The following is a 106024-nucleotide window of genomic DNA, read 5'->3' as shown; positions in this document are numbered from 1 at the left end:
AATGACAACAGACATAAAGAGCACAATAACGCTATTCGATAGAGCAAATTTTCAGCCACAAAGCACTGTTTTTCAACACAGTCACCACCAGTAGCTATGAGCTTTCACCAGTGATAAATAAGAGCCTGCATGCCATGCTCATAAAAGCCTGCACCAGTGGAGGTGACCTGCTGGTCACCATTGCTGAAATGTACCACCACCACCTCCCTGTATTTTCATCCACTGTTTGGTCTCCATAAATGTTCAGCAAGTGTCAGTGAATGTCAGTGGGTGCCATTTTTTCCACATGGAGGAATTCAGTGGCAGACTGGTGGAATTCACAGAGGAGTTCAATGACACACTTCATATTCACTCGTGTCCAGTGCCATTTTGTCAGACTGCCTCTCTGCTGCCATCTGTTGCATGGCAATGAAATGTAACAGAATATTTGTGGTGAGGTTCAACCTCTGCTGCCATACCACCAACATCTGCCTCTGACATCATGGGCTGACATCATAAAATAGGAGGCATTATTTTCATATATATGTTCATATATATGTTTGTCATTTGTGATACATACTGAATCTGTGACAGTGAAATACAAATTTGTTCAGCAGTTACCTGAAAAGCGGTCTAAGCTGTAATCTCACCTTAGTTTGAGCTTTATGTCTGTTGTTCTAATTATGTCTACCTGTATAATACAGGAAGAAACTTACTCAACTTTTATAGATTGCTAGTAAATTTATAAGGCTAATTTTAATAGAAGTAGAGCTTTGAATTCAGCACAGTCACTTCTTCTGAAGAACAAAACCATTTAATAGGTTTGACTCTGAACAAGAGTGTTTTCAGCAGTTTTCTTCTGGATGACAACACAGATATTTTCCTTAATATTTGACAGAAGTGGTTTTAACATTTTTACCAGAGGCTTTTCTAGACATTTAGTTTTTTAAAAAAGAGGACACACATGACAACTTTTATCTTTACAGACAGTATTACCCTATTTTACATATGGAGAATGGAGGCATAGAAAGATTAAGAGATTTGCTAAAGATTACAGAGTAAATTCCTAAGACATGAGCAGCCTCTCCTGAATTCCTGTTTATATTTCAGGAAGCTCAGCTTGTGTATTAAGTACAGGACCTTATTTCAGGACAGCACATCATACACATCTACCTCTAAAAATTGAGCATTTTGCAGTTTTTAAAATCTGTGAGGCGTGGTACCAACTTAGAAATTATAATGTTACAAAGGATTCACAAGAACTGTGGCTTTGTAAGGTCATTACAAGGTTACCGTGGCTTTGGGGGGAATTAGAAGTACTTACTAAATAGCAAATCAGATCCCGTAAAGGCCTGGTAACCTTCTATTCCTTCCCATCGCTCCAGTGTGTGCTGTATAATCTGGCCATTATTCTAACCCATTCCTTGCTGGGCTTTTATTTTCACTCTTTTTTTTTTTGAATCTCAGTGTGGTCTATTTTGCTGTGACTTGGCATTGCATTATTCATTCTAACATTCATTCTCACTTCTCCCTTCTGTCCCCTCTGCCTTCCCCACTGGCAAACTTGTTCTTCCTTCTGTTCTTTACCTTTGTTTCTCCTGTTGGCTGGACAGGGGATCTTATTCTTTGCAGCTACTGTGGATCAATGTGCATCATTGGTCAGAGCAGTTGTGCTGCTGCTTTTTCAGCCTGGGCCAATGCTGTGCCTCATGCTTCAGGCTTGGCCAAAGGCTTCACAGACTACATGCAGCTTGTATGGACCAGCTGTGGCAGTGAATCTCTTGAAGACCTATGCTAAATTTTATTGTATGTTTAAGTTGACATTTTTGAGACACGAACACAGGTGTACATAAGAATAATGAGTATAACTTCCTTAGAATGAGATTAATATAAGATTAAAACCAAACTGGATCCTTTCCTTAGATTTCAACTGTACTCTTCTAGAACTTTCTTGAAATCTGTTCTTAAAAAATTGCTTTTACTGGGGTATTATTGTTTTCATGCTCACATCAGTTTCTCCTTTTAGTTCAACAAAATCCTGTGCTTCAGTTTCTGGACGGTATTTGTATTTTTCATCTCTCTTGTTTAAATAACCCTCCTTCATTTCAAATATTTATAAAAATAAAATTACTGGCTTCTATCTCAAAGTTAGATATTTCTACTAGGCAATATTCATTTTTTAACTGTTAGCTCTTAACTCTGAAGTGAGCAGTTCAAACCTGTTTAAGTCCACAGTCATATAATTTGACTTCCAAATTCATAAAACTCCCTTTTTGTTAATGCCATTATAAACAGTGGCCAGATTTTGATTAAAAAACAACAACAAACATAAATAAATGAACACTTACACTAATTTAAAGAGAATTAGCTGAACTTTGCATGGGTCAATTTAGCCAAATTGTTTTCCTTACTCTGCATCCCCCCGTATGAAATCAACATAGAGATATTTCAGTACAAGAACCAATTGTTTCTGTATCTCCAGATAAAGATCAATTTTTGCTGTTTACCTTTAGAATTCTGGCTATGATCTGTCAAAGATATCTTGTAATGTCAGATAGACTGTTAAAAAAAAATATGCAAAAGCAAATTGGCTTTTCTAAAAATGTAACCAAGTTATCTTGTTTCAGTACTTCCAAAAATATATTGAAACTTTCATCTTGATGGCTGGGTAATGGAACAGCTGAATAACTAGAACAACTTCTACTTTTCACTGGATTTTTTTGGTCATAGGAACAAATTTTATTATGAGCAATGATTGTAAAATATCCCAATAAAGGGAAAAGGTTGGAAGGAGCCATTTATGTGCTACCAAAAACCAGCAAAAAATTGTACCCAAAACTCTATTTTACTCTCTTGTAAACAGAAAGAAAGTCAATGACTTTCATACAGTTCTTCCAACGAGGCTGAAGGGATTTTACTGAATTGATTGTTTTGTAAAGATCAAATATGGGAATGTAATGTGTAGCAAACTGCTTATCAACTCTAAGTGAGAGCTTACTTAAGAGCTACTGAAGTATTTTGTGAAACTATGGGAGTTTATTCTCGATTGGGAAGGAGAAGAGGCTTTCTCCTTTGTCTGAGCAGTGAAATACTTCTCTGCTGTTCTGTCAGGTATTTTATGTTAGGAAATGGGGGAGGGAAGGGAGGATGCAGGAGTGGTGAGAGCTGCAGGGCTCTTCCTTTTCCCTCCTTTCTTACGGCCTTTTCCTGTTCACGCCTCACTGCTGGCAGACGGTGCTGCTTTCATCCCCAGAGCGGACACAGGAAAGGCAATCAGTCCTAACCAGGGTTTGAGATTAACAGAGCTCTGTATCTCATGTAGCCGGCCACACTCAGCTTCCTCTGGCTGCAGATAACTCATGGCGTGTGGCTGCTGGGCTGGCACGCAGCAGGGCCTGGGCTGGGCCTAGTGGAGAAATCACCCTGGTATGAGAGGGGAAGAAATGTCTCCTTTTCTCTGGTGGCAACTTGCAGAGGCTCCAGGCTCTCTGCACAAGGCCGCTCATCTTGCAGGGCACCACTCCTGCCAGCAGCTCTGTGGAAACCACTGGTTGCCATAAAGAACAGCAGGAACTGAGAGAGCTCTGGGACGGAAAATGAATTCTGCTGCTGACTGAAATCGGTCACAGATTCTTATTCTTAGCTTTTTCAGTCCCTTAACAAAAATGCTGGAGCAGGGAAGATTGGTTCGATCTAACAGGGGAATGGTTGTGCTCTGCTTTAAAACAGTCATAAAATGTCTTATCTTAGTATTTTTTTCATTGGTCAGGTCATAATACCAAATGACTGCCATTCAGACTAATCACACTTTTGGGAAATGTTTCAGGATGCTTGTGTCATTGCGGATGTCATGTGGTGCAGCAGCATCCAGCAGACGTCAACGAGGACAGGGCAAAATCTGCTTAGAACACTGTGTTTGCCTTTGGTTCAATGTGTTTGCAAAACGGGAGTGCTTAACCTGCTGTAATGTGATCTAATTGTGCTAAATACTGGCTGGAGATCAGTCCTAAAATGGTGGCAAGATGGGTAATGCTGCTCTTTGGCAAACCTGTTTGGTTTTTGTTTTGCTTATATAAGACTGCACACCAGCCCAAGGAGGTTCACCTGTTCCTGCACCGTGTCAGACATTACAGCCTGCAGAGGCTGAGCTTCACATTCTGTGAAGTCGTATTTCAAAATCAGTGTGTTGTTTTAGATGTTGGACTACTGATACGCGCTAGCAATTATCTCTAGAGAATTGGCTTTATGGAGGACCACAGTGCTTTGCCAAATGACACTGTGTTTGGCTGAACAGTTTGAACAAATTCTTTCTTTTGGGATTATGACCAAAATAAATGCAATATTTAACAAAGGACTTTAAATACTCAGTTTATGTAAGACAAAGCAGGCAATCAATTTCTGTGCATTGTTTTAAGTGAAAAAATTGGAATGAGATAGTCAAAGACAAAATATGCTATAGCAACAGAATATGTTTAGTGGATATCTGACAGTTAATTCAACAACAGCTCATTCCACGAATGCTAGATTCTGTAATTTTATCTTGCAAAGTTCTTTTTAGTATAAAGTTATGCTCTTAATGAGTCAAGTAATAAAGAGTAAATCATTACACATATATGTTGTAAAAATCAATTGTACTTAGTTTGCTGTCTGTTCAGAATTATTATCTCAAGTTGTTTGATTATATGTCTAGTGTCAAAACATTGTCCCTTTTTTTTTCTCTCTCTCTTTTAAGTGAGTGCTTCTGGGTTACAAAAACATAAGCAATGCTTTGAAGCCTAGTTCTGGTTCATTAGTGTTGACTGGAAAACTGGCAGTGTTACAGCTTGTGATGGAAGCTCTGGTTGCTTTCTGCGTTCATGTTTACTCCACAGCTTCCTACATAAGGGCATATTTAGACATTCAAATTTAGTTTGTGATACACTGGAGATATTCTGACCACCACGTCTTGGAACACTCAGTTTCTCAGGCTGGATGTTAGTCTATTTGATCACTCAGATTTTAAAAGAAACCTGTTTGAGACCATACTGAGTAGCTTGGCTTTAATGGAAATCACACACAGCTGTGTATGTAATAACTTTCAATCAGGTAACAGAATTATTCCCATTGTTACATGCTACTCATGAAGTTCATCCATTTTTCTTGGCTTATGTTGAAGGAGGGATCAAGACCCTTATGTTCTAGAACACTGCATAAGCACCCACTGTACACAAAACTAAGTTTATTTGTACAAACTAGTGTCTTGAACTCAAGGCTAGTATTCTTATAGCTAAGCAATCAGCCTTCTGTAGTTTTATAAGGGAAAATGCCATCTTTTCTTCAGCAGTACAAAGAAAATTAAATGTAAAATGCTACACAGTACAGCTCTTTATGCATGTGTTTCTTGTTCACAAGTTATAAACAACTTCAGAATAATGAAGAATAGCCTCAATGTTTTCTTCTCCTTTTGCAGAATTTGCTGTAAATCCCAACCCAATTGAAATTACTGTCATCTTTTCAATTAGCCCTAGACTGAATGTTTGCCCCTTTTTAGGAAACACCATGGTGAGGATATTAAACAGCAAGCGCAGGGTGAATATCTCTTTTCTGACTTCATTCCAGACGTTTAGCCAGAGAGATGGCTATTGATACTGCTCAGGAAATTGTTCCAATGCAAACAGGTTAAGGCTGCACACTCTGCTTTTGGTGGTTCTGGACCACTGAAAGGCAGGGTTATTATGGGACAGAAACTTTCTTTAGAAACTCAGGGCTGTATTCATGTTTTAGTGAGGATTAAAGCTGGGAACTTTAGCATTTTATTTCCTTCATACTATTTCTTTCATATTTTTACTAGCCCCCTTATTTCTTTATGAGTTTACAGGGCACCTGCTGTCTGAAAGGATGAGCTGTTGGGATTAAAGAAGTGCACCTCAGCTCATGCTCTTCCTTCCACCTTAAGACCCCCAGGATGTGGTAAATGCCCTGCTCTAAGGAGCAACACCCACTGACATAGTTCATAGTTTGCCTCCACGCCGCTCCAGTAATCCTGGACAAGTGCCACAACTACCTCAATCTGCATAATTCAAGAGGCATTAAAAACCTAATTGTGGGGGAACTGTAGCTAACTGTTTATTGAGCTCGTCTTTCTTCTTCAGATCATGGAGTGATATTGAAACTTTTGAAGGATCACAAATGCTAGTTCCAGATGAAGTGGAACATTGCTGGTGTTAGCACACCTAATCCCACTGGGAATGCATCTCTGGAGCCAAGCACTACTCAGAGTCCCTCTTCAGTCTTTCAAGATTGGTTCTGAAGATATCCTCTGAACTAGTGGAAGTGTAAATATCATGACAAACAGAAAATCATCAGGAAAGGTTTACCCACTGCCACTGGATGTGCAAGCAAGATGTAAGCATTATCCTTATGGATGTTTACCAGGTATAGCAGTTTCAGTAAGGCCTTACATTTACTTATTCCTGATAATATGATGTAAGACATGTGGAAAAAGACCAGGTCCACTTTCTGCTGTTCACAGGAAGCTCACCTGCCTCTGGTCCAGTCCTCTCATTTTGGCTGCAGCTCCCCCAGCCCTCCTGCTCCACCAGGGCTCCACTCTTCTCCCTGGGCTGCAGCTCCAGCTGTTCCTGAAGGTACTCTCCATGCACTGCGGCCTTCAGGCTACATCTGCTGCTGCAGCTCAGGCTCCTCCATGGCTGCACCTGGGCTGCAGCTCCAGCTGTTCCTGAAGGTACTCTCAATGCGCTGTGGTCCTCAGCCACATCTGCTGCTGCAGCTCAGGCTCCTCCATGGCTGCACATGGGGATCTGCTCTGTGCATGAAGGCAATACGGGGAATCAAAAAAATCTACATTCTTTGAAGGCCAGTCAACTCAAGTTCTCAGAAAAGCTTAGCATACTGCACACAACCTCCAACTATCACAACCTGCAAAGCAATCAGGAGCAGAAATAAACTGTACGTATTGCTTCTGAAGATGCAAGTTTTATATGAATTTTGTTTTTACCGTTCTAAGAAATACAGCTGCTGCTTGTGAGTCGTGATGCCAAATGCCCAAGGTTGTATTTGCAAGTAGGAAGACCATCTGTTTCCAGCATTCTTTTAATTGAGGATATGGCCTCCAATGCTTTTTTTTTTTCCTCTCTTTTTTTCTTTTCCCCTATTACCTAAACCAAAGAACACACACAAGTAAATAAATAAATAAATAAATGAAGTAAAGAGAGATGAAGACAAAACAGCTGTTATTTTATTTTCACAGCAGTGGCTTCTATATCTCCTTCAACATCCCGGGTGATTTGAGACTAGCTGTCTCTGCCTCTGTTGAACGATCTTATTTATGATGTGACACAGCACTCAGTACCTGGCTGCACATGCCACTGCAGTCTGATGGATCTGGGAAGAGCTCCTGTTTACAGGATGTGCAGCTTGCCTTCAGAAATTCCAGGAAACCGTCTGATTGCTGTGACCTTAGAGCAGCCATTTCAATTCACTACAGGCATCTGATAATAGGGTTGTATTTACACACAATATATGAGTTCACCAGGTTTTTTATTACTTTCTGGTAGTTACAGTTCTTAAGAATATAATCTCACTTAATTTCTGTTTTCTGAATGAGTGGTTGGCTGTTCCACCTTCCAGTCAACAGCTGCTAGAACCACCAGAACCACATCTGAAATAAATCTCCAGTCACTTCCTTCTTGCCTCCACATAAGGTCAAATATATTCTTTGTTCTTATCCCAAATATTTACCTAAAGAGGTAAATGACTTCAATGTTAAACAACTAAGCTGACAGCATTTTTCTCAGACCTTGCTCATTCAAAGAACAGCTCTACGTATTAGGAGCTAACATGGCTTTGGCTCTTTACTTAAACAGAAAAAAATAATCTCCAAGTTGCTATGTAGGTTAGTGATAATGCAGCATTTCTCTTGGTTTCAGCTGATTCCTCAGAGCACCTCTCCCAGCTGGAACAGGCAGACTCCAGCCAGAATGGTTCCTGTTACAAGTGAGCAGAAAAGCTTTTTTCTTCCAGTGAAACCATACCCAGGCATGACCCAGGAGGCAGTCTGCACTACCTGCTGTGAATATATGAGCACATGCTAAATTACTATGCCCAAATCCGCCCCCCCCCTTTATTTTTAATAAATAAATTGTGGCTTCAATTCTAACATTTCTGTTGGTCAACATACTTGTTATAAAAAGCAAATCCTGTAAGTAGGGGCTCTTATCATCCCCTGATTCTTTCCTTGTTTTGCTCTCTAGGCAGTCACAAAGCACTTACTGTCTCAGCACCAGGTAAGGGGAGGTTTAGATTTACTGAGATTTGGAGACGGTAAAAGAAATATTAGGTACATGCTGGGATCCTTTTCTTCATGTGGCATTAAATTATTTGCACTTCTGTCCCTCTGAGAAAGCCCTTATGGTGATTCATCTCTACAGCTACCACTTCTGTGTTGAAATTGGTTGAATTCTTACAAGCCTTAGAACAGAAAAATGGAAGGCACGTTGTTTTGGTGTACAGATTGGTTGTGTGATACTGCTGCTGATTAGACTTTAAGAATGGTTACATTGATCACTTAAAGTCAATCTGAACTGCAAACGAACTGATTATGTCTTTACTGAGGATGTAAAATTGTCACAGTCAAAGCCTTCTTAAAATTTAATAACACACCTGGACTTTCACTGCCTGGCAACCAATTTTAGCTGGAAAAAAAAGAGGGTATAGTGAGGTATGCTGAGGTATGGTAGGTATTCATTTATGAGGTAGGTACATCAGATGAGGAAAGGGATGTAGTCACATCTAGATCTCAAAGGTTGTCCCTTGGCAGTTCTCAGCAAACTTCTGATCACTGTAATCTGTAATTAATTCCATAGCTGTTTTTGTGTTACTCTTGAATGTCCTTGTAGCTGTCAAAACATATAACAGCCCATCGTTTTGTTGTAATCTAACCGTCATGCCAAATAACAGTCAGTGAGATAGGAAGATTCCTGCTCCTCTATCACTAATAAGGTTGTGCCCTGGCAAGCTGCTCCTGCTCCAGATTCCATAAATCAAAGTGCTGCCTCAGATATTTCAGTCATTCATTCTGCCCAGTGTTTTCCTTTGGATTTGGTATCTCCAGATATGCCTCGAGTTATTGTGTAAACAGATCGAATCGTTGTTTGTTAAACAAAATTCAACCCCATTCTGCACAGCCAACATCTTCCAGCTGGAGTGGCATCTTTGCTCTCATAAGAAGAAACAATGCAACAAGCTGCAAAACAAAACCAACCACAAGCAAAGGTTCCCTGCTAATGGGAGACTCAGCTGCGATGAGCATTCACTGAATATTCTGTGCTTTTCAAGACTTTAATATATTCGTACATGCTTTAATTTATAGTGTCAGAGAAAAAAAAAAAAAAAAACAACCCACATTACTGCGATGGAAAAACACCATAAAATTAGGAGATGTAATCAACCATTTCTCAGAGAGCTACATGTTTAGTTTGCAGTTCATGACTGTTCCTTCTCAGTGATTGAAAGAGATGTCATTATTTTGCCAGCATTTTAGCATAATTCCAGGCAATTTGCTCATTTCAGAGATACCCAGGATCCTGGTCCTTGATAAGATCGTAAGGGCTAATACACACATCAGACAAGGAGAACACTTAATTCACTTCCATTCTTTCAGTTCTAATGTCATCATTAGACCTTGATAATATCAGTGGCCCATAATTTCTCAGTCCATTATGGGCTGGGAATACAGGACCACTAAGAATATTCATTTCTTTTTTTCCTCTTCAGCTAACAACATTCTTTATACAAAATACAACTTCAGGAACTCAGAAACAGCTGTGGATGGGGTCCTAAACTCCACAACCCCATCTTCATTCAAGATTTCATCAGCAAATGAAATAAGAGAACTGCGAGGTTGCGGTCAGTTCGTTTTGCATTAGTTGCTTACAGATACAAATTACTCATTATCTACTCAAGAAGAAAGCTTGATTTTACTAACAAACTTGTTCACAAGTGACTGTTTCTGTTCACACCAGTTGTGTAGAATCAATTGTTCTTCAGACAACTTACAACAACCTGGAGGCCATTAGATATCTGAATTTACATTGATCTATTGGCAGTTTGTATTTGCAATGTTTTTTAATAATCTGATTGTCTGCATTTCTCCCCAGAGAAATAAACTTACAGAGACTGTAAATAGCACCAAAGAGCACAACAGATATTTATTTGTCTTTAATTCTGCCTTGCTGTTCAAACCTGCTCACAGGGCCCTTTTGGACCGGCCAAATATACCTATTGAAAAGCACTGCATTAAGCAACTCTGAAGATGAGTTCCTCTCCGTTTTATTCTATTTGGATAAATCAATGCGTGCAGCAAAGCAAGATGGAAGGAATTTGCTGATTGCAAATTGCTGACGGAAACAGCAACTCAAAGCAGTAAAACAGAGACCATTAAAACAAAACAAGCAAACAAAACTGCTCTGAAGATCAGTAGAAGACGGGACCTAAAAAGAATCTTGTGTTATCCATACAGCAAAGCACTTTTGACCAAAACTATACAAGTCCCTTATTACTGATAAGGACTGAAAGTCACATTGTTGTGTTGATGAATATGATTGTTGTGTTGATGGACATGATTTAGCTGGGAAGTATTGGTAATGGTTGGACTAGATGATCTTCTAGGTCTTTTCCAACCTTGATAATTCTCTGATAAATTACTTTACTTTAAACAGAAAATGCAACGAAAGACCTTTAACTAGAAAGTATGCAGGGACAAACGATGGCAGCGCTGAAGTCTTACTCACTCCTCCTGTGTTCTTCCAAGGTTGGTGCCCACGTGGAGGTTTTGGCAATGACTCTTCAGGGCATTTAGAAGCTGATAAGGATCGGTGTCTTTCATCACGTCTCTGTGATTCATCAGGATTTGTTCACTGCTCTTTTTCTTCTCATCTGTGTGTCTTGCAAAACTACTCGCAGATGTGCTGGTCTTTGTGATCTGTGAATTCGGATGCCATTAGCACTGACCCTTTTATTGCTGCGTGCTTAGTCAGGATTGTCAACACCCAGAGCGCCATTTATTATCCAGCTTCAACCTTTCAGTTGAAAACACTCTTAAATTGCATTAATTACAAGTGTGCTAACCCTGAGAACCAAGGGTCTGCTGCTGAACTGAGGGGGTGACAAGGGAAAACGATGAGCAACTCCACGCCCTGAGACGCTTTGAGGTCTTTCCCTCGGTATTTCCCCTCAGGTCTCACAGAGACCCAGCAGCAAAGTTTGAAGTTGTGTTGAGGGATATGATTTAACTGGGAAGTATTGGTGATGGTTGGACTGGATGATCTTCTAGGTCTTTTCCAGCCTTGATCATTCTGTGATTCTGTGATGATACCCCAAGCCGCAGTTGTGCCCGCATTGCCCGCAGCGCTCACCGCTCCCGCCCGGCTCCACGCGTCCTTACACCCCGCCCCGCCCCGTTCTCCCCCCAGTCCCTCCTCCCGTTTCGTCACAGCGCGGTGACGTGTCCCCGCTCTGCTGGGCGCCGTTGGCCGCCGGAAGCGGCAGGAGGCGGCGTGGGACCGGCGAGCGGCTGCGGCGCGGGCAGCGGAGCAGCTCCGGCCCTTTCCTTCCTTCCTCCTTCCCTCCCCCTGCTCCTCGCACGGACGGCGGAGCGATGAGCGGCCTCCGAGCGCCACGCGGTGTCCCCGCGTCTCCTGGCCGCCTGCTTCTAATGCTGGGGCTGCTGCTGGTCGGCGTCGCCGCTGCGGAATGCGAGCTGGAAGCTGCGGACGTGCACGGTGGGCGGCGGGGAACGCGAGGAAGCACCGCCGCCTCTTCCTCCACCTCTCCCGCGGCGGACGGAGCGGCCGTTGTGTCAGGTAACGGCTGTTGTGTCACTGCGGATCTGCCCCTCCCCGGCCGGAGCTGCCGCAGGATGCGGGCCGGATCCTGCTGCACCACCACACCGGCTCGGCTGGGTGGGGGGGTGTGCGGTGTTCCACCCGGAGCCACCCCGCCTGGGGGGCTGCACTACGGCTGCGGGCACCGCTGTCGGTTCCTCCCTCACCCCTTCCTCCGGAAAGGACAAGTGTGAGGAGCTGATTGTCTGCGGGTAGATTTATTTATTTATTTCTAAGGAAAAGTGGCAGCGTGCCTCTGCTGCTGTGCTTTTGGAGAATGGGGGTCTGTCTGTCTGTCTGTCTGTCTGCACGTAGTTGCAGCGAAACGCTGTAGATAATGATATTTCGGCAGGTCGTGGTGCCTCTGAGTTGCTCGTACAGCTTCCTGGAGCTGTTCTATAGTAGGCAGTGGGAGGCTCTACAGTCCTCAGACCGTACTATGAGGACAGCAGCGTTTGTGTGCAAGCAGCACTTGAGCATTGTGAAGTTTGCCGTGTCTCATAGCGTGCTTCTGAGAGCACTCTGCCTGGAGGAAGGTGCGAGTGAAAGGGGAAATGCACCGCTTCAGATGCAAAGCAGAGAGTGTTCCTGGCAGAGCAAAACCCACTGTTTGAAGGTAACGTTGGCACCCTCTGCTCGAACTATAAGTTTTCAGTGGTGAACCATTGGTCTGCTTGGAGGGCAGGGCACTTCTGGACTCAAAGATGACCCGTTCCATTGGCTTGCTGTGCGAAGTGAGGAAGCGTGAGCATCTGCAGTCTGGGAGGCAGGAGCCGTATCTCCTAGAGCTGTTGTGAATGTGTTGTGTTGGAACAGCTTTTTTTTTTTCTTTCTTTCTTTTTCCAGAGCGTAATTAATCAGGTGGTAGGTGGTACTAAGCAGTTCTTGCCGTACATAGTACTGATGCTGTCTACACTTCATGCTCAATCAATCAAAAGGTGTCAGTTTGGGTGGAGAAAAGTTCTTTGGACTGTAAAATCAGATGTTTGTCAGATGCTGTGGTATTTCTGCCATCAATGTATCTGAGAAGAAATAAATTTGAGGGGCCTAATGCATTAGGAGTCAGTTTGTTGTGTTACTTATGTAACCAAGAACTTATGTGCTTAAATGCTGTCTTAGAATCAGTTTTAATCCTGGGGAGGTTTTTAATCCTGGGGAGGTCTTTAAGAGCATTCATTGCTTGGAGGTGCAGCGTATGGCTGATAGCTTGAGCTGGTTGCCTGTCTGATGGTGGAGTCAAACAACTGCAGGCTGCAGTTGGCAGTGCTGGGGGAACTCCTGAAGGTTGTGGGAGAACCTTTTGATTGTACAGGGAGTGATTATAATGTTATAATCTTTTAGGGAAAGAACATACAGGTGTGGGAGCAAGTTAGGAGTGATGCAAACAGTCATCTGGATAGGCTGAACATCAAATTCTCTGTTCTTAAGAGGTAAAATCCAGAAGATAAGTTAACAAAGTAAGGAGTGTTATGCTAGGAGGAGTCTGTCAGGTGCTCTAATAAGGTGTAGGTGTACAGTCAGCACAGCTGTAGAAAATAAGCCAGAGTTACAGTTGCAAACCGAGCTGAACAAACAACATAAAGCAGCTGGTAGGAGCGAATGCTGTCCTGGGATATGTTAATCTGGTTTGAATTGCAGAAAACTTTAAAAATAGAACATTCTATTGTTCTTCACTGCTCTTCTGTGTCTAGTCTTGAGTATTAAACAAGCCAACATGGACAGAAGAAAGCAGCACCGTGGACTGTGAGGCTCAGAATCTGACTGATATGCTGCTGTGTTTGTGTGGTGGAAAAGGCTGTGGGAGGATTGTGTCACTAAATAGGTAAGAAATAGCTCAAATGAGGGTATCGATCAAAAAACCACAACTTTTTCCATCTGTTCTGTGGCTAAGAGGTAGGTTAAGAGGAAGTGAGTTGTACTGGGGGAGTTTTAGGTTAAGCATCAACTGGGACGTTTTTACCAATAGCATTTAGATTGCATCCTGTCGTTGAAAGGTTTTGCTGGGTTAGAGGAGAAGTTGGCAAAGTTAATCTAGGGATAAACGGACATGACAGTGAAGGGATGTGCAACTGATTTTTATGACCAGGAGACAGTTATACTTTCAGGTCTTCAGAGACTTAATTTGTAATCATTACTGCTGTGTCTCGTGTGTGTGCCCCCTTTTTAAATGGCAATTTGTAACATATATACAGCTGTCATTTACATCTCAAGTCGTTAAGAAAATGAGATATATAAGTCTTCTTGCACTAAATGAAGTACTGAGAGGCATCGTGTGTTTGTTTGGACTCTGCTTGTTTGCTCTTTCGTGTGGTAGAAAGTTGGAGGGATCACCTATTCTAGCCCTGAAGATAACCTTGGGTTTTCACATTCTGTTTATTCATTGACTTTAACTACATTGCACTGCAGTTCTGTGCAGGCAACAGAAAACCCGTTTTCTTATCGGACTCCTTCATGGCACGCTCTAGGGGCTAACAGCAGTGCAGGGAGCATGGCTGTGCGGGTGGGTCAGCAGTGGGATGAAGGGCGGTGAGTCATTAGAGCAGCCGTGCTGTCCGTGTATGTGCATCCTGAGGTGACTGGGACCGCTGCGGTGACCTTTCTTTAGTTGGAGTAATCCCCTCGGAACTTGGTGCAGTTGTGTGTGAGGCTTCACGTGGTGGAGGAGTACAGAGTGTAGTGGTTTTGATCATGTAGCAAAATGGTCTTTGAGGCTTTTGGCATGTCCTGGTCATATAAAATGGGGCTGTGAGATTTGTCACTTCCTCAGCAGCAGGCTGCTTTTTAAGGGTGATTGCTGTTTCTGGCGATAAAAACTGAGTATCCCAAGTCTGTTCTCTTTTGTTACTTCTATTATATGCCTGTAGTTAAGCCCTTAACGATCTGGTCCTGTCGTTTCTATTGGGAGGACGGAAATTGGAGTCCTTTGTCCACTAATGATGCCGACCTCAAGCTGTCGGTTACTGACTGCGTCTCAGAGTACTTATCTACAATTACTTAACTCGGTATCACTGCTCCATCAGCAGGTTTTTGAGTCGCTCTTTCAGCTGTAAGCTTTCTGAAGAAATCTGTGCTTTTCTGGGGACCTCCTACCAGGCTCAGACTAGCTACTCCTACGCAACCCGGGCATGACTCATTTTCTTCTAGCTAACCTCGGTGATAACGATCTATCCAAACTGCGTTGAGCTGCCTTGCATCTGTCAAAGGATGGCAACCGGACCCAATGGCAGAGGCAATTGATAGCGTTAAGATTTCCCACGATGATACTATTGCTATGGAAAACACTGAAAAGTTTAGTTTTCTTTTTCTTTTTTGAAGTTTATATGAAGTAAACAGTTTGATTTCCTTCTCGTTGATTTTAGTTTGTTTGCTGTACTTCGTACGTCCTTCAGAATTCAATATCTGTTCTCTGTCAGCTCTAGGGGGAGGATCATGTTGTACAGAGCTGCAGTGCTGTGGAACGGCTCGGAGAATCACAGCCTTCAGATTTTTGTAGTTTTGAGTGTGTTGTCTAAAAGTCCAGAGAAGTGAGAAACGTTTTATATAAGAGTTGACTTAGAGACTTGCTGTGGAAACCTCGGTGTACAAGCAGACTTCACTGGGACTAGTCTATTGCATCACACCTGTTAAATGCTTTTTTCAAATACAGGAATTTCAGATGCTTATCTTGACCACATAGGGTTTGTGTTGAGAGTAAATAATCTCTGTGTGGTGTTATTAAATAAGCAACTATGCATCTTCAAAACATAGGTGAGTTCCCAGTCATTACATAAGTTGGTTTTCTACTGCTTCTGGGTACTGTGAAGGCTTTCCAGTTGCCACGGAAACTATCTTTGCATCTCTGAGAGGGGGGAGGTGAATAAAACAAGGATGCAGAGTTCTCCTTTAGAATCTGCATAAATGGAATGCGCTCATTGCCTGGGTGCTACACAACTTGTGTGTGTTTGCTTGATTTCTGTGAGCGCTCCACACTTGACTGAAGAGTGTTTGTTGCTTTCTTTAATACTTCTTCTTTCTAAATCTTCCTCATCTTCCTTCCAAACACGAAAATTGGAGTTGGTCAGTAAGAACCACTGACCTTATATTTTACATCTTCTCCTTGTGTTATGAGTTATACAGCTCATGAGGGGATGTCCCTTACATGCAGACACCCTGATGCTGCTGCAGGTAAATTTTAACTTCTCTGGGACCTCCTGAGTGTAGGGCTGGAGGGGAATGGCCTTGCTGTAACTTGCATTACAAACTGTGAGCAGCACTGTAGGAACTTGGTTGGTCTGAAGCAGATGTTGAGGTCCAGGCTGTTGTATGAAGCTTCAGCTTGTGCAGTACCAATATTTACTGGAAAGATAACTTCGATCCCTCTCCTCTAGGCCCCATGTTCTGTTTCCTTCTGTTGCTTCTGCATTATGAAGCACCTCAGAACTGACAGCAGCCCAGCCCTCTGCTGCTGTCTCTAGTTAACATTTTAATATCTGATTTATTTGTTTTCTTTGTGGCTAATTGTTCTTCTGTAAGAAACTGTCATGTGCTCGGCTTCTAAGACTGAGATCAGCAGCAAACAGTGGTTTATATGAAATGATTTAAAGCCATGTATAAGAGCAAGTGCAAACTTTGGTAATGTGTTAATTCAAATATTATTTCTTACTGAATAAAAACCCGGTGAAGGCATTTTAGGTTTCTGTGTCTGGGATAGTTTCTGTTTAAAACAGTGAGCTTTCTATGCATTGAGGTGTGGTGTGAATGCTCCTTTTCGCTTTGTCGTTTCAAACAAAGGAGAAGATGTTGTTAGCTGGAAATGATTCCACTCGTGCAGGAATGTTACACTGCAAAGGAACTGCTCTTCATCTGTTCCATCAGGTGGCTGTGAACTGCATCTGCATTAGTTAAAATTAATATTTATCTGCAAAACAAGTATATTATTTAGAAAGGGAATTTTAACACCAACATTAATAATTCCAGTAGACTGACTGCCATTGAGATTTGTCATCAATAACATTTCCTTTTTTTTTTTTTTTTTTTTTTATCTGTAGTGCTTTATGAAGGAGGGAATGGCTCAGTAAGTGCTTTATACTGCCATCTGTTTGCATATTGAAATAAGTTCAGTGAGCTTCACTAGGAAATTCTTGAAGTAACTTGTCTATATTTTGATGCTTTTTCCCAACCATAGGGTTCTATTTGAAACTTATTCCTCCCCTGGACACCTTTCCTAGTCTAGTAAGCAAGTGAATTTTCTAGTTGTATGCCTAACCTAAAGCATATACAAATATTTTATATTGTTTCTCTTCACTTATAGTCTCAGAATGACAAGCTTGGTTTGCTTTATCTGAATTTGAAATGCCTTCTAGTATTAGAAGAACAACAAGCAAAGCATATGATACTGTTGAGAAGTAAACAAAACCACCCAAGCCATGTGGTCTGCGATTTTGAAACAAAGCTGCTCATTCTGAGTAGGAGACTTCCTTCTAGTGTGGTTTTAATTCTAGATTGCTATATATAGAAAGTAGCACGATCACCTCTTACTGTAACACTGCATGCCTACATTAAAAATACCTTTGACTTTCTTCATTGCCTAGTCTTAAATGCTTTGAAAATGAAAGTTTGCCTTTTTAGTGCTAAGTATGGCTTACTGTTTTGCTAAATATGAAAATTAGACTATATCGTATCATGTAGCTCTAATACTATATCAGGTGACATGAAGGAAAAATATCCTTGTCTATGTGTGTTTTTAGGTGCAAGTGAAATGCATTGAGGCAGCTCTGTCTTCCCAGTGTGTGTATGTTTTACTTTTTTTTAGAGAGACTTTATAAGTGCTCTTTTGGGAGCATGTCTGTCTCAGTTTCTTCTGTCTGTTCCATGTTCTTTGGATGCATTTCCTGAAATGCTGTTGGGATGCCCATAGAGAGGGTATTGTAGATACTGCTCTAACAGCTGAATGAGACAATTAGAGGGATCGTTTAGTTTTGAATATATGAACCTTTGTTCTGTATTATCTGGGTCTGTGTCTACCACTGCATTTGAAATATGTTTTAGTCTTATGAAACAGTAGTCCCTGTAATTGGTCTTTTCATGGTTGCATTGCAGGCGGCGACTTTTGCTGTGAAAGATGTGGCTTTTTATTGATCTAAATGACCTCAGTACCTACTGTTGCTACACAAAGTGTTGTTCCTTTGCTTGTTGCTTTCTCTTCCTCCCTGCTTATTCCGTATGTCCTGACCTCTTCCCTAATGTTATTGTGGCTGGAGGTGAGCTAGTTTTGGGAATGGATTGCACTCGAGGTTGGTGCTTTTTTCTTTTTTCCCCAGCAGGATCAGGTCTTCAGTTCACTGCACTGCTGCACAAGAGCATCTGTGAGAAGGTAGCAGCTTTGGCAGAAGGTAGTGCTGGCCACTTGAGTAGAAGCCTATGTGAGCTGAGTAGAGTTTTCTGTTTAGGAATTACTGCTTTCTTTCAGGAGTTAACTCAGTTTTTACCAGCTGTTCGTATGAGAGAGCTCATTACTCAAAACCAAAATCACATGCTTGCCCTAACTACTTAGTTGCATAAGGCAAAACTAATGAAATGTGATTCTGTAAATACAGGATAATGAAGACATTGCCCATTCTGACTGAGCTGTAGATATTTAGCAACTTGAAAGAAGAAATGGAGTCTGAGCTCTAAACGCATTTGATTTACCACTTTTAGTATTTCTCATGATGGATCCAAGTAGAACTGGTTTGTTTCCTTTATTTAATAAGCGACTTCCCTAAAAGAAACTATGCATCTGTGAAGTGGTTTTTTGTCCCCAAAACACTCAGACACTGTTTTTTGCTGCCTTGTGTTTGGCTGTTTCTAGCATCCTCTAAAGAATAGGCAAGAGTGATTTTTCTTGATGTTGAAAAATAGTAAGACGTCCTATTTCAATAAAATGGAAGTGCTGTGCACAACCTTGACTGTGATGAGATCAATAAATACCAGAATCTCCTCAAAGAGTGATAAGTATTTGTAAGTAAAGTGTTAAGTTTAATTAGAATAAAAATGATACAACTTCTAAGCAGTAGATAGTAAATGGAGCACCAGCTCAGAGGTGAGTGGAAATTGGACATGCAGCAGAATGATGAAGGGGGACCTGTTGTCCACATGGATCTCTGAAGGTGTTGAGTGATGGCTGCATGTTGGGATGATGAGATGTGAGACTGTGTCTGACGTGCAGGAGGAAAAAACAAAAGCCAACAAAAAAACCCCAAAACTGAGGAAGGGGGGAAAAAGGAAGGAGGAACTTACTGAACTGGATACTTTCATGCCATGAAGTAAAGACTTGGATTGAACTTAACTTGGTAACTGAACTTCTGATTAGCTGTTATAATTCTGATTTTGAGTGGATTGTTCTGTGGTAAAAGCCTGCTTGTTGGTTGGAAAGAAATACTGCAAGTTACGAAGAAAGGAAAATAGTAGATATACCATTATTACTTACGAAGGATGTGTAAGACTAGGAAAGGTTTAGATAAAGCTTGCCAGAGTTCCTGTATGCATGTTTTTTGTGTATGAAGAAGCATCAGGTTTCTCTGTTTTTTAAAAAGCCTGCCTGCAGCCATACTTCCTTGGGAGCCTAAGCCAATATGTGTTATCAGCTGTGGGTTAGGCCTCCAGCCTGTTCTCCTCATTCTGAATGATTTCCATTGAGCGAACTGACATCTGCTGGAATAATGTGAAGGTCAAATGAGCAGGGGCTGTGGCAGCAAAGGAAGGAAGGTGATGAAGGCCAAGGAGCTGGAGGAAGGGCATTGCAGCAGCTGGGTGGGTTTCAAGTCTTAAGAGCTATTGCTGAAAGTGTGATAGACCTGTTTGTTATTGTAATAGAGGCAACTGTAGGTAGTTAATGGTAGTTATTTTCCTGATAAAAGACCTGAGGCATTAATCGAAGATCAGGTTTGAAACAGACATCGCACCTGCTCCATGCTTTTCTTTTTTTGTAGGGGGGAGGTGGAGGGCAGCAAACCTTTGTTGAAGAGCTGGAATTAAACTAGGAGACACTGCATCTATGTTATTTGAGATGGGACAGTATGGCGGATGCTTGCTGTTTTCCATTGGCATTTCATTTTTTGTTTAATGCAAATGCTTAAAGTGATTGCTAATGTGGAAGGAATAAGGCTAAAATGCTCAAAGGAGAATGTCGTAATGTTGTATGTTGCGTCATAATTCATATAGTAAAGTTTTGGGGAGATGTTCTGAAATGGAGGCTGTTGTCTTGTGGAATTTTTTTTGCTGGCACTGACTCGGTAAATTGATTTTTATTGAACTGTTTTTCTTCCATTGGCTTGTATTGGTTTGCGGTCTCCTAAATGGTATCTGAAATTTATTTTCTGCTGGAAGATGGTAGAATTACAATGACTTTTTTATTTTCTGTATTATTCATAGTTTCCTTTGTCCAAAAAGCTGTCAGCAGCAGATTAACGTGCTTGTAGAAACTAAAGTACAAGACAACCATTGTCTTGTTACCCCAATAGTTACTTTCTATACTTTTAAAATGTGACCCTGCCACTCTTGTTTGCAGGATGTTGAGGGAAGATAATTTGGCACATCTTGTGGTCTCTTACACTTTTTTTCTTCCTCGTGAAAAGGTTTCAGAAGCTTATGAGAATGAGATTAATAATCCCATTTAGAGCATTCACAATTGTGCAAGAAGCAGTTAAACCATCTGATCTTGGCATGTGTTCTAATCTGAAAACTGACTATAGAAATATTTTGTGAACATGTGTAGTTCAGTTTGCCTCTTTTTATTGTGCTGTGCACACTAAAAAATGAAGGTGGAAGTGAAATTCTTCTGGTAACAAGGAGGTATTGCAGGACATTAGTGGAAGCACCGTGTGTGAAGTAAAAATACTATTTACTTTTCCAAATCTGTGTAGTACTCTCAGTGACAATAAGGAGACACTTAGTTCTGGTCAGTTTAGTTGGAGTGTAGTAAGAGACTTGTTAGGTTCAAGGAGCACCTATTTCGTTATCAAGACAGAGCTCCAGTTATGTTTTCCTTGGTGAGTTTTTTGTTCAGTGTTTCGGAAAATATAGTTGTATGTATGAAGTTCTTTTGTACTTCTTGTATGTAGATGAGAATTAGAAGCATCAACCCTAAACTGCTGTAGGAATCAACAGTAGGTGTGTGTCCTGCAGTCATCATGGAGGCTGCCATTTGTACAACTGTTGGGGTATTTCGGAGCCCCTTTTGTGAGGCTTGGTAGTGAACTGAAGAACTTGAATATATAGAGCAGTCTGTGTCATTTGGAACTAAACCATACAAAGCTGTTAGTCCTGTAGTTGCCTAATAGATAATTTATATATTGGATATTGTCTTAAAGTTTGTATGTGAAGTAAGCTAGAAACGTGGTACAGGGTGAATTATAACGTTCATAGTGTTTATGAGTACAGGTACCAATGCTAATAATGAAGTTGTCAAATTATTGCAGTTCTAAGTGTTAGGCAAAGAACTGTATTTGCCTCTGCCTAGTATATCTTGTCCAAGAATTTTAAATAGCTATATTCATACTTGGATAAATTCATACTTGTGTGAATAATGAGCCCTTGGCTCTGATTTATTCATTTGTTTTATGAGACTGCATTACCCAACGATCTTAAGTTTCTCATTTACTTAGAACTATTTTGAAACTCACTTCCTCTTTGACCTATCTCAAAGTTGTGATAAACACACATTGCTTCAAAGGGTGAGTTCTAATTAGCTGGTTTGTTAAACAGGCAGAACCCCTTGATTTTACTCATTCTTAGTCATTTTGTTTGAACTTAATTTGAATTAATAGTTGTAACAATGAAATCAACCTCAATTTTTATTTTTTGATGTGAAAGATTTTAAAGATAACTTACATTCAGTTATAGAGGTCTAATTAAATTATTTTGGGATCAGAAATTGTGTTTTATTATTGTTACAGCATCACACCAAGGGTGGCTTTCAATTCTCCTTCAGCTCTTGTCTGGCTGCTTTTTCTGTTGGAGGAAGCAGGCAAATAAGGATTTGCATCAGGTCACATGGAAGGCTTTGCTGTTAGTCTCAGCATTGCTTCCAGATGGGGTTGGGAGTGTGTGGGATGCTTCCTGGTGAAGTACAGGGTCTGGGGCTGAGGGAAGCAGCCAGACCCAGCAGCAGGTGCTTTGCACGCTGGGTATCTCCAGCAATAGGGTTGCTGCACTTTCCTTGGCTTCTTTGCCTTGCTTCTGGTCATGCCGATAGCTGGTGGTGCTATACTGGACTTGGAGAGTGCTGTAGCATTTGGGAACTGATGTTTCAGACCATTCAGGATGGAAAAAATATACTTGGATATGTTTCACTGTACATAGTTTCCTGCTTAATAATTTTCATTTGTCATTTAACACTGTTGAATTTGTAAAAGTATGACCCAGCCCTTAGTTCTTAAAGTGCTGTTACTTGAATCCAATCCTTAAAGTTCATGTTCATTTTACAGCTCTTGGTGTTGATATTCAAGTTAGTTATCCATCCTCCTGTAACAGAGCATGGAGAACAAAATTAAGTTTCTATGAGGTAGCAAAGCCTGTTTGGATATGTGAATCACACCATTACCTCAGTGTTAGATTCCTGTTGGATTTAAGGAGGCAAAAAAGTGTGCTCTCGGTTCTATACAGAAATTTTTCTAGGAGCAAAATGCTATCCTGCCTGAGGAGCCTTAAGCTGTAATCTTATATCTAACCTTAGTTCTTGAGACACTGAGTGAGGGGGGGGGAGGAAAAAAGCTGCTTTTAATGTTTTAATTTTTTGAGTGTTGGAGAATAACTGCTGCTCAAGTTGGGTACTAATTTGATATTTACTTTCATAGCACTTCTTGAGTGCGTTAAAGTCTTGTTTCCTGCCATTTAGGTTTAAAATGTTGTGGGATTAAGTTTCAGTCAGTCAGTAATACTAGCTAGGAAGCTATAATTAATGTGTTAGGGAAGGGGAGGTGGTGTTAACTCCTTCTCCCCATCTTTCATATCCTCGTTAGCCATAATTTATTACTTTCAAAACGTTTGGGACTTCCTAGTGGACGATGTACTAGAGAAGATGATCTATGCTTGAATTCACTTCAACTTTTGAACTGTTTTACAGATGTAATTTGAATGTTTGTGTTACAGTGCAAGGCCTCTCATTTTTTCGCGTGGTCCAGATCTATATGCCAATATCTGTATTCTGTAAGGTGTACCAGAGGTATCAACTACATTGCCATCAGTTTATGTGGTTCTGGAACTCTAACAGAAGTGCTTTAGATCTGTAGATAAAAGTGAAGCACGGATACAAAAGAAAGAGAACAATTCCACCTCTGCATTGATTGCATCTGGGAACTTCAAGTAACGCTTTGTACTTCAGAGCAGAATGTTGTGCTAAATTGGAAATTGTGATATTCTCGCCCACAATTGTTCGGACTCATGCAACTGTGATTGGTTTAGTCACAAGGAGAATATTGGTCTGCCTACTCTGTCTTTGCAAGCTACCATAGCACTAGAGTCGTTCTTAGGGATTCATTAGTATTCATAGGCACTTAACGTGGGAAGGATGAAATTTGTGGGCAGTGTCTTTTATGATAGCATAGACTTGACTTCAGGAGATGTCGGAGAGCTGGAGAAAATCTAAAATACTCAAGAAAGGTTGACGACATTTAACATGCAGCTTGTTTGAAGGCTGCAGTTGCTTTGAATTTAAGGGTCTTGTGTAGTCCTTCAGAACGCCTGTTTTCTGTGCTTTTCTTGGGCAGCTTTCTATAGAGAACTTGTAGCAGTTACATGTTGCTAATGCAAGTTGCAGTAAATCAGCACTGATGCTTAAATTCTGTAAAGTGCTTCTGAGTGCAGCTGATTGTGGGGAAAAATAATACCAAACAAAAAAACAGAATTAGATTCCTGATCAGCTTTTGTGTTATTTATAAGTTAATGATGCAGTTCAGATCAAGAATGAATTATAGATGTGAATGTGGGAAATCTGGAGTTCATGTTCTTTCTAGACATGATGCCAATCTGTTTAGATTAATTAAAGAATTTTTATTGATTGAGATTACTCTGACTTTTTGTGGTGTTGTCCTGATTAATGACCACTTGTGAAAATTCTGTGCTCTTTTGCTGTTTTATTGTATTTGGAACTGATGGTTGACTCAACACATGTTAGAGGGGCTTTTGCATTAATTCTAGCACATAGTATATGTAGAAGGACTTGCCTTATAATATCATAATATCCACTCTGAACTGCTAGGACCATGTTTGTGTATAGTGATTCTAGTAAGTAGCTTAAGTGAAACATTCCTTAACAACAGTAATGTAGTCAGTTTTCAGTGGAAGGTGACTCTCAAGATTAACTCCTCCGTTCTGACTATGCGTGTACTTGGCCTTAACATTTAATATGCCACCCAGCCATCACTATTGCCCAAGCACATGGTAGACACGAGAAGTAATAGGAAAGTCAGAAGAAAATAAGACTAATGAAGGATTACTAGCATCACTTTCTGAATGTTCATCAGTAGATGGATGATGGCTAAAATTATGTAGAGAAAATAAATATTCCTTAATAAATATTGGTTTTAGTCATATTATTGTCTGCTTCCTTCTTACACCTCTGCCAGCTGTTGTTGATCCAGAAGTGGACTGAAAGATTAAAACTTAAGAACATGATTGTTATCTTACAGAATAAGTGAAGTAGCTTGTCTAGAGTCTTGAATTAACTGTCTACCTGTGGCTTGAGGAGGATATCGTCTTAGCACATAACTGCAGTGTAGTGATTCAGGAAGACTTCTTGTAACAAAGTATTTACGGGTTGCTTTATGTCCTAGTGTGAAAAATTGTATTAGGCTCCTTGGTTTTTTTCCTTACCTGTAAGAAGTATCGTTCTGTGATGTGCATCTCCCTTTTAGAAAGAGTTATAAAATCAATGTCTGATTTGTTTTTCCTCATGTTTTTCTATCACTCTGCTTGTGTGCTCTTTGCATATGAAGATTTCTTTTGTTTGGAATACTCTTTTGAGATGATTAGAACCAGGGAGAGTACTTGAGTAAAGGGGGTGTAATTACCTCTGCATTGCTCCATTTAGTAATTTAACAGCTACTTATTAAGCAAATAACTTAATTGAGTTAATACCAATTAGCAAACTTTGCGGTAAGAAATTTTCTGAAGCAAATTCCAATGTGTATAATTACCTCAGGTGACTTTCTGTTCAGATCAGTCAGCAGTGGTTGGTTTTATACTTCCGCACCTTCCCTTCTGTATCTCCCTGCAGCTCTGGCTTGCATTCCTCTTGAAATTGTTGTAGGTGGGCTTTGTAGTTGACTTACATGATCAATAGCAAAATTCAGAAGGAAATAATAGAATAGTTAATAGTTGGAATCAGTTCTGCAATTGAACTTGCAGCTCTCCAGCACTGATGAGAAGGAAAGCCTTAAGCTTTGTTTTGAATATAAGCTGATAAATCATTTGAGTAAAAAAGATTTATTCTGTATCTAGTGTTCATTATTTGTCTGCAGTATTTATAGCCTGTCTATGAACAGTTGTCTGTTCTTTGGTTGTACAAGCTACAGTGTCTCTTCTACTGTTGTACAAAAGCTTACTAAAAGGATCTGGTACCGCTATTTGGCTGTCGGTTTCAACTTCAAAAGGAAAGTCAGTGTTTTCCAGACAGCTCTGAATGTAGCTGTTGTTTCCTAGTGCATAATTATGCAGTATTTATTCTACTGATAAGAGAAGGAAAAAAAATCCAAGTGCTCTGATAGGCTGATTAAAAGCAAGATAATAAGGAAGGAAGGCTAGCTATTTCTTATTTGGTAAACAGTTGATGTTAAAAAAGCAGACAGATGGAGAACATACTATCAGGAAGCAATTTGACTCTATGTAGCCGAGTTTCTTCTGGTATTTACCTTCTAACTAAACTGCATCTCAAGTCTTTACTCAGAAAGCTTAATTTGGAAGGGGGGAAAACAGCCAGTGCTCTTGAGTAAGAAACAGGTGCATGATGGACCATATTTCATGGTTGGAGAAAATGCTTTGCTGAGACCTGTGAGGTGGTGTGAACTCCAGTGGGGCTGTGTAGCACTAGGCAGTCCTATGGGCATGCTTTGGCAAGCTTGGAAGGCAAGGCATTTTAGTTTAGGTACAGTGCTTCTATAACAGATGAGCTACTTCCATGTTACAGTGAGACATCTGAAGGTGCTACCCAGACTGTTCTTCACTTCTGTTCTCTGCACATGGTATGAAGATGTTCCTGGCTTGCTTAGCTGACTTAAGTGATCTTCCTTCACAGTCAGTGGCAATCATCTTTGTACACTGAAATTTGTCTTTTTATAGTTAACCCGGCCTGCCTGGAAATCAGGGCTTTTCTAACTCCATTTGGAGGACCATGTGCATGCTTGTGCAAAAGTTACTTTGGCTGGTTCAGTGAAAAACAAAAACAACTGTAGTAGGAGGGGATGAGAATAGCAGGTTCTTCACCATGAAATAATAGGACTGATGTGTCACTATATGTGACATATAAAACGTGTCCAGTTTTTTCTTAAGGATGCGTTAAGAAGATGGACTTGGTATCAGTATATCCAAACTAGCAGACAGTGCCATCTTAATTATAGCTCTTTCACAGATGGAAATTGATTAGAAACTGGAATGAAAGCCTTATGATACTGGACATGTAATATGGGGAGCATGGAGGAGACCTGGAAAGGGAAAACAGAAGTATGAGCAAAATATGGAAGGGATGTTTGTGTGCATTGAGGGTTGGAGGGGAGGAGTGACACAAACAGGAAATGCAGCAACCCAATTTATTTTAGGAAGGGACTGCATTGAAAGTAGAAAGTAACAAGCTGTCAGTTTGCTACTCCTATTTAAGCATTATGCTTGTTTATGGTAGGAATAAGCATTACGTTTGTTCGGGCTCCTTATACGTTGTGGTATGTGTTGGTAGCAGAGGCTGTCAGGCAGCTTGTGCAAAATGCTGTAAACTTGCTTTTGTGCGAGATACAAAGTATTTACAAAGTGTTTGGAGCATTAGATACTTTTGTAGCTTGTTTAAATGGTGCTGCTTTCCTGGCTGCGAACTGTGCATGCCAAACCACAGAGTGGTGGCTGTAGCTGTCTATTGCTCAGTGATGTGCTAAAAGCGATTGTTTGCTTTGCAAGTCCTGCCCGAGGCGTGCGCAAGCTGAGTTTAATGTTTGCACCCGTGGAAACAATCTCAGGACTCGTTTCAGACGTCGGTTTTCTATTGTCTTCCCAATGAGTTGATGACATTGCTGGGGCTGTGGTTGTGCTGCAGTTTGCTCCCCCCCGGTAATGCAGGGGATCGGGGTGTGGTTCGGCAGAGGTGCTTTAATCGAGGAAGGAAGAAGCTGATGGAAATGATGGGTTTGAGGCAGTTTGCAGCTGCGCTGGTGGTAACAAGGCATGGCCGAACGCTTGGCTTGATTTCCTTGTTCCTGTTTGAAATCTCTCCGAGGTGTGGCTCCTCACAGCTGTATAGTGGTGTGGGTGGTTAATGCTGCTGGCTGCAGGCACTGCAGTGCAGGCAGAGCTGGGGTGACATTGGCAAGCTGGGATTGAGATGACAGGGGTGGCTGAGTGAATTCTGCTCTCCAGCAGTGTTCTGAAAAATAAATTGCTTGTGAAACTCTTGCCCTGTCTTGCCTTTTCCAAATTGTCATTAGACTTAATATAGACAAGATTGAAAACTCTCAAATTCTTCCTTTGTTACTGGTTTGTGCTACTGCAGGTGGTTTTCTTAAGTAGGTCAGTGGGCATGTGCTCAGTCTTTGATATATGAAGCTGGCATGTATTAATGTGATATGTAGCAATACCTGTGGGATTGGATTAAAAAAAAATGTTTTAGGAAACAGGTAGGTCTTCAGAGGACGCTCATATCAAGATGTCTCTGTGGAAAAACTAGTTAAAATCCTGCTTGTCTTCATTAGTTGTGAATAGTTGCTGGGTTTTTGTTACTTAGCATATTTTTTATTTGTCCATTTCATACAGTTATTTGTCCTCATGGTTTGGAAGAGACCTTAAAAACTATCTAGTTCAGTCCCCTTGCCATGGGCAGGATTGCCACCCACTAGATTGTACTGCCCAGGGCCCCAGCCTACCTGGCCTTGAACATCTCCATGGATTATATTCCCTACTGATTTCTCTATTCTCAAAGCTTGTAGATTAAAAAAAAGCAACCACCAAAACAAAATGCCAATTGTGTACGTAAATAAAATGGTAAACTTAAATAATGTTCACATTGTACACATGTTAGTGTACTGGATTCTGTGTATACATAACAATATACAGTTATAACAGCTGCTCATCTAATGTGAGCAGTTCAAGTGAGCGTTTAAGCATATGAAAGATCTTTTTTAATGACAGACCCCGCCTTCTTGCTGTCTCCTTTCAGTCAGTCATTTCAAATTAGCCTGTAGGTAGAAAGCCTTGCGGATAAGAAAACCGTATGCTTGTGTTAGTATAAGGAGTGTTTCACTTGTATATAGTGTTCCATGTTAGGGTGGGCAGAAATTCTTCTTAGTCTAAATGGGATACATGATACATGCTTTTAGTGTAAAAGTATGGGGACCATGGAGTAAAAATATAGAGACTATGCATGTTCTGTCATTTAGTATTCCATCTGCTGCCTTACTGGACTGACTTTAAGATTTCTTCTGTTTGTTTTACCTCATGTAGAAAGGCACAATTAAGTGTTGGTAAAAGGGACTTTGAACTGTAATTTTTATCTTTTCTGCTGCTATTTGCAGAGTTGTCATCACTGAACAATTGAACACTGGTCTGAACGCTCAAATAATAAAATGTTTTTTTTTTGCTGTAATTCTTTTACTTTATGTATTTGAAATAGTAGGTGCTTAATTTTTGACTTAGTCTAGTTGTCTTGCAGTCATGTCTTTACCTTGAAAATCATGGTATAATAATTGCCTAGCTAAAAGAATTCTATTAATCAGGACTTACTAAAACAGAAAATCTTTTGTAAGGGATAAGTAAGCCAATAGCCCATGTGATCTCACATGAAACAAAGGAATTTAAAGAACTCTAGTGTTTAGATTTGTTTATTAAAACTTGGTCTGAAATAATTGCTGTTTAAAAAAAAAAATGAACAAAGAATCTTTTATGAAATGCAGAGATTAAACTTTACTCTAGTTTATATTCCCTACTGATTTCTCTATTCTCAAAGCTTGTAGATTAAAAAAAAAAACCAACAACAAACAACCACCAAAACAAAGAAAATGCCAATTGTGTACGTAAATAAAATGGTAAACTTAAATAATGTTCACATTGATTTTTACCTGTTGTTTTGCTGATTGATTGGATATTAAATGATTTATCTTTTTTTCCCCCTTATTGAGTAAGCTATTCCTGGCAAATGTTAAATAAAAGGCTTTAAGTGCATTAAACCCACCTTTCAGTAAATAATGCTCAGGCTTGTACAGTTGCATGGAACAGCTGGTGCTGTTCAGAAAAGATTGGAATTAATTCTTATAAACTCCGAATTGGCTTCCTCTATAGGGTGCTGCCACAGGTAGTTACAATTGAGCTCTCTTATCAGTATTTTTCTTGTTGAGCTGGAACTTCTTTTTGTTTAAGAGTGAACCTTTATAGGAATAAACTTGGGTACCTTTTCAGGGTGTTGTTTGCTTTAATATTGCTGATCTCCTTAATTTCACTTCCGCTGTTCTGATTTTGATTGCTTCTCTGTTTTAGTGCATTTAATTTGCAAACATTTTTACAGCTCTCCTGTTTAAAAAACGTGGAGAAAATCTAATGGTCAGAGATTCTTATTTTTCAATATATCAGATGCTTTTTACATGAGATACTTTTTCTACACTTGTCTGTAATTCCTTTCCCTCCCCCCTTTAGCTGCAAGCATCTTGAATCTTATTTTTGATCGGGATTGCAGTTGTAGTGCAGTAACTTATGTAACACTTGTTCATAAATTACCTTCTCTGCTCATAGAAACAGTGCAAGAGTTTCAAAACAACTCTATTTTTTTCCTCTTCTTCCCTTATAGTTCTGCAAAAGAAATTAGCCCTTCTTGAAACTTTTAGCCTTTAAACTGTGAATGTTAATAGAGCTTTTAAACCTTGATCTCTTTTCATCTTTAGAGAATCTCAGATAAGTTGGTGGAAGGAAAAGTAAGGCTGCTTATGTCATGTACCTTAACATCACCGAATCCCCTTGGAGCTATGAACAGTGCCAGAAGCTTTCTTCTCTTTTAATCATGGCACAAAGCTGTATATTTCTGCAACAGACATCTCACTTAGAAATACAGGTCCCCACTTATTTGGGACTGGGTGTGGTCATGTTTAAGTACAGTTTTAGATTTGCCTTTTCAAGGTTGTTTACACAAAATGTCTCCACATGCAAGAAGATGACAGATGCTAGTTGAAAGGTACCCCTGGAACTGAGTCTTGTGTTATAAGCAAGAGAACCAGAGCTGGTCATCTTTAGCTCTCTGGCCATCTCCTGAAGATCTCCAAGGGTGGAGATACTGTATCTCCACCTTAATTCTTCTGTCTAGCCTACTATAGGGTTGTAGCAATGCTCTCCTGGTTAGAAAGACTTGATGTGTAACTTGACTCCTTGAGCACATAGTTTGACTGTTGCCCTGTGTCTACCACTGTGGAATAGGGTATACAATCTGCTGTCAAGAGATTGCAGGTTGCTGTTAATCACCATAGCGTCCTCTTCACGTGACTACTGAAGAAGAACAGCTTTCTGAAAATAAGTGGTCTCTTTGAGTTTATGCAAGGCTGAAACATTTTGTTTTCTTAAGACTTATAAAATTGAACTAGTATGTTAAACACAAGATTTGGAATGTGAAGGTTTTAAGAATGTGTGCTAGTACTGCAATCAAAATAAGCCTCTGAAAGAAGGTTGAAATCAGCTGCATGCTGCCAGTCTGTGTTTGTGTGTATACACACAGTCAAATGATACAATATTTTACTTAAAACAGAAAACAAAACAAAAGCAGGGGTTACCTGGGTACGACAGAGTGTCACAGAACTGTAGGGCTTGGAAGGGGCCTGCTAAAGGAGGTTTCCTGCAATAGGTTATACTGAAAAGCCTCTAAGAGTTTTGTGGAGACTTCTGAAGAGATATTCAGTCTCTCTGGGCAGCCTTTTCAGTGCTCTATCACCTTCAGGGTAAAGAAGTTCATTCTCATATTTGTATGGAACTTCCTGTGTTCCAGTTTGTGCCCATTGTCTGTTCTGTTGCTGGGCATCATTGAAAAGAGCCTGCTGCCATTGACTTGACTGCTGCCTATTCAATATTTATGTGTTGATAATATACCCTCTTAGTAATCTCTTTTTCAGGCTGAACAGTCTTTCAGCACAAATCTCCAATTTTCCCTCATAAGAGAGATTCTCTATGTCCCTAATCATCTTTGTGGCCCTCTGCTGGGCTTTTCCTAGAAGTTCCCTGTCTTTCTTGAACTGAGGAGCATGGAACTGGATGCAGTACTCCAGATGTGGCCCTCACCCAGGCAGAACAGAGGAGGAATAACTTTCCTTGACCTGCTGTCTATGTTATTTTTAACACACTCCAGGATAACACTGGCCTTCTTGACCACATTGCCACCATGGACATCCACCAGGACACCCAAGGCCTTTGCAGAGCTTTTGTCCAGCTGATCAGCCCCTACCTATACTGATGTATGTGTTTATTCCTCTCCACGTGCAGAATGATAATTGCTGAGCTAGCAGGCAATAGGTCAATCCTGTAGTCTAGTATTGGCTGATGTGATGTAGATAATGGAAATAAGGAAGTTCTGTAAGATAGCTGTCCGCTTAGACTATGGTGAGCATACTAAGTTTATGTCTTTGATGTTGTACTTCAGAGCAACAGAGGGCAGCTTTTCTTTTCTTTGTTTCACTTTCATGCAGTAGCTACATATGCAAATATTGCCATTCTTTGGTTTGTCTGGAGCACTTCTAAGACTTTGGGTTCATCTGCATGGCAGAGAATTTCTGAATACCCATGTGGGTTCTTCCTGTCTCCTCCCAGTATGGAAACTTCTGATTAATTTCTTGATAATATTAAGTAGCTTTCATTTACCATTGGTAGTAAAACTTCACCTGAGTGAATGGAACCTCTGTTAACAGTTTAAAATGTCTGCAGAGGATATTTTAATGTTAATCTGTTTTTACGGTAACTGGAAACTCTTCAGCGTGTTATTGTGTGCTGATAGAAGCATTAGTAAAGAATTGGGACTTGATGAAAAGGGGAAACTTTGTTTTGTATTTCAATAGACTAAATGGGATTCTAGATCTGTTAGTAAGAGTAAGACATGATATTCCTAACTATTCCTGAGATAATCTATACATCAGTTGTGTTCAGTATTCTTTAGAAGTGCAAACGCTGTCCTCTTCTGCCTCCAGCAGATGACTTGGTATGAAAATTACTTTGAATTTGTTACCTACAAAAAACACATTTAAGGCAAAGACTTGAAATGCAGGAATAATTGTGCTGATGCACAAAAGATTATAACATTTGTACTGGTTGATACATGTGAATGAGGTGAAATAGTTGGTTTTAAGATGTCGGCTTAGTCAGGTGTTGCAGTTGATGCATGACAACAGACCATGGAAATAAAGTACAGTTCCTTATGTTCAATTAAACACGAGAGAAGCTACAAGGTATGAAGGAGTATGCTTCTCTTTCAGATATGAATGAACTTCAAAGGTGTTTTATAGTCTGTAGAGGCTATAAAACAGCAGTGGAATACCTGACAAAAGATACTTCCAATTCCTTTTAAAACAACTCTGTAAAAGTTTTTTATATATTCTATTTGTGGTACTTCTCTTTCTGTGGGAAATAGCCTTGCATGATTGAAATTCACTACTAGGGTAACAGAATCTTAACTGAACATACTGAAGTAGAATTTATTTTCCGTGTTTCTGGCTGGCTTTTGGTTTCATTAAGGGCAGGCAACCTTTCTTACCTTTTGGAAGTTATTTTCATTTTGATAACTGGGAATGATGAATTGCTTATACTTGTTGATGTTTGATATTTAAAAAGAGCAATGTAGTGGAAACACTTGCACTGGAATTTGGCACTGGTCCACTTTTTCTCCTTGTGCCTATTGCAACGAGTAAGTAGCAGAAGTGTTGGTAATTCAGTGTGTGAGAGATCCAGCTCCATTTACAGCATGTATCCAGTGGAGCTTAAATAAAATCTGGTATGTCATTTGTCAAGCTTCAGTCTTTTGAAGTCTGACAGTTGCACGTCACTGTTAGTGTTTAAAGTTTCTTATCAGACTCTTAATTTTAGTTAGCTTTATGTGTAATTGTCATGAAGTATTCTTGAAGAGTAGTCATTATCTGGAAAAAGCTTACTGTCCCTCGTTTGATTTTTGTACCTATCTTGCACTGTGGAAAGAGGAAGAAACAAAGACATTAAACTTGATTTTGAAATGAGTATTCTTCTGCAGGTGGTTGCAATCTCAATTGCCACAGTGTTAAAGATCTTCATACTGGCTTTTGCTTTCCCTTGAGTTCTCTGTAAATACCTGTCTGGCTGTTTCTTCTCTTCAGGAAATTCTTTTGTTATGAAATCTACAATTTAAAACAAAATGAAAGCCTCCAATCCGTTGTGCTGGGTAAATAGGTGTCAGTTTGTTGGCTTTGGGACAGATCCTATTGTGTGTTCCGCATGTTCTGGTTCTTACGTTTTGGAAAGTGGTCAAAACAATTAGCTTGAATGAAGGAATATACTGAGTCCTGTGTTGTGTTATGTGCTGCCACGCATCAGCCTGTTGCAGGTGACTATGTGTGTGACATCATCTCAGCTTGGTGGTTGTTACCTGCAGCAAATATGCATCCCAGAAGTGAGGGTGAGGATTTAAGATACGGGGCTGGAGTTTCTCTCAGCAGTGTAGATGTTATTGTTCCATTGCATTCATTCTGTTTTTTTGTTTATTGCTCACCTGCTGTGTTGCTGGCTGAGTTTAGCAGTATGAGAGGATCAGACACTGTGCAGTTCTGCCTGCTTCTGCTTTGATTTCTCCTTTGCAGTTGCAAGTTATTCACGCTGAATTAGTTCCCGAGCCTTCCTGCAGCATGGTTGCACAAATGTGCTTTTGTTGGTACAAGGAAGAGAGCAGTATGGGGCAGGAACGTGCGGGTACAAACAGATTAGAATCATTTATACACTGTGCTTTGGCTTATTCTTCTATGGAGCTTACGTGGAATGATTGCCTTAGATCTGTACATCCTGGATGTGTTAGTGCTCATAGGGAACAAGTGGTGAAGTAACACTTAGCTGTGTGTAGTTCAGGCAAACCTAGAGAATTCAGGAGTTTTACATATTACTATTGTGTATGCCTTATCAATATTTTTCTGAAGGCACAAGCCTCCTGCTTCAGATTTATATAGAAAGTATGCATCTGTTTTTGAAGGGAAGAACTATGTTTTTTGTTATCATGCACCTTATAATAATCAGACTACGTTATGTTGCTTTTTTTTGAGGTTTGGAGCTCTCGGGGTGATCCAAATTTCCTGTTTTTTTTCTTTATCTATGTGTGATGTCTGGTGTCTCCTCACTGTATTAGAGCTGGCTTCTTTTTATAATGCCCACTTAACATCTAAGGGATAAGTGTTGGCCCACTATGCCCTTCACTACTGCAGACCCAAGAATACACTCATCAAAGCTTTGTCAGCTGAAATGTATGTAGGGTATGTACATCTGTGGCTTATTCTGACACTCTCATTGCTGCCTGTGTTAAGTTTGAGCAACATAATGATGTTATATAATTGACATGTATGTGAATTTCTTCTTCTGCACATTCTGAAACCTTAACAAATGAAGCAAGGGGACACATTTGTATCTTATTTGCATGAAATAAACCACCGAGGTGAGCTGGGACGACAGCAGTAGGTTTGTCAGCCTGATTTATCACTTGGTGGAATTTGTCATAAGAAAAATAGGCAGTGTATTAGCAGGAGGAGCAAAACTGCCAGTTGTGCAGTGTGGTTGTACAGTCTGGAGTTGCATGTGAATGCTAACTGCAGAGCAGTTTATAGAAGCTTTTGGAGTTAAATAGTCCTTTACTAGCTAGCAGTGTGCACTACTAAATCTTTACCTAGGCTAATGGAACTACTTAGAGAAACTGATATATGTACATGCTCAAAATGCAGTGCTGGAGGGAATTGTTTAATGGCCTTATCAATTAAAGGAAATGAATCTACAGTTAGCACCTTTGGGTTTCTGAAAGTATAAACATGGCATAGGCTAATAAATTTAATGCTCAAACATTGAAATTGTAGCAGATTACTTACAATAAAAAAAGGTGCCTCAATGTTAGTGGCTTATTTTATTATAGTCTTACATTTTGGTAGTTTAGGTTTCAGTTGTACAGTTCTGATACGCTCTTTTAAAGTATAAATACGTTCTGACAACATGTTGTTACAGGAACTGTGAGGGATTTGATGATGTTACAAATGCTGCTCACAGAGGATTAAATTTGATTCCTTGGTTAGAACAGTTAATAATATACGTACTAGATCGGATGGTGTAAAAGACTTGAAGTAATTCAGTAATGTCAGCAATGTCATGCTTGTGTGCCTGATTCATGGATATAAGATATGATTATGAATCACATGTGAAAACAAATGTAAGTGTAATTATTCTGGTTTTACTCAGATGTACGTTTATGTATGATTTTAAATGAAAACAGTGACTTAAAACAATCCTCTAATTTATAATCATAGGACGCTTAATTCTAATTGCCTAAATGTGGAATGGTTTGGGTCTTAGAAGGTATTTTGTAAGTTTTAGAACTGCATCTCTAATGCTTCTTTTACATAATTTTAAATAAATAAGGTTTAGTACTACGGGAATCTTTTTCAGGTGCTTTAGCTCCCTCATTTCAATTCTAAGGTTTGAACTACACTTTCAACATGAGAAGTTGGAACTTACCAGTGATGCCACAGCAATGAGATTGTTCAATTCTGCAGATCATTGTCCTCTATGGAGAGATGTAGTGGCCCATGCTCTGCTTAACTCATGAGCTGTATCTTAATACAGATTGGTACACTGAGTACTGACTGCAGGCTTTCACCAGAAGGCTAAAGACCAGGCTGTGAGATCAATTCGTAGCAGAGGTGTTAATAAGTATGCAATTTGAAGCAAGATGATGAGGTTTAATATAGAATTGAGTTACAAAGAAGTCTGCAGAAACCATGTGGGCACACTATTAGGCAGTTGCAGGTCATCCTCAAATCTGACTTCCTGACCAAATTTAGAAAGTGGCTTAAATGCTATGCTGTCTTCTTTTCTTCGTTTAGAGCTGACAGATTTTTGCATGCATTCACATAAATGATTAAGCACAAAGTACATCTATTTCTAACTTCCCACTCTTAAAAAAGGAGGAAGCTGTTGCAGCAGGAGAAAATAACTAGTTAAACCTAAAACATGTAGAATGCTTAGCTACCCATTATATACTTAGATACGCTATGCACTAACAGTCATTTAGTTTATATGAATATGCACCTGTAGTTTATTTAATCTGCTTAATCAGTATTCTGTTGACATATGAACTCAATTACTGAATTCATAGTCCTAGTTAATAACCATGGCTTCTGAAAGTAAGTAGTACAAGGCGAACACAGCAAATGTCTAATCATTTTGTTTGAATTAAGGTTTGTTTCTCGTTTATGAACCTATGTGAATTTGTTTCTTCTTGAATGTATTCTAATTTCAGGTGTTAGTCATTAAAGTGAAAGGTATACCATACATTTTAAAAGGTGTGCTAAATAGCACATATCTGAACTTTAAACAATTACATTTCTATCCTTATTCTTGTATATGATAAAGTTTACTGAAGTGAGATATACCTCTCTATATTGCTAAGAGGAGACATTAGATGTCTGTCATTTTTTTCTTTCACTGTTCATGAATGTATAGGAAATCTTCTTTATAGATGAGGAGAAAGGGAGATTGTTATTGGCTGGCTTAAGATACATCTCCATCTCCCCATGTACTGCTTTACTGGGACTAGCAAGAGTTCCTCTTTCGAGTCAGCTGTCTTTGAACATTTCATATACATGTAGTCCAGCTTCTTCTCCCCTTGTGCAGGGGAAGGTGTGCAAAGGAGATGGAGGAGTCACAAATCCATCTACTTGGCTTTTGTGCTACAATCTACAGCAATCTACAGAAGTGCTGTAGATTGCTAATTAACTTACAGTCTAAGTGAAATGTTTATACGGACACTTTGTTTTGTTAGAACAATCTGTAATGAGTAATGTCATCTCTCAGCCTCCCTTTGTGTTATTAATCACTAAAATTTATATATATATATTCAGAAACAATATTTCATGTACCAGAGTTTGCAGATGAGTTTCATTTTTTGAATTTTGTCTGTTATTGTACAAGTTAATAGAAACAACTGAAGAAATTATCTGCATTTCTAATATGTAGCATCAGAAAAGACTAACGTGAAGCTTTGCAAAGCTTTAAAATGCTTCAGAGACAGCAGGACGTTCTTGTCTTTTCTCCTTTCCCACTGCACCCCTTCCCCTTTTCTTGCTGTCATTAGTATTACTGCATATTGCTTTTCAGAAAGCTCATTTAAGTAACATGAATATTTTGATTAGAAGATAAATGTGTTCTGCTTTTTTGTCAAAATTGTCTGTTGCTTTAACGTTTTTAGTGGAAAGATATGTTGCAATGATGAACTTTATTTTTTTTTCCTCATCATTTAAATAAATGTCACAAATAACGTTGTCAAGTTAACTGTTATCCTGCTCAGCCTACTTGTCGCATGGAGGAGTTTAATTATTAAGAGTAGGAGTTATTTGCTTTGGGAGCTGTTAATTGAAAGATTAAATGAAGCTTAATCTAAGGATCTCTACAAGCATTTGAAGATTTTAATGGCACCTTATGTAAGGACTTGAGATAAAAGCTGAACGTTTGTTGCTTTTATTCTAAGTAGCCGTTTCAAATGTGGTGATATTTGTGAAAACACTTTCAAGATACTTCTGTAATCTCTTGTTATGGGTCAGATTTGTATGTCTTTAAAAGTTTTGGTTTTTTTTTTTTTTTTTGTCCCAAATTGATGAGGAAAACAGAGTGTATTAAAGTACAGCGTAAAACTGAATCACAAATAGAAATGTAAGCTGTAAGGAAGTAGTGATTGTAGTGAGTGGAAGATGCATTTGGAGAGGTGTCAGGGAGTGTTGTGGCCACATGCTTTAACTCTGAAAAATGCAGAGAAATCCCACTTCTGTCATCACAGCTTGTTGAAGTACAGCTATTTTCAGCTTGGAATATATGATTCAGTAGCTGACGTTATAGTACAGTGCTTGCCTTTTGTGTGAGGCTTCCCTTTATCCCAGATGGCCTCTTAGTAGTGGGAAACCATAAAGCTAGCAGAACAGGGTATATTCCTGAATGTATGAGAAAAAGGCAATCACAGAAACATTGTAGGCTTCTGTAGGACTGCTCTAGTTAGTGTGAGGAAAAAGTACTCTTCCTACTGGTGAGTGCTGAACAAACATGTGTTGTAACCAACTGTCCAAATAATTCCCAACAGCAAGTTCCTTTAAGCAAATTAATTGGGAAATTACAAGGCATGCACCTGATTTCAGGTACTCTTGAAAATATTAAGATTTTTTGTTGGCTTAACTCTTAAAGAGGTGCCTCGAGCTGCCGAGAAGCCTTTGGCATGCTTTTGAGACTAGATCAAAACTACCAGACCAGAGTCCCTGCGACGCACTTTCCGGCACCATTACCTCTCTGATGCTCCAGAATCCATGTGCAGGATGGGGACAATAACTGCAGGGCTGCCTGCTTGTTGCTGGGTTCGTTTTCGTTCTGCAGTCTGTTACGCTGCCAGCAGTTTGAGGAAAAGTAAATGCAGGGTAGATGACGGGCCGTGTTGTGATCTTACACCCTTTTGCTTTGGAGCCACGTGTATTCCTAAAATAAATTTCATGGGCTTTGCTGACACGATAGCCTGAAGATATGGGTGTAATTAATTTTTCTTACAGGCTTGTGTTGACAGTGACACTCTTTAAGCTTAAGTCCTGTTACCTCCAGGAAATGAGAAGGAAAAGCTGTGATGCTACAGCTCAGAACTTCAGATAGAAGTTTCTCATGCAGCTTTGCCTTATTTTTGCTCCTTTTTTAAAAGGGAGGGGGAGAACCAAGTGCTAATTTCCCCTTATTTGTAAGAGCAAACAGCTTCCTGTGTACTAGATTGAATCTCTGAGCTCAGTTCCTTATCAGACTGCCACCTGCAAGAGCAGTCAGTAACAGTGGTCTGCTGAGGACTGCTGTTTCCTGCTCTGTCAGGGCTAGGAAGGCAGCCTCTGACTTGCTCAAGGCAGGAGAAAGGTTTACTCCTGGAGCTTCTGCCAAGTTTGTTGAGCCATGAATTACACTTAATGTTTCAATAGAAAACTCTGTTCTTACTGAGAGTATAATGTCAGAAGTGTAGAAATTTTAGACCTACGTTGAAGGCATATCATAGAATCACCAAGGTTGGAAAAGAACTAAAAGATCATCCAGTCCAACTGTTCACCTATTACCAATAGCTCCCACTAAACCTCAACACAACATCCAGTTGTTCCTTACAATGTGGTGTGCTTGTGTGCCTCCTGTCCTCCTCACTTGAACATCGTATTTTACTTTTGTTTGTTTCGTTGATTCCTGTTGATTTATTCATTAAGGGAGGGATCAAATTTAAGTTGCCGGGTACACTCCCTGAATGAATGCTTGATAGTGTATCAAAATAAACTCGGAGGTCAATCTGGATTCTGTTTAGGATGGATTATTTTTCGTTGCGCTTGATGTGTTCCCGTTGTATGTTTCTCAGACCAAAAGGTAGTAACTGGATTTCTGTCTTTGAGAGAGATCAAGTGTTCGTGGGACATTTGAAGCATAAGTAGAGGCCTGTTTACTTCTCTGAAGAGCTGTAGCTTTTTCAAGTGCCTTCATGTTTAAATAAGCGAAAAAGGTTTGGAGAGGTTCAGGCTGGACGTAAGGAAAAGTTCTTCAGTGCGGGTTGGTTAAACAGTAGAACTAGCTTCTTGGAGGGATGACTGGTACCATGTGCCTGTTATTATTCAGGAGGTATTTGGATAATGCCTTCACTAATGTGCTTTAACTTCTGGTTAGCACTAAAATGGTCAGGCAGTTGGACTCAATTTTTGATGGCCCCTTCCAACTCAACTGTTCTATTCTTAGGTGTATTTATAAGTACTCTGTTTAGGAAACTGATCAACTCGTGTTGAGAGGGTGTAGATTGAGAAGATTGTGATCTGAAAAGCTGTCCTTTCAGCTGAAGAAAAAATGGAAAAGCATTTGAGTGCTTGCAAACTGTTAACCATTTACCTGATATTTTCTACTATAAAAGAATTAGCGCTAAGTGCAAGTTAAACAAATTAAATCAGCTTTTTACATTAAAAGACTAAATCTTGGTGTTACTTCTTTCAGGTTATATTCCGAAGCTGAAAACTGTGATGGGTCTGATTTAATATTTATTTTTTTCTTTACAACTGTTTCATGCATCTCTGAGATTTCTTTCTATTTTGTAATAGTGCCGCTGTGTTGGTTTTCTAATTGATATGCAGACACAGATGGAACTGTCAGTTTCTCTGTCATGAAACTTGCATATAAAGTAAGAGTGCTTTGGACTCGTATCTGTCTGTAGTAGGATTAGCTCTGCTAATGTGTCTGAGAACTCAGTTATGACTTGTTTGCCAGCTTTGTACTTCAACTCTGTAGCTTTATGCAAGTAAAGTCTTCTAGGCATTTCTTATTAGTTGTTATTTTTTAATGTGTAACAGATGCAAAAGCAGAATCATGCCAATTTAATAGATATGTTAATTTTTTCTATGTTAACTTTAGATTCTGTCATGTATTTGTATATGTTTCATTCATGTTGCATGTAAATGAACCTTTAATATCTTTTGTCACACCATGAAAGTGTAGTATTCTGGTAGATAGTAAAAGAAGCAAAAGATAATCATGCCTCCTCCAATTTTATTTTTATTTGTGTGGGTTAAGCAGAGTGTACCTGTAGTTTATTGGAATTGCGCCTTTTAATAATGACTATATAGTAGGAAATAGTGCTGAACTTAAAAAAAAAAATAATAAAAAAATCATTTTGTGTCTTCTGTCATTTGGTTTTGCATGCATCAGAACTAGTGTGTACAGGGTTATGGGGTATCAAATATTTTTGTCAGTTGTGTTTTCTTTTTAGTGTGCTTTCTTCACTTGCAGTCTTTGTGTATTGTGCCTGTGTATGCTGTCTACAGTACTACTGCAGTATAGCTATCGTTCCTTTGTTATTTGCTTATGAAGCTGTGATTGCAGGACATGAGAACTTATTTTTGCTCTCATCCTCCTCCACTTTGTTTTTGCCAGGCTTTCTGAAAGGAGGCTGGAATCGAGGCAGTGGTTTTCTTTGGTGCTGCAATGATAGATCATGCAGAGTGGCTGACAAAGAAGTAGAGATAATTACAGCGTAGGGGATGGAATTGCAGGAGTCTAACTGTCCCAGCTTCTTCTATGAGGCTAGTTAAAGAGAGGATGTTTTTCTTTTTTTTTTTATTTTTTTAGTAAAAATTTTGCCATCTATCTATAACTTGGAGGTTATGTTCAGTCAAGAACATAAACACATACAAAAATTCACATCCTATGTCTTGCTTAGAATCGTCATATTCTAGAGAGACAACTAATATATAGATATATTTTTTTTTTTGTCTGATTTGTTTTTTCTCCTTTTAGATCCCTGCAGTTCTCTCAGCCCACCGTGCTTTACTGAGGAGGACCGGTTCAGTCTGGAAGCTCTTCGCATGATCCATAAACAAATGGATGATGACAAAGATGGTGGAATTGAAGTAGATGAAAGTGATGAGGTAAGAGGCTAGAAAGCCTTCACTTGTGCATACCTTCAAGGTCTGTCCTTTTCTCCCTGTTTTACTTAGCTGCTCTGATATTCCAGAACTATAGTAGTTGTTCCTTTTATAAAGTTCAGCCCTTTTTTTACAGCCAAATGTGGAAGGTAAGAAAATACACCATGGGCAGCAGTTAAGCACTGAAAACATTCAGTAACGTTAGGGCTGAACTGCTTATCATGAATGTTCAGGGTATGCACAGTCCAGTGTGTAAACTGAAACTCTGGTGGCTGTGAGATTTTTTTAACAGCTTTCCAGGACTGTATGATTCTCTAGACTTGCACTGCATTTGTTATACATGGGCTTCATCTTTATTTCTAAACGCAAGTTTCTTCCCGTTCCAGAGGAATGTCAAGGTAAATTGAAGCTACTCATAAAAATGTTAAAGTGACTGAAATTTCAGCAGTTCTTGAAGTGATGCTGTTATAATTGGCATGCACAGCTACTGAAACTATATGTTCAAAATACTCGTTGTGCATAAATTAAGATAGAAAGGGCTATATTTCAGCTCTGACACTATTTTTTTTTAAATATTGAATTATTTAGTGAAAAGAAATCTACATTAGCTGCTTTCTACATTTAGTTTCCTGCAGATCAGTGAGTATTTGCGCAGATGTACTTTCTTCCAAGATAGTAATTTCAGGTTTGCTAATAAGAATTGCATTTTGATTGTAAATTAAACTAGTAATCTGTATGTTCCTTCAGTGCTTGTAACCAGATCTCAATTATCAAAAATTTGATAGTTTAACAATGTACTTACCTGATTACCTCACTACAGTAGATCTGAATATATACAAAACGTGTCCTACTAGACACTGCTTCAGAAGCAGATGTTTTCTGTAACTGTAAGAGTGCATAATGCTGCTTGTTTTGGTTAAAGATGAGAACAGATAATTAATAAACCACTTTACTGGAAATAAGTGTTGCTTAAATATGGGGATTAACAGCAAGTTCTATTTCCTACTGTTCCATGCTGCATGGTTTTTGTTTACAACAAGACTCCTGGAAGGGCATCATATTCACCACATTTTTCATTTGGCAGGAAAAATACAACAAAGCACATTAAATTTCTGCTGTACTAAAACAGTGTTATGATTACAAGTGTATATTTACACAAAGGAAGGAAGTTCTTGTAAATAAGTTATTTTGAGAGAGGAAAGGTAACAAGAGGTAAAGCAGTTAAAGCACTTTTGCTATTTTAATTTGCTAATTCAGTTGAGAACCCCTAACAGTAACTCCAGGCGTTGCCTTCTAAAGTTTCTCATGTCCCTTTTTTGCTTTAATTTTTCTGTAAATTAACAGTCTCTCATAAAAAACATTCAGTGAGTTTCTCTAGGGAGTAAGGAAACTTGTACTTCTCTAGGAAACATTGTTTTCTCAAAAACTCACTATAACTGGAGGCTTTTTGTAAGCTGAAGAAAGCTCATTTTCTTGTGGTAAATTTGATTTAAACTTTGTTTAACTTTTATGGGATTTACTAGATGACCTCAGTGTTTTATGCATTTGGGTGACTAAATAGGGTAGAGGGGACCTTGTTAGTGTAGACTGGTTAGATTTTTTTTCCCCCTTCAGTCTTTATTAGATATGTTAGACTTCTTAGACTACTGAGAGCAGCCCTGCAGAGACGGACTTGGGGGTCTTCATGGATGAGAAGCTGGGTATGAACTGGCAGCGTGTGCTTGCAGCCTGGAAGGCCAACTGTGTTTTGGACTGCCTTAAAAAAGGGGTGGCCAGCAGGGAGAGGGAGGTGATTGTCCCCCTCTGCTCAGCACTTGTGAGGCCCCATCTGCAGTACTGCGTCCAGGCCTGGGGCTTCCAGTACAGGAAGGATGTGGAGTTCTTGGAGCTGGTCCAGAGGAGGGCCACTAAGATGATCAGAGGGCTGGAACACCTCTCCTGTGAGGAAAGGTTGAGGGAACTGAGCTTGTTTAGCTTGGAAAAGAGAAGGCTCTGGGGAGACCTCATTGAGGCCTTCCAGTACTTGAAGAGAGCGTTTAAGCAGGAAGGGGGGAATGCCTGTTTATGATGGTGGATAGTGATAGGACAAGGGGAAATGGTTTTAAATATGACAGGGGAGGTTTAGGTTAGGGATTTAGGGGGAAGCTTTTCACACAGAGGGTGGTGGCACACTGGAACAGGTTGCCCAGGGAGTTGTGGATGCCCCATCCCTGGAGGCATTCAAAGCCAGGCTGGATGTGGCTCTGGGCAGCCTGGTCTAGTGGTTGGTGCCCCTGCATATGGCAGGAGGGTTGAAACTAGATGGTCATTGTGGTCCTTTTCAACCCCAGCCATTCTATGATTCTATGATACGTAGTATAACCCAAGATTTTTAAAGGTGGAAAAACTAAAGGAAAAAGGAAAGATTACTTGGATAATAGATTATGCTTTACTGTCTAGTTATTAGTTTACCTGAAATAGGATATCCATGTGCAAACCAAATGGTGGTGCAAGTGAGAGTGGGGAAAAAGGAAGGATGGAGAAAGAAGTCTGTATTTATTGTTAGGATAGGTGAATATGAATTTATCAATTCCAGCTCCTGCTAATATTTTACTATTTATGTACAAAAGGTTGCAAGTGTTTACATTAGCTTAAATATGTAGGCTGTTGAAGGGTAACTAAAAGGGAGGACATATTGCTGACAGAGATTTTAGTCATCTGCTGTGGGAGGCTATCTGCTTCGGGAAGCATCTGTTACACCGTGCATGTACTGCCTGTTTTAGAGGTGAGGCTCAAACAGTAAGACAGATGTATATGCTTGTTAATTCTGTAGCATTTTCTTCTGTTTTCAATGAAGCTCCATATGCAGATCATGCATTGAGTAATTTCCTCAAGAGATATCACTGTAGGAAATAGATAAGTTGCTGTTTTTGAAATATTGTTATCTTAAATGTGTGTACAATATCACACAAAAGCCAATGGCATGAATTTACAACTTCTGTGGAATCTTTGGGTAGATGATTTAATATCTTCATATTTTATTTAGAATACACTTGCATAATGAAGAAAAAAGGAAAACCGTCTCCAGTACAGTGATTAAAGCAGAAACTGTTTGCTAGTGATATATTCCTTGTTCTATAGGCTTCCTTTCTTTCAGCTGTTAGGATGGTACATGCATACATCACTGTTTTAGAAGGTTACTAAATTAAAATATTATACATTAATATTATTATATTAGAATCTAAAGAAATAAAATGTAACACAACTACTTCAACATGAAATTTTCCAAATTACTCCAGAGAGAGCTGTTAAGCTGTGAAGATGAGGAGGTATAAGAATTCTGTGGATATCTTTTGTTCTGTAATTCCTTAAGGAAAGGAAAACAAAATAATACAAAACCATGTAATTTACTGGATTAAACTACAGCTCTGTTCATTTCAATAATCTGTTCTGGTCAGGGGGTAACTACTAGACATTTCAGGGAAACTGCAAGCAATTCCATGGTTGGAAATCCTGAAGAACTAAGCATCAAGTAATGTGGTGCTAACACTTTGAATATTGTGGGTATTAGGAGCACTGAAGCATGAGTGTGCCATTAAACTCTGGATGTCTCTAAGTGAGCAGGCCCTTCTGTGTTCTTGAAGAAAGCCAAATGTATACGCTGTATCTCTGTTGTTTTTGATTGTTACATCTTAGAGAGGATGAAGAGTTAGTTAAGCTTTTTTTTTTTTTTTTGGAGGCCGGAGATAAGTACATCTTTATGTAGACTTTTAAAAAGTGTCTGGTAGACAGTTTGGATGGGCATTTGATGGAACATATGGACAGAATTTGCATGCTAAGATGTTTTTGCTTTTAGAGGTAGCAAGGCAGAGTACTACTACATGTAGTTCTGAGCCAGCTCTGAAGAAATCCAACCAAATGTTTTTAAACCTACAGACTTTGTGTAATGAGGTTGGAAGGCTTCATCACCCTTTGTTTAGTATCCTGAGACTTCATTATGCTCCAGGATCCTACCGCAGGTGTTGTCATTTCAGCTGGGAGGAGTTTTGCTATAAGCTGAGCTTCTGTTTCTTGTTTGTGGATGTACACACAGCAAGATACTAAGAAAACTTTGAAGAACGTTTTGTCATCACTTTTATAATGTCTCTGCACTGGTATATATAATTATGTAAAGTAGTCAGTGCTTCAGAGTCAGACTGTTGGACAAAGTGCTCTGTTGTAGAGACGTCTACTTAAGCAGCTCAGACTGCAAGTGCTACAAGCTGCTTTGTATCTCCAGCATATCTCTGGAATTCATTTAATTCTCTGTGCAAAAACATTCTGTGAGGAACATGGGTCTTTCACATGAGTATGCCATATGTCCTCACTAGTGTGACTGACAAAACTCTTCCTCCAAAGCCATTGGCTTACTCTTGAGATTACTCTTAAGTTTTAGTTACCATCTAACTTTGTTGCAGATGTAGTAAGAGGTCTTGTTTAAATTGAATGTTGTCATTCAACTGCTAATGCGTTTGTCTCGGGTCGATAAATTGGGAACTGCCTTTTCTCTTTGCAGCTACTTGGAGCCCCTCCACTAGCGGTTCCTTTTCAGGGCAGGCAAGTTAGGAACCTGCTTTGCCCCCAGATGTGATGTCTGTCACTGTGCTTTCTGCACAGGGAGTCCCGAGAAACGGCAGCGGGTGCTATTGTGGGTGCTGTTGCATTGGAACTTGTTCAAGGGTGTTTTGAATCAGATCTACCTCATGCTGTGCCTCTGTGGAGGTACTTAAGCTAATATGAGGCTGTCTGCACCTGTTTATGCACATTGCAGCTGGGCAGTCGTGCTACAAGGAAGTGTGACTGTGGAAATTCCAGCTTCTTTTGAAGGGACTGTGACAGTTACAGCAGAATAAGTAAAATTTTTGCCAGGTGCCATGTATCTGGTAGCAGTGGATAATACATAGCCTTTCAGGAAGCTCTATTGCTGTCTAATGGTGGTTGCTTATAGAACTGGCTGTACCTGAAGGTAGGGTATTAGCTTAAAAAACCAAACTTTTAAAAACCTTTTTATGTCTCCTTTGGAGAAAATAAGACTGGGGGGAATTATGTTGTAGAATAGTTGCATTAGGGAGATAGTAACACTGAGATGGTACTAATTGCTCTTAAATTGTGTTAGTTTAAGTCTATTTTAAGTTTCTGAAAATGGAAATCATAAGCTTGAGTCTTACTCCAGAAAAAGGAATAAACACAGCAGGTGAATGCTTCCTTCTGTAGTTAGTGTGAGTGGTTAATTTGACTTTACCACTGTTTTGCAGAAGAATGCAATTATTCATTTGCTCCTTGAAATGTGAGGATATTTCGCAACTTCAGTACTCAAACTACACAGCTGTTCGATTTTTTTTTTTTTTAATTTTTTTTTTTTTGTGGTGTTGTGCATGGCTTTAGTTTGTCAGTGCTATTTGCATGTCAAACCTGTACTGGATTTTTTATTTATTTATTTTTTTTTTCTTGTTCAGAAGGACTGAAATTCTATGGTGGTGGTGGTTCTTGCTTCAGGTTTGCGTTTCCTTATGGGTTGGGTGCAATTTGTGTTAACTGTTACAGTACTGAAGGTTTTCTAAAGAGGAATGTGGTGGCTTGCCTGACCTTGTACTCCTGCTAACAGGACTCCACCTTCAGTTTGCTTCAGGGAGAAATTTTCCACTGCACCTTATTACATTCCTGAATTCTGGCCTTTGGGATGATAGATCTTGTAGTAGGAGTATAGTTGTCTCCAAACTTCTGGAACTGAAGCTCCATGTTGGAATTTAGCTGTCTAGCTTTTTTTTTTGTTTTAAATACTTTCTACTACTTTAAGTACTTACATTGACAATTTTTTATTTTTTTTTTTCTCTTGATGTATTTTTATGTAACTCATCTGCTTTCTTAGTTTCAAATTTGTAGTCTTTTTAAAAGGACTTATCTTCTTTTGAGTAATTCCACTGCCTAAGATAATCCTTAGATGTTTTTTTGCAGAGCTCATTCTTTTAACTTCTCTGTTTAGAGTTATTTTTCTAACCTGTTCTTTGTGTACTTAATGGCCAAGGCAACAGGAGAGAGATTAGCTGCTGTGACGAAGAATAGAAAAATCTGCCCTCCTTTCTTCCCTCCCCTCTACCCCCCCTTTTTTTCCTCTTACCAGAACTGTTCTGTTTTTAGGGCTTTCTTCAGTTTAGGATGCAACTAATACTGAAGAATTTCTGTATTAGGCCTGCTTTGAAATAGTGGTATTTCAAACAAAAAAAGATGCATGTTCAACTGTGCTGTCTCCTCGTTACACAATGCATTCCTTCTTTGAGAAGTGACATTGTCTGGTCTAGATATACATGCAGTAACTTATTGTGACCATCTTCTGTTAGAGGACCCTATTAAGGAAGATGTTAGTGTTATTCTCACTGGATCTGAAGGGGGTTAAGGTGAGACTGAACAGATGAACAGAATTCTATGGAGAAATTCTCAGAAGGGTATAACCTCTCCTGAGGAGTTACTACATGTGGCTTATTAAATGCAAGCTAGGAGCTTGTGTGTAGGTACTTCATTTAAAGCCAATTTAGGTTTTCCTTGAGTATTTAACTGACATTTTCCACTTTCTTTCTCTCCTATCTGAAATTTTTGTGCTTTGAACTTAGATCTGTTTTCTCTATTTGTGAAGAAAATTTGAAATTTGGCTGTTTTCACACAAAAGCTGGTGGAACTGTGTTCGCATCTGAGCCTGTTGAGAATAGATCTGTTAACTCCTGCTCCCTCTGCTGGCCTTGTAGCCCAACAGCATGGTAGTTTGATATATAGGTTTCCTACTACTCATTGCAAATGAAACAGCTATGTATAATTCTTCAGTACTTGGAATGTACCCAGAATGTACCCACTGAGGCTTCATTAGCAAGAAGAAAATTGTCTCTAGGGTGATTTCTGACTTTCAGTTTGAAGCAGAACAAATTTTTGGTACTTTCTCATAGGACTGTAGTAGTATTAGTGAACTCTTATCCATCAGTTTGCTTTAGCTGCTACAGCAGGATTTGAATATTACTCACTATCCATAAAGGACTGATATGGTGTCAAATATTATATGGTCTTCCACAGCTGAATAAGATTAAATATATTCAGAATGGAGAAGTACGCAGTGTGATTGACATGGTGCATACTTGTAAATGTTTTGAGGCTAAGATAAAATAGTAATGTTGTCAATATACTAGCAACTGCAGCTTCAGTTTTTCTAGGGTTTAATAATTGCAAAATCAAATCCTGTAAAAAGTAATAAACTTTTTGAATCTGACATAGTTGATTTGCATGAATTTTGTGATGCTCGCATAAGGAAGAGATGGTAATGATTCTCTTCTGCCTGATTTAGTTTGTTTAGAAGTCAGCATTACTTAGGAATTAAAGCTATTTTCCTGTTTTCTTCAGTTTCTAAGGGAAGATATGCAGTATAAGGATGCTTCTAATAAACATAGCCATCTGCATAGAGAAGACAAGCATATCACTATTGAGGATCTGTGGAGACGATGGAAAACATCTGAAGGTAGGTAAAAAAGAATAACTAGAAATCATGGTGCTCATTGAAATAGACATAATTCAACCATTTTCTACTAAGTCACTTAGAGTTGTTAATGGATGATCTTTTCTTAAGCATCTTCAGGAATCTGTAATGGTACCTTGTAGTACAGGGATTAGATATTCATATAAATCCAGTTGAACATGGACTCAGTCCAGCTAGAGTTTACATCCTGCCTTGCTGGATGTATTGTAAATTAGGACAGCTTAAATTAATTAATACAGGGTTGTGATTAATGGACGTACCTGTTGCAGGCATTGAATTACAGATAAACTTGTTTTTAATTTAGTAATTCCTGAAGGTGAGTATCATGGTGTTTTTAAACATTATGCACTTTATTATAAAGTAGAAATTTCAGTGTGCCTCCACTCTATTACCACCTTTGGGCTATGAAACCTAGTTCTTAGTACAAAACATTTTGTAAAGTCTTCTAAAAATTGGAATACAAAACAATGCAATAATGGCCCAGCACGCACCCGTTCATTTTGGATGAATTTTTAGGACAGATATCCCAAATATCAAACAGTAGCTGTTTTCTCTTCATTGCTGAATATGGTCTAGAATATTGTGATTAAAATAAAGCTCTACAGGTTGGGGATATTACAGTTCTTAAAAATATTTTTTAACCTTTTCAAAACGTACTGTGTTAACGTTGAGTGCTTTGGAAACCTGTGAATTGCCATCAGTTGACAAGAATAAGTAGGCACAGAATATAAATGAAAAGAGGAACATGCTTTTCATTTGTTCAGCTAACGTGGGCACTTAAATGTGCATTTAGCACTCATTAACTGTTTGCTGTAATAAATAAATAAATGTACTTTAACCGGTTTTTTGCCTCGTCTCTTCAAGTATTCTAAAGGTACTCCTTCACAGTAGACCTTGTGCAAACAAAATTCTACAGCTACATTATTGGAAAAAATAATCTCCCTAGAATTGTTTGACCTATATGTAATTCAAGCTGTAATAATGCTCAGTAAACAGGTACTTCTGCTATAAGTTGTTCCAGGTCTCTTGGAAGTAGCGAGCATGTAAGATTCAAATGATGTTGAGGGTACTGTCATTCTCTTTATAATGACTTTGTTCTGCATCTTGTTAAAGATACTGTTTGACCACTGAAAAAGTCCCCTCTAGAATGAAACTCCAATGTGGTACTAATGGTGTGTAAATGATGCTTTAGGAAAAGTGAGATTTAAGCTAAAGTTGTTTAAGCTTTATGTTGCTAATTGAAATACAGATGTTGGAGATGCTTTCTTATTTTCTTTATCCTCCTTTAGTTTTTCCTCTTAAGATGAAAAGTTGTTCAGGTGCTTTAAATTCACTTAAATTTCTGTAACTTAGAGATTCCCAAACTCTTGCTTTTGTGATTACCAACCTTTTCACTTTCACTTTTTTTTAAAAGTCTTTATTTATGTGATCACCTGTTTTAATCTGAGGTAATATTTCATGAGTGTTGTTGCAGCAGCTGGGACTGAACTGCGTGCCACAAAGATGTTATGGTTGCCTTGCACTTTCTAATTCGTTTACTGTCTCAGGTTTTAAATACCAGTGGCTGGAAACACGTGTGCAGGGCTTGGCTAAGGCTGGGTTATGTAAGGCTGCATGCCATCTGGGGCAGGAGGGTACAGTGCTGCAGACAGGCATTCTGCACGAAGGAGAATTAAACTTGTGCTTCTGTTGGAAAGATAGGGTCACCATCTAATAAATATAAATTAAAAATTGTAAGAACTGGTTGCAGAGTATTTCACATAATGCAGCTGCTGAAGGTCCTGCTACAATAAAAACCTTGGACTCCGTACATATGATTGACATAAACAAAAACCAAAGTGTTTCTATATTGTTTTTGCCTGATTAGTCTGTTCTCAGCTTTCGAAGTATGGCTGTCATTCACTACTTACTGTGAAGTATTGCTGTTGTATGTATTCTGATCTGTGAAAGGTGTTGGAGGCCCATAAGAGTACTGGGACTGATAACTGTAATGTTTTACTTTCCAGCTGCCTCCTTGTAGCACTGTGCTATGTGATAAGTTCAATATGAATAAAAGCATATCTATTGCCTGATCTCCTAATGGACAGTGAATATGGGTTTGCAAGGAACAGCTCCATACAGGGTCATCTTGCTACCTTCACCTTCAAGCATGTTTTCACAGCTGTTTGTTAAAAAGAAACACCAAAATTGGTATCTAGAATAGAACAGCTGAAGTAAATCTAGAGTCTGAGTGCTACACTGGGGTGTAAACACTGTGGCTTTTACACCTGCCTGCCCAAGGCATGTTGCTGACATACTGTCTCTCAAGATAGCTACTTGTAGAAATAGGTATGACATGGAAGGTTACTACGATTACTCTTTAATGCCATATGCATTTAACTTAGAGGAGCAGCAACTAAACGACTCTATCTGCTATCTACTGTATTCTTTCAGGGTGATGAAAATAAGGAAAAGTCACTCCCTCAGCACACTTGGAGCTGTCACATTCTAACTGGCAGTGCTGATGGAGGTGAACTGCAGCTGCCTGCTTTACTTTGAGTACATTCATGTCGTCAGTTCTCCTGTATCGTGTTTCAGCAGGCTGTTGCTGCTTCTGCCGAATGAAGGCCAGCTTACTTCTCACTACTGTATGCTGTTGAGGGATAAGTGTCTATACTGGTTGTAAGGTCTTAGTGGAAACAAGTCAGACGATACTTCTGACTGGCATATACTCTATAGAAGATAAATATAAAGAAAGCTTGAATGTTTTGGCTGATGTAAATCAGTTTTCCGGGGCTCTACCATGGTGCTTCAGGAAAGGGAAGTTGAGGTTCCATCTTGAAAAGTATAAAAATATGCAGACCTAGTATTAGAATTTCACTTGTGTGGAAATAGATTACAAGCAGGCATACAACAACTTTAGCACCAAAGTAGTTTTCTGTAGCTACTAATCATTTACACAGGAACTCTGAGCCCTGCTACCACCTCTCTAAAACATGAGTGAGTTTGGTTGCAAGTGTCTTTTTTTGAGGTTAAGCTCGCTGTGTAAAGTTTCTTAATTTCATCGTTCAATCCATTGATTGTTGTTGCTTTACTCTCTCCAAGTTATTACAATCCTCTTTCCCCTGCTGTATGGTTAGAAATGCCACACAGTTCTTCAGATTTGGAAGCAACATGCATGTATGCTGTTTTCCAGCTGCTGATTACTTTCACTCATTAGTTAATTGCACATCATCTTTTACAGCCACACTTGTTTGCCACTGGATCAGTTAATCAGATAATTACTTCTTACTTGCTTCTGAGTAAGTGGATGTACTTGACAGATCCTGTAGGGAATTAGGAGCTTGTTCTGCAGGTGAATTTTTGGCTGTGGATAGCAGAGCTTGAGTGAGGGGGAACATGATCAATTTAGGATCAAGGATCAAGCAAAATAACTTCTCATATGTGAGGAAAAGTTGACAGTGTTTCTACTTAGCTGCTGTCTGGTCTTTGCTTGAATGCAGGAATTTGTCTATAAAATTGGAAAACTGTCAGGTCTAGGACTTATGCAGACTTGGCGTATGACATTGTATAGTTTTACTTTGCTTTGGATTATATTCTTACTGACATCCGGATCAGCCCCCTGCACCTCTCCTTACCCCCTGGATCTTTGTTGTCTTATTCTTTTTAATCTCTCTTTAATTAAGGGACTGACCCTTGTAACTACTCTAATGTTTCTCTTGTACCTTTGGAAAGCTGTTGACTCCTGGAAAAGGCTTTTCTTGCATCTCTTTTTTATGGGGGGAGAATGATCTCTGACTTAATGAAGTGTACTGTTTATTGGAATTAGAAAAAAATAAATTGCAAGTATGTACAGTTTAGTTGCTTGTGTAAGTCACAAGACTTAGGCTTAATTATATTTTCTTTAACATTGATTAAGTAGTGTTATAGTGGAGGTAGCCATTTGTAAAATGGTTTCTGTGGGCATGACAAGTACAATGTGGTTAAATACAAATAAATCAAAAAAGCAAAGGTATTTCCTGAATCCAAGGGTTCCTGCCAATCTAGTGATTACAGTGATGTGAACTAAGATAGATCTAGACAAGCATGAAACTTTTAAGCTTTCACAGTGTGATTTACAGTCTTTTTGTCAGACAGCTAATTTGCTGTGAGTTTCTGTAGAACTGAAACAGACAATCTGACTACTATGTTGGTGTTGAAGGTCAAACGAGGAGGTGTTTATTAAAAGGAGAAACGCTTATTCCGTACAGCTTTGTTTTTATCAAACAAATCTAGCATTCTTGTGGACAGATTTGGAACATGAAATCCTAGAATAAGAGTTGACTATTATGAGTCATATTCCATATTTAAGAATAATTATTAAAGTTGAGAGAGGTTATTTAGATAGGCACACCTATGTATAACCGTCAATAGCAGTTTTTTGGTCAGAGGGAAACTATATGAGAAGATCACAGCAAGTGTAAGTTCTCATTTTAGTTCAGAACAGATCGACCTTGATGCTTTATGAAGGCTCTTTACTAATGGAGGTATCTGGTACGGTGATGAGTAATGAATAGGAATGTTAACTAACTAGATTGTTTTGGGAACTTTCTTCAATATTTCGTGAAGGAGACATTGTACCTTTTTGTCTCTGCAATAGAGCAGAAATAATTTACTATAAACAACGTGTATATTTCTTCAATAAGAAGTTTAATATTATTGAATATAAAATAATAATATTGAATATTATTTTATTAAAAACAAGAAACAATTTCACTGTAAATAGAGTTGAACCATCTTTTGTCAAAGTTTAGAGTATTATGATAAAATGGAGTCTGAAGATCAACATCTGGAGAACAGGTTTGGTGCAAAGGCAAGGAAATAAATGGGATGAAATAATTGCTTTGTGAATTTGTCAGTGTGAAGCTTGAAGCCATGGCAGCTGGACTAGAAATATTTTTGGAGGTTAAAAATCTATGGATAGCATTTCTTTATTTACTTAGAGCATTTATAGCTATGACAGGTTGTATAGACACCTGCCATTATATACTCGAGATTTTTGAATTAATTTAAACATTTTTTCTTAGCAGGAATACAAGTGCATGTAACGCAGAAATCTTGGACTTTTAAGGAGTTGATGTGTTTTGTTATTGCGTATCTTTCAATATTTTCTTTCACTCTTCCCATCTTAATCGCTTTTGTGCTCCTCTTTTGTGGTTAGTTTGCACAAGCCTCTGTGAAAATGGGAGCAGGTTCCTGGGTGGGATTTTGGTATGTTACCTTAAATTATTGCCATACATTGGTTAATGCGGATGTTAATTTGTCTGCACTTTTTTTTTGGCTAAACTCTCATGCTCATTGTAACTTGATTTTTTTTTTTCTTTTTTTTTTTTTTCTTCTGTTTGTTTGCAATGTCTTCTTACTGTTTTTTGCTAAAACTTATCAAAACCTTTTTTCTCTCAGTTCATAACTGGACTCAAGAGGACACTCTTCAGTGGCTGTCAGAATTTGTTGAACTGCCCCAGTATGAAAAGAATTTCAGGGAGAGCAACGTTAATGGAACAACACTTCCCAGGTGAATATTTCCTGTGATTTAGTTTCAAATGACTTACTGTAGGCTGCTGAGTTAGCCACCATGTGGGAACATATATGTGAAACTGGTCTAACTATATATGATCAAATATAAGAAAAGAGAATAGCCGTGGTGTTTCTAAAGGCTGACTGATGTTTTTCTGCTGAAGTAATTCTAGATATATTTTTCTTCCCTCCTATTCCTTTCATCTTAGTTTTATCTCTTTCTATCAAAGCTTTTATCAATGACTACATTATATTTATATTAGCTCAATTTCTTTTGGACAACTTTGAATGTATTGCATGAATGTATATCAGAACTATCTGCAGAAACCATTTTCTTGAGCATAATTGCTACATTTTAGTTTTGTAGATATCAGTGAGTTGTTGTCACAGGCTTATAGATAAGTCATTACTTTTAGCCTTACCAGTGGGATTTGTTTCATGAATATTCCAGAAAGAATAGTGCTATGATTTGATTGTTTTTCCTTGACCACGTGGTTTTTCACAGCAAAACTATGAATGTATTGTATCTCTTAATCTAATTGTGTGATCATAATCTATCTAACTGGAAAATTCTGTACAGTGTGGGTGCATTTTCTTCAATAAGTGGTTTGAATACAGTGTGAAGTATATGATGTGTTGTTTTGTCGTTAACAGGATAGCAGTAAATGAACATGCTTTCATGATTTCTCACCTGAAAATAATTGACCGGAGCCATAGACAGAAACTTCAGCTCAAAGCCTTGGATGTTGTTTTATTTGGACCTCTTACACGTTAGTAATTCTTTTTACCTTACCTTTTTATTGCATAAATTAAACATCAAGGATTTCCAGTGACATTTGATACTATAGGAACAATGGCTTCTTTTTTACTGTGTATACTGATTGACATGCAGTATAGAACTAAACAATTGATTTAAAAAATTATCAGAATGATGGACTGGGGACACAGCACACTTCCTTAGTCTACTCTAAAACATAATACAGTGAGTAGATTTTATTAGAGAACAATTTCTTATGTGTATGGTAAATGAGCAGGAGTTGTTGGAGTTAGCTTAAGTATGGAATGAGTATGAATTCTGTTTAACATCAGGTTTAATCACAGCCTATGCTATGCAGGAAGGAAAAAACACCACAGCAATGCATATACAAAAAAAACCACAAAACCACCACTAACTCATTATTGTAATTTTTGTACCTATGAAGCAGTTAATGATTGTGTTATTCTCTGTACAGGTCCCCCTCACAACTGGATGAAGGATTTTGTATTAACAGTTTCCATAGTTATTGGTTTTGGAGGCTGCTGGTTTGCATATACACAGAACAGAACCTCAAAAGAACACATCACAAAAATGATGAAGGACTTGGAAAGTCTGCAAACAGCAGAACAAAGTCTTCTTGACTTGCAGGAAAGGTATAAAAACAAACAAAAAAAGTTAATGTTGTCTTTGATTTCCTTTTGAAATGAAGTTTGAATACAGACCACTTAGAAAAAAACCTCTTGCCTTAAGCTTACTTTGGATTTTGTTGATTTTTTTAAAATGGAAACTTACCCCAGTGCTGAATGGGGATTTGGGTAGGTATTGCTCCTGGGTACTTGAGACTGTGATAGAAAGTTAAGATGTGAGTAGAGAATAGAGGTTCCATCTTTATAGAATGATTTAGAAGTAGATATGGTTATTTTCATATAATTAACTTTGGAATCTATACTATGTACATTAAAGAGACAACACAGAAGCATGTTTCATCTATTTTTAGTTCTTAAGATTGAATCACACCGTGACTGATTATATTGCTTGTTTAGTGTTATGAAAGTTGTTAGGTTTTTTTTTTTTTTTGGTATGTTTGTAACTCAGTTTTCTATGGAAACTGATACTTTGATCTTATTACCTTTAATGAAGGCTCAGTGAAAACTTGACATGTTTTGCTTGACGCTATAAACATCTCAATGTGATGCTGCAGATTCATGCAGCTTGTTCAGTTTTTATTGTCACAGAATGGCTGAGGTGGGAAGGGATCCCTGGAGGCTGTTCAGTCCAACTCAGAGCAGCCCAGGACTGCATCAAGGTGGCTTTTGAAGATCTCCAAGGAGGGAGACTCCACAGGCCCTCTGGGCACCTTGTGCCAGTGCTTGCTCACCTGCACAGCACAGGCATTCTTCCTAGCGTCCAGATGGAGTCTTCTGTTTCAATTTATATCCATTCAATTTGTATTGTTGTGATGTTGTACACATTTCCATTCTCTGGAGGATGGTAACATCTAACAAACCTGCTGTGTGTTTTCTCATTTTTTCTGTTTGATTGTGAAGGCTTGAAAAAGCACAGGAAGAGAATAGAAATGTAGCTGTGGAAAAGCAAAATCTGGAGCGCAAAATGATGGATGAGATCAATGATGCCAAACGAGAAGCTCATCGCCTAAGGGAGTTGAGGGAGGGAGCTGAATGTGAGCTCAGCAGGCTCAAATATGCAGAGGAGGAGCTGGTGCAGGTATCTCCAAACTGTATTTTAATGCTGACTTAAATGTAGTTCTTGCTTTATTTAGAGCTTTAGGAGTATTTAAAATAGTCTTTCTCTGATGCTAGATTTGAATGGAGAAGTCTAAAAATACTTAAAAGTGTGTCAATTGTCATTATTCAGGGGTGTTTTATTATGTAAGACCTTGCGATATTAGGAACTCATGTAACCAGAGATGTAAGGAAGAGGATTACAAAAGTTTTACTGTCTTGTTTTTGTATGGGAGAACTAATGGCTTTGTCTTGTTCTTCTTAGTAGAAGCAGGTCAGATGTATGTTGTGGGCCAGTGTAGCAGGAGGTATAATGTTCAGAGCAGCCCTTGCATAGTTTCAGAAATGTTTGCTATACTTCCTAAGAGGAGTGACACTTGCAAAAGATTTGTAAAACCTGAGTATGTTGCTGTGTGGTAGAAATGTGTTTGTATTTTACATTTTTTTCTTCTGTCAGTTCTAATGATGATCTTGATGATGCTTTCATTTCTTTCTGATTGTCAGGTGCGCATGGCTTTAAAAAAGGCTGAGAAGGAATTTGAGCTGAGAAGCAATTGGTCTGTTCCTGAAGCATTGCAGAAGTGGCTTCAGTTAACGCATGAAGTGGAAGTACAATATTACAATATCAAAAGACAGCATGCTGAAATGCAATTAGCAATCGCCAAAGATGAGGTAATGACTTCAGTGTTTTGTAAAGACCAATATTTTGCTAAATAAATTTAATGTTAAATACAAATTACTCAGGTAAGTGTGTGGGTATCTTTTCTGCTTTGGGCTGGTTTATACTGTTCATCCATTTTGCATATATATTGCTGTATGCATTAAGTATTTAATTTGTGCATTTCTGCTTTTTAGGCAGAAAAGATAAAAAAGAAGAGAAGCACTGTGTTTGGAACATTACATGTTGCTCACAGCTCTTCACTGGATGAAGTGGACCATAAAATCCTTGAAGCCAAGTAAGACTAATACCAGGATGTGGTTATTTTTTTTTTTTTTATATTTTTTTTTTTTTTTTTTCTTGGAGGGAAGCAAGTTCTGAGTTCCTGGAACAATTGAATTGGAACTTTTGTTTTTATGGAATTTTTGTTTCTGGAACTTAATGTTTTTGCATTTTTATGTGGATAGATTAAAATACATTGATGTTGGGAATATTTGGACAGTCTTAATGGACCTTGAGGTATTCTAAAATGACTGCGCAGTTGTTGCTTTGTCACTAAAAATGTAATTTTAATGTGTGATTTTCTTCAGGAAAGCACTGTCCGAGTTGACAACCTGCTTGCGGGAGCGTCTTTATCGATGGCAACAGATTGAGAAGATTTGTGGTTTTCAAATAGCGCACAATTCTGGGCTACCCAGCTTGACCTCCTCTCTCTACTCTGATCACAGCTGGGTAGTTATGCCCCGAGTCTCCATTCCTCCTTATCCAATTGCAGGGGGAGTTGATGACTTAGATGAAGATACTCCTCCAATAGTTTCACAGTTTCACGGTAAGTGTTCAGTAAAAAAGAAGGGAAAAAGCATTGGAGGGATAGGATTTTAAAGTCAAGTGAGAGTTCTAAAAATAATAGAGTTGGAACAAAGTCAGAAGAAATAAAATTTGAGTTAACTTTTTCAGATCTCTTTCAAGGCTTGCATAAACTGAAAATGGAGTTTTGTAATAAGGAGAAAGCCTTTATTCCCTCTCATGGTTGGGGACTGGGCAGGAAGGAGGGAACACGGTGCAAAGTCAGTTGAAGTTTTGAAAGTCTGCTTTTTGTGCTTGCAACTTAGACAAAACATGGATAATCCATAATGTTGAGTTTCTCTTAGTGCACCTGTTCTTTCTGATGACAGGGATGGAGTTTGCCTAGGATCCCCTCAGCCACTTGGAAGGTCTTATCCTTTGAGATGCAGTGTGATACATATCTATTCAAACATTCTTCAGTGCCTGAAAGAAATTCCTGTTGTTGTCCAAGGGAAGCTTTCAGGGAGAATGTTTATGTTGAGATGCATTGAGTTGTTTGAGTGTAAAGCACAGAGGCCAAATGCTGGAGGGAGCGAGATCCAGCTTTGGTTAAACTATAATCAAAATATATACACTGGGGGTTCAGACCACCCTGATATTTTGAGTCATTATGTCAACACAAGGTTTTTTCAGGGAAGTTGTGATTAACTCGGCTCTGGAGACACGTCAAAAAGATGAGTTCCCATGTAGCTGTTCAAGAAGCATCAAGCTGAGAATTAAGTAGGCAGGAAACTTTTGTCATATGTGTATGTTTTTCTTCCAGGGCTGGAATTCCTTGAAGAAATTAGAATTAGTGTTTTAAAGCTGCATAATGGGACTATTTGCCACGTTGCTGGTTTCAATCCATATGCTTTGGGCACGCTTTCCTTCTGATCTTACCAACCTTCTTGCATGTGTTCTGCAGGCCTCTCTGAAAACCCTTGTAACACTATTTCTTCTGAAAGTTCTGTTCGCTTTCTAAAGAATACTGTCTCTATAATATTTACCATGAGGACTTTGATTTAAACCTTACGAACAAATTCTTTGGATGACCAGTGGATGCAATAATATTATACCAAAGCTCAGTAGGCACGAGTCTGCTTTCATGGAAGTGATTTTTCAAGTTTGTACTCAATGAAAAACAAGGGAAAAAAGCCACAATAAATGACAATCTCAATTGGAGATGCTTTGGAAGCAGGGAAAGAGAAAATGTGCTGAATGACGTTGCTGAAATCAGTTCAAGTATAGTAAAATAGTGTGATTGGTTGATAATGGTTAGGTTTATTCTCATACGTCAGACCAAAAATGGCAAATGTACACTGGGAAAGACAGAAGTAAAATGTCTGATAAAAGGCAATGTGCAGAGAGGTCAGTTACAAGCAGTGCTGTTTCAGTTTATGAACCTAAACTGAGTTTACTAGTCTGGGTTAGTTATCTAGCCCAACATCCTTTGATCTCTTCTTAAGATCTATTTAATCAGTCCCGAGCTGAAGAACTGAATGGGGTTAGGAAAAATATGATTGAGAATGGAATGAAGTCATTACAAGAAAGGGGATAGTAAAACTTCCTGTTTTCCATTGGCTCATTAGGATTCTGCTAGTTAGTTCCTCAACATAGTGTTTCATTTGTATTTGAAAACTATAGTTGCTGAGTTGTCATAGCTTAGTCCTTCGTAATCCCATGTGTGTGCACCTACAAGAAAACAAAATGTTTGTAATTCCTCTCAGCGATGGTTCAGTCTTGGTTTTTACACCATCAAGTAGAATGGCATCTGATTTACCTGGACATACAGTACATGTATTCTGAATGGATTCTGTAGTTTCACCTCACTAAACTTCCAGGTTTTTGTTTCTTAGAAATTTCTTAGTAGTGACAAAACCTTATTTTTGAGCTGTCAGCGCCTGCATTTCAGGTCAGTAGGGCATTCCTCAAAGTAAAATAAAAAGTTTGAGTTACATGACAACTGATACGTTGGAACTTGAAAGCAGTTGTTCTTTATCACTCAGCCCAGTAGATCACGAAGTCTAAGTAAGTACTTGTGAAGGTCCAGCTCTTTGCTATTTTGTGCAAGTTGTGACTTCCTGCACTGAAAACAGGAACTGAACCTTTTCTGAGATTCCAGGAAGGGAAGCTAATCTAGTGGTTGCTAAACTGGCATATCAAAAAAAGATATGTTTTGTTAGGGCATCCTTGTTTACCAAAAAAATTTTAAAAAACCACCAAAAACAAAACACAAAACCAAAAAATACCTGAATCTACGGTGTTCTGAATTAAAGATCTTCAACATCAGGAACAGTCTTATCTAAGCAAAGTGATGCATTTTGTGAGACAGTTTGAAGAGGCATAACGAGGCTGATAACAGCTTGCCTTGAAAGTAGGGTTTGTAGTTTTTTTACACGAGAGTATTGCTACCTAGTCAACTTCCAAATGAGAAATTGGATGAGGAAGATAATAGTTTGTCCCTTCATATTAGATGCTTGAATAGTCAATTCTTGTAGTCTCTGCCCATTAAAATTTTTTTCCTGAAATTAATAATTTGCTTGGTAAAAGAAAATGTTATCAAATCAAAATTATTGAGCTTGAAATGAGGCTTAATTATATATTTACTATCTTTAAATTTAAATGGAATATGATAAATTAGTCTTCTGTGTCTAATGTTAATTCTCAACTAATGCAATAAAATTCAGTTGGCTGTTTGGCTGGATGCGCTTAACTTGCAAAACTTTCACATATTCTTTAAGCTTCAAATCACTACACAAGAAAAACGCAGGATATTGCCTAACACACTAATTTTAGCACTGCTGTTCTTGCTTTAAAAGGGCTTGGGAGTCTTGCTCTTAAAGAGAGGGTAGTAAGCCAGTGGTGCGTGCAGTCAGTATTTGTCAGACGCAAAATTGCTGCAGTTGGATCTTTGTTAGCTAGAATGTATAAGGTGATGTCAGTCTGTCTTCTCTCTAAACAGTTAAACAGTGTCCACTAAATAATTGGGTGATGTCGAAGATGCTTAGGAATCACTATGGCTGAAGCAGACACCTATTATTTAGTCTTCAGAGTAGATATTATTAACATCAATGTCACTTGGGGGATTTTGGTTTGCTTTTTCTTTGCCTCAGGGTCCATTGTAAAACCTCCAAGCACACTGGCAAGAAGCAGTAGCTTGTGTCGATCAAGACGCAATGTTGTGCCATCATCTCCACAGTCTCAGCATGCTTTGCACTCCCCTGACCCTGACATCCTTTCTGTGTCGAGCTGTCCAGCTCTTTATCGAACTGAAGAGGAGGAGGAAGCCATTTACTTCTCTGCTGATAAACAATGGTACGGAGACTAGCAAACAGCACTTGGAAATCTGATAGGATTATTTGAGACTATCAGTTTAGAATTAGAGATTGAACCAAGTCAAAAAATTGAAGTAATCTATAGGATAATATAAGTAATACAGTTCATAGGGAGCAGAGAGTGTTCTTGTCTGGTATGAATATGTAAATAGCTAGTATGTCATATACAGTTAAGTAATGTTACAATCCAGGGTGCACTGAACTAACCCTGATTCTCCATTACAATATGTTACTGGCTTTCACATCTGAAACTAGGATCAAAAGCAATGTCAGCTACTGGGCGAAGAGAAGATGGATGGTAACACAATTCTTACAGCATGTTGAGCGTGTACCTACTCTTGTTACATGGCCTCATAGGAAAAGGTTAAATTCCTTTTGGAAGGAGCAAATGAGCTTGTTGAAAGGTAGGGACACTTGTCCTGAAGAAACTTCTTATATATGATAGACTTAAATCTCCTCCTTTCATTTCATAACTTTTCTTGACTTCATGTGCCAGAAAGATAGTTTTTGTTCTTTTCAGTGAGATACAAATGACTGATTCTGGGCAGATTCTGCTGCCCACAAAAACGATTACAGAAGCTAACTAACTTAAGTTTAGGTAATAAAATGATATAATTCAAGTTGTAAGTTAAAATGTCTGACCTAATGTGTTTGTTTTTGTTTTTTTTTGTTAATTAACTAGTAGGGAGATGTGGGTGGTGCTTTTAGACTAATGTTAATACTAAATTTATTTCCTTTAAATCCCACCATGCAATTAAAGTTTCATTGTTTTCTCCTCTGTTTGCTTTGACTCAGGGAAGTACAGGAAACAGGTTCGGAATGTGACTCGTTAAATTCGTCCATTGGAAGGAAGCAGTCTCCTCCATCTAGTCTTGAGATGTACCAGACGCTTTCTCCTCAGAAAGTATCCCGGGAAGAACTCTCACTGGAGGAATCATCTACAGGAGACTCTTCTCTAACTGCAGATATATCTAGGGGCTCTCCTGACTGTGTAGGCATGGCAGAAACTAAAAGCATGATTTTTAGCCCTGCAAGCAAAGTTTATAATGGAATTCTGGAGAAGTCCTGCAGCATGAACCAGCTTTCAAGTGGAATCCCAGTTGTAAAGCCTCGGCACACCTCATGCTCTTCAGCCGGCAGTGATAGTAAACCCAGCCAAGAAGCTTGTTCTGTCCCTAGGATAAGTAGCATCCCACAGGACCTGTACCAAAATGGTGAAAAAAACAAAAAGCCATCAAAAATAAAAAGCCTCTTTAAGAAGAAGTGTAAGTGAGGTGGGCAGAAGAAGTCTGTAGTAACATTATAAGAACTCTTTTTTTAAAATCTTTAGGAATGTAATTCCATTTGAGCATTCCGTTTTCGAATGGGATGTTCTCTAGGTCAAGTCTATTTAACTGACTCTCTTGTCAAAGATCGTGCCAGCTGTCAATGAGAAATCATTAAAAATTTCAGACAGTTTACATTCATTTCTGCCTATTTATTTCTTTTTCCTTTTGTTTATTCATAAATCCTTTTTAAGCCACTTTGGACTTAAAAGCTTTAATGAACTAGTAAGCCTTCCTGGGCTTGCCAAAGTTTATTGTTTACTGGAGCATCTTCCTATCTTTCCATAGAGCTAGGACGCTTATCTACTGGACTTCAAGAAAAATAAAAAGTAGAATTAATTGAATTGCACTACTGTTTTACAGACTGGAAAAGTCTCTCTGCAAGTGAAACTGAAAGACTTACATTTGACTGAGAAGACGAAACTTTTCACTTTTAGATTTTTGGGGTTTTTAAGTAGAACCTAGGATTTCTAATTGACTTGATTTCTGGAAATGGAAATGCCACGCTTTTACTATGGGAAGCTTTGTTAATGCATTTATTACTAGAATGGTTCAAGTCCTGCTGTAAAGATAATGTTTTTCCCAGGACTGTCACTGTGATTTTACTTCACTGCAGGCTGTATGATAAATTTATATAGATGCGTGTAATTTAACAAGAGAAGAAGCTCTTGATTCCTTATGCAAGTGATCGATATGAAACTTGACTGGGGACTGAAAATATTCACCCTCCTAAAATGAGGAGGGGATTAGTAGCTTTTGTTTACAGACTGACAGACAACAGACATCTGGTTTGTGAAAGTTTGTACTGTGGCAAAGATAATAAATTGGAAACATTATTGTGCTTTGGGAATGTTCCAATTTTAGCTGATGCTTGTTTCAGACATATTTCAGAGTTCTGTTTATTCAAAGCTCTTGTAGGCTACATTGCTTATGCTTACTGCTGTGTATAAGTTATTGTTATATTTTTTTTTGATTAGCTATTAATGTCTTAATGTCCTCCTTTTGTAAGATTTCATACACTTTATTTTTGTATAGTTTGAAGATTTAGCTGTCCAGACATGTCTGAAGTAAATGGTATAATTTTATAATGCATACTGTTATACTAACTCATAATTTTAGACATAAAGGTGAGACTCGACGTGCTTCAGAAAGAGTTTTTGTTGAGCTTTTATACGCAGAGATGAAATTACTATGAGGTAGCAAGGAAGCCTATTTAGGGCAACAGTAGCTAATTGTTGAAAAACTTTTTTTTGTTTATAAACAGTAGGCAACAACAAATGTACTGCTTGAGTAACAGTGCCTTTTATTCAGTTTGTCTGAAAATGTTAATACTGAGCAGGAATTTATTTTGAGGGTACATTCCAAAGAAATATTTCTTGCTCTAATGAACACAAGCAATTTATCCAGCGATCACTGAGTTGTTTTAGCTCTTCCATAGGGGGTATGCTAGTTGTCTCAGTAATGGGGTGCCACTGCCAGTAAGTGGCCTGTGAGTAGGGGCTCATTCCTCGCCAATATGTTCATGCTGTACTGTGTGAAAGAATTAATTCACTGACTGCCTAAATTTTTTTTGCTATTAAGGAGCCTTTAACAAAACCTGTAGCTAACAGAAGTTGAATGATATGTGTTTCTTTTCTGTAATTTTCTATTTAGGTTCCTGTACATAAATGATATGTTCTGTCCTTAGTAAGTAGTGGTGATGTTAACAGAAGTGTTTACAATGGGGTAGTGAAATGGTTAGAAGAGGAACATTAGAAGTTGGGATGGAGATGTTTAAGTACCTTAAAAGTCCTGGAACGCTGCTTAATTCTTGAAGAGAACAGAAATAATCCAGAGTTTTGCTGTCTGTCAGGGAGTATTGAACATCACCTATACAAAAAGCTTAGAAAAATAAAATATTTGTGAAGTTTGGAGAAAAGAAAAAGTGGTTGAATAGAAAATAACGAAACTGTATTGTTCTCTGAATCATTACTGAACAGTTAAAACTGCAAAAATAGTCATCACAAAGTAGCAGTGATTGCTTGCTCTGTCCTTGTTAGGCTGTACTAAAGCACCTATGTAAAAAGACTTTTGCCAGGGTGAACCACCTCAATGCTGAGTCTTCAGAGTCCATGGTTAAAAGCCTTATGAAGTACTTGAAAAATGTAAAAAGGGAAAATGCGTAAAATTAAGGAACAATTTGCTTTCAAAACAAGATAAAGAAAAATACTACCAGAAAAATGTTCAATTTTTGTCTGCACTTGAGAAGGCTATAGCAATAAATGAGTTTTAATTAAGATTTGAGGCTGAATGGTAGATGTTGCAATGTGAAGTTGATGAATTGTCTCTACCATTACCAAAGAAGATGAAGCAGCTTTTTGATACTAGAGTGCAAATATTTATTCATGTTTTACTAATCACACAGTAGTAGGGGTTGGAAGGGACCTCTGGAGATAATTTAGTCCAACTCATTGCTAAAGCAGTTTCCCTAGAGAACTTGTGTGAAAGTCACGCAAACTCAAATACTGAAAAGCCAAATTAAGTTTTCTGTAGTATTTGTAACTGAAAAGTAGAACAGCAGCAGCGGTAGCTTCTTAATTGGCTGTGACTTAAAAAAAAAAAAGTATTATTTTTATTAAAATACACAATTTTACCAGCTTCTGGAAGAAAAATGTTATAGTATTCTAAAAATGAGGCTGTCATAGTGATAGCTTCTGGAGCACAGACCGCTTTCAACACTCGGTTTATCACCAGCTGTCCTGCAACTCTATAGCTGCTACTCAATAACTATAACTAAACACTTAATATGATCAGAAGAGGTAAGTATTGTATGTTGGAGCATAAATTGCAATTGATTTAAATTCATCAAGCTTTCTCCATTATTTAATTGAGCCCTTAAAGGTTAATTTGTCCATAATATAAATGACTTATGTTCCTGCTGTTATGACTACTGTAGAATTTTTTTATTTATTTTTTTTTTCCTTCCCCAAACTTTAGGTCTTTTTTTTCCACCCTACTCAAAAAACCTAAAATTGCCAGGCATCTGATGAGGTGGAGGAAGGAAGGATATTGAGTTCATAGACACTGCAGCAGATCCTCATTGGTAAACATCAAATGCAGCCTCAGCACTGAAGTACCTGAGGTGTGTCAACATCTCAGAAGTGAGGAGATTATAAGCTTTAAAAGGTCCTCCAAATTTTACCTCTGTTTGCTTAATGTAATTTGAATAAGCTGGCAGCCACTGAGTCCAATCAGTGATCCAACCACTAGGACTGCTGTGAGGCTTAGTCATTTGGGACAATCTAATGTCATCATTAGGCATTAGAGCTCCAAACTCTGCATGGTTGTGATCAGAGGTGTTTTTTTTTGGTTAGCTTTTTTTTTTTTTGTGTGTGTGTGTGTGTGTGTGTGTGTTGGAACTCTTGTAGCTAAAATCATGTTCTATTTTAAGGTCACCTTCTTCTGAAAGTGAGGATCTTTGCTTTCTTAAACATTTCATTTGAAGTATCCTTTGTCAGGATAGAATGCCCCTTTGTAGATGCTGTCTAGCCTCTTCAGGGAGGATTATGTGTCTGTCTATGGTGGTTTCATATCAAGAAATATACTGACAAGTAAACAAAATGAAAAAACCCAAAGGCCAAACCTTTCCACAGTTCCTTACTGAAAGTTATGATTTTTCTCTCTCCTTATAGCACAAAAACTTTAGTAAAGGTATTTCTGGTTGCTGTGGGGAATGCTTTATGAGCAGCTTATGGTGGACTTTGTTGAGATTAAAGCTGTTATTTTTTTTGGAATTTGAAATTGCATATGCACAGTTCCAGACACATACAGTAAACTTTCCTTTTCCCACTTTGCTGATACCTAGGTAGCGAATTACTGTGTACTTTCTGATGGACAGTTGTGTAATGTGGAAAAAATTCCATCAAATTCTCCATCAGAGCCTATCCATCCTTATCTGGAAGCATTGGAACCCAAGATATCTTGTGTTTATTTGTGATGCGTATGGATGCAAGCCTGAGTTGGGCATTAGTTTCATGACTAAATGCATAAAATTCATTAGAAATGGAAGCCTAAAGTATTCTGCTTTTTGCCTCTGAATATATGGGAAAGGAGAATGTGCAGGAGACAGAGCAACTCCAATCAGCATATCTCATACCACCAGCATTTACAGCATCAGGACAATTTCATTCTACTTCCAAGACAGGCTGCTGAAGGATTGCTATCTAAATTGTATAATATATGCGAATAGGCATTTATTTTTCATTTACTTAGAAACGGGGGAGAAGAATGCAAATATAAACCCAAGTGTTTAACTTAAATTGTTTGAAGCTGAATAGTGGAATTACTGATTCTTGGACCTCTTTACCATTTGCTTATCTCTTTGTGCAGTATGTTAAGGGTGATGAACATAGTTTTATAATATGTTCTAGATGTGCTGACTGAAGTGATTTGAGATTGAAACACAGCTTGCTCCTAATTGCTCAAGGCATTTTAATCCTGGATGTTGCATCTTTGTTGAATAATGGCTGTTTGCTAAGGCTGTTTGATTTCGAGTGCTTATAAACTTTTCTGCTTTTGTCTTTTAAACACAGATTTGGGTATAGTCAGTAACAACAGAAAAAGGGACTTGCCTGTAGTGTGTCATAGCTTGACATCATGTAAATGTTTAGATAGCAATACTTTTGAGGCTAAAATAGTTCAACAATTTCACGCACATTTTTAGTAGATGGCTTTCCCTTCCAACCCACTTGATGTGGTACTGATCTGAAACTCTGCCTAGTCCTCTCTTGCATAAACAAAAGGCACTGATTCATGCGAATTAGAACAGCTTCAAACTAATGGTTATTCCCTATTGCTCTAGCATCTAATGTTACCTAAGCAAGATGGCAGTACTTATCAATCCACTGTCTTTCAAAAGTTAAAATGTATTTCTTCAATTTTTGATCTGTGAGTGGGAGTTCCATGCTTAACAAATTTAGAATGTGTTCCATATATTTCATGTGTCTCTGAAATTCTCTTAAATGGAAATCGGTTGATCTCAAGTGTTATGGGGAAATCCTTGCTCAATCACATACAATGAAAAAGAATGCAAAGGCATGCATCATCTGCTACTATAACAGAAGGCTAAAGGATATTCACAGCTCTTGGTGCTGCAGGTTGAGATATGCTCAATCTCAACATTCAGATCAGTAACTTTGTTCAAGACATTAACCTTTGTTTGCAGAGCAAACTCTTCAGGGCACTGCCTTGATCTATTCCATTTTCAAACCAGCTTTAAATTTGGTAGCTACAGCACTAACTTAAGTGATTGCCAGACCTCAGAGCAGTTCTGGATTTCATTAGTATGTCTTAAAGGTGACTGTTTAATGTTGATGACATCTGAATTAACTCTCCTTTACATTCCTTTTACTTTAATTCTGCTCATTTGTTTGCGATCCTTCTACTGTTAGAAAAACTATACATACAGCTAATGGTAGTTGATTGTGTTTAGATTACAGCTTTTTTTTTTTTTTTACTCAGTAATTGAGAATTACTTATAAGTGCTAGATTTTTTTTTAAAAGACTTAGGTCATGGCTGGATATGGCTGCTTAAACATTGCTGTACTTCAGTTGAGCCAAGTATATCATTGACTTGTGCGATTTATTTCAGTGGTAAAGTTATCTGTCTTAAATTGTCTTTCATTTGTTGTTTTTTTTTATTTATTTGTATCTTAACTTGATGCTGCCCAATATTTTCAGACTTGAAATAATTTAAATTTAAGGTCAGTATGTCCAGTCTTATAAAGGTCAGTTTTGAGTTGTCAGCCATCAGCCCATTCTTACTGGATTTAATTAAAATCAATCTTCTGCAGAAACATCCATCTTCGATATTTGTACTAGCTTATTAGTTTGTTGGTAGAACAGATTTCTGGAGGTCTATTGGTGAAAGGCAGAGAACTGAATTGAACCAGGTATCAGCTTTGAGATCCATCTCCCAATAGGATTGAGTCTCCCCAGGGGAATGTAGATGTACCTTACTGCTTGGAACTTTGTAGTTAATTATATTTGGCTATCTAATTCTAATAACTGCATGTGTGCTGTGCTTGCTTGCTTTTCAGTATCAGACAAGAACTATGGGAGTTCTTAGGGGTTTGTTTAAAAGAAATTCATGTAACGACAACAACCAAAAAAACCGAGACTGGCAAAAGATAATTCTGCCAGGTATGGACTGATTTGAACCAACATCCCAGCTTTTGATCCAGAAGGCTTGTTTTGTGGAATGAGTTGCATAGTGTGTGTGTGTGTTTTCACACTGTTCTCCTGCAAGCAACAGAAAAATTAAATTGCCCTATATGTCAGCAAGGCTGTTTGGGAATTGTCTTGCCCTGTTCTTATTTTCAGTTTAAAAAAGATTTAGTAGTAAGTGTTCAGCATATTAATGCCTGACTGAAAAGATTATCAGAATTTGAGTGACTTGCATTGTTTTGTTTAATTACAGCTTTATAAAAATGTATATATCTGCATAAAGCCTGTCTTTGGTTCTAGGTTTTTTTTCCAATGACATAATAATAAGAGGACCAAGACAAATAAATGTGTACACAGCTTAAATCTTATTCAAAAGGCTTTACTGTTCTGGGAAGATATGTTGTCCTCCATGCAGATTCTGCTCTTCCTCTATTTACTTCTGTTTGTTTTTGTTAACTGAACTGAAGTAAGAAACAAAGCCCTGGGACTGACTAGCTTCTGTCTCTCTAGTATATACACACTATACTTACTTTTGACTTCATCTACTGCATGTTGTTAAGGCTGTACAAAAATGCAGTTGGAGTATTTCTTTGGTGTTGTACAGCATGATGCATTTCATTCCCCTTTCTAGTTTACCTCCCATTAGCTATATATTGCTTTACAACTGGAAAAAAAGAAAACACAACACAAAAACAAACAAAAAAATCCCTGCAACCCAACACTTGAGTTTTTGGGAATTGAGTCTTTGTTTGCATATATTTTTCTGTGAGTCTTATGAGAAATGTCCTGCTTGGAGAGTCTCAGACAGTATTTTCTTATGTTTATTCATGTTGTTTTGCTTTATTTTATAAGTGGATATTGATTTCTGATGTGTTGTTACACTTAATGTTGAATAAATCTTACTTCCATTTTGAAAAGTGAAAATGCGTAAGTGAAAATCTTATGTAGTGTTAATTCCTTTTAGACTTTTTCCTGACTTTAAAAAAAACAAAAACTACAAAACCTTTAACAGTTTAAAGTAACTTTTCTTTGTTATGCATAGGAATCTGGTTGTTATTTATTTGCTTATCATGCTGTCATTAACCTTGACGGCCATTGTACTGGGAAGGGAAAGGTGGAGTCGGTTCTGTTTGGCAGCGTGCTTGCTACATTTAGCCTTGGAAATCCCGGGGCTTGTGGCTTGTGCTTGAAAGAACTCTTGAGTTTGTAAGTTGCTTCGTATATTGAACATCTGGAGTTCTTTAATTTTATTTTGAAGGTGAAAAGCCTTTCCAAATAACTATCATAATAATGCACAGACTTGTGATTTTGATTGTGTAGAATAGATCATCTTTTGTCTCTATCCCCATCCCATTAAAGAAAAACACCACACCACAAAAAATTACTGTTTAAGATTACAGTTGCTAACATCTCAGCTCTGAGAACAAGCACTAGCATCAACGAAGTGATTTTTTTCAAAAGGAGTTGTTTTGTAACTGATGCTTCAGACTGAGCACCTTTTATCTAAAGTCCCATCTATCTACAGGTGACAAAACTGCAGTGAAATTGGCAAGTGAGTAACAGTGCAGGTGGGGAGTGTGGAATCATTGTGAATGGTTTTCAGACAACTTAAGGTATGAATAGTTTCTCCTGGAGAAAACAGGGTTAATGGTAATTGAAGCCATTTGGAAATTGACCACATATAAATTTTCAGTTGCAGTGCAATATAGACTACCTCAGGAACAATTTGGGGTGGGTGTGTGTTAAGATGGCCACAGGCTTCAATTCAGTTTGTCCCTAGTACCCTGGATCAAATCCCTCTGACTGTATATGTGAATGGAAGGAGTGTGTAGGCTGGCCCAGCCTAAATCAGCTCTGCTTCAGGAATTTATTTCTATTGGAGACTTACTATTCATTTCTCTGGCATATTGTGACTGAGCTAATAGCAGCAGAGGTTGTGAAAAACGTCTCATTTTACTGTAAGACATGGCATCCAGGCAAGTGGAACACAGAACATTTTAATCTCATGGGATGATAATACTGAGCTTTGGTTAATGAAGAGTTTCAGCAAGCTGGGATTCAATCACTGAAGGCAGATCATCTTTTCTTAGTAGATGAACTACTTCTGATCACTACTGAGTGAAAGTCCGTTTCCTTTACCCTGTCAAATTTCAGTTTTTAAACTGACAGCTTCAGCAATTCCACTGGGTGATGGTATTGCTTGCGATTCACTGCAGCGTACTGCTTACCCTTGGTGAGATGGAGGCTGGGAATGCTCATATTCAAGGAGTGGCTGGAAAGCATTTTAGAAATGTTTTCCAAACTTCTTACTGGATTTCCATTTGTTCCATACATTTTATCTAATGCCACTTATTCTACAACTTTTCCCATCAGTATTGGTTTCATACAGGTAAGGTTTAGCTGTATGAAAATGCTCCAGAAGTTTTCAGTCATGATTAAAATGAAGCCTGTCCTGGTGGAACAGGAAAAACTGTTTTCTGTGATTTGTCTGTGCTATGAAGAACTTCTTAAAGGAACTCCTACTCTCATGCGGAAAAAAAGAATACGGTGTGGAGACAAAATTGTTAAGAGAATTATGAATGAAAATACTGCTCTGGGGGGAAATTCCATTCTGCTTTTTTTACTACCAGCTATAAAAAAACCACCATCTTTTTGTAGTAATTTTACAGCAAGCAGTTGGGGAAACGATACTATTTCTGCTGTTTGTCTCCAGTGACCGATGTTATATGCCAGAAATTCTCCAAAATGGATGACTACCCTCAGTCTCAACCAAACAAAATGCACTAAATCCTGTGGTGTTTGAAGTGTTTTCCTTTGTCAGCCTGCTGTTGTCTAGGTTGAAGTAAACAGTTGCCTGGATAGCTGTTGTTTACATTGCCTGAGATTTTGGTTAACTTCTGTTTGGGGTTGAAGAAAAACAGGCATTAGAAGGAAATGCTGTTTTGTGAGAATTTAATGAAAATTAGTGCATCACCAGTATGTAACAAGCAGAGGTCTTCTGAATGTAGGCTTTTGATGAGGTTCTTTATAGTTTCAAAAGTCTAGGCTGAATTATTCAGTCAAAGGTGTGCTTTAACTATGTAGTAGTCCAGATCTGATGCATGCATTTAGATTTATTATAAAGCAGAGCTTCCAAATGTAATTAGAAGTAAAAAAAGAACAACCAACATCAGTTGTGAAACTTAAGAAAGAACACTTCCATTTAGGACAAGCTTTCTAGCATAAAGTAACCAAATAAAGCAGCAAGCTATGTATCCATAATCTAAATTTCATCTGATAAATTGCTCAATCCATCACTATCTTAACATGGAGTTGTTATGTAGTAAAATCAACTTTTTTGTCTTGTGTAATGTGAAGAAGAGCTTATGCAGTGCAATTTATGCTCTTCAACTGTATCCTCCGCACTCTGTCTAAGCAAGGCCTGGGATACCTCTGCTGCTTTGATCTTGTCATTGCATCTCATGATACAGGCAAACTTTTTGTTTTGCAAGTTCAAAGTTTTTATTAGATTTTTGTTTTGAGCATAGAATATTTTATTCTGAGAATCTAACAAGCCTAGACTGAGTTACTGGGCTTTGCTAGAGGTCACATGTCTGAGGTGACTGTTGTAGGTATTCACTGTGTCTACACCTAATAACTGCAATACAAGTGTGTTAGTTCTGTTGAGATTCTACGGGGAGAAAGCTCTCAAAGTATTGAGGTGTTTTCTGTCTAAATCAGATCTGTATATATTAAGAAAACACCTTGAAGTAGATCTACTTACTGTCTTGAATCATGTTATATTACTGAAAAGGATAATTAGCATTTCTTTGTCCTTCAGCATCCAGAAGTAGTGAAAAAAGGTGGATGTATTATTTGTCTCTTGCAAAGGGCAACTGACAAAATCTCAGGATTGGAAAATGAGTGTGTAGAAAATAGTGATAGGCATTTAAAGTATAGTCAGTTGTTGTGCAAGGTGATCATTAACTGCTGTGATACTATTTTCTCTAACTAATTTTGCTCTTAATGAATCAATTACATTGAGAGAGAGTCTTCAGGAACATTTGGCTCCCTTTTATCCCTGTTTATTGAATAACATTAAAGCAAGCTGAAGAGAAAACCAAACTGAGCCTTATTCCATGTTTTATGGAATATGTCTTCAGAGATACACTGGAGTTCAGAGCCTTCATTTGAATAGTAATTACTGGAAGAACATCTGGAGGTATTGTAATTTAGAAGGACTGCTATGATATGAAGTTGTGCTAAAGGAGAAATTCTTGCTGGCATTTTCTCTGAATGTAGTTAAGACCATATACTTTCCTATGCTTTGCTCTCTCGTGTATAGTAGAGAATGTAGTTCTGCTGCTTATGCTCCCTCTGTTTTATCTAGAGCTATCAAAATTGTTTTTCCTTCATCAGCTGTAGGATCCCTGGTAGCAGGTACTCATTCATTCCTTTCTCTGGAGTCTACTAGTTACTTTTTGCCTAATTCAGGAAGAATATTATCCTTTGCTACATATGTGCTGTACACCTCCCTAGGTAAAGGTTGATGTACTTAAAATATAGAATGGAGTAGAAGGGACCTTTAAGACCATCCAATTCCAACCCTCTGCCATTCACAGGATACATCTTTCACCAGGTCTGGCTGCCCAGGGCTCATCCAACCTGGCCTTGAATTCCTCCAGGGGTGGGGACATCCTCAGCTTTTCTGGGCAGACTGCCAGGGTCTCATCATCCTCTTGAGTAATGAATTTCCTCTTATCTAATTTAAACTTTCCTGCTTTTAGTTTAAAGCCATTGGCCTTCGTCTTTCTTGCTTTACTCCCTGATAAGAGTCCCTCTCCATCTTTCCTGTAGGCTCCCTATAGGCACTACATGGCCTCATTGAGGTCTCTCTGGAGCCTTCTTTAGGCTATTTAACCTCTACTGTCTCAATCTGTCTCCTGCGGAGGTGCTCCAGCCCTCTGATCATCTTCACAGTGCCTTCAGTTTAGAAAATCGTGTTGCCTTTTTGGCATCTGGCAGATCTTTCAGCATTTCTGCAGAACAAAATTGTTCAGAGATTTGGAAATGAAAATACATCAGCCTGCCTTGGCGTGAATTTGCTGCAACAGCAAAGGCTATTTTGGATCTGTGTCTGGTGTAGTTAAGAATACCCAAGTGCCCTATTTTCCAGGGGAGTGCTAACAAACCTATTATCAAAGAGCTGTGATTGATTCTGTTGCATTACAACCAACAAATTTTTCTTCTTTTGTTCCAGAGGGAGCAGGGGGTGTATGTTTTCTATCCATTTAAAGATGCTCTTCATCTCTAAGCACTGTGTAAGCTGGCATATATTAAATTCTGAACATGAATGGATAAGGCAGCCCTGTAATTCACACATCTTGATTTGACAGCTAGGTCGCAAATATGCTAACATTCAACTTGTTGGTTATCATTGCTGCTCCTTTTCACAAGGGAAAATTAGTATGCACATCTGAGGATGGCTTCTTTACAAAGAATTATATAAATGAGGCAAGCAGCTCAATTTCTTAGCTGTTTGTGAAAAGGCCTTTTATTTCTTACTGTATTCCCCGTCTGGGAGAAGTCAAACATCCATTTGAACAGAAATACTTGAAAATTCAACAAATAGTTCCTTCATTTAAAGGACTCCTCTGAAATACTAGCAGCTCTTTTTTTTTTCTTTTCCATAAGTGTCTTGCACTGGTGAATCACTGTTTTAGTGTTGCTTTCACCATATATCACATCCATAATTTGCCTACTGAAGATGTTAGGGAAATGTGCCCGAACAGCATGTGCTTTTTCAAGCAAGTAATGAGCACATGAGAGAATTTCATTTATTACAGCTCTTAGGTGACCTAGCAATGGAGGAAGGAATGAGTCAGTCATTTATTAGTAAGAGGCTTCTCAGAGTCTAAAATAAAGCCAGAAATCCTACAAGTAAATTAAGTGAAGGAAAGCCTAATTACACTATAAAAAAAACCAAACAAACAAAAAAAAAAAACCCACTAAAAATTCTACTAATGTAACTTCTTAAAAGTAACTGTTCCCAATGACAGATGCTAGACACAGCATTTACAAGCTTGATTTCTTAAGTTAATGAGCCCTTTAACCTTTGTGGTATGATTTCACATTGGTTTGTTTGAGTCTGGGAAGCAGTTCAGTGCATGGGGCTTCTTATGTTGCCATCCAGTCTTTGCATGGTGTGTGTATTTCTTGCAGCAGCTGCAATAGTTTAAAGCTCCCATTAGCTGCACTGTTAGTAGCTGCACTCAACTTGTGCAGGGTGATTAATTGCTTTGAGGTGATCACTGAGTTCTTAGTGGTCCCCCATTGTCATTGAAGTTGTAATGTTCGTAGCAGCAAAGGACACCTGCTTTGATCAGTAATCTACTGCAGACTGTAGTTGGAACGAGGAAGAATTCTGGGGAGATGGATGAATAGGAAAGTCTGAAATGCAAACGTTAGTATGTTTTAGTATTAGTTTTCAGGGGAACACTATTGTATTTTGAATCCAAAATCTGATGCCTCCTTAAATTATTGTAGCTTAATGGTATGGACACCAGGAAGACTTGACAACAAAAAAAATAATTTAAAAATAGTATTCTGCAAACTTGAGGTGTTTAAATTATGTTTTATCAACTTGCCAGCTTAGTGTTATTGCTCATGCAGTTTACCTTGGGTGTTTCCTTAAAAACTGTCTTCCAATTAGGTAATCGCTAATTTCTATTGCAATTCTGTCCCTATCTCTAAGTATGATATAGCTGAAACAAGCAAATTCTTGCTGACTAATGCTGACGGTGTGACCTTAAAAATTCAGTAAGATTTTTATTTACACGTTCTCTCCACGGCACCGTAAAATTGAATTCTGGAAACACATAGAATATAGTGCTGTGAAGGAGACTGCATGTCTTTGCAGTAGTAAGACTTAGTGTTACACGTGTTCTGTGCTATTGCAAATCACTTGCCCATTGCCCTTAGTGAAAATAAGGTGGTGTGGTGTTCTCCTTTATTTCTGTTTTGCAGTGGTAAAACATAGCAGTAATATCTTGCTCACAACTGTCAACAGGTCTGCTTCATGAACCTTTATACAGTTGTTTTCATTTTATGTGGTAATGACTACTCTGGAAATACTCTACAAGACCGTAGATTTTTCAAAGCTGCTTTTAATGAACTGTAGGACTTGGTTCTTTGCTTTCAGCAGCAGCCAGCCCCAGATGAGCTTTCCCAGCTCACTCCATGTCCCTATTTGATCACTCTGCCTAGACTGTTACTGCTTATGATTTGTCTGTTTTGAGGCCCTCACTTAATAGGGCCCAACCCACAGCAGCTCAGCTGAGTTCAGTCTAATGAATTAGCTATTATCTAGTGCAGCAGATCTCACAGTAATAAGTCAAGGGGAAAAAAATAGAAATTCATGTTGCCTGCTTTGAACTCTACTTCGGCTAAAATTGTGCATGTAATTTTATATCTACATACATACGAGTATGAAATGTACCAGGACTGCTCTGGAAGTCACACCTCCTATTGTATGACTTCAGTCCACAGCATCAGAGGCAATAGCATTGTGAAGCACGTCACATTCTAGATGGCTGTGCACAGCTGTCACGCCACAAACTGAAGTGCATCTCTACCAGCTCATCTGCATGAACTGACAGTTTGTGACCAGGGAGTTGAATATTGGCTTCAGTGTACTGGGATCAATGGTGACAACATTGCAATATCTCAAAGTTTTCACCAGGTGAGTCCCATGAATGCTCACGCAGGAGTAGAAACAACACCACATGCAAGTTTGTCAGGGCCTATGGAACCGTTGTGAAGCTGATGGTGACAACTTTCCAGATCGTGTTGTTACTGGTATCTAGTTGTGTTGTCACTGCTCTGAGCCATAGTCGAAACAGCAGTCTGTGGAGTGTCGACATGTGAATTTCCCATCAAAGAAAAAGTTCAAGACACAGCCCTCAGTGGGTAAAGTGATGTGCACTGTCTTTTGGGATAGGAAAGGGGTGATCCTTCTGGATTTCCTGGAACCCAGACAAATCACCCACTTTGACCTGATTAACATGAAGGCTCAAACTTCCATAGCCAGGTCTGAGAAGACCTTTATCTTGCAACACAATAATGCCCAGCCCCATACCAGTCTGAAGACAGTGAAACAGATTGATAGTCTTGGCTGGACTGTCCCACCACACCCACTATATAGCCCAGATTTGGTGCTTTCTGACTTCCATCTGTTAAGGTAGATGAAAGATGGGACAACACAGGCAATATTGTCCTATAGTAACAGTGCTGTCACAGGAGTTGAAAGTTGGGAACCTCTGCTGGTGAGGATTTTTGATTGCCACACACAGGCTCATGTTCATTGCTAGTTAAAATGGTAATGGCTATATTGAAAAAGTTTTGTAGCTGAGAATTTATCAAATAGTCTTATTGTGCTCTTTGTATCTGTTGAAGTTTCTACGGAGATGAATTATTCTCAGAATAGCCTATATATGTGGCTGAAGTTTAATGTAAATTCCCACTAACACCAGAGTAAGGCAACAAATCTTTCAAGTGGAGAAATGCTATTGTTTTGTCTGACACTTTGAAGTGAAAGATTTCTGTTGTCTTCTGGTCCTTCAAAGGTAACTATCAACAAAGGCACAGTGCCTTTGGATTTTTGTTTTAATGAATGTAAGTATATAGTTTCACACCAGAAGAAATTATTATGCTTAATCTAGTCCTTCCTGTCAATCATTTGCTTTGTGACTTTAATTAAACACTTCAATTGTTCTATAAAATAAAGGTAATAGTGAATTGCTTCCAGCAGGGGATTGAATGAATGTTAAGCTTCTGTTAATTGAAAGTGCTATTCTGAGATTCAGCCATTAGTAATTCACCAGATGAAGGGGTGAAACTCTTCTGAAAGCTAAGCATTTTCTACTGCAAAGAGAAGGTTTGATTTTCAAAGCCACATGAAACTCCATTCTGTCTTTCAGGACACACTAGAGAGAAAAAAGTGGAAGGTAGAATGAAAAGTAAAAGGAGAGTATAAAATAAAAAGCAGACTTGACCTTCCTTCATCTTAAGCAGGGAGCTTAAGAAAGTGACAGATGATGTGGGAAGGAAAAGACACTCTCTGAGAATATTAAGTGTAAGTGTCATGGAACCATCTCAGAGGCTTTCAACAGTGCTCTATATTTATTTCACGTCAGTGTTTCCAGTTATTTTAAAACTTCTGTACTCCATTAATTTACAGAAAAGGGGATGTGCAGGCTTATACTGTCATTGCTGTTAGTGAGCTGAAGATGTGTGTACTGTACTGTTAAAGCAGGTTCCCTGTCTAGGAGTTTGTTTCCTTTTCTATAAAAGATTCTTGCAGCTTGACTTCCTTGGTATGCAACATGCCCAATAAGCCTGCATAGCCTTCCAGGAGTACTCGGCGATCTTACTTAGGCAAGATGTTGGATCAGTTAACCCGCTTGTGGGTTACATTTACCATATGTTTTCTGAAAATGTCAAACATTTCCATATGTTGACTTTGGAACATGCTGAGGTAATAGTCTCCCTTTAAAATGTTTAGTCAGTCACAAGAACATGAATCACAGAAAGTGTTAAGATTGGAAGAGATTCAGATTGCCTAATCCTGTGCTCAAAGCAAGGTCACCTACAACAGGTTCTTACTGATGTGTTCAGTTCGATTTTTGTGTGTCTCTATCTATGGAGATGCACAAAACACTCTCTGATCCCCAGCTTGTACTAATGTGTGCAGTTTTTCTTCCCTAGATGCAACCTGGCATTCCCCCTTGCTGAACTTTGTGGAGTTTGTTAGGTAATTTATCCAGCCTGCTTATGTTCCTCTGAACAGCAGCATTCCCTCTGGTGTATCAGCTCCTTGTCCTCCTCATTCACATATCATCTGCAAATTTGCTGATGGTGTGCTCTGTACCATCATCCAGGTTGTTAATGAGTTTAATCAGCTCTTGCCCTAGTTATCAACTCCAAGGGCACACCACCTATGATTGGCCTCCTGCTGGGCTTTGTGCTGCTGATCACTAGTTGAGCCTGGCTCAAACCACTTTACTGTCAATTTAGCTAGTCTGTAAATTGTCAATATTTATATCATAAGGTTATGAGAGGCTGTCAAAAGTATGTAAAAATAAACTGTACCCACTGCTCTCCTTTCACCCACAATACTTAACTGTGGTAAGCTCTCAAGCTGTGCAGGCATGATTCCTACTCTGTGAATTCATTCTGGTTAATCACATGATGTATTTGGAAATGGCTTTCAGGATTATTTTTTTCCATCACCTTGCCAGGGTTGGAGGCAAAATCCTTGGGTCTTCCTCTTTGCCCTACTACAAAATGAGTGACTTGTTGTCTTCTAGTCATCAGTAACCTTCCTCAGTCTCCACGGCCTTTCAAAGATAATGACTTTGTAATACTGTTGCCTAGGCTTCTCAGCACTTATATGTGCATCCCTTCTCCACTGAGGAAAGGATTATCCTTGTTCCACAAGTTCCCAGTGGTTTTGGGGATGTGGGATTCCTGAAAGGTAGGTCTTGGAAGTAAGCATAGAAGGGAGTTGAGTACCTTGACCTTATTAGTGCTAGTGGTTGCTGTATACTGTATACTCAATTCAGTAGTAAGCCCATGCTCCTCCAAGTTTTCAGTCACATCACTGTAGAAGTCTTTTGTTGCTTTGCATGTCCTTCTCCAGTTCCAATCCCAGGTGATCTTTGGCATACCTAACCCCATCACTGCTTGGACAGTGTCTGTTTTGTCTTGGTCACCTGTCCCTGCTGCCAACTCGTGCAGAGCTGCCTTTAATTAGTTGAAATTTGTTAGGAGTTCCCTGTTCATTGGCATAGATATTCTCCTACATCTGCTTGACTTTTGGCACACTTGGTTGGACCATTCTTGAGTTTGGAGGATGTGATCCTTGAAAAATCAAAGTTATCCTGAATCCCTTTTCTTTTTCAAGACAATGCTACATGTGATTTTTCCATTTGATTTTTCTTATGTGAATAGGCCAAAGTCTGTTTTCCTGAAGTCCAGGAACCTGGTGTTTGCATTGTTTTCTTCTGTCTGGATTCTTAGCTTTCCATCACATATTCACTACAGCCAAGGCTGCCTCCAGCTTCCACACCCCATCCACTCTACTGGGTCTGGCTGTGATGGAGTTGATTTTGTATGTAGCAGTCTAAATGCTGAAATAATTTGTGACCAAAACTAGCAATTGCTGAAATGTGCTTGTGAGTGTATCGACCCATTACAGCACTTGTGCTGGGTGGGCTGTCTCATTGGAGTCTTCTCCAGTGAGGTCTTAGCCCTGCAACTGCATGCGGATCTCTAATTTGTTCTACAGGGAGAAAGTCTTACTGATTTCCTGTGGATACAGTGACCAATAACATTAAGATCCCTCACAAAACAAGCCAGTTAGCGAAACTTTGAGGAAGTGTCCTTCAAGTTCCTGTTCTCTGTGTTGGTGATAAGAAAGGTAGTACTGGAAGGAAGTGAATGTCAATTGTTACTTCCTGTTCCTGAGACCTATTTTGCCTGCTTTCTCCCTGCTCCTGAAAATAGAAAGCAGCCTGCTCTGAAGGAAGCATGTATGGCTGTACCACTGTGGCAAAGGTTGTTCATTCACTATTGGGAGAAATATCAAGTGAAACAACATGAGGAATAGAGTGTTTGGAGGAGTTGTGATAGTTGAAGGACAAATAATTGGAAGTAGGTCAGGAACAGTAGATTTGAGTAGGCAAGTGAATGTTCTTGGGGCAAGAAGTGATCAAACTAACCAAATATCAATAGGACTAGGAAATGGTAATATAATCCCACAAGTGGCTAGGAAAAAGAAAAAGACCAGAAGAAAATGCTCTACTTTTTAGATTACCCATACTTCATAAGCCATGTGAAAGTCAAATGCTTTGTTTTGAGATATCCTTATTTTTTTACATGCTTTATCCTGGAACGTGTGTATGCTGATCTGAGATGGAACCAGAGTCATGTTCTTTCAAGGGCTTGCTTCCCTGTGTTTTGCTTTAATACCTTTCTTTCCCCTGTCCCTTGGGTGTGATAATGGCATTCTGTGAATCATAACAGCAGTGCAGAGCTTAATTAATGTTTGCCAAGCACTAAGATCCTCAGATGATATGTATTATGTGTATCCAGTGCAACATTATTTCTAGTAAACATAGGCTATTTTTCTAGCAGCAACTCATCTCTGGTGCTTTCCTGTTGTAAAAGCAACCATATCAGGATGGCTGTGGTGGGTCATGTCAAGGTCCAGCTATCTCACTGTCTAGTCTCAAGGAAAAGCAGATGTTGAAGGAAAAGAACTGTGAAAAGAACAGGTGCTTTATCCTGAAAACACTCCTGGCCTTTTCAGCCAGTTCTTGGTGAGATGGGGGAATTAACCCTACATATGCTTCTATGGGTGTTCTCTGTCTGAGAACTTAGAGGAAAGAAAATCATATATTTAGTCTACTTAGTTGGAAGTAAATCTTCATCTGCCATGATGATAAATGTACTTCAGTCAGAAAAGGACAAAATATGATGTGCTATTTGGTGCTTTGACTTAACTGTTCGTGGAAGAGCTCAGTGTATGTCCTTTCCACCCTCAGAATAGGGTGATTTATTGCTTTATATTTATCTAAATCTTTAAAAACCACAGATTCATATCCAAGGATAGATTAGTTCTTCACCCTTGTGAGCTGCAGAACTAGACTAAGATGCACTAATTCATATTAATAAGATGCTAAAATCCTACATTCTATATAAATTAAACAACAGTTTGTTATCTCTCTGTAAGGAGTTGCTTTGCCTTGCCATGTTCTCAACCTTCCCCTCCCAGCTAATGGGCAGTTTTTCTATGTACCCATTGGAAGCATTTTTTTTGCCTATAAAATAGAAAGATCTGGAAATACAATGTGTTTATGATCTGTAATCACGTTCATGCTCAGTGGGGTTACAGTTACTCAGTCTGCACAAATAAACCATTTCATAGTTTAAAACCTTGTGAAAGAAATTCTGTCCTGTTTGTGTGAGGAAATGATTAACTACTCTGATGTTTTGGAAATGTTTGGAGGCCCTTGTAAGGAAAGGACCAATAAAAACGTTAATAGTCTCAATTGTATTTATCATATCCCTGGCAGTCCTGCTGATTTGAATAGTGAGCAGCCTACTAAAATTTCATAGGATTATTTTAAAAAAATAAAAATAAAATGCAACCATAATATTGGCATTTAATTATCTGCTATGAAAGGTCTCTCTTCCACTTCAAAGTTAGTCAGGCAGATAGTGTGTGTTCACTAAATCTTTCCTTCTTGGTCCCCGATTTTACTCTAGATGGCAGAATTGTTCTATTTGCAGCATGTGAAGAACAGAGTAAGAAACAACAACAACAAAAAAAACTGGTTAATGACACATACTTCCTCACTATGAATAGTTCTTGCTTCGTAAGTCGCTTTATTTTTCCAATAGTGTCAAATTTCTGAGTAAGCAGATAGAATTCTTAAGCTGTGTTTCTGAGAGAAAAAGGTTGTGGCTTTTTTTTTTTTTTTTCCTTCATAAATGCTGTCTGACTCAATTAGCAGCTGCAGAATGTTTACTCTAAAGAATAATTGCTATGTTAACACTGGTACTTGGATTGTCTTTCTGGGAATGTGTATCAATTGTCACATATATATTAATTCCCAGGAAGGACTGAGGTTGAGGGAAGTGTTAACCTTTCCCTACAGTGTTATGTTAAATTCCTTGTATATGGAAAATTTTCTCAAATTCTAACATAACGTGCGTGTCATACAGGGATCTGAGACACTTAAGATGCATTTGTAGGGAAATGGCTCTCAAGCTAAAATATGTATGTGCTGAACAGGTGTAGACTCTGTCTGTCAGGGTCATTGCATAAGCCTGGTAGAGCTAAGCTGGTCTGATGGTTATCTAGGTTAACACTTCGAGTGAAGCTATGTCCTAGATTTTCCAGTTTAAATAATTTCATTTTGTAACACTGGACATAATTTCTTTGGTACCCAATGTAACAATAACCTCTAATGTCTTTGTGACTCTCTGAATGCTAGTTTATGGGGGAAAAAGCAGTAAATGCTTTCAGATATATCAGACACTTCAGGAGAACAGACATATGAAAATATGCCTTTTTTTCCTTTTTATTCAGCTCTAATACCAGTTCTGTTTAGCATACTTTAATTGCCCACATTTTTCACCTCCCTGTCACCTGTGACCAAGGAGTCACTGCTACTCTTAGACAAAAGCTACTTAGGTAAGACACTCGGATAGCATTGAATGCTTGTTCTATTTTTTTGTAGTAGGGTTGCTGTCATGGAAATTCTAAGTGTTGTAACTTAGTGCTACTCCAGGATTTTCCCTTCTTTGCAAGGTGGTGAATTTAGTTCTCCCAGAAGCTACTATTGTTGACTAAATGCTTGCCTTTTGTTTGTGGACCAGCTTGACTTATATTTTCCTTTAAGGCTGCCTTAAAGAAAAGGCTCCTTTAAGGAAAGTATTGTGTTCAAGAAACGTTTGGATGTTGTGTTGAGGAATATGATTTAGCCGGGAAGTATTGGTAATGGTTGGACTAGATGATCTTCTAGGTCTTTTCCAACCTTGATAATTATGTGATTCTGTGATTATTACAGTATAATCTGCCTTGTGCTTTAAGCTGATATCACCCTTTACTCTGAATGTGGTCCGTGCCTGAGCACATGGAAAGCAATGAGGGAGTGTGCAAAACTCCCACGGTAACTTATGCTCTGGTATTTCTGAAGTGTGTTTTACTTGTTATTGCATGACTGTAGTGCCACAGTGGTCTTTAGATATTGCGGATGATAATTGTGATGTAGTATTGTAGATGGGGAGACATGATGTAAGGCTGGTCTGCTTTAACAAGGCAAAAGAAACAACAATGGAGTGCCTAAAATGTGACAAAGCATCAAGATGTTCTTTGTCTGTGTTTGCAGAGACTTTTTGATTATCCTTGAATTCCACAGGAATCTTTGGGGCAGAAGGAATGTTGGGAGGAAGTAAACAACCCACAAGGACTAACAGTGGACCATCGGTGCTAGAAGGATGCTAGATGACATCGAAGGCTGCCAAATAAGGCTGTGTCTGTTAGGCAGTCACTGGGGGGTGGATAGGAAAGGGTACCCAGTTGTCTGTGCTTGTTCTGTCGTTTAGCCTGGGCAGAGGTGCCTGGACTGGGATTGTTGCAGGAGACTGCTCAGGCGCAGGGTTCTCTTTTAGAAATGTGAAAATCAAAAGGAAGTTTGTTTAATTTTTGATTGGGGGGAATCAGGGAAGTGTGAATATTTAAATTTGGGAAAAGATGGCAAAAAAAATCAAATATAAAAATAATAGTTTGCCTGCTTTTGAGCTTCAACTTTTAAGTGTAAATTCTTATGGCTTACAATGTTAGCATCTCTATAAACTATAAAAGCAGTTTTTAGTTGGCTAAAATCTCTACAAATTTGTACTCTTACTGTTCTAAAAAAAATAATCAACTCAATTACTGAATAAAATTGAAGACTGCCTTCAATTGCTCAGCTTGTTTGTAAGAAATCTGTTGTGTTTACTTTGCAAAGCTGTAATGAGTGATACGTATTTGTGGGAATATTTTATCTCTTGAGGGATTTTGGCACTCTGCATGCTAACTAGTGCCACTGCAATGTTACCATTTATCATTAGGGAGCCTTGAAGGTCTACAGCATTAATGTTGCTTTGCAGTGCTTGGTATGACAAGACTAGTGTTTCTACAGATTACTCATGCTGCATTGTCAATGGGAAAGGTCATACAGGACTGAATTCTGCTTAATGTAATCATATTTCTTAATTCTTAGTTTCTTAAACAAAATATGTTCTCCTTGCTATAGGACAATTGAACTAATCGTCTTTAGCCTGTTACTGCAATTCTTGTAATGTTCTATTTTGGGAGAATAGAATATTATTGCCTCTCTGTAAAACTGTTCAGAGGTCACCTTCTGAGACATCATTTTTCTTGCTTGCTTGCTCCAGTCACCATGAGCAGATTCTATTCTCTGAAGTGGGAAACTCTATGCTAATATTGTTTAATGTGTTTTCCAGAGGGAGTTGTTATCAAGTAGCATAACGTGATGCTCAGGAGCTGAGGGTTACTACCTTTGTAGTTGCTAGAAAAAATGCATGTTTTTTACATCTTTTGAGTGTTAATGAAGTTGTCTTACAAGAAGCTTTTGACTTTGAATGTGTTTTATCACGGAGAAAGTATAAGCAAAACCTTCACACCTGCTATTTCACCTAGTGTTACTCGATTTTATTTAAGCTTCAAACATTAGCGTTACCTATTCCACCCTCATTAACAGGGCATTAAGAAAAGGGGACAACAAACCTGTCTTTAGTCTTTGCTTCCCCAGTGTGCCTTGACCTTTCTTTCTACCAGTGTTCCCCTCCTTTTTCTTTAGCAATGCTGTTTCAGACATGAATCAAACACTGATTGCAGCCATTTTGCTTTGCCTCTTGAAAGCAGTGTGCTGCCGGCCCGGGTGAGCAGCCCTGCTGTGGTGCCGTGCTGGGCCTGTGGGAAAACCAGCCAGGGCTGCTCCCAGAAGCTACAGCTGGCTCCTCGATGTAGTTTCACTCGAGAAAGCCTGGAGACAACTTAGTAAAAAGTATTTGCCTTCTCATCAAAAGAGAAAAGTCAGTTTGCAGACATCCTATTTTTTTTTTTTTTAATCCAATTTGAAGCTTGCTTTTCCATGGCAGTTATATTTTGAGAGAAGCACAGAACTGTCTATGGATGGTTGTAAGAATGTATCTGGCGTGACCTACAGAGGAAGAGAAGATGTGAGAAACCTCTGATTGTTTAAGGGTACTTTAGAACATGCAATGTAATGATCTCTAGGTCTGATGACTTTAGACCTACAGAGAGACTTCAAAGGAAGTTTTTACCAGCTGACAGGGAAAAAAAAATAATTTAAAGTGAGTATATGTCTAAAATGTTATCTGAAGAAAGGCATAGTCTGTGCTGCACCTCAGATCAGCATAGAAGAAGTCGGGGAAAGGAGAATATCCAGTTGTTAAAAAAGAATACAGCAAGTGCTAAAGAGATTCTGAAGTGAGTGGAGATGAATAAACACGTTTCTTGTAGGTGTATAGGTTGCCGTGGGCACACATACCATGGGCAAATGTGGAACCACTGCTGTGGAACAGTGTAATGAGGTTGAATTCGCTTCTTCTTTTTACCACTCTGAAACTTCTTTGAAACAGATTTATTCCATATTTCTTCCTGTCAATGTGTTAGACTTCCTGGAAGTTTTGTTAAGCTGCGTGCATCTGTGGTGGTGCTCATTCTCTGGTTCCTCTTGAGCTGGCAGTCTGCATGGTGCAAGCTGAAGCATGGGGAAAACTGTCTTTGTTTTGCCAATTAGATTTTAAATATAGACTCCAAAAAGAAGGGGAGGTGCCCTGAGACAACAAAATATTTTTGGATTAGAAGATGTTTCAGTGTAACTTGCATGCTAGAATACAGATATTCTAGGACAAGAGGTAATGGCCTTGAGTTGTGCTGGGGAAGGGCTTCAGGTTGGACATTAGGAGAAATTTCTTCCAGAAATATTGGTGACCACTGGAATAGACAACCCAGGGAGCTGCTGGTAGTATCACCATTCCCAGAGGTGCTCAACAAATATGTAGACATAGCATTAATGACATAGTTTTAGTGGTATGATGCTGATGGTTTCATGGTTGGACTCAATTTTAGTGGTCTTTTCCAAAATTAATGATTCTGTGAATATGGTTGAGTCATCAAATTTAACATTTCAGCATTGTCGATTTACCTACAATAAATACCTAGCTAAAATTACCATATAGCTTTGCCCTTAAAATATGCTGCTTCTGAAACATCCATTTTCCTTGTTTTGAAGGAGAGGATCTCATCTTCGCCCTGCAGCCACTGACAACCTGACAAGTCTGTTCTGCATTTAAGGCATACCAGAGAATCAGACAGCCATTTTGCTACCGTTTCCTGCCCTCTTTTCATACAATGAATGTCCTGGAATGTCTGATCAGCTTATGTATTTTTGAGCTGATTTGTTTTCTTCATCTCAGAGAAAAGAGAGCAGGTGGCTGTGTCTCTGTTTGCATTTTAAGAGAGAGGGTTTAGCTTTAAAGGAAAGTGAGAATAGGATTTGTTTTGTGTAACAGGTACGCAGTTTATCTCAATTTACAGCTCTTTTAGGGAAGGTAAAACTGAAAAGATCAGCCTCCAGGGGTAAATAAAAAGCAAAGACTTGTGGGGTATAACAAGTGTATCCTTTCCCTCATAAGGAAAAGAGGAGTCGCAGGATATGGTGAAAAACTGCCAGCTGTCCTTCCTTGTCTGATACAAAAGATCATTTTTCTTCAGCCTAGACCCAGCGAGGTGTCAGGTGAAAGGATCACTTTCTGGCTAAAATACAGTTTCAAAATCCATGCAGATGCATCATTCATCTCTTCTCAAAGCATAATTAACACTGCCATCATTAATGACTGAAAACAGGAACGCTGAGATGAGGGGGGTGGCATGTATTGGGAGCTGAAGTCCCTTGAAAAAAGGAGGGTTAATGTGGCAGCAGGGGATTGAGTGTCCTTGAATGTGTCTTCTAAAAACCAGAATTTTCTGAGAATATGGAACTTTCATTTTTTGAAGTACAGCCGTTTGAGTGAAGATGCCACCTGAAAGCTGAACGGTTTCCCAATTTTAGTTCTCACAAGAACTTTTCCCTGAGAGATGATCACAGTCTTACTTCACAGAATTGTAACGATGACTTTTTTTTACATATATAATCTATTTCAAGGGAAAAGTATTGCTCTTGATTCACTTAAAAATGGACTTTTGGAGATGGTGGGAGAATGGGGAGAAATAGCAAATTATGTGGAAAGAAGGCTATTCCAACTTAAATTATGCTTAGCTAAATAAAACTCTTAACAGATTATAAATGGAGGGGGTTATTTGTATTGTTTTTCTGCAAACAGCACAAGAATGGGATTTTAAAAGTGTTTTCAATATGCTAAAACTCGCTCCATCACACCTTGCACAAGGACTGTAAGCTTCTCTTGGGATAGTTCAATACCAATTTACCAGGATTCCAGCATAGCAGTTTTGTAAGATTTCTCAAGTCTTTTAAATAATACATGTGAATGCCTGATGTTTTACGCAGAAGCCTCTGTTAGTTCTTGAATCAACATGGAAAAAAAACCAACAATCCAATCATTTCAAGATCTGATTAGAAAGATGCTATCCGTGCCTTTCCTCTGTATAAATTCTTAAACTGACATTTGTTTGTTGTAATTGGAGTGAAAGGGTTTTAGACAGCAAAGAAGCCTATCTTTCCTGATATTTAGGATGGCTGAAACCTCTCTCAGACTCCTCCATTTCTGGCGATAACGCTCTGTCTGCTCTTCTGCAGATCTAAGTCTTGCCATCTTGTTGATTTTTTTTGCCTCTGTAAGCTTCAGGGATTTTCTCCTTCTAGATTCTTCTCTGTTCTGTAAAGGTTGCTGGCCATGAAAGGGGGAAAGTGAAACCGGAGGAGCTTGAAAGCAGCCTGGGGTAAGCCCTGAAACCAACCTATCTGGCATGATTTAACTCGTGTTTCTGTGGGTCTGCACATCTCAAATAAAGCTCCTGAAGCAACACACATGGCTTCACACCAAGAATATAAATCTATGGTGTGGTGGGGAGTGGAGGAAAAAAATATATTTCCTGCTTTGCACACTAAAACCTTCCTTATTTTTTTCTATTTGGTATTAGATGAGAGATTTTCATGCCATTGTCATATTTTCTACACTAGAAATCCTTCCTCCCCATTATTTTTGTGAAAGCAGGAAAACTATCTTGTTTACTAAGAGAAAAGAGAAGTCTGCTGTAGTACCCAACCATGCCTTCATGCGCTCTGCTCTTCCCTGTGGTCCTTCAAAAATGAGCTGTTTAAAAGCAGGGATCCTTGTTTAAAAACAGGGATAATCCATGGCATTCACTAGTGACTTCATCGAAGTAGTTTCTAGTTGTGTGGCTCTGAAATGGGAGCAAATTTGTTTGAAGATCACGGCTATCTCCATTCTGGGGAATATTTGCCTGTGGACAGAGCAGATATGCTGCAGCCAGTGTCATGACTCCCAGCTTTACCTTATTGCCCTGTGTTATAAAAGCCCACAGGCTGTCACCACAACTACTCCTTGCTACTTAAAATGCCTATGGAGTTTTGGAGACTTTTCTTAATTGTTTTTAATTTAAAAAAATATAAAATCTCAGTTTCTAATACTCTATTTAAGAAACAGGAAAAAGAAACTTAAAAAAAATATATATAAAAATGTATGCTAAGCATATTAAAGAATGCACTAAACACTGCCTGTGGCAGTATTCCCCAACATTACTGGCCTGGGGGTAGAGACATTGAATGAGTCATGTGCTGTAGGCAGGCTGTACTTTCTTCTTCCCTTCAACTTGAATTCAACTTTTAAATTTCCTGTGCCTGTGAGCAACGTTGGAGGGTGTCATGGGTAAACAGCGCTCGTGAGCAGCGGGGCTGGGAGAGCTGGCCTACGGTGAATCTCCCTCTGCTGCCTCATATCTGTCAGATTTCTGCTACTCAGTATGGAATTATTCCCGGAGTTAGCAAATTCCATGAAAAGTTTCAAAAACTGAAAAGTAAGCCAGCAGAAAAGCGTGCGAGACCTGTTAGATGATGCTGTTACTAATGCACACCAGGGGGCACAGTTACGCTTTCTCATGCAATTTTTCATGGTTTAGTTTCCTGAGATGCTGTAGATTAAAAAAATATTCTGTTCTCTGAAAATAGTGGAGTGTTCAGTGCAATAATACATTAAGAGATGCGGGTTTTTATCTGGCGTTTCTAAGATGCTAACATGTGGTATAAACCCCATCTTTCTAAACAATTGCTATGAAAAAAAAGCTTTGAGATCTTCAGAACTTCATTCCAGGTGTGCCACACATTAACTGTGAGCTATATGATCAATTCTGAATTGCTGTTTTTCATCCACTTGAAACAATTAAAGCTGATTTTGATGGCCTAGATTTCCTTTCTCATGGGCTGCTGAGGCAGGTTAATTTAACAATCTGCATCACCTTAATTGTCTCATCATCATTTTGCGAAGTTTCACATTTACATAAATCAAAATACCCACAGTTTGTCAATTCCTTTGCTTTGAGGAAGTAACAACAGCAAATGAAGCAGCAGAACTCTTCATGGTATTTCTGTTGAAGAGCTCAAGTAATCAGTTGTGATACAACTAGAAATGGGTTTGAAACTATAATGCAGTAATACATTCCATCATAACCCCTCTGGAAAGCTTGCATCCCATTTTTATAAGCCGGCACATATGGCAAAACTGGACCTCCTAATGTATTTTTCCCCAGATAAATATTAGGGAATTGATTGCTATTGTGATATTTGAAGCCAAATTATGTAGGTTCTGGTTTAGATTCAGTAATGCTGATGTCTTGTAAATGTTAGGTTACTTCATGAGCTTCATTTGATTATTTTCAGCCATTAATGAGAGTTGGTTCAGGCAGGAGTGGGTGTAGGCATAACAACTTGAGCTGGGTCCTGACATTTTTAGACAGAGACCTCAATTCTTTTGGTAATTCTTATTGTCCTCAATGCTGTATCTTCTTTTCCAAATAATAGCCAAAATAAAATGAGATTTTTACATGAACTGAAGAAAAGTATTTGTGCCTGAATTGTCTCTCGCAATTTATACAAGTATGCAATTATTATCTTAAATGCTTATGAGTAGAGCTCAATCATGTTGAAGTGGAAACACAAAGCAATAATTGGGTCTCGTGTCAGAGATGCTGTAAGTGAAACAGATGTGGTGAGGATACCAGAAGAATAAGGTACATGGTGGCGGGCGGCATGTTAATGTCACAATTATTTAAATGGTAGGATTTAGTTAAAAATTTTAAATGGAAAGGCTGGGATGTGGGGATGGCCTTGTTGGGGGTGTATGGTATATTGTGGGGGGCTCCTGAATGGTAGTCACAAAGATAATTCCTTAAACAAAAAAGTGTGGGAAAAGTCAATCAATGGTGAGGGAATGGTAAGAGTGTCTTGTTGTGCTAGTCTGTCTCTGTTTTCAGCAGTTATAGGTTCAAATTAGACTACTTTTGATCTAGATTGCTGCTTCCACTTCTGAAGAGGTAGGACTAAACATATTTGAGGAGCCTGAGCCAACTGGAAAATGGCCAGGAGATTTGTACTGTAAAACCAGTTGGAGTGCTGAAACCAGTAGGGAAGACTGTGTAAGCTATGGCCTACATCTGCTGTTAAAAAGGATCTGACTGCTATCTGCCCTTTTTGGAGACTGTACCCAAATTGCTCAGAGGCATCAAGACCACGGTCAACTCTGTAACTTCACCTTATAATTGTCATCCTACAAAAAGCCAGCAGTAAACACTACCCTTGCCTCTGCTGTTTCATTGCATTGCTTGGGAAAGCAGGTTTATATTTCACTTGAAAATGAACTGGCATACCTTTCTGTGAACCTGCTCCAGAAAGGACTATTTCTGCCTGCTTTAGTAGATGTGACTAAAGGCAACAGAAAGTTTGTTGCCCTAGAGAGGCTGACTGGTTTCAAAGCCAAACACTTTTGCCAATACAACTGCTGTAAAACAAGTTTGGATTCAAAGGTGTTTGATAACCTAGGACCTGCTGACTTCCAAATGCTTGCAGATACTGTGCTGTCAGGCTGACAAACTGTGTTAGAGCTTATCCATGCCATAGCACAGGCATGACCTATGACTTTCTATGATGTTTAGCTGGAAGTCCTGATCAATAGCAGAGATTTATTTATATTGTATATTACCTTGCATTGCTTGTAAATTAGTATTATGTGAAATATACACGTTCAATTCATGTGTCTTATGTTCAGCCTATACACATATGCATATGGTTGTTAGTGTAGTGATATATTAATTATAGGCTAACTGCTTTGTCTGATCTTGCAACCGTGCAGCACCCTCAGGTGTTAATCCTTCATGTATTCTGGCAGTGTGAATTTGAGTTGTAATGACAACATTTCTTTTGAGAATGCCTCCACAGAGCTCTGTAAGAAGATCTGCAGATACTGAGCTTATGCTACCCTACTGCGCAGGGTCACCATTCATTTTTACAGAACAACTGAAATGCATTTGAAAAGAAACCTAGATATATCTATGCTATTATGAATATATGTCTGCAAAGTAGAACACTACCTCCTTCCCAGCCATAAAATCAACAAAAATCATTTTAAATGGTAGATATACACTTCTAATTCCCTTCAGTGCCTTCAGTTTTGAATATAGGCTGTGGCACAAGGGACTTAGCTGCCTAATTTTCAGGACTGTTGAAGCTAAAGCCTCTTTTCTGTTGTTGAGCAGGTAACTTTTATATCATAAAAATGCTTGCAGAATCATGGCAAGAAGCTGTGTGAGGGAAAATGGTTAAATGATTTCCATCTGCAATCAATATGATGCTGACATAAAGCCTTTCCTTTAGCAGCTCCAATGGAGGTGATGAGCTGCTAGATGAGGGGTTTATCCTGGTGTTATTTTTGCTCCTTCAGTAGTGTATTGTGTGTATGCGATGTAAAAGGGAGTTGAATGTTTTCTTTGTTCCTTCTTCTGTGCCTAGAGGAGCTTGCAAGATTAATTTTCAGTGCGTGACAGAGAGTGTCTCTGGCTCTGAAGACTCTTTATTCACTGAGAATTTGAGAGATGTCTCCCAAAACCTGTGCGTAGGTTGGTGTTGTCTGCACACCACTAGATGAAGGTTCTTTGTTTGTGAAATGAATGCCTATGCTTTTTGTCTGTGCTTTCAGCTGAATCTGAGATAATCTCTGAAACGATCTTTATGTTTTATGATTGAATAAGTAGATTCACAATTTGGGGGGAATGCAGAGGCGAATTCTTGTTAGCCAAAATAAACAGTAGTCAGATGAAGAAAAGAGCCATACCCAGATGGGCTGTGATTTTTGACACTGCAGTTAAGCACAGTGAACATGCAAATCAAATATAACTATGAGATGTACCTGTTTATGAAAATACAGCTAGGAAGATGCTGTGAGGAGCCAGGTTTAGAAATAACAGCATGCAGGAAACTCCAGCTTACCAATGAGGGGACAAAAACAGCTTGGGGACAACACATATTCCTTGCTTCCAAAAGGGCTTTTATTTTTCTCTAGTCAAAAGCTTTAGGGGAAAAATATCTCACCTTGTAATATCAATATGTTGCAATGTGCCCTAGTGAGAAGGAAATCTGGGAAGGGTAATGCAGCTTCTCTAGTTGGAGCAGAGGGAGTCTGTTGTGTCTGATCAAGAAATGATCAAAGGGAAATGATTTCTAGAGATGTAAGCTATCCTTTTCCCTGCTACAAGCCAAAAAATGCCTACATTGTCTAGTTGCTGAGAAAGATAAGTCTGGATGTGTTGTTGAAACTGATTTTTCATGTGTTTGCTGATCTTACTGATCTTTTTAGATAGCACTGGATCGTTTCACGTGCTACTCAGCATAACATGAAAAAGAACCTCCAACAAAAGCTGGGAGAGTCCATCTGAAATGATATAAGGGGAAGTTTTACCTGATCACTCTGCAGTTCATAAAGAAACTTTCTCTAAAGTCATATCCTGTCTACATGACTGCTGGCTCTAATAATGGACTATCTTAGTATTTAATCAGCTTCTCTCATGGATTCTGTGAAGTGCAGAGTGGTATTTTATCTGTTTATATGTGGTGAGGAGAGTAGACTAGTTAAAATTAGCTAATGTTTCTGGACAACTATGCAATGAATATAAAAATGATTGTTTTCAGAAGTTTGCAAACTGGCTGGTGCCAATATTGGAGTGGTTCTGGCAAATGTTTAGAAAATAGATCCTTAAGGGTATGACCATCTGCAGCTATGATCTAGGACTTAGGAAATCATCTCCATAGATTTGTTCTGGCACTTATCATCTTATCTTGCCATATCATTTGCTTTATTTCTTACCCCGTATTCCTCTCTTTAAAATGATATACTATATGTTGTGAGGACTGCCATGTATATGCTGCCACGAGACTTTGGGATGAGCAAGAAAGTGGAATTGCAAAGGTTACTTCTTTTACTATTTGCTAGCAGCCTAGAAAGTGCTTGCATTCGTAAGGGTTAATACAAAAATAAATTTAGCTTAGCACAGTTGTCAGCCAATTTAAGGTGAAGATTTCAGAGATTAGTTCTGACAATCCTGTGGAACACACCATATGTCATCTTTTGAAAGCTGAAGACAGTATTCCTTCTGGTCTTTGTTATGAACTTAATGAGGTTAGAGAAATGTCCTCTCTCTCTTACAAGACACAAGGGTAGAAGGCCTTGATCTGAAAAATACTGATCAACAATGTATGTTTAGTGAGAAAACAAATTGAATTATGCTGCTGGTTTTGTTCCTATGTTGTCACTCGTTAAATGTTTCATCAAAAATGATTTAATTGTAATTGCTCATTAAAAAAAAATACAATTTATTACAAGCCAGCTAGAATACAGCAGGAATGGCTGACTTCATTCTGAGTTTACTTGTGTTTTTGGGATATTTAAGCCTGATGACAGACTTAATAGCTGTGACAAGGTGTAGGAGATCTTGGCTGCAAAGCTGTTTTGAGGCGGGGATCACTGGAGAAATGAGCTCCAGTCTTCCTCTGAGTGTAAGAACTGACACTTCCTAATGCCAGCATCCCCCAGGCCAATTACAGCATGATGATGTTTTACTGTTTCACTGCTCCAAATATAATGAATGTTGCTGCTGTGACAGAGAAATAGTCTTTAATATGAGAAAAGAGACTGGAAATAAATTGTGCATTCAGCTGCATTGCTGGCTGTATTTTTTTTTGCTATCCGAGTCTGTTAAATGACAGCTTGAATGCTACCTAGTCACGACACTATCTACTCTGATCATGTTGGGTATATATATCTCTTTCATCTATCAAATAGTTAGCCAAAAGTGCTCTTTTTCAATATTAGAAGATCCTGAAAACTTAATCTTTAGGTTTTGATTATTTTTCTGTAGTTATTGTTCTGTATATCAAATCGGAGTCAACTGTATTTGATATTTACCTATCTTAAGCAAATAACTGTTAGAAATAATCATGGAGATTTTCCTTCAATTTTTAATAAAAATTGCCTATCATTCTAAATCAAAAAACTTCCACAAGTTCTGCTGTCCATTTGATCCCCTCTCTCTTTCTCTCTCTTTCTCTCTCTTTCTCCTTTTTTTTTAATCAAACCTGAATTTTGAAATATAGGATTTAGGGATCATGTCGGGTTCTTTTTAATTTAAAACTAAACCAGGAAAAATAAAGGAAAGAAAGCTCATCACAGTTTTATTTTTTTTTTTTTTTTCTTTTTTTTTTTTTTTTTTTTCCCCTTTCACTATTGAAAGTATTTTAAGCAACTGAAATGAGGAAAAAGTCATAAATGAAACTGACGTAAAGCTGGAAATATAGCGCTTTTTCAAGACTGGGCTTCAGAGCAAGAGATGGGAAGTTTCTCTGACTTTGCCGCTGAATTGCTATGTGAATACATGTAACTTCTGTGTGTTTCTGCAGTTGTTATTATCTCATAAAATATGTTTACATTTTTTGCATCTGTATTTTTTATTAGCAGATCTGTGAGGGGAGGCAGAAAGTAAATAAAGGGGCAAAGGGAGAGACGCTGACTCCTTGCACATCTGAATACTATCCTTCTGTCAGAAAACCTGCTTTATGGAAAGAGGAATAATCTGCAGAGCACAAGACTGATAAATCTAAATGGATTGAAACCTGCGTGTATTTAAGATGAATGATCAAAAGAGCCAAGTGGCACAAAGCACAAATGGGATACGAGAAACAACAGTAATAATGAAGGCAATTAGTTTACTTTCTCTGAGAGAACAAGATGCTTGCTGCCAAATGAATATCAAATTGCTTGGCAGCTGGGGATGGTATATGAGGGGGCAGGAGCAGAGTAGTGAATTGGCAGTGGTTATCCTTTTCTCTGTTTCCTAAAGAAGTTCTGGGGCAGGAGCAGATGGGAGAAGGATGTCCCTTTCTGGCCCAGCAGGGATATCCTGCCCCCCAGGACACAGGGGACCTGTAGACCTATGCTGTTGAGCTGGAATTTTCTGCTGGATCTTCTGGAGGTGCTTCCAGCCCCAACACTGGATGTGAATCACTGTTTTCCTAAAAGCTCAACTATGAGGATGCTGAAAAGTCCGATGAGATTAATTTTTGAGAAGGGGGAGTGAGGTGGGGTGTTTTTGGTTTGAAGAGATAGTCATCTTCCAGAAGATTTTAAGGTCTGATTTCTGTGCAGAAAATGTAGCTGAAGGCAATGGCTGAGCCTGTCTGATGTTAAAACACAAGAAAGCAGAGACTAAGGAAAACTGGAAAGCTAAAAGTGGTGTCCTATGGCTGTTGGCCTTGAGGAACTGGCTACTAATAGTTGAACATCAAGAGAATTTAAATCCTGTGGTGAAACTGTCCTTGAACAGCTCTGCAGGAAATACAGAGGTAGGTTTTAAAAGGCAGCTCAATGGAGAATAGGTATCCTCTCATACTCCAAAATACAGCCTGTGACACAAAGCCTTCTCATTGAGTAAATCTACTATGAACAGCTTTTTCTTGCTGGTAATGCTGCTGTTAAAATATGAGTGTAAGTTATGCTTTTTTTCTTTTACAGAATTTACTGTATCTTAATGGTGAAGCTACTCGTAAATTACAAAATACAGAGCTTCCTTAGTTTGGTTTTAAAAGCTTCAAATGAATGAACTGAACATGGCCTTTGTCTTCTTATGGAAACCTTTTCTCATGCGAAATTATTATCCAAATTAAGGAGACATCTTTTCTGTATTTTTGTACAGTTAAAGCAGGAACAGACAGATGAGCCTTGGCTTTCACAGCATGCATATGATTTATCAGGCATTGCGTTCTTTCCCTGAGGGAAGGTAGGTCAGCTGAAGTATGCAGTGGGGGATGATGTGAAGTTTTTTTTTATTGCCTCCCTCTTCTGTTACCTGCAAGAGATGTTTTGTACGTGTGTCGAGATAGCTTTCATTACGATTGATTTAGAATTAGCACCGTTAAAAACAAGCTATAGGATTTAAAATGTGTGTGTTGCTGGTAAAAGCTCTCTGTTGTGGTAAAAAGCAAAAAATATTCACAGGAAAGACAAATGTATGAAAATACTTGTTACTGTGAGAGACGACAGTTCAATGGTATTGTATTTCGAAAAGCTGCCAAAAAATACTGTATGAATAACTAGCGATGCTCTGAAATGTCTAGTGCTGTGCCTGCAAATTGCTCCTTGGCATGAAATGTGTTTTGCTGCTGTTGTAAAGGTACATCAAAGCCTGGACCGGGGGAAAATTCAAACTGGCGGGCAAAAAAAAGTCCTGGGTGCAAAGAGTTGATCTGCCCAGAGTGAGATGAAGCCAAATATTGTTTGCTCTGCATTGTTTGACAGAAGCATTGAGCAGAAAGTACAAGCAGGCCAAATTCACTGCTTGCATAAACAAGCTGAATGTCACTGAAGTCAGCTGTTTGCACTGACAGTGAATTTGCCTTCCAGGTTTTAAATGACTCTTACATCCTTTAATGTCAGAACATAAAACAAATTTCATTATGTGATCTAAATTAACTAATTATACAAGTTTCCCGTCTCTTACCATAGAGGTGGGAGAAAAGCTGCTTGTTCTGCTCTTTAGGGCTGTGAGTTGTTTCAGAGCCGCTGCAGTGAGAAGATAGATACAATGCCTTTTTCCTCTTTAGCTTTGGGTGCAACAACTTAAGGGGTAAGAAAGCAACTAGGGACTGTAGGAACACTAAGAATCACTGCTTGGGGTGATGAACCTTCCTGAGCTGTACATTAATGACGCATTGTGCTGGTTCACAGCAAGGCTGGAGCGGTCTCTTGACCTGCTTTGCATCACTTGGGTCATTCACAGGGAAGTTCTCTGTGGAGCTACTTGGAGGGTGAGATCAATGCCCAAATGCAAGGAGTTGCCACTGGCAGAGCGCATGGGAGATCAAACTGGAGAGTGAATCAGCAAAAGGAGGCTGCAGCATGCAAGGTGAGGAACAACACTGGTTCCCACTTTCTTGTCTGGTTCATAGCTAAGGCCCTTTGATGCTGCTTCTCACCACCTGGTATTATTCCCCTTAGCTCTGCACAATCTATTCAGATCAGAGCTATTTTGAATTGACCAGCCCTAATTTTGCTTGTCTTTCAGCCTTACCGTGTGAGTTGGTGGTGCTGGGAGCTTACACAAGAGCTCAGCTTTTAGGACCCTGGGAGCAATGCAGCTGCCACCCTGCTCTGCTCCCTTCCTTCCCATTCTCCTTCAAGCACAGAGTTGTGTGAACAGGGAAATCACTCATAACTAGCTAACAATCTGCAGAATGTGTTCTGGTACAAGGCACTTGATCCTCCCAAGGTAAAGAAGTGTGCTGGAAATTGAATTCTGTTTTATTATTCAAATCCCTAAGTATTGATGCAAACACATTAACTTAATTTACAAGCAAAAAGAATAGTTTTGCCACATAACAGTGGTGCAATAAAATATCCACATCTTCTAGGAGGGTCCTCTGGGAGCATCTATTTAACTCTTTTTATCAAAGCATCCTGCTTTCTCTGTTGTTGGCTTTTGCTTAACTACTTCTCTTTCAAAATGGGCAGAAGATGGCCTCTTATTGGTTCTAAGCAGTCTTGGAGGAAGATTGTATAAAACAAAATACTGATAATTAAGTATCCTTCTTTTCCAGAACAATGAATACAAAAGGACTGCTCCATTCTCTCCTGTTTATTGTGCTGCCCCATGATGTCAGAGGCAGAGGTTGGTGGTATGGCAGTGGAGGCTGAATCTTCCCACCGATATTCCATTATGTTTTGTAGCTGTGTGACAGATGGCAGCAGAGGGCAGTCTGACAAGATGGTGCTTGATGTGGAAGAACATATGAAGCAAAGGTGTATCACTGAGTTGCTCCATACAAAAAAATAAAAATGGCAGCCACCGACATTCACTGACACTTGCTGAGCATTTATGGAGAACAAACAGTGGCTGTGAGTACAGTGAGGCAGTGGTGGTGCCTTTCAGCAGAGGCATGAAAGAGAAGCCACGTTCTGGACAGCCATGCAGATTTCTGTGAGCACAGCAAGCAGGATCTTGGTTGTTGCTGGTGAAAATGCACAGCAATTGGTGTGACCATGTTGAAAAAGTAGTGTTTTATGCAGAGAATTTGCTCTACCAGATGGTGTTATTGTACTATTTTTATCTGTTATAGTTTCCACGCAAATAAATAGGATACATTACTTTAAGAGCAACCAATGTATTTAGGATGGGTAGGGAACATTTACAAGCTTGTTAACTTTTTTCATATGGCTGTCTACAGAAGAAAGATGTGACCCTTGCTGCTTTTGGAACATGGTCAGTTTTTTATGAAAAAACAAACAAACAAAACAACAACAGAATTATTCAATTTTATATTTTGGACAAGATAAATGAAACATTTTGTTTCAGAGTAATAATTTCTAACTGAGATATTCTGGGGGTAATTCCACTTGATCTTTTTCTTGGCTGCTTTATGGGAACTGGAGGTAATTCAGGAGCTGAATTCCCTTGTTTTGCTGTGCACTCTGTGCTTACACATCCTTCAGAAGGAAAGTATCAGTGTCAAATATCAGCAATACATAGGATGCTGGGAAAATCTCTGATTAGCTTGATGCAATCTCTAAACATTTTATTATTTTATTTTTTATTGATTATTGGCATACTCTGTGCTTTATAAGACATGCAAAAGACCACACTTGCTGTGTGGCTCTAAAAATATTGTTTTGTAAAAGAAAAATGAATGAATCTCAGTAAAAATTGAGATTTAGTGCTCCACAATGACATATTCAGGCAAACTGAGTTTTTAAAGTTTTGAATAAGAAGCAGTAGTTTGAGAGCTGTGGTGCTAACAGGGGAACAGCAGTTTTCAATTTTCTTGACAAATAAAACCTAAGCTCGTGAGCAGAAATTTGGCATTAGGGCCGAGAAGTCATTTATTTAAAGCTGATTCAGCAGATAGTTAAGATTTTTATTCTAAAGATTCTCTTTCAGAGAGAGACATAACTTACATTGCAGCTGTAGCACTTTTATAACATTATGTGCAGAGGAGTGCTGCCTATATACCACTTCCCTCTGATCTGTTAGCGCACAGCCTCTGTGGGTGCCCTGCCTGATATGCCAGAGCAAAATTCCTTGTTACTGTTGCCTGAGGAACAGCAAAAGCTGTCTGTGGAAACCTACTTCGAGGAACAGGCAGTTGCCCTCTGATTTGGTTTGAGTCCATATGCAGAATGAGTGTGGAGGATTTTGGTGTCACTGCTCTGAATTCTTGATGCTTTGCTTGAGGGAAGCTTTACCTATTTAGCTGGAGTGGTAGGGACACCATGGGGACAAAAAAGATGATTATCTGAGCAGAATGTTTTGATTTGGTAACTTGTTTTCTGCTACAGAATTTCTGTTTATGAACATATTTCAATGCCCTTTAATTTTTTAATTGTTTTTTTTTTTTTGTATAGAAGTGCAGATAAAAGTGCTTCCATATCACTACCCTTTAACTACTTTAAAGTCTGAGATGGTCCATTTATTGGCAACTGTTGCATATGAGAACTGGTTAATTGTGAGCACAGCCATTAACACAAAGACTTAACAACCCCATTTGCCCACCTATCGGTCTGTTTCTGCTTTTTAAATTATTATTATTATTATTATTATTATTATTATTATTATTATTATTATTATTATTATTATTATTATTATTATTTTTCCACATAAATCATATTGAGAGAGTCATACCACAGTTCTCCAAGTGGCACTGTTAATTTGGTATATTTAGTCTTCTGTGCTTAGGCATCTGATCTGAAGATTATTAATGACAAGAGAAAGACTGCTGTTGAGTATGAAATGGTTTGGATCAGGCTCTTAATGCCATCTACTGTAATGAAAGAGGATATTAAACACCATGGAACAACAAGATTTTAGAAACCCCTTTGTCAAACTGTAAGTCACTCTTTGGACTATGTATCTTGATGTTTGGACATTTACAGTTAATATGTTTATTTTTGTATGTTCTACCATTAAAAGATCAGTTCTTCTCAACTGTTCTTTATTGCAAATTGATAGGGATTTCATCAGGATTGCTGGGGAGAGGGCAGGGGTGGGGAATCAAATTGCATTTCACATATATAAAATTAATGTCATAAATGGAAAAATCCTGAACTTTGATTACTGTGTTCTCTGAATGGAGTCTTTCAGAAGGACATTCATTTTACGTAGCTGTATTTTAAAAGTAATATTGTAATGCTAAAAGAAATGGGAGGTATAACTTCTAGATTAGTTGTATTTTATAAGGCTTTTATAAGTTGTATTTTATATAGCTTTCTATTTAATGTGTTTTGTGGGATTTTTCTTAACCAATTTGATCTAAATACCCTGTAGATCTGAGTCTTACAGTTTCATTTCCACTGGCATTGATTGCCCTGGCAGAACTTTGGATAAATGCCTAACGAACTTGGGAGGCAGAATAAGTATTTGATCCACTGAAATCTTCAGCTTTCTCTTGGAGAAAGATCAAGTTATGAGCAAATACCATTTCAACCTAATACTAGCTTTTACCTAGTATGAATATTTCTGAAAACACACCTATAATAACATTCAAGGATAATGGGTGTCGCATCTATTATGCAAGTATTATAATGTTTCTAAACCAGATAAAAATAATGTACTCAATAGACACTACAAAATGAACTTCAGTCTAATTGCTCTCAACATTGTATTATATCGCTCCCATTTGCACCTTGCTAAATGATTTCAGACGTTCAAACAAGCCATTTTTAAACTGATCAAAGTCTATTGCAGTTCTAACACTGATTCATTTCACCATCTAATCAGGTCTCCAGTAAATTCCTAAGTACTCATTTCCTTGGAAGTAATTTGCAAGTGGTGCTACACAGCATATTATGAATTGATGCAATATCCAGCTGCTTGTTGAGAAATACAGCATGAACCTTGTGTTTAGAAGAGCATTAAGGATAATCTCCCTTGGACAAACATGTTTGGCATGTTATGGCATTAGAGCAGACCTTGCATGTATCCATGAATGTACCTTTGCACCTGGTTTTGTGTCTCTTGAAAATGCACAGCTGTTAGAACTTCTTAGGACATTAATGCCTGCATCGTTCTAGGTTTCAGAAATGACTACCTGCTCTGGTGCTTTTTTGGGCCAGTCCCATTGTGAGGAGTATCATGACAATGAAAGCACTTCCCTGCTGCTGTCCCAGCTGTATGTATGAAAGACATACAAAGAAGGGCATGTGTGAAATTCTAGTTTTTCTGGACAATAAGCAATTTCTTTGCACTGCTTTGTTTTCAAACCTTCTAAGGCTATTGATAACTAAAATTCTCTTTAGCTTTCACCATTTCTTGAGATGAAATCTCACAGTTCCCTCTTGTTTATCCAAATATTGCACTTCTCTGAGGTCTGGGACTATGCCTATTCTAGTTGTGAGTTGTTCTTAGGCTATCTTGGATAACAGCTCTGGTTTTTGCTATGTGGTCCTAAAGGAGCATTTATTTTCTCCCTCATCAAAGTTGAGTGTCTAGAGATTGCCACGGATCACACTTCTGCCTTTATATAGAAACAAGGTAGTAGTTGCTATACAGTAAAAAACCTAGTAAATTGGCTTTAAATATATTGGAGGTAAGTGAAATTGTAAAGCTCTGGTAACTTTAGCTTGCACTAATGTTTTTTCATTGCATTGTCTTGGTCTTTCACACTGTATTTTCTTCCGTGGAAGGCTGTTTAATTGTGCATGTTGAAGAATCTGCAGTATTAAGCTAAGGGCACATTGTACAAATTGATGAGTTTCCAAGAATTTGATATTGCTGCTTTTCCAAGGAAGCTGCAGGTACACTTGAATTTTAGCTTACATTTCTTCATTGTAAGTTGAAAACCATTGCTTTTCATATCCACTTTGCTGTTCTTATTAGGCCATGCAATTTTCAGCATTTTAGTGGGGCTCAAACTGCTCATTGTACTTTCCTGTCCTTTGTAAGTTTGCAGCAGGGACTTTATTGATGTCAGAGCTGAGCTGACATCAGCAAAGCATGTTTGCTAGTCTGCCACTTCTGCTCAGGAAATGCTAATCAATTTGACTGGAATCACTTGGATGCTTACATGCAAAAATACTTGCTGCTTTTCATTAGTTTTTAAGAGACAAAATCCTTTTCATAGGTAAGATTAGCTTCTGTGTTAGTCTAGCAACTTGTATGCATTTCTAACACAGCAGACATTTTCCTGTAGTATTTTTAAAATAATTCCTATGATTGAGAGGAGATTACAAACTAAATAAACGTAGTCTTTACATATTGAATCAGGTCCAAATATGTCATGTTGTTCAATGTGATTTAGGAATGCTTTAAACATCAAGCTTCATAAAGTATCACTCCTCACATCTGAAGATTTCAGAAGGTAGAAACAGTCCTCAGTGAGAAAGGACTTAGTTTAGGAAATGTCCAGCATCATCCTACTTCCCACGTGCACAAGCATAGAGGTGAGAGTTTGAGAATGTCCTCTCATGGGGAAGAGGGATTATCCAGAGAGCACAGACATTCACCCAAGTCTTGTGATATTTATCTTTTAGCGTTAGAAAGGTCACCACTTCTCCTGCAACTGTGAGATATTACTGAATCTTGAATCTATCAGACGTCTGTTTTTGTTTAGAATTTGCCCGTCTGTGCACCCAAAACAGACAGAACTGGAACACAGCTGGCTTCAAGGGGCCAAGCCAGAGGAAGAGAATTTTGTTGGGAGTCTGGATGTAGCTGGACCATCTGCAACAAGAATAATGGTCTTGTTCATGACCTGCTTAAAATGAGGTTTTGAGCCTTCCCACGCAGGGGAAAATTTGAAGCCGATTGCTCTGAGGTTTATCTTGTAGAAAAAGGAGTGGTGGTTGTTTTTATTTTTATTTTTTTTTATTTTTTATTTCTTATTTTTTTTAAAGTTATTTATTTTTATTTTTAGTAAATCATTTATTTTCTCTGCAAGTAAAGAGAAGAGCTGGTTGCATTTGCCCACCACCTTGCTTCAGTGTGCTCAGCTGGAAAAGCAAAATAGCGGGTTAGGTTAGAAGTGAAATTTTTCTCTTGAACTCAGGAACTGCAAATAATTATCATGAAAAGGCAACATAATTTCATTAAAGAATTATTAGAACTCAAAATATCTAAAAGATGTTTTGAGAATACTTCTTTCAGCCCCAGTACTTTGACATCAAGCTGTATCTTAGCTTTTGTACTAATATTTCCTACAGAAATTAGGCTGACAGAAAATGATATTTAATAATAAATTACAGGAGACAATGTCTGCATTGTGAAATGAAGCTCAATAAAATGTTTGAACACTACTGAAAAGTCTACAACTATATCCAAGGGATTTTGGCAGATTTCACAATCATTCTCCATAGCTTTTTTGTCCACTGCAGCACCTTCTCAAAGAGAAGGAATAAAAGATACTTGACAAATGTTGAGTAATGCAGTCTTAAACATGTCATTGTGAAATACAGAAATGAAAAAGAAATACAAGTTTGGTATAAGTGTGAACCAGTGAATTGGCTAAAAGTTCAATTACAAATTGAATTACGCATTTAAAATATTATCTATTTCCTGTTATAAGCATAGTGGAATGCTGTATTTGATGACCATCAGCATGGTAAATGCTGACTTTTCCAGTGGCAACTCCCATGCTATGTTTAGTGATAAAAGTGAAGTGAATGCTAACATTTCTTGTTGCCTGAGCTTTCTAGCCATGAAATCTCAAAATATTGTGAATTACATTTACACTGAAAATGAAATAGATTTGACTTTTGGCAGCAGAGAGGCTGCATGGATGTGAAATAGTATACTGACAGTAGTTCTAGTCACAGAATGGTTTTGTGGGCAAGCTACCCTAAGCCTGTTATGAGAAGAGCTGCAGCAAGTTGTTATGGTAACTGGATCTGTACAGGAACAGGGTAGGATTAAATAGTTGATTTTTTTTTTTTTTTTTTTTTTCCCTGTGTGGAGTTTTGTAAAGCATTATTTTCCACATACAAAGAAGAAAAACATTTCAGAAGAAAATTAATGAGGAAATAGCCCAGACAAATGTTTTTGTAAATTGGCTGTTGTGCTTCCATGAGAGGCCTTGCCCCTCATAAATGATGGGTCTTGCCCTCTTCTTGGCAGAGATGAATATATTTAGTTCACTGAAAGTCAATGTTTGTTTTGGTTGAATGTTTTCTCGATTTTTAATACATTGTTGCTTTTTGCTTTTCCAGTTTTGTTCTTTCTGCTATGGTGATTCTGTTATTGCTTCCATATTTTTGCTCAGGGGA

At 38.5% G+C, this 106024-nt stretch overlaps 1 protein-coding gene and 1 long non-coding RNA gene across 7 annotated transcripts; both read left to right on the top strand.

Moving 5' to 3' along the window:
- Positions 1 to 11494: 11494 nt before the first annotated feature.
- On the top strand, positions 11495 to 70543 carry STIM2 (stromal interaction molecule 2). 5 transcript variants are annotated; one of them, XM_015862701.2, is made up of 13 exons: positions 11495 to 11840; positions 41577 to 41707; positions 49106 to 49220; positions 54660 to 54771; positions 55428 to 55543; positions 56006 to 56183; positions 57078 to 57255; positions 57777 to 57944; positions 58128 to 58228; positions 58521 to 58759; positions 61869 to 62070; positions 62346 to 62494; positions 62886 to 63353. In XM_015862701.2, the coding sequence occupies exons 1-13, from the start codon at positions 11636 to 11638 to the stop codon at positions 62921 to 62923; spliced, it is 1932 nt and encodes a 643-aa protein (XP_015718187.1). In that variant the 5' UTR covers positions 11495 to 11635; the 3' UTR covers positions 62924 to 63353. The 5 variants fall into 5 exon arrangements, with proteins under 5 accessions (XP_015718187.1, XP_015718184.1, XP_032299929.1 ...); XM_015862698.2 differs by lacking the exon at positions 62346 to 62494 and having other exon boundaries at positions 11497 to 11840; positions 62886 to 70543; XM_032444038.1 differs by lacking the exons at positions 11495 to 11840; positions 62346 to 62494 and adding an exon at positions 11858 to 12051 and having other exon boundaries at positions 62886 to 70543.
- A 4743-nt stretch (positions 70544 to 75286) lies between these two features.
- LOC107313860 lies at positions 75287 to 99611 on the top strand. Of its 2 annotated transcripts, none has more exons than XR_004306910.1 (3): positions 75287 to 77339; positions 98556 to 98681; positions 99373 to 99611. It is a non-coding gene; the product is annotated as an uncharacterized LOC107313860 (long non-coding RNA). The 2 variants fall into 2 exon arrangements; XR_001555232.2 differs by lacking the exon at positions 99373 to 99611 and adding an exon at positions 98841 to 99345.
- Positions 99612 to 106024: the final 6413 nt, after the last annotated feature.

The sequence above is a fragment of the Coturnix japonica genome, chromosome 4 (assembly GCF_001577835.2).
Source record: "Coturnix japonica isolate 7356 chromosome 4, Coturnix japonica 2.1, whole genome shotgun sequence".
Taxonomy (NCBI): Eukaryota; Metazoa; Chordata; class Aves; order Galliformes; family Phasianidae; genus Coturnix; species Coturnix japonica.
Note: the sequence above shows the minus strand (reverse complement) of the source record. Positions and strands in the feature narration are given on the sequence as shown.

Excerpts from the sequence above, each read along its gene's own strand:
- STIM2 (XM_015862698.2), top strand. The coding sequence starts at position 11,636 with ATGAGCGGCCTCCGAGCGCCACGCGGTGTCCCCGCGTCTCCTGGCCGC. Across the intron at positions 49,221-54,659 it reads ACGATGGAAAACATCTGAAG|TTCATAACTGGACTCAAGAG; the intron begins GTAGGTAAAAAA and ends TTTTTCTCTCAG. Across the intron at positions 58,760-61,868 it reads AATAGTTTCACAGTTTCACG|GGTCCATTGTAAAACCTCCA; the intron begins GTAAGTGTTCAG and ends TCTTTGCCTCAG.